Source organism: Hypomesus transpacificus, chromosome 19 (genome assembly GCF_021917145.1).
Source record: "Hypomesus transpacificus isolate Combined female chromosome 19, fHypTra1, whole genome shotgun sequence".
Classification (NCBI taxonomy): domain Eukaryota; kingdom Metazoa; phylum Chordata; class Actinopteri; order Osmeriformes; family Osmeridae; genus Hypomesus; species Hypomesus transpacificus.
Window position 1 is genome coordinate 12,209,286 of NC_061078.1, and position 144,179 is coordinate 12,353,464.

The 144,179-nt window shown below is 41.5% G+C and overlaps 1 protein-coding gene and 1 long non-coding RNA gene across 2 annotated transcripts; both read right to left on the bottom strand.

The window, feature by feature from the left end:
- Positions 1-24,025: 24,025 nt before the first annotated feature.
- cdh8 (cadherin 8) lies at positions 24,026-79,784 on the bottom strand. The gene is made up of 11 exons (XM_047042099.1): positions 79,527-79,784; positions 56,245-56,539; positions 40,672-40,791; positions 38,824-38,991; positions 38,461-38,648; positions 35,466-35,713; positions 29,433-29,569; positions 27,360-27,481; positions 26,584-26,701; positions 24,770-25,021; positions 24,026-24,532 (listed from the first exon to the last, which is right to left on the bottom strand). The coding sequence occupies exons 1-11, from the start codon at positions 79,782-79,784 to the stop codon at positions 24,039-24,041; spliced, it is 2,400 nt and encodes a 799-aa protein (XP_046898055.1). The 3' UTR covers positions 24,026-24,038.
- Positions 79,785-82,274: 2,490 nt separating this feature from the next.
- LOC124481847 lies at positions 82,275-83,034 on the bottom strand. Its single transcript, XR_006957695.1, has 3 exons — positions 82,862-83,034; positions 82,526-82,661; positions 82,275-82,396 (listed from the first exon to the last, which is right to left on the bottom strand). It is a non-coding gene; the product is annotated as an uncharacterized LOC124481847 (long non-coding RNA).
- Between the last annotated feature and the right edge of the window lie 61,145 nt (positions 83,035-144,179).

Below are 144,179 nucleotides of genomic sequence, written 5' to 3' on the forward strand. Positions count from 1 at the left end.
ATAATTTGTCTTTGCCAGAGCATGTTAGTGTATCATCATTGTTTTATGAGAGCCAAGTTGCACAAGTATTACATTAACATTAGTCAAATATGCTAAGCATGACTACACCAATCTCATGAGATGAGTATCAGTATTGAGCAGCATCAAGGATTCACGCAAATTCAGAACAACCACAATGTTGTGGCTCTGTGTTTGAAACATACTGCATCATTCAGTTTGTACTCTACATTCAAACAAAAGTCACAGTCTAAGCCACAGGACACTAGGCATAGGTAAGAAAAAAGAATGTGGTCCAGTTGTATTTCCGATGGAAGGTCAGAGGTCACAGCTGAGCCATTCTTTTTCTGGCGCCCATGTCACTTTGTCCTTCAAGAGCACACCACCAAGGTGCATGTGCCACCACTGAAACTCTCACGCAGTGTAATGAATATGGCGGCCAGGTATTTTAAGACTCCGTAGGTCAAAATAGGTGTTCTTCACTTTTAGTTTCTGCAGTTTTAACTTATAGAGTAACATCGTGTTCAGATGACAGAAATACTTTTCACTTCAGACCTCTCCAATGCACTCTTTCCTTTCACTGTTAGTACTCAATCCAGTTGTCCCCTGTAAAATATAGTTTTTATAGCTACAAAGGAGACTTTGTGCAAGAGAAGAAAATGTGTTTAAACAGATAGAGATGAAAGAATGGAATGGAAGGAATAAAAATAGCTGAAAAGAGTCAGAAACACATGAGGTCGCATCAACAAGGAGGTACAGAGAGACAGGTGGGTACAATTCCACCTAGAAGATATAGTTATGGCAAGGGGGCTCTGTAGAACACTGTCTTTGATGTGGAACACTGAACACTGTAGAGACTGTGCTCTGTAAATTAAATGCACTCAATTAAATTATGCACATTTGATGTAAAATGAAAAACATTGGCACTCCCTTGACCAAATGGGTTTGCCAGGTTTCAAAACGCAGAGAAAGATTATTGTAATTAGACAGTTGATATTCAAGTTTAATAAGAAAGGTGTATGTTGTCATTGCCCTTTGTTGCATGACCTTATTTAGTCAATGCACATTGTTTATAAAATCAGCACAGCATAAAAAGACTATATTTTTGCAATAAATTTACCTCAGTGATACTGTACCAGAGAACATTTTTGGGATGTTGTACCTTGATATAGAGACTTGTTACAATGGAGTAATGAACACCCGCTGAAACTATTAAAAATGACTCTGTTATAGAGGAAATGGTTGTGAAATACAGTTGTTATTGATTTTATTGGTATTGACGGCATTGTGTAGAAAATAACAGGAGAATTCAGTTAGAGGTTATCAAACAAACAGGATTGGCAAAACAACCATTCTAAGAATATGTTTGAGGCTGTATATGTTAATATATATATATATAATGTCAATGTACAGTTTGTGCTGACTAAAATACTACTGCTAAAACAGGTGTCAATGTTGTGTTCTGGAAATCAACTGAATGAGTAGAATTATGGCTTGCTGTGATTAGTGAAATCATTTGAAAACTCAAACTTGTCACGTAAAATAATATGCAATTTAAACACAATGCACCCAAATAGGTTTACTGGAAAGATCTACTTGAAAACAATTGCCCAACAGCTGGCAAGGTCAGTTCAATACACACTCCAGACAGACCTGCAAAGACAGCTGTTGCGCACACAGTTGTTGAGTGGCATATCTATGATGTCATGGTGGGTCATCCATGGTTCAATCTGCAAAATAGATTTTATGGAGGGAAGAGTCAGATTGTATATTACAAAGTCACAAGCGATTGACTGGCCGCCATCCCAACATTGAGAGCAGAGAAAGAGAATCACTCCTCTGAGTAGCTTCCATCATTCTGTCTACACTGCTTGGCAGTTAGCTATTCATACCATCACTCCCCCTTTTTATATTGATGTTTCCCTTCTTAGAGCAGGTGTGGGACACATTCATTGCCTTCCAAGAGAAAACACAATGATTACCAGGGAGGGCAACAGGCATCCACCAGTAGGAGACATCAGTCCAGTCAAGCATAGTGAGCTATCAGTAGTTTACTGTTGAAACCCTCTAATGGAGGCTTTAGACTATAGCTTTATGTCCCTAGCAACCAGGTCAGATTAGAGAGTGGACGATTCAGCGGGTGTGTTTATCCCACCATTTTACATACTCTGTGGTCACAATCATGCAATTGTGTTGCAAACAAAAGTCATTGTCTATGAAGGTATGACCACATCAAAGTCGCAGACAACACACAAGGAAATACAATCTTCCAAAAAAAAAAAACTTCCTTTGGTTATAAGAATAGTTTTATGTTCTCCTATACCCTCCAAAAAAGCTTTTGAGGTTTAGTTACACACATTGTGTTTCCTAAGTAAATGCTAATGTAACCAATGCATTACATTACACAGTGGCTACCGTTGCATTTGCTCAGTTATGGGTGCGATAATTTTCAAATAAAAGCTATAAAATGGACAACTGGCTCAAGTAACGTATTGTTTTGTGTTTTCCCAAACCACCACTGTTACACACATACAATGGAAACACTCATTCTAAAAGCTGCATAATTTACCTCCTCTCACACAGTCATCATTAATATGATCTACAGAATGTCAGAGAGGCTTGTGGGAGCTCCACAGTCTGCTCCAAATCTCTCAGCCAATTAATTCCTAATTATATCCCTTGTTTATTTCAGCAAAGGGGTATATTCTTCAAAGAGCTAGCGCGCTTGTGTTCCTCCACACATTTGAGAAATAGCTGTGTTTAGGAGAAGAATATGTATGTCTGTCTTTTTGTACAATACAGTGTATCTTCGAATCATGTTGGGTCATTGTGTTTACGAACAGTTTTTACTTTTCACAAAAATGTTCATTAGTATTGTTGATTTAGTAGGACATTCTCTATGTCATAATAAATACTGATAAAAAATGTTGACCAAACCTGTGTGTTTATATCAACGGCGGTCAACTAATGTACAGTATGTCTAGGTTGGGCAAAGTTAGTTACTTTTTGTCTCAGCTTATTATAGTTTAGAGTAGCTAACTACTTTAATTCACCAACTAAAACTATTAAACATTTGTATGATAGTCCTCTCATGAAGTTCATATTTCCTGAATTAATTGCAGCTATAGAACATACTATTGCTGTAATGTGGAAAGTTATTATAGCTATCACACACTTTAATGATCACCCTTAGCAGCACAGGTATAAGAACAATTATTCATCAGTGTGTGCTGGATTCCGGGTTGAAATCTATAAAATATCCTTGGAGTAATATAGAGTTGTGAATCCATGGTGTCATGCTGTTCTTTAAACAGATTCATGAATCATGTTCAACAGTCTTTTTATCTTTAAAGACAATGACTAATATTGACATGTTTCAGGATTTGGAGTGCATGCTCTCATGCAAAAACAGGTCATTTTCTAAACAAGCTCAATGTGTAGCAGCAACAGCTGCAGTACAATAAGCTTGTCTCTCTCAATCCCTCGTTCATTTATGACTTCTCACCACCACGTGGTTGGATGAACAAAACTCTCTTGTAGATTGACACGTCGTGTGTGGGGGAGTGATGTGTGGAGGCCCCCCCTCCTCCCTGAGAGTTTTGGGGTGACAGGTCATAAATCCCTACAGACACAGGAGGGTTGGGGAGGGAGAAACACAAACCTGAAGGAGATTTCTCCTCATGCATAGAAATATGTTTCCCCCTCACCGACAATGTATCCCTGGGGGACTGACTGCCATCTTACTGCATGCAAAGCAGACTCTCTCTCTCTCTCTCTCTCTCTCTCTCTCTCTCTCTCTCTCTCTCTGCAAATGGGGAGTGGGCTGACTGAGGGAACTTTATGGCACAGGATAAAAGATGGAGGCCCGCCCAATGTCTCCCTCGGAATCCACCACCCTCGCTATCACCCAGACGATCCTGAATGCCAATTACCCTCTGTTCTGTGGGGAGCGGCCTGTCACTCAGGATGGGGCTGGCGTGTGACGGGCACGAGGGGAGGCGAGGCGCCGCGCCCATGGTGCACAGCACCACAGTGTAAAGCTGCAATTTAATACACTGCTGGTGACTGACAATGGGACATTACAACCTGTAATGCAGTACACAACCCCACCGTAACAGCCTGAGACGGTATCTACGGCAGCTACGGATGGTTGGGCAACCTTTCTTTGGTACAGTGTTGCCAACCTTATCTTAGAGATTGCAGTTTAACACTTATTTGACCTCAAATATAAATCATAATAATTACTTATGACCAACATAAATCATTGTTTGACACTAGTACTGTTTTGCATTAAAATATTAAGGCAGAGTATGTGTGCAACAACAATCCATGACATGCAGAATGTACAGAAATCAAGACTGAGAGTCGTTCATTTGAAAGCCAATTCAAGCATTGCGGTGACATTTCGCACCATACACCTTCTTTGACAGGCAATATCTATTCCCATCATCAGTTCATCCATTTTTTGATGATTCAAATTGCATTCTGTATCAGGCGTTCTTGTGCGCTGATGCTGTGGAGATTTGTCTACATATTGCCATCTTGTCCACATCGCCATTCGGCTTATCCAGCTTTGATGGAATTGTTAAAAAGTAGATACGAGCAGAATACAGGAGCACCTGCCTTTGTTTGACACTGTTTCTCCAATCAGATGTGAGCATACTGATAAGAATCAGAGCTGTGCCTGCAGGTCGCGTCACTCCATACATAACAAGCCATGACTGTGTGCCTGGGAGAGAGGTACCGTGGGATTTGTTTTGCATGCTATTGAATGTTCTTATAGGTGGTGGAGGACATACACTGTTGGCTTATTGATCAAAAGTGGAAATCATCATGGTCTTGTGAGATGTGAAATAGCACAATCAGTAGAGAATAGCATCATATTTGTCTCCAAATCAGAACAAAACACTTGTTGATATCAACAGTGGACAGCAAAAATAACATGGGAAACAGGAAATTAATGACGCCATTAGATCAGTCAACAAGAATGTCTATTCATGTTTCTTATTAAAGCCATTGTGTGACTGGAGACCATTCAATCTCCTCCAATCAGAATGGCCAGATTATGGTCGTCCATTGCAACAGTCGCCTCTTTCTATTTCGAAAATGTCAGCAATACACATTTGGATTGACCTTTGGTGCAAGTTGCAATAGCCGTCTTCCTCTGTACTTGAAGGTAACTTCTCAGTACAGACAATGAGAGTTGGCAGGCTGGACAGCGGGCAGTGGAGGAACTGACTGGACCGATGTATCAATACAGACAGGCTGGTGTAGAGGGCCATTGGTTTACACAGAACACAAGTATGTCAACTCCCAACCCCTGGACAGTCTCCAGTCAAATGCTTTACATGTCTGTGTGACACTAGGTGAGGAAACATCTAAATGAGGGCTGAGTGGCTGGGGGATGCTTCCTCGTTTAGACTGGGCCTGCAGGACAACCAGGGGCTGGCATGGCTGGGAAAAGAAGACAAGATTGATTACTTTGACTTTGACACACCTCCAGGGGAAACTGTGTCTCCCTCAGCAAGGAGGGCAGCCAACTGGTGCTCCCGCTATGTCACGACTGTTAGCAGCTGATTTACAGTGTAGGGAAGGAGGATTTAGACTCTACCACAGATGAAGTAAAATGAGAGCATGTTATTGACAATGCCCTGGATGACTGTAGATTCTCATTGTGATGATACAGCGCGTAATGACCTTTGTTCAAACATGGTCTTTGATTTAACTGTGGGTTTCTGTTATCCCTGTATGTTACCTCAAGGTCATTGCGGCACAGTTCCACTGCAGTCTGTCACAGGAAGACATGGGGCAATCCTGTAAGCAGCCCAGCCAACCGCTTGCCTGTTGTTCAAACTCGTCGATATGTGGATGCAAACACAGAGGTCTTCTGCGGTGTGCATTTTGTTTAAACGTTTATGTCTCTCCTTCTTCATGTGCGGCCCTGTGTGCTACAAGGTGCAATGCTGCAGGCAAAGCAGGAAGGAGGGCGGGCGGACGGATTGGGGGCCCTGTGTGTTTCAAACATGGCAGTGCCACACACAGGTTAATATGATAGTCCCCTGCCTTATCTAATGTGACTAGGGGGCCTTTCTTGGCCGTGGCACAAAGCCGCTTTGAAGCATCTGTCAATGCCCTCCCCTGGATAAATGTCATGTGTGGAATATCTCAGGTGGCAGCTGGGCTAGTGCAATGGCAGAGGCAGGCAGCCAGAAAACAGCCGAGAGCATTCCACTCCTACAGAAGGAAGTGGAGGTGGGGGGGAGAGTTCTACATAGGGAAGCTGGAATCTGACGTGCTGATGCCACACATCAGCTGAAGAAATCCCCAAACTGATTTTCCACTTGAAATTAGAAACGCAAAGGTGTTATTTTGCTCTCTCCATGCTTCCCTTTTGGCAGTCACCTGGACTTCACTCCTGCTTCTAAGTGCAGTCTGTCTATGGATCGGTGCTCCTTATGGAGTTTGAGTTCAGAATCCATCAGAAGTGCTTTACAATTTTATTTGTGATGGATTTTTGGAGGGATCTAGCTGGATGGAATGGTTTTATCAGTTATCTGTGCCTGCAGTAGTTTGAACTGATTTCCATTCACATTGAAGCTCATTGAGCCTGTGTGATCACTGTTCCTTTGTTACACACTGGTGGACCAAAGTCTAGATAAAATCCCCCAAAGATTGTAATCTGTCACTGTTATTCTATTCCACCCAAATATAGTCTTCTTTATAATCACAGTCAGTTAAATCCCTTTTTTCTTGTCTATTCAGTATTTAGTCTAAAAGATTGCATAGTGTATTCAGGATTCTAAAAGATGACACATTGTTACAAAGTGTTACTAGGTTATTCAAACAACATTACGGTCACACTATGGATGTAAACTCATGACAGAATAATAGTTGAAAAAGAAAAGTGTTCCACGCAAAATGAATACATATATTCTCAGTGTAGCATTTCACCTAATTTATTGTAGAATTGTTGGCGGGTCCATTGAAACTACAGAAAATCCTGTTCTTTCTACTTCAGTAAAGAATGTATAATTGGAGCTTTATATTAAGATTGACAGTAGATGAAAGTCAGTTATTAACAAAGGGTGAAGTGTGGCAGATTGTTTATTAGGCTGCTGTCACTATTTACAACCAGGGACGGCACCACCTTGACATTGAGAGTTATTTTTATAGTGAGATATTGAATTTACTGTGAAGCATTCTTGTGCATTGTGCTCTAACCCTCAATCACAAAGTCCTCAACTTGAATGTCAGTAATGTAGTATTAAAAATGTCAATTGGGATGCTCTTTGTAGTCCGCATGACAAATCAGAAGGTATTGTTCTATTCTAATTGGTCAGTTCCACCGACATCCTGGAATTATGTTTCTGTGAGTGATATTTGTTTAGTTTTTTCACTGATTCCTACATTTTGTATTTGTACTTGTTATTGTACATTATCCATGGAGAAATGTGAGAGAGCACAATGCAGCATGATACAATTTGTTCTTAAAGGCAAATAATCTGGCCTTTAAGAGAGTGGATACGTACCTTCAAGGTAAAAAGTCACAGATTTTAAGTCTACAGGGGTTTTTTTCCATTTTTTTTTTCTTCTTTGCTCTTTACTTTCATTCATCTATTAAACTGTAGTCTTAAGACTTTGTTGAATGTCAGAGAGAGACAGACAAAAATAAGAGCAGGAGAGTGAAAGATAGAGACGGAGAGAGACAGAAAGAGAGAGTAAGCGTTGGAGATGGCCCCCATGGGGATATTGAATGATGTCTCGGTGAAAGAGTAGTCTCTGGTGTCTGAGTTGGTCGGGGTGGTCTGGGCCCTGGAGGTTGGTCAGACCATGCAGAGAGAGGCAGCTGCCAGCTACGGTCTCACTCAGAGGAGCATCCGCCTGGCTTCCTGTTGCATCTTCTTGCTTCTCCCACCCTGCTTCACTTCACACCACTGCCTCCCGGCCACTCTACTTCCCTGACTCTTCCTTCCTGCCTGCCTCTACTCCAGAGAATCAGTGGGTGTCTGACTACCACAATTCCTCCATAAAGCCAATGTGCATATATGGTCAGTTGATACAGATTTCACTTTGGAGTTCACACACTCTTTCACACACAGGCACCTACACACATGCATACCGTGAACCATCCTCACACTGAGAACACATGTTCATACCTTGGAGCCAACATACATAAGCTATACAAGACTTCCAGTCTGCGACGTATAAAATTGTCAATATGCCTTAAGGCAAGCTGATTTATAGATTTTTGCAATTTGAATGTAAAATTGCCAAGGGCAGTTTACAACTATGCCCTTTGAACACTTTCTTCTATTTATTGATAGTTTCTAAGAAGTGCTCTGCCCTACCTCTCTCCCTCAAACACACTCACTACCCACCCCCCTCATTCACACACACACACACTCACTGCCCGCCCCCGTCATTCACATACGCACACTCATTGCCCGCCCCCCCACTCACTCACACACACCAGTCAGTGTCCTCCACTAGATTGGCATGTAGTAATGGAATCTCTATTAAATTATGCACAATGGGGATATCTATATTCCTGTTTTCTTGCAAGATAACGCCTTGTTGTTCTATCCTTTGTTATCGGCGGTGTTTGCCCATGGGATGATTAGTATAACAAAGGATTGGAGAATGCAAACCTGCATGTAGTTCAAAACAAGTTCTCCATCTCTTTGAAGATACTCACTCACTCCAGGCAAAGTGGGCTCGGAAATGAAGATCGTGACATGCACAGACACAAACAGAAACAAACACACAGACAAACACACCACAACACAAGACGCCTATTATGACCTGTGACCGTTTTGATCTGCAACATGTATCTGTGCGGCACACATGCAATTAGGGACCCGCTTGGAAGAAGAAGAAACCATATCCTCAAGGTAAAGGTTATGGGAACACTGCTTAGCAAAGATATTTGATCCATTATACATTGTCGGTGTCTGTGCCAGCAACAATGAGCATGATAAATATTGTATTAGCCCAGGGTTCTGGTATCTCTGTGTCTGAGACAAGTTCATAACGTTCACAACAGGGGACCCGGGGAGCTCCTGTGGCTTCCTCTCCTACACCTCTGCTCTGTTTCAATTGTCCTCGTCACAGAGATCACGCAGAGAAACCCCTCCTCCTAACAGGCACCATATGCACTATGGTTAGGCTACCTCTGAATCTTTCATACCGCCAATCAGGAAAGAGGAAAATGATTTGAAGTTTGACTCCTCTAATGCAGCTGATTACTTTGGTACATCTCTGAATTGTGCTTCCATTAGATATGGAGACAGAGGCACTTCCATGCTTGCAATGTTTAGCTTGAATTCTTACATTCCTGAATTCCAATTTAGCTAAAAGCCAATAGGAATATTTGTCAATGTGTTTGCTCATAATTATCTATTGTTTTATGGACTTTCTGTATACTGGAATCCTATCATATTGTTTAAACGTATGTTCTTGGGTCAAATGTTGGTAAATAAACAATTAGTACTAACTGATTTTCTTTATTTGTCACATGGCTGTTTATGACTTACTAAATGGCCCAGTATGGTCATGTTTCACTCTCAGTATCCAAGAAGGAATCCAGAAACTTGGTATTTACCCAGGATCCTTGACTGCATAAGATAAGTCAAATGTAATTTTCCTGTGCAAATATGTGTGAAATTAAATCACAAAAATGACAGCTCTACAGGCCTGGGGTTTATCTTTACCATATTTACCTACTATATGATTGCATGTTCAGTTTAGGAGTGAGAAAAATATCACAAATTGGTTTATGACATTCCATGTCTGGCTGGTTAACGCAGCTGTGTTCTGAAAGGGTCTGCTAGACAGACACAGCCCATAAGTCCATAGGCAGTGGAAAAACTGCTTTCAAATCGAGATCTCAAAATCTGTGATTTCAGTTTCTTGTGATCAGTTGAAAGATGAAAATGGAGGGATACACTTGCATGGATACTGTGAGTAAGGCTGACTTAGGTGGTCTGCTGTTTATTTACTTTGTGTTGAGCCCTTACTTGATTGTGATGCTTTAGATGTATGTTTGACACAAGAATTAAGTGACCTATTTACTCATGTATCACTCCATTTGTAATTGTGTGACAAATACGTCCCTTTCAACACTTTTACTGTTTGCGTCATGTACAGGGACAAGTCAATGTCACGCCCACAGCTGTGCCCTTGTTTGAGTTCATTCGTTTTGCCCCACCCTGGTGTTTCCGTGTGTTCTCTGTGACTCCTGGCACCTGTGTCTTTTGAGTGTCTGTTTTGATAGCTTGTCTGTGATCTGTTTCACCTGTGTCTAGTGTGGTCTGATGTGTATGTATGTCTGCTCCTTATGTCAGTCTTGGTTGGGTCCTTGTGACTTCCCTATGTGTGAGTATAACCTGCAAGCTTTCTGAGACTAAAATATGTTTTGATCTCTGGAATCCTGCCTGTATGCCTCTCCCTGCATTTGGGGGACGGTCAATTTCATCAGTCCGTACTACTGTATTTGGTTCATGCTGCTGGTTTTTATGCTTCCAATTAGTAAAAAACAAAACAACCCCCCACAAAAATATGGGGTGGCACAGTGGATAAAATCAATACATTCAGAAGTGTTCTGACAAGATACTTCTTCTACTAGATGTTGTCCAGACGGAGGTGGAGGACAAGCTTTTACAGAAGAGTTATCTTTCCTCAGTAAAAGCTCCACTTGCCCGTGAGATTGCAGGGGGACTCACCTAAAAGGGCAAGCAGAGTTAGAGGGAAGGATGGAGAAAAAAGAAAAGGATAGCGACAGGCAAAGTAAAACTGAAACAATGTGAAATAGTGTGCGAAAATAGAGAAACATAAGGACAAAGACAGATGCAAGGAAATGTTTTTATAAAGTGTTTTTGTAATTGTTGCCAACCTCAATAATATACAATGTATATTTTGTTGCCTGAAAATGTATGCCAAATAATAAAATATATGGAAAGCTCTTGATTATTAATGCACTGTGGTGCAATAAACAGTCATTAAATGACCAATTTATTTAGGGACCTTTACAGAAACTGTACTGTATACACATTTAATTGAATTAGCAGTCTAACCAAACAAATGTAAATACTTTACTACACTGGAAATAAATGCAACCACTGCTTGTCTTTTATTGTTTATACTCTAATACTCTACGTGTGGTGCTGGGAATCAACATGAAATATTCACACAAAGTCTTAAGTACTGGACTACTTCAATATTCCATGATGTAATTAGGGGTTACTGTGATGTGTTGTTCACAATATGATCTAAATAAACTTGCAACAAACTAACCAGAATCTGTTAGACATAATCAGATCAGGCTACACAGGACCCATACATACAGTATGTTTGCGTGAAAGGCCAAAATGTGCAGCGCACGCCCCAGGTGGTGTGAGGGTCAAGGGATGATCAGTCCAGCTGCATCTGGGCAGCGTTTTCAGCGTGTTTGTGTAGCAGGTGTGTATCGGTTTAAACTCACTCCTCAAGTATGTAAACAGGCCACCCGCATCAACGAATAGCTAGCTTTTTGTCGGCAAAGCTGGTAGTGGTCGCGCTTGGCAAGTCAGTCAGTGAGGGTCGAACATCGGCCTGTATACCTCTGACGGAGCAAGACCGCGTCTGGTACATTTGCACCTGCTTAATCAGAGGGTGAGTGAATCCTCCCTCCCCTCAGGCTTCCAGCTATAGGCCAACGCATGCATTCACACTTTCACATGTTCACACCCCCTCCCCCAACCTGCCACACACACAAACACTTACACACACATACATGCACACCCCCCCACACACACACATGCACACAGGTCCGGGGGCAGGGTGAGAATGGAAGTCCAGGGTAATAAAGATGATTTATTGGGTAAAGGTTATTCTGTCTTTAAAATGCTAATTGTTCCGTCAACAGTATTCATTTGCCATGGCTCCCAAAGGGCATGCATCTATTTTGTTTGTTTCTAGCGGGGTTAGATTTGTGGACTGTGTGTGTGTCTGTGTGTGCATCTACATTCGCACACACAGACACACACAATGCAAGTGTGGTTTTTATTAAAAGAAACACGTTGTTTATTGTCAAAAGTGCCAACCAAATTTACAGTGTGGAAGGGCAGCAGAAACAGCTCTCACACAGAACAATGGTGCAGTCCTTGCGCCACAACAAAGCTGTCAGTTAGCAAAGGCTCGCTTTGTCTGCAGCGTGGCAGTAATGAGGCCTACCACCGCCACTGAGTCCTGCTCTGTACATTTTTAAGGTTAAATGACATGACAGCATTTAAGTCATTTTGCCTGAAAGGTCAAATGAATATTTTATCTGTGACCAGGCCTGATTTATTGAAATGTTAATGTAAATACCAGCAGAGCCCGAGCTCCTGGACAGGCTCAGTCAGGGGAGGGGGGGGGGGGGGTGTGAGGAAAGGTCACCCAGTTACCCACCCACCAGTTCTGCCTGTCTATCCCATGGGCCCTCGAGTCTCTCAGCGCTGGTACGTGGGGAATCCAAGCACAGACACATGTGAGAGGGCCCTAACAAGGCCTCCTTTTTAGACTTCTGATCGTTGACTTCTGGACTACCATATTCAAGATGTGCACTTTTTTATTATGTAACAAAACAGCCTTTGGAGCAATATATCAGTGTTTATCCATAGCATCTATTCTGGGCCCTATTGTGATATTGACGCTATACAGTATTTGATGCAACCTAACCTTTTCAAGTTTCAGTTTAAATACATTGGCCAACAACTAAAGATATTAGTGTTGTTATGGGAATAAACTTGCTATTGCTTTCTAGACTTCCAAAGTTCAAGTCTTTTATTTGTCAGGTGCACAGAGCAACACAAGGTTAGACTGGGCACTGAAATTCTTAAGACAAGACAACGCAAGCACTTGGCATAACATAACATATAAGTACACAGAACAAATTTACATCTATGCTGAGCTTAGATAAGTGAACTTCCTAAATATACAGATAGCAATAAATAAACGACTATACTAACCCTAACACTAAAACTTCCTAAATTACAGATAACAATAAATAGTACGCTATACTAACCCTAATACACAAAAAAAAAAAAAAAAAAAAAAAAAAAAAAAAAAACCTGTTACAACCCTATAAACTAATCTAACCTAAATGGAGTACAGTGCAGTAGTGCAAATTTACAGATCAGTGACTTTGTCAATGACCAAACAGGAGCCTGGTGGCGAGGTACAGTAGTGCAATGTTACTGAAAGAGCAACCAGTAGCTGAAAGTGACAGTGTATAAGTGACTAGTGTGCAGTAAAAATGTCCATATCAGTGTCCATTGAGAAGCCTGATGACCCTTGGGTAGAAACTGTTGTCCAGTCTGCGTGTGCGCGACCGGATGCTGCGGTAACGCCTGCCAGAAGGCAACGGGGTAAAGAGACTGAAGGATGGGTGGGAACAGTCTCTTAGAATCCTGCTGGCTTTCCTAAGGCAACGTGTGTGGTAGGTGTCCTGTAGGGCTGGGAGCTTCCTGCCGATGATGAACTCAGCAGAACGGACCACACTTCGTAGGGCCTTGCGGTCCCGGTCTGTGCAGCTCCCATACCACACTGTGATACAACCAGTCAGAATGCTTTCTATAGTGCATCTGTAAAAGTTAGTAAGGATGACTGAGTCCATACCAAACTTCTTCAGTCTCCTCAGGAAGAAGAGGCGCTTACGGGCCGTTTTGACCACCTTGTCCGTGTGAACAGACCAGGTGAGGTCATTGCTGATGTTCACCCCGAGGAACTTGAAGCAGCTGACCTTCTCCACTTCCGATCCATTGATGAATAGGGGTGCATGCTCCTCCTCCTGCCGCCTCCTAAAGTCCACAATCATCTCCTTGGTCTTGCTGATGTTAAGAGAGAGGTTGTTGTCCTGACACCATGATGTCAGGGTGTCAACCTCCTCTCTGTAGGCTGACTCGTCACTGTCAGAGATGAGGCCCACGATGGTTGTGTCGTCAGCAAACTTAACGAGGAGGTTGGAGCTGTGCGTAGCCGCACAGTCGTGGGTGAACAAGGAGAACAGGAGAGGGCTGAGCACACAGCCCTGGGGGGTGCCTGTGTTGGTGATCAGTACAGATGAAGTGCGGTCACCGATTCTCACCACCTGTGGCCTCCCCGTCAGGAAGTGGAAGATCCACTTGCAGAGGGAGGTGCTTAGTCCCAGGTCCACAAGCTTGGAGACCAGTCTGGAGGGGATGATGGTGTTGAATGCAGAGCTGTAGTCAATGAACAGCATCCTCACATATGTATTCCCCTTGTCCAGGTGGGAGAGAGCGGTGTGCATGGTCAGAGCGATGGCATCGTCTGTAGACCTATTGGACCGGTATGCAAACTGCATAGGGTCCAGTGTGGGGGGCAGCGAGGAGCAGATGAATGATTTGACTAGCCGCTCGAAGCACTTCATGATGATAGAGGTCAGTGCTATTGGGCGATAGTCATTCAGACATGTGACCTTGGTGTTCTTGGGCACAGGGATGATGGTGGTCCTCTTGAAGCAGGTGGGGAGTACAGACAGGTTAAGGGAGAGGTTGAAGATGTCACTGAAGACCCCTGCCAGCTGGTCAGCGCAGCCCCTAAGGGCCCTACCTGATATGCCGTCTGGGCCAGGTGCCTTGCGAGGGTTGATCTTCTTAAAGCATAGCCTCACCTCAGCTACAGTTAGTGTAGGCACACCACTGGCTTGGCCTTCAGGTAGCTCCACTGCAGGGGGTTCACTGTCCCTCTCAAAGCGAGCGTAGAAGGAGTTCAGCTCGTCTGGCAGTAGGACAGAAGACTGGGTCTCATTGTAGCCTCTCCCTTTGTAGTCTGTAATGGCTTTAAGTCCACTCCACATGCGCCTGGGGTCAGAGCCATGGTAGCTGGACTCCACCTTGGTCCTGTAGGCCCTTTTCGCTGCTTTGATGGCCTTCAGAAGGTCGTATCTGGCCTTCCTGTACTCATCAGATGTGCAAAGAGGAAATATTCAAGGGAAGTAAATGTACTTTGATTTGGCTTTGAGACAACAATCAAAACCCAACAAAGGCTGCATCTATATATCTACCTTTTTACCCCTACACCCCCCATCCTACCCCTCCTTCACTCTCTATCTACATCCACCCCCTCCCCCCCCCCAACTTCTGTCTCTTTTTCATGTTTCCTTCCTCCCTCTCATTCTGACTGGGGTCAGCTCTCTTCCTCATGGATGCATTCCAGGCTGAGGCTCCGCATATGCTAGGTGGAAGAAAGATGCTGACAGAGGGCTAAAAGCATGGAGCCCTGCAGACCACATCTGTGATTCCAGACCTCTCTGAGACCCACGCTACACTGCAGAATCTACCCACTCACACAGACAGCCGGGACATTTCACAACAAGTCTGCCTTTTTTCCAGAACACTGGTCCCGAAATCATATTACAATTGTGCCTGGACTTCACCTTTTCATGTTCTTCCCTGTAAAGACACAACAAGGCCTACGGTACAGTATTTGATATGTTAGGCTATGTAAAACAAAACAGCAGCAAATATCCATCGACTCAGACTTCAGCCGTGCTGAAAGGTTGGTGCAACTGCCCTAGACTTGCTGAAAAAAGAGAGACACAACCCTCCACCTGTCCTTCTTATGGATGCGTTGGCCACACATATTCAGATCAATAAGACAAATAGGGACGGTCTGACAACAAAGAGTGTGCTGCCCAAGAACTCTATGAGCCTATTTATAACCCTGGGTACGTCCATCGGAATAATGATCCTGCTGCAAGGCTGAGGCATTCCTCCAGGTCAGGATCTATGTGTCCACTAATACCAGCACCGCTGGAGTCAAGACTGGGACAAATAACTTCTAGGAATCATAGGAGCAGCATACAATTTACACATTATTCACTCTTGCATCTAGGGTGTCATTAATCTCAAAGTGGCCGGTTGTATGGTTTTTAGAAGTATTGGTCGTACACATATTGCTTGTGTTTCATGTTTTCAGGGTACATGGTATCTGTTAAATCTGCTTTTATCTGAATATGACATTAGATGCCTCCTTCACATAGCCTATAAATACATGAACAATGTGTGTACAGTACAGAATGTAATGGCAATGATAGCTGCGTCTAAGCCCACTGTTATACACTGTACTGTTCACTGGCTTGGATGCAGCTATCGTTGTTGGCATTCTGTATTGGAACACTTTGCTAAGAATTTAATTAGGAAAAAGGCAGGTAGGTGGGGGTGATGGAGGGCTTTAAAGAATTGTGCTTGTAACCAAAGGATCCTGAGTTAACTCTGGCAGTGTCACGGTGAGAGGTGGGGTAGGACCCAAATGCAGGACAGTCGGCAGGCATTGTCGAACAAGGGCGTTTATTACTCGACACAGGAACACAGACTGGGTACTCACGTTAACAGAGGTAATGACAAGACAAAGACTGGACACAAAACAGGAACCTAAATACACAGAACCAAACAAGACACAGGTGGACACAATGAAACTAGCGACACTCAAACCACTGAACAAGACACAGGTGAAGACAATAGGGCAGGGAAAAACCAAACAACAGGGGGGCGCGGCTGTGGCCGTGACAGGCAGTCTTTTTTGTTGTACTTGTGCTTTCTGTTAGTGTAAACCTAAAGTCTATGGGTTGATGAATGATAGGAAATATTTCCCTTTTTAAAGCACAGACCATGGAAAGGCTTATGCCAGTAAGAGATTTTTTAACCACATACGTTGATTTGTTAAAGCATCATGTTAAACAACAAATTTCATGCAGGGTGACACTGTCCTGTAAGTTGGGAGAGCAGAAATTGTTTAAGGGCATGGATTGTAATTCATGGGAAGCCTAATTACAAGCCAAGTGCAAGCCTTTTTGTTGTACCTTCATGCTGTTATAGAAATGTGGTATACTCCAGTAGTAGCTCCAGCCCTAACTCCAACCAATACCCTAACCATCACTTTCTGAATGCCTGAGTTTAATCATTGCAGAATGTCACAAATGAAAAAATGTGCTTGAGTAAGGAAAACCTACTGATCAATGTGCATTAGCTTTAGAAACACTGATTGGAATGATATCTTACATTTTACTTTGGAGTATCTTATTCATGCAAAATCACTGGAGTAAAACCTTTTCTGATGTAAGGTTTAATGCAATAATACATTTATGTGAACAGTAATTTGGTTTTCAGTGAAGACTTAGAACTTAGGTATTAAGAAAATTGAATATGTTCTTTTTCTCCCACTCTATGACAAACTAAGTACAGACAATTAAATTACACATTGTAAGTTTTTGTCTTTATTTCAATAATATAGGGTTTTAATGGTATTGCTCAGCTAAGAGTAAGATTTATATTTACATCTTTCATTTGAATTCAGATGGGTGCGTTGGGAACTTGCTGACAACATTGAAACACATAAAAACTGCAACACAAGGCCGTTTCACCTCATTAAATTAGAAAGGGAGCAGACAGAGAGTAACATAGACATAAAGAGTTGGCTTACAGAAAAAGAAAAACTGTCATGATTAGCTGTTTCTTTCCTTCAGAAAATTTAAACAGACAGACAGCTTTATCTCTATTATGTCATATCATCATTTAAGCTGGAGTAAACATTCCAGCTTAGTCCCAACACTGCTGTTTCTAATCCATTCTCCTAAAACACTTGTATTGTTTGATCATCAAGCATGAAGGGGAAACAATCTTATTCTTCCTGTCCATGCTGTCGTCTTTACAATGGCTGTGCATATGGACTGAACACTGTGGGAGTTTACATACTGTGACATTATTCAGGTAATTAATCAAATAGCATTTGTCTGCTTTGCTAGACAGGTTTTTGGGAACTTGGCAGACTAGTTCCCCAAAATACAAATTCTAGAGCTTTTACAATGATTGTGTTGTTTAATAATGAGGCATCGGACATGCTGGGAATTTCTGACAAGTCACCAACCTCTAAATTAAATTGTGGGTGCTTGGGTTTGAATTATTTTCATCCGTTGAATCCTTTCTTTCCTTCCCCAAGACAAGTGGTCCTGCACTGAGAGGGCACTAAAGCACAGCACATGTCAGAGACAGACAAGCACTTTGCATACTTATCTAATCAGGGACGTGCACTTCAGTTCTGCTCCACTGCCTAGCGCTCCAATGTCAATTTATAGCACAGTCTAAATCCATCCAAGTAATCAGTTAGTATCCAGCTACACAGGGAGCTACGCTATTTAAGAGTGAGCAATTTGAGGGCCACCAGGAATACAATTAAAAAGAGACAAAGCTCAGTCTACATGGGTTTTCTGGAACTGTGTCTGCAAACGCATGGTGTGAGAGAAGGTTTTACTCCTGTTTAAAGAGAAGGATTTCAGGGGTGATTTCTGAGGTGAGATACACCAACCAGACCGCAACCAAGGAGGTCTGATGGCTTTGGTTCACACTGGTACTGACAGTCAGCTCCTTGGAGGAGGGGTCTTCCGGTTTAGGAAGCAAGCATGGACTCCCAAAAAGCTTCTTGATCTCTCTTTGTTGTCTTTCCTCTTTTCTTGTTCTCGACTCTGATTTGGCATGTTCCTTTTCTGTTTTTTATTTCTACAGTCCACAAGATCAATCGCTCGAGTTTATCTATTTTTGGAATGAAAATTATATAGGTATTAAAATGCTGAACACTTTGTAAGTTAGGTGAGTGTGGGTTTGTGTGTGGATGGGTGGGTGGGTGGGCGGGCGGGAGGGGTGGACTTTGTTGAGTCCTGCTGTCCCATTTATGTTTTAAGAGGATGTTATATATGGTGTCTGAGATATCCCATTGACTATGCACAATGTCTATTGTCTAAAGAGCTTTAGGAGTGGTAGAGGATGTTTTTATTTATCCTGTCACCACCTGGAATTCCATTCGTGGAAAACACAAGAAACATCTTCAAATGTCACAATTCATTCTCAGATGCTGTTTTCCGTTCTTATCTTTGAAAATACAATATTTATCCCACACTGTTTGAGATCACTAGCCTGTTCATTGGCCAGGCTCTCTAGTGGATTTGTATAGGACCTCATTGACTTTACATTGATCATGAAATATTCATGACACTATCTGAGTCCAGGGAGATGGATCAGCTAACCTCCAAACCTGGAGTTGGAGCAACTCATTAAATAATAAAGAACTCAACATGCAGCTATATAGCTCACACTGTGTTGTTGAAAGATAACAATTACAAAGGTTTATTTTTTATTTTGACAACAAATACCTGAACGTCCTATAATGATTGTTCTGTGGTATGTATGTCATAGTATTGTGGTATGTATGGCATAGTACTATGGTATGTATGGCATAGTACTGTACTGCCTAGTTCATTGTATTTTCTGTAGTATTTAATCTAAGAGAGTAATTATTACATAGTACAGCTTTTAGTTAAATACTTTATAGTCGATCAACTTTAATTCCACAAATATAAGGCATTACATGTCCTTACAGTGAAGGTAATGTAGTGACCATTTTAACCTGGCGTCTCAACAACAGGAATGTCCTGTGGTTATTGGCCATGTTCCTACAGTACACTCAGGGTTTTACCAGGCCTGCAGACAGGCAGTAAGTGCTGCGGTATGAAGCACTCTGACCAGCAATTATTGATTCCAACCAGGCCACCTTCAGGTTGAAGCTAAGACACTCCATCAGGAAAACAAAGTACTTTTTTAAAGACACCTTGTCAAAGTATCATCAGGAATCTGAGAAAAAAGAAGACAAAAAAATACAAATCTTGTGCTTTCTACACAGCAATGGTTTTGTCACACACTGTAGTTTGGTGGGAGGACTGTTAACATTGCTTGTTATGTTTCTGTGATTCCATCATATTCATTGGGATGTTGCCATCGTGATACCAGAGGTATATCAGGAACTTCTTTCTGTATTTTACGTCAACACCAGTTGACAAGGATAATCAGGGACTGGGTAATGTGTCTAAACTGGTTATTATGTGAGGTAAGAAGTATACCTGGAGAAATTGGATTCTCTGCAAATTTCAAATATCTTGCTCATCCTTGCCATTTTACAACAACAAAAAAATAGTATGATCAAACTGTCTGACATCTCTGCAGTTTAAACAGCATAAGCTATTTATATTGTAAGTGCTTGAAGACATCATAATTCAAATGTTTATTTTCTGAACTCATAACACCAAGCTTCCAACCCCTAGTAGAGTGGTGTATGGTTCAGAGATATACATCATATTTTTTACAGTGACAGAAGTGAGCAGTCAGGGAGGTATAGTAGGTGCATAGGAAAGATGGCACATATGTTTTAAACTACAGTAGCGACTGTAGCTACAGCATTGTGAAAATATACAGTAAAAATTGAGTCAGAACATCTGGAAGTTGCCATGGAAGTGACAATTTAAATGTACTTTTTTTCCATTTAATTTAGCAGACTTTCATCCAAAGTGATGTAAAAATAACGCATTTAGTAAGTGCCACAAAACATCTAACACTATAAGTCAACAATTAGTAGTTAGTGCCAATGGATGGTCTGCACACTATCTGTACACTATTGTATAATTCAATAAAAGTGCAAATTAATGCTAATTACAGGAGCAGGTCAATTAACACTCCCCAATAACAGACCAGTACCACCATGTTAGTAAACTATTCATCACAACAAACAACCTCAACCTTCCATCACCTGAGAATGTAACATTGTAAAACACCGTAATTAAGCAATGTCAAATGAAATAATGGGTCAGTTGTTTTGCTCCAACTGAATGGTTGATTTGTTTCCACAGCAACTTCTCATCGTTTGTTAGTCCAGTTACTCATTTACAAATTGTATACAAAATATTGTACAAATCAACAGACATTTTGATATTGTCATATTCTAGCATGTCAGTGTACGTAGTACACGTAAGAATTGAAGAGTTGAAGCACGTACTTACACAGTACGTGCTTCAACTCTATCAATGTTTTCTCTATTATTTGCTAAATCAAAGGATCAAAGTCATCTAAAATAACTTCAAAGCATTGTTTGATGGACTTTCATGAGACATCGATAGAATCACATTTTAAGTTTAATCATAACTGATGAATGATTTGATGAAACAAATCCACATGTTTTAGAGTAAAACAGATGTTTTGGATGTTGTGATTTAATAAGGTGTGTAAAGTTTGTGGGCCCTTGGACATCATGCAGTCATACAGTGTGAAACTTGAATATTAGTTTATCACCGTTATTGTCTGGAGAGGGGATTACTATTAAATAGGATTAGATGCAAAAAAGTTAATGTGTGTTTGTGTGTTCATGCATTTTTTTTAAGAAACAATAGATATTCACTCAACCGCAGTAAGTAATTGACAAGATCAAAAGCTTTTGTTATTTATTATGAAAGGACTGATGATAAGATTGAAGTAAAGTATAATCTTTCAATGGGATTAGCTGTCTCCAAGAAATAAATATATATTTTTTTTTTGAAGATTCATGAAAGAACAGAAAAACTGACATGCCTCTAATCCTCTCTTTTGTTTGGTAACACAATGAGGGGTAGATGATTCTTAGTGCGTAACACACAAGCAGACAATGGATCCAAGTTTACTTTATGTAATCAAGTCCTTCCCCATGATGAACTTTTTTTCTCCAAATCTCTAGAGATGTGATAAAACAGTATGAAACACAAAGCACTGGCAAGGTTGCTATTTTCCATCTTTGATGAGACTTGAATGGTTACCAATTATTGATGAACAGAATTGTGTTGAACATTCCGCCATGTTTTAACCAAGGGTAGACTGTAAGGAGACACAGGACTTGGGAAAGAGTTTGGAATTTGCAGACCACATGTCAACTTGACACAGCACCAAAGGTTACCATTTCACAACTTCAATATTTGTATGACATAATTTGACTTGAAGGTGTATTTGTTATTTTTTGTTCTCAAACTATCCAATAAGGAAACTGTTGTAGCCACTCAAACATTAAACTTACAGCTTCAAATCCTTCTTAATCACTCTGTTTGCAGACAGTGCTTCTTCCTGTGCAAAACTAATGCCTATGATATATGATATTTAGGTCATCTATACACCTGCTGTTCCTCTTACAGTAATGCGTATGCAGGTAATTTTTTCTTAATTCTGCATTTTATACAAATACTAAAGTATTCTGGACTACAACAAGCAGGCTTCTATAGTTACAGCTATGCTTTATGGTTGTAGAAAGGATGTTTTTACATTAACTTTGATTTTATGAAGACATTCATGTATTGTATTGTCAAGTAGCCGTAACAAATAACTGAAGAGATCGAGCAGAGTGAGTTTTTCTGTGTCTTAAACGGCCTTAGACGTTACGCCTGTCTCGGTCAAACATGCACACCTGGATGCATACCAGTATTTGTCGAAAATGTTTGAACTTAAGAAAACATTATCCATTCAGCAATATTTATAAAAATATATTTCACAAAGTAGGAAACAATACAGGGTATCTTAGATTACAGTACAGGGAGTAAATAATTAAACATACACGTTTATAAGCATTAAAGCACAGTAGAAAATATGATCTGCATGTAAGACTATTTCATATATATTGTAAGTCTACTGAGAACTGCCATAATACTGTATCAGTACAAATTGAGTATGCACGCAGCTGTAGTGCCATTTTTGATTCTCATCATGTGCAAGAGCTAACGTGCATAGACAAAACCTACCACGTCAATGAAAGCTAAGGACGTCAGCAGTAACTCTATATACAGAACAAGTCATCTTTTATCTACTATCATACAGTGTAAGCACAATACACAAGTATCTGAATTGGTATAATCATTTTCATGGGCTAATGAAATCAGGGTTTATTAAATAAATGCAACACTGAGAAGGGTCCAATAACCATAACGCTTAAATCATCCTAGCTATTGTGCTTAAATGGCCATTAGTAACTGTATACTGAATATAGATACATTATACAGTTTACACACTGTAGGTATGTATAACATTTTCCTCCTCCACAAAGCTATTATAATCTGTGTGTCACAAATGTACAGTAATTAGTTATCTTTAAATGCTGAAATCATTAAATACGATATCTGAAGATCTGTTTTGGCTGTATTCACGGTAGGAAGAAAAGTTGCATGAAAGGATGGTTAAAAACACTCAAGAGGTTTAGCACAGGAGAGAAATGATATCAGAACAGGTATACAAAGAAAAAATCATAGAACAATTATGAGAATCAACACGTTCATTGTCAAAAAACAGAGTACAACAGTATATAATGCTTGCTTCTGTAAAAAGAAGGCCTCAAAGTTTCTACATTATTCTTTTTTTGCCTTTGCTTCAGTCATTTTTAGGCGAACAACACTTGCGACCCACACCCGGAGCGTGTAAATACAAATAGTTGTAGAAAGCAAGCCTTTCGGCTCAGATAGTTTACAAACGCAGCCACCTGTTACCATATCAAATGATATCTAAACAAATTCTTAAAGCCAATATTTTTGTGGTTGTCTTTTTGCTTTCTCAAATCAGACATACATTCAACATTGTAACTTAGACCAAGTATTGCTTTTTTTCTCATTTCCTAATATTTTTTCGTCGATTGACTGGGTATTGTGTAGAGATTAGACACATGAGCCAATCACAAGTAGCTGTTGTTGCTCCAGTCGCCAATCAGAAGTGGCTGTTCTTGCTCTGAGATCAATTGGGAGTAGCTGTTCTCGTTCGGTGGCCACAGTGGTTCATCCTCCAGTGTGTCCGATTGGCTGTCAAACATCCATAAATTACCTTGCTCTACTTTTCTTTGTCACGTTTCATCAAACGACTACCAGAATTCCAGGATCTTTATGCCTCTGGCAGTCACGGCAAATGACAAAACACCCAAAAAACTGCAAGACACTCCACAACGGAATCTAAGTTACACTCCACAAGAATCATAGATCTTTTAATATAAACATTGTTAAGTGTGTCTCAACAATTACAATGCGCTTGATGTAGTAGATGACTGCTATTACTTCACCCTAAGAAGAATACAAAAAGGTGGCCCCCTTTTTTTAAACAGCTGTTTCTAAAAGCCGGCACATCCCCTAGCATTAATACACAAGTATGTGGACAAAAAAATCTAAGGGGTCTCTTAAGATCGCAAGGTCAAGTCTCTCGGTCGCTCTCCCCTACGGAGTAGAGTTCCCCAAGTCTTCTGAAACGTGGACCCCATTCTCTGAGGTAGTCATAGTTCTGGTCCGAGTCAGACGAAGCCGTCTCCAAGGAGCTTAGCGACCCGGCGATGGAACCCCGGCCCTCGTAGCCATAGATTTGGATAGAGTCATAAGGCGGGGCAGTGGGGTCGTTGTCGGCCTCGTGAAGTCGGACGTTGATGAACTCGTCCACGTCTACGCCATTAGGGCCCGAATGTTGGCCCTGTCGAGGCATGAACTGCAGGTCTGGCTTGATGTCCTTGCGTGGAAGATATCCGTTGATGCCATCGGGGTTCTGCAGCGTGGCGATGTCAAAGGCCTCCGTGTCCTCCTCGCCGCCGCCCTCGTCATCGTAGCGGATGATGTTCTCCCTCACATCCTCGTCATCTTTGATGATTAAAGGCTCATTCTTGTGTCGCCTCAGTGTCACAAACAGCACCACGATCACTGTCATCAAACAGAGTAATACAATTTGTCATTTGTAAAGTTTAACTGACAATGTTACACTGTTGTAGTCTAGAAAGTAGACGGTACAAGTCAGGTTTTTAAAATAAGTGAATATGAGTGACATAATAAGCATGCGACCTGGATCAGCTTTATATCTATAAACTGTGCATCCCATGGGTGTAAACTTTTGTCTTACAGGTCAGACAAAGTGAATACATCTGCGTTGAACTGGCATACCTAAAAGCAATATTATACAGGCCAGAATGGCGATGAGAGCTCCCATGCTGAGACCAATAGGCAGGACGTAGGCCTCAACGTTGCATGACTGAACAATTCCCTCCTTGCTGCATCCACAGACTCGGATGATCAAAGTGTTGGTGCTGCTCATTGGTGGGTTCCCGTTGTCCGTCACAATGATAGGTAGAAGGTACATTTCCTGTTTCTGTCGTCGGAAATTGTCGTGCTTGGCCAAGACGCTGACGGTATTGTCTGCGTAGATGAGAGACAACAATAAGACCATGAATGAAATAAGTTCATTAAACTGAAATCTGTGTTCATTAGCTGTATTTCCAGATGCCACTGGCATTTTATCCCTTCTTGAATGTCGTGGCAACTCTATTCAGCTTCCCGCTCTAACCTTTTGCATGGTCCATTGATTGTCAACAGAAGGACAGCAAGTACTTTAACTAACACAGAAATAGAATGGGTAGGGTCCTTAACATCCTGTGTGCTGTTGGTCAGGTTCTTCTGCGGCTACTGCCTAACCCCTGTTCCCTTGTGGGAGTGGACTACTTTCCATCCAGAGCACAGTTACAATTAGACACATCATCACAAAACACACACGCGTACGATTTACAGGGGCCATGACTCTTCCCTGGAGTGCCTCTGCTTCTTGTGCTTTGCACAGATGGAAATAGCCACACGAGAGGTAGAGGATTCACTTCTCTCTTGTGAAGTATTGACACTTCAGAAAGGCTTTGAATAGTCATGTATGGGCTCCAAATACACCAATGCTACTTGACTCAACTGTTCTGGTTTCCATCCAATACACCATTCCACCGAGAGCTGTTTACGCCTGAGACAGTAGTGTGTATATGTTTACACCAAGAACCAGGGTTTAACCCAATATACTTGGGTCTTGCTCCTTTAAGCTAGACATGTGTCACAGGTAATTACCAGTTTTATTTTTAAGAATTTGGATTAGAAAGACTTTTCCATTGTCTTTTATGGGGATTTGGGTCCTGGGGATCTATGGGAGAAGCTCTTATACAAAAAAAAATGTATACATAAAAAATACAGTATAGTATAATCAAAAGGCAATATCATATTAAGAAGAATGTTGCCTGTTTTCTCTTTCGCAAAGAGCTTGATCCAAGGTAAGTTGCCAGCGTCTTATTGTGTTTGGTGCTTAAGTAATATACCTGTTTCCATGGTGGCAGGTTTTGATTTAGATAAAAAATAACAAAAAAAAGGTTGATCCATTTGATGTCCCAGTTTTATCATATGCGAACATTCCTTCTCCTAAGAACTACACACAGCAGTTCCTCCTGCCTACAGCCTCCAGCCTTTGCATCCAAACAGACGGGCAGACCAGATGAAGACTTGTTGCCTCAAGCTCTTTAAAAATACTACGCAACATCAGGGTGAAGCTCTTCACACAAAGTAATGGAGAGGAGGCAGGGGATTGCGGGATGGAATCGGGGGAGGGGTAAGAGAAGAAGTCCAGCAAGTCTGCTGTTAAACCAATCACAGTATTTAGCAAACTAATTTAGCGCCATCTGCTAAACTACAGCAGCTCTCAGGAAGTCACCCTACATTGAGCCTCAAGACTATTCCAGAACACCATTTGGATGCCACTCATTTGCTCTCTTTCAAAATGCACTGGGGAGTAAAGAATATCTGGTGTCCAGACAATTGCACATCTGCTAACTACAGGCTACACTAATTCACCAGATTTCGTCTTCGTTTGGACTAATCATGCCCGAGGATGTGTACAAAATACGAAAATGTGTTTGAAAGAATGTCGTATGTTTTTGTCGCTTTCTCCTTACCTCCGTTGTTTTTGATGGTGAAGTTTGGGTTGTTCAGCATCTCTGGGATGAGGCGATATTCAAAATAGTGTCCCTGCACAGGGTCGTCTCTGTCGATGGCAGTAAGAACTTGAATAACCTAAAGAAACACAAAATGAACCGAATAGGGTTTGGGGGCAAAGCCAAGTCATTCATTAATCTGTTAATTTTTCACCATCACAACATGTCTGACTGTAACACTGGCACAGTTGATATTAAAAATATGGCCCATTCATTGCAAAAGTTTGAGAGGATTATGTGTGAGAACCTGTCTCATCTGGCGCACTTTCAGCATCTTGGATCTATTTATTTATCTGTCATCATGGGTCTTTTTAAGCTGTATGTCTTTGTGATTGATTGGAAATTAGAATTCAGCCCTACTGGTCCTCTCTTTTTTCTTCAATTCCCATTGTACGTTAGCGAGCCCTCTGAATGAAATAGGATTGATGCGAAGGAGATTACTAAGCACTTGTCCAGGAATTTTGGCTGGAGATGCATTGTGCCATCTGGAGGAGGACATGAAAGACAGCCCTGAATTATGATCCACTCTGATCACTTCTGACTGCTCTCATTCCCCATGGTCCCACACATTGTGTCTGGGGAGGACTGTTTCAAAAGAAGGCCACGCTCCCTTCTCTATACTTTCCCTGTGAAATAAATAGGCTATAATTCACTGTGGCTGATCATTACTGGGGGGTGGTGGAGGGGAGTGGGGGGTGGGGGATACGCCACTGGCAGCCTTGATAAATTCTCCTTACCTGGCCAGGTTTGCTGTTTTCACACACGAAGGCCTCATATTCTGCAGCAAACTCTGGGGCATTGTCATTGATGTCCTGTACCCGGATGGCTACGATGGCCCTAGATATTTGACTGTGGTTTCCTGATAGAGAAAGAGAGAGAGAGAGAGAGAGAGAGAGAGAGAGAGAGAGAGAGAGGGGGGGGGGGGGAGAGCATAACACAGATGATAAGTGGAAAAAATTGGACAGTGCACATCGGCAGCAAATTAAATCCCAGGTAAATTCCATGACCTAGATTTCACTTTTTTGTTTCTTTATTTCATTCCCGGAGACAGTTGAGACACCACATCAATCTGAGTTTTAGCTGGTATCAAGAATGCAAAACAGGATTCTGGGGACCAGAAAAAAATAACATTCAAAGTGCTTTGAAATCCCCTGTAAGCGCTCATGTTTTATACATGAGGGTTAAAACATGCATATTAATGTTTCAATGGCAGCTAAAGTCTAAAAAGACAATAAAGGGCTATTTAATTAGATTATATTTTTATTGGAATTATTCATAGCCGGTAATTGACAGTCCCTTTTGAGAAACCCTGTAAATGATTGTATTTAATCAGTGTTGCAACCACTAACTTTTACAGCAATTATCTTTTAATTTGGTCCTCAGAGTGATACATGTCAACCATTCTGATGGCATTGGAGGTAAACTATAGAACTTGGTCTTGCCAGCTAGTTGGCACACTATAGCTGTAAGGATATGCTGTGCTGTTATTACGTTGTGTTTGCATTCAGACAATTTGGAACAATCACATAAACTGAATAGTTTGATTGAAACATTTAGATGCTTCAAGAAACATGGTTTTACACATAATTAGTGTACGTACTACATTACTAATGTGACTCTCGGGGAGAGGGACACCATGAAGATCAACACTCCTCACTTTTCTGACAACTCCAATCCCATCCAGTATAGAGCATATGGCTAGCAGCTTACTGCACAGGAGAGGAACCAAGGCAAGGAAACAGAGAAGAAAAGTGGAAAAGACAGTTTGATGGACAGTGACAGATGGACAGAGTAGGCAGGAGAGAGAAGGGAATGGCCTTTTCTGTGTACGCTGCTTAAGTGACTTTCGTTCGGCGACAGAGGGGAAATAGAATCTGATTAGTCAGATGTCAACTGGTGCAAGATGCAGAACGTCCCGACGTTTGGGTGGCAAATGGTGGTGAAATAGGACTGGGAACACATCTCTTCCGCTTCACGCCAGAGCGGACACCATCGCCATGCGCCATCGTGAAGAATAGCAAACACCCTTATTTATTTGGGATATTTCCTATGAGTCAAGTGCAGCAATAGTGCTATCTTGAGTCACAGCCACTTTGCCAAGGGGCATGGAAGTTAAATATGCAGAGCAAAGACAAACTTGTTACATGTGAAGAAAGATTGATATCACTAACAGTGCTTTAAATATGCTTGCTTTACAAATAGCAGCCTTTGATTTACCCAAAAAGAAGATCAAATATACGTATATTTTTTAATGCTTTTGTTGTGTGTGACAATTCAAACACGAATAATAATACAAATTATAATACTACATTTGTAGACATTACTTTCAATAGTGTAGACATCTCATATGGTTTAATATTAAGGTACAGCCCCATGAAACAATGTGCTTGCAATGGTTTGAGTTTGTGGTGGTTTTGACTGGGAGATCTTGTATCATCAGTTTCCTGGATCACAGACGTTCTTTTTATCTGTAATGGATGCTGGCATTGGAACAAGCCACTCTGTGCTCGACTTGAAATGGCTTATTTGAAATGTCTTCATCTACTTGCTCAAACAAAGAAATGACTGCTGAGCAACTTGATTTAGTTAAATCATATCAGACTAACTTTTGACTATTTTGCTAATAGTTTGCAGTTTACTTTGCAATCATGAAAAGATATGTTTACTCCCTCTTTTGGTACAAAAATATGTTTTGAGAGTGAGCACTTAGTTTTTCTCATCTGTTCTTTGTTTTCTGACTAGTTATCATGTTATTACAATGCTGCCGATTACAAAACAGAGTAAAGATTTCCACTTGAAATATTACTTACGGACTTCAGTAGCAGTCACTGTGATGTTGTGCCACATATCTGTCTCTCGGTCCAAAGGTTTAGCCAATGTTATTTTTCCATCATCCACGTTGATATTGAACTGCCTCTCCAGATCTGTGTGTCGATCGATGAAGTACCTGCAAATAGAGAGAAAATCATCAAGAATTGCACACACTCAGCCTTTCAACCCAACACACACACACAGACAAACACACACTTTCTGAAGCACACAGACACTCACACACAGTACGTGTGCATGCTGTACACAGCTAACCCTACTAAACAATCCCGAGGGTCTCTGGATAAGCGGATCCATCAAGAGGTTCCAGTCGACAAACACAGTGAGAAGCAGGAGGAAGTCGATAATTATTATCTAAGGATTAATTAAAGCCTTCAGATGAGCAGGGGAAGACAAAAAGTGCTATTGGGTCTAATAGGCCGGTTGTTAAAAAAAAAAAGGATATCTGTCTGCCTTTGTGTCTCTCATGTTGAGGTCATTCATGAGCTGTTTTGATCTCTTCTCTACCCATCATCTACCACATCATCATAATAGGTTTACTAAGGAACCATTCAGATCACCGCACACAGTCTCACTTTTCTTTGTTATATTTTCTGTGCCTGAATTGTGACAGGACAGTGTTTGAAGGCTACCCAACCATTCTTGCCAGTCAAAAGATATACAATTTTATCAGTGATTGTATCTAGGACACCATAATTGCTACCTCACAAAATGTCATGCACAAAATACAAATTGTTCAACATGGATGCCAAATCTGCTTCATCTTGTTGATCCTTTCCACTTCATCTGTTACTTACAGGATGTCCCTTCCCCCCTGACCTCTGCTCTTCCTCTTCTAGGGTTTATCCCTTTCAGACCTAACAGTGTTAACACACCCTTGCGCTTTCAAGATGACCAAACGAAAATCCCCAATTGCAATATTAACAACAAGTGCAACAGCTTATCACAAGGAATTTATTAAATAATCCATTGCCCCAGATTCCAATTGTGAGGAAAACGTATTGAGCCATGACATTTCCATTTTTTAGATGAAATGGTGTAAAACCCTCAGACGACGGGCAGGAGAGGTCCAGGAGGACTCTTTCAGCAGACGCAGAGCACTTTCAAGACAGGCAGACAGGCACCAAACCACCTGGGAGTCTGAGCCTGCTCCTGCAGACTGAGTGTATCCCAGTCAAACTCTGACAGCTTCACGTGGAGCAAGGGAGACAGACCCTGAAATGTTCTGCCACCTGCCAATCAAACTGACAATGTGATGTGAAAAGAATTAAAAGCAAATAAACGGATATTGTATGCTGCTTGTAGATAGAGCATGCAAGTGTAAGTGTGTGTGTTTGCATAAGTATATTTGCCTAATACCATAATATTCATGTGCAATGTGTGTGTCGTGTTTGTTGGATTTTGAAGCAGTCTGTGGTGCAACCTATTTCTTACTATTGTCGGACAGAGATCTGTAAAATGACATTGAAATGACCTTTATTGAACATATTCACTGCCATCACATTGGTTTACAAACTAACAACAGTGTCCTTATACAAGGTCTGGGGGACTAACAATGTAGGAAATCATAAATCTGATATAAATAGAATAAACTTCACTGAATTAAACATGCCAACCTCCTCATTCTGGAAGAATCTCTGAAGCTTCTAACTACTGTATATGCCATACAGTCAGTGATAGTCACTAGTGGTCTATAGGACATTCAAAGGATGTTGGTGTTTCCTTTCATACGTGTTGTTTTGTTTGAATGAGAATGTGTGTGTGTGTGTGTGTGTGTAATAAAATAGGGTAAATAAAATATTTTTTCTTAAAAGAAAACCAATGCATCCATGACATTCTGCTTGTTATTAGGTCAGAAATTCCCCTGGGACTAACACAGATGTAGAACTAATTTTGTAATCTTCTATTGCGCTGACCAGTTGCTTATGTGGCCAAATTTATTTCAAGAAATAGATAGAAACACATTTCAGCATATCCAAGACACACAAAGTGGTACTCTTACACACCATCTACTTAACCTTGCCTTTGCATCCCACTTAAACCATCTATTTTGGATGACTCCTTGTATAGCCATATGCTACATGTCAGCTGTCAAATACAGAAAACAGCAGTGCAGCAAAGCTTGAAGAAAAGCAAGCAATCTGATCAACAATACCTGGGACACACTGCGTACAACCTTTCTGGCACTATGATCTCCTCAACGCCAACATGAACCGCAATTACATTCAAAGTGTCCAAAGATTGAATCTAGTAAACCTTTGCAAACTCTACTCTACTACTTTACCATGAACACAATTACAATAAAGATTAAATGCACATTAGACTGAAAGTCATTTTGTCATACCTCACTTCCACATTATTCCAACATACTTAATTTGTTAAACTAATTAATATAAACAAATATCTGGGAAGTAATATCAAAGCAATCCAAACATGCCGTAGATTAGCACGAGAAATTATCACATTTTGCATTAAATGTCATGTTCTGTTGAAAAGTAAAGGCGTTTTTACAAAGGATGCCCTACATTAATAACAAATATATTCATCAATTCATTTGTGAGACCTTTACATATGTATGGAGGTCGCACATGCATCTCTTTACATATTTTTCATTATTTTCAATATGACTTCCTATGACCCCATTGAAAAGTTGATGAGTGTTACAGTATATCCACAACTGGAAAACTAAGTGTGGTTCTCATGCGAGAATCATATTCAAACATATTACATGAGTAAAGACTGGAGGAGGACCCAGCAACATACTGTAACACTGCAGATAGTATATAAAGTAAATAATGAAATATAATGTAAAGGTGAAGCTATTGCATCAGTGTTTCTATAAATGCAATGTAATTTTAAGCACCATGTGTTTAGATAATTTAAGTAGAATACAGAACTTGACATTGTTGATGAACCATCAGCATGTCTGGAGAAAATGTATGTTTTGACATTTGTCTTGCGGGTGAGAAATCAGTGTTGGGAAACATATGTCAGGCCATTTTATTCCCGTATCATAAGTGGAGTTGCACATGTTTTCTGTGACTTCAGTCCAGTTGACAGACTAGGAATGTACTTTCACATTAACCACTTATATGTTAAAAAAGAAAAAAAAAATTGGCCAGTTTTCTGTCCAGCTGAAAAAATGAAAACACATAAATGTTCTAAAAAGAACCTGTTTAAATACAGAATTTGCTATCAAAAACATTTCCGCCGCTTTGGTTGAACACTGATTGCTTGAAAGCTTTTTGGCGCAAGGAGTCTTCTTAATGGCATGATGTTCTAAAGCTTAAATTCACTTCTGGAAATGTGCCATTTCCCTCGCAATATGCTAAGTATATAAAATTCAGTTTGGTTTTCATGCCAGGTTAGCATGGATACAGCAAACTATTTTCTAAAAGACAAAAGCTGAAACTAATATTTCCATCATCAACAGGAAGAGGACATGTGAAAACAATGTGGTAATATGTGCGCACCAAAACAAACCAAAGTATGGGCATGATCAAAACCTTTGGGGCGGCACTGTTTTTCACACAACAGTGCTACTCAAGGGACTGTGCTTTAATACAACCAGTTAATACTAGACCAATGAGAAAACACAGAGGAAGTATGAACAAATTTGGGTCACCGAATAGTGTGGTGAAAGAAACACATGGAATGTATTCCCCTCTAAAGGGGACACAGAACCCTGAGGGTAAACTCTGTATTCTCATCTCTCATCGGAAAGATGCAGCACACGATGAACTCCCCTGCACTTTGCAAAACCCAATCTAGGATTCCCAGCCTGCACTCGATGCCACATGCAATTACACAACCTGTTGAGTGTTGTCCTGGGAATGCGGTCCTTGAGTCACTGGAGAATTAATGAAACGCGAAGGTGGACGGAGAGAAATTGCCTATATAACCTGTACTCAAGGTGCCCTTGTGGTATTTCTAAGAATAAGTCACACAACTGGAATGCAGCAGTCAAAGTCATAAACCAAGACATGTCTGGCTATGGTTATGATGTCACTGCTTTATCCTGATCCACAGTCGGTTGGATCTTCTAAGTCACTTCTAAAGGAACCAACACTGTCACACCAGAAAATATGACCACATTACATTTACTCCGCCTCCCTACACTGGCTCCCAATCCAACCCAGAGCTGATTTCAAAGTCCTACTTCTAACCTACAAATCTCTGTGGATTAGCATTGCCTTACTTGTCTGGTATCCTAGCACCCTATCATCCAATAAGGACAGTACGATCCCAAGATGCCGGCTATCTGGTGGTTCCCAAAATCCCCTCCAAAAAACGCTGCGGGCTGGGTGTCCTCATATAGAGTACCTCTTCTCTGGAACAAACTCCCTATTTAAATTAAGGAGGCTGACACTGTTTCGACATTCAAAGCTATATAAAACCTTTCTGTTTAGTCAGTTATACGGCTGCTGAAGTTTGTCTGTATGTGCTTGTATGTTTAGTTTAAAATTTCATTACAAATCAAGCATCGTTAGTTCTGCATGGGTATCATATAACTTGAAATAAAGTCAACTTGATTGTTACTGGTATTGTTTCTGTTGCTGGTTGGAGACTACGGAGGACATGGCAGTCTTATTTAGAGCTTCCCTTCCCTGGAACAGATTTCATGTTAACATTTGGTGGGCTGGTGCTTTCTTGGTGTCTAGGGCTACATCAAATAACCTTTCTTGTCTGCTAAACTGCTGCATTAGTTCACACTTGACCGGTGGGGACCTCACCCTTACTGTTATTGTAACTGTTAGTTGCTCATTTGCATTCTCTAATTCCTGCTCTCTCTGCCCCCCTCCACACCACCCTCCACACCTCCCCTGTGGTGTGGGGTGTTGAGCTGTCAACATCTGCCTGGTCGCCGGTCTGCCAAAGGTGGAACTGGTCGCCAGTGGACAACAGTCTATCACGGTCTGCCAACGTTGGACCTAGTCGCCAAGTGGACATCAGTCTCCATTGATAGACGACAGGGTGTTCCTGGTCCCTTCGCTTTCTGTCGATCTACCTGGCTGTCCTGTGATGCTGCGCCGATCGCATGACCCCAGCCCTGTGTCTACCACTGTTTAAACCGACATTCGCCAACTCTGACCAAAGTGGAACTTTATATTTTTGTGTATCAACACCCATTGGCACTTTTCTTGATGTATGACTATGTTTAGCCTGTGTTCTGCACCTCTCATTCACCAACCGTCTCTAGAGGAGGGGATCCCTAACCAAATTGTTCCTCCCAAGGTTTTTTCCATTTTTACTGAAATTAGTTTTTTGGGGGAGTTTTTCCTTGTCTTCTTTGAGGGTTTAGGTTGGTTTAGGGGCAGTTCTATGGGCGCATGTGAAGCCCTCTGTGACATTACCTGTAAAAAGGGCTATACAAATACATTTGATTTGATTTGAACACTGGCTAAGTTGTAATTTAGAAACTGCTTTCCATAGTTCTTTCAAAAGCAACAAAATGCAAATGCCTTTCTGTGAGATGGTTTTCACATTTCTTGTATGATCAACGTATACATTAATTAAAAACGTGTTTGTGCTGAATAGACTATTACTGTAAATGTAATATGCAAGTTGATGATGAACTGGAGCTTGTGGTGGATAAAAACTACAGACAGAAAAAAAAACTCACAACTATCTTGATGAAGAATACATCTATTTTTGTTAGTATTATTATATGCACCATGCCATTTGATAAGGACTGGACAGAGGTACCGAAGTGCGGGTGCCGTATGAAAAACATGATGAATTCAAATGACACGCGACATGGGGGCTAGAGTGTGTGGGGGCTCATTCAGGCTGACCTTCTTGTAGCCCGTAGAAAGAGAACAAAAATATCATTTCTTCGAAAATGGTGGTCGTTTACAAAACAGGTTGTGAGGTCATGTTGTCCTTTTTACAATATGTCTGGCCTTCCTCAGCCATTTTTGACACACACTGGAAATGAGATGGCATGTGATGGCTGTAAAATATCACCTCCATCTTATAAAGAACACATTACAACACATTGTTATGCTCCTTACCTGACAAGGCTGGCAGTGACATCAGGGTCTCTGGCCGTGACTGTTCCTATGACAGTGTTGATGGGCGCATTCTCGTCCACTTCCAGCACATATGTAGCCTTAGAGAAGATAGGAGGCTCGTCTGAATCCTCCACCGCTATCTTCACTGTGGCTGTGTCCTTGAAGGGCCCTCCACTACTGGGTTCAAATCTAACATTGGCAGCCTCAACCTTCAGTGTATAAGATCTTTTGGTCTCGAAGTCCAGGGGCTGTGTAGAGGGACATATCCCGATCACTAACAAGCACGGCAAAAACATCTTAATGTAGATGAATGAACATTAGGAGCATAATGAGGTTGGATGCAATAGCAGGCTTGCTTGTATTCTTTCAGAATCTATGGGAAGAAAAGCAGTGAATCTTTGGTGAAAGACAAAAATGAATTATTTGCAATAACTGCAATCTTACCTCAAGCAATCAGCGAGTTAGTATAGCAATCTGTATAAGGTTATGGCATCTGTTGTGTATACCGATATGGCTCTAAACAAGGTTAATCTAATGGAATCACACATGTTCTATTCCGATGTGTTAAGCAATAATGAAAAATTTGATTTGCGAAATTGTGCTACCTGAAAATGTTATTTTGTGACCCTGTTGCATGGCGATAACGTATTTACTCGATTTTCACTGGCAATAACCTCAAGAATGGCAAATAATGGAAGCATCCCTGTCAGCTCTTTCACTATCCACATTAAAGGACCAGCAGTGCATGCTCACTACGCGCTGTGTGTACAACCAAAAAGGCTTTCTGCTTTTCCAAAGGTAAATCTGGAACAATTGTTCTGGTGAGACAAGGCATTGCTTGTTGATTGCAATTAGGCCACATTGTCATTCTGCAGCATGCTACTGCTTTGACATACAGCTCAACTTTGAATATTGCAACATGTCACAATTCTACTATCTGGCATCTCCACGGACATCCCAGACTGTCACAGTTTTATTCCGAATCACCTCTGGCCGCTCTTATACTACTAGAATAATGGGATCAAGTCACTTCCTCGCTCCATAACCAGGATTTATAGGGAAATCAAAAGTGAGCCTTGCCGCTTGAGGGGACTAGAGTTGGCTTGGGGAATGAGAGAGGTTATAGGAGAAGGATAAAAAAGAGAAAGAAAAGTATTCCAGCGTTTCAGGGAGAACGACAGTCTCTAGTGGTCCCTGAGGCAGGGTCGGGCCAGCGGAGGGCCAGCACCAGCCGGCTGGAGGGAGGGGCCACAGCTGTGAGGGAATATCAGCCGGGGAGCTGGACCGACAGGGGGCTTTGAAGTCCACACGCCTGGCGTTAGGGCCCTAGTACGGAGGACTTGCAGACCCTTCCCCCCCCCGTCCCCCCCGCCCCCCCCGTTTGCCACGGTCTGAGGAGAAGCTATTTGGAGTTCTTTCATTATTAACCTCCCTCCCATTCCTTCCTTCCCTCCTTCCTTCCCTCCATTCTCTTCTCCTTGCTCTGCTAAAGGAAGTAGTGAACAGCTGGATCCAGGGCACAAGTTGGATTCAAAGAATTCCAATTTTACATCAAGGGGTTGTACATTAGGGATATCAGGCCAAAATGTGGTTAGGGATTGATGGAACCAATCTAATATTGCAACGAAGATCTTCAGACTGCCATTTCAAAGTCGTTGTTGTAATGATTCCATATGGAATATAGTATTTTATTTTGGACAATATGTTGCTATATTGAACTCTATTTAGTACTGTTTCTTAGTTTATTTCATACATTTAATAAAAAACAAGTCAACAGTTTACACTTGTTCCTCCCTACTGTATGTTCAAAGATATTGCTCGTCAGCATATTTGGAATTTATATAAAAATATCTCAAGGGTTTTGACAGAGTAAAATATAAAAAATAAAACGTCTGCCTAGATGTTTTCCCTTGAAACTTCAAGACACCATTATTATTCTCGACCTCTCAAACAACCAGGCCTGACACTCATAGGTGCATGACACCTCCTCACTGAGTCAGCCATATTGGAATAGTCCTCTGTGGCCCTCTGTCACTGCCTATTGTTTTGTGGGAGGTAAATTCATATAGCACTTGACTCTATAATCCAACAAGCTGCACTGTGGGTTTTCATTTTATGCTCAGTGTGCTCTATGTCTGAACACAGCTCGTGCTGCTATGTAAGGATGCAAATGGGGGTGCCTCCTACTAGAATGCTCTTTGTGTTGATCTAGAGGAGATTGTTTAGAAACCACTCTCTGATATCATTGCCGTTATTCACTGTGGAAAGCAAGAAGATCCAGAAAGAGACGTACAAAATGGTTCAGTGGTGAAGTAAAGTCAATGCACTCTACCTCATTTCCTCTACATCATTTCTTCCAAATATGCATAACTTCCCTGTGTCATTCCTCCTCCTCTTGATGCCTCCCACACCAAAGACACAATTTCGAGGTGGTGGCGATGAAACTTAATCTGTTTGTTCTTGCCAATGGTACAGAAATAATGACAGTTGTCAAACTATTTTTTTAACTCTTCTCTAAAGTTGTGAATTTTCGAGTAAACTTGAGTGACTATCTGTTTGGAGGGTGGGCAGCTAGCGTCCTGTCATAATGCCATCTTGTCCATCTCACCATTAGCGATGCGCCAATGCACTGAGTAGGAAGGCGTGGGGTGGAGGAGGTACGGCAGTTTTTCTCATGAGCGTTTGCATTGCAGAAGGAGGATGCCTGAGTAGGCAATGAAAACGCATGTGACATTTTCTCTCTCAACAGTTCGTGGTCCTTTAGTTCCAAGTTTTATAACAACATTGTTTTCTCTGCTGCAGTTTCCGTGTAATCGTGTGTGTTTGAGAACTGTGACAGAGAGAAACAAATCATGCAGTATGTTTCAGGCTGCTCATCACGTTCTAAACTCTTCTGAAGTTATCCATCAAGCAACATGAATATGGCTCTATCTTGAGGACGTGCTTACAGACATTGTTTAGGTTGTGCAGTTAGAGGTGGAAGAGGAAATCTCACCTTCTTCAACCTAAGGATTCCCTCCTGAGTCTGAGCATCTGTTGTGATCTCAAACATATTCCTATCGTCCCCATCAATGATGCTGTAGGTGGATTTTGCGTTCTCGCCAATGTCTCGATCGTTGGCCTTCACCTTGCCCCCTGGCTTCCCCACAACGAGGTCCTCTGGGATTACAAACTCGTACAGACCTGGAGGGTAGATACATGACCACTGAGTTGAGTAGTAGTATGATTCATACAATGACTGATGGTATTAGAGGATATAACAATTACTGACATTGTTTTGAGTCCAGAATAAAACTTTCAGTTTAGCAAAGTGCGATTATTCAGGAACAACCATATTGATGTTATAGGGTACTCTTACTTTTAGAGAACTTTGGCGGGTTATCATTGATGTCTGTCAGAGTCACAGTGACTGTTGTAGTTCCTGACAGTCCTCCCATGTGACCACCCATGTCCTTGGCTTGGATGACAACAAGGTACTCCTCCCTCATCTCTCTGTCCATTGCTTGCAGAGCAATTTTAATAGTTGCTGAAAGGGGGTAGAAAGGAAAACAACATGAGCACTGTAGCTTGTGAACAAAAAGGGGTGGTGGGGTTTGCAATAGTCATATTCAAAACTGTGATCTGCGACTTGCTGTAACGCCATGCCTGAGCAGTGAGCTGGCAGAGCAAATTAGCCTGTTTGTTTGCTGTTCAGTGTTGTACCTCTGTCTGCCACCATTTGTATTCTGATTGAGTGTGAATTATACTGTCTGTCTCGTATAATCTTGAATATTGTATGCAGAGCGGACCTTATTGACTGAGCCACCGTGCAGAATATAAAAAGCTCAGTGCGGGCACAGTGGATAATCCACTCTAAAAACAGAGACCCACAGACTCATCAAATGAAACCTTCATAAAGGCATTCTTTGGCATGACACCCTGCTTTGGTCACATCCAGGCTTTCATAATGACTATGGGCTTGGGGGTTGATGACTGAGCTGGCAGAGGTTAGAACATTTGGCTGTATTTCTGTAGAGAATCCACTGTAGGCTACACCACTTTCCTCAGATGCTTTGAAGTATTGTTTTGTTACTGGTGACAATGGGGTTGAGGAGTAGTAGCAGAACAATAAATACCTTGACTATTTATGCTTTTTCAAATGTATAAATTGTGTAATAACCAATTTTATAACGTACATTATTCTGTCTTAGGAATTAAGGTAACAGCACCTGTCCCAAAATAATAATGTAATATGCACATACCAACAAACACACACAAATGTACATGTACAAACACACACTATCATCAGTCACCCTCTGTTAGTCACTGCACTCTCATCTCTGTTGATCATCGTTAGCTATTCAAATTCATTCCTAATCATTGAAAAAGGAGGAAAGACAAACACTCATTTCCATAGATATTTGCTACTATTTTTTTACGGTCCATTAACCAAGTGATGAATTGGGGCATGATGATTATTTATTTATCCACTGCGTTTCATTTCCTACATAGTGGAAGTGTCAGATGGATTCTAATGGTTGTTTTCCCTTACCTTTTATTTTTCATTAACATTCATTAAAACATCTGGCTCTTATGAATGAGCCATCTGCATGTGTTCAGTAATCATGCAAAGCAAGAATGCTAATCCTTAAATTGTTCTTTCAAACGTTTGCTATACACACCTCTGTGTTTATGTAGCAAGGCTGACAGTAATTGAAATACTAAAATGAAGACAATAACGAAAGTCTACCAGTGGAAAAAAAGTGTTTATTTTGAACGCAGACTTCTACCTCTCCCTCTCAAAGCTTGTTTATTGTGTTGTTTTTCCAAATTGTGAGCTGTCGATTTCCATCTCATTGCTTATTAATGTAATTTCACCATTATTTAATCATGTTGCTTACAGACACACTGTTAACAAGTCGGCTGAAAATGCAATTAAGAAAAAAAAAACAGAGTCAAGGTTGAACAAGAAACAGACAGCAGATGGAATTTAAAGATAGCACTGTCAGTAAATAAAGAAATAAAAATAGCAGTCCTTGAATGTCATTTTGTACTTACCTTTACATCCGCATATAACCTGTGCTGTATAGTATCTGTGTCATTCAAATGAATCATAGCTATATCAATGCATCATACTATACGTGGTACATGGGCATGATTACACCAATATGCCTGAACTAAGATGATGGAGGAAAACACCAATTATAGAATCACACGAACTGCTCACCAGTGTTGGGGTCTATTGAGAAGTAAGGCTGTCCATCCAGAATGCTGTACACCAGCTTAGCACTGTTCCCATAGACTGGATCGTCAGCGTCTGTGGCCGTCACCCTCGTCACAGGTGTACCTATGGGTGACAGAGGTCAGATTGACAGTTAGTATGACTCAGCTAGTGTAGGTAAGAATGTGATCCCAGCTCGAAAACAAATGGATTTATGTGGAGAGAACCATATACTGTGAATTATGGTTTGTGAAATATGTAAGTTGAGGAGCACAAGTAAGTTATTGCTTGCTGCTTTCATGTGTTTCATGTTTACACCTTTTAGATCTAGTCGGTTTTTCCATGATGCATCAAGTCAGGTTAAGGTAAAGAGTATTGTTGTCCCTCTATCACCAAGATAATAAGTGTTAACAACAAGTGCTTAAACCATTTTTGTAGATTCCGGTTGTTTTCTCAGCCATGAATGAGCATAATTAAGCTATTATATCACCAGCAAGAAATATAAAACAAAAACTGGGAAAGTGTAATCTTTGAAAGATAAAAAGCGTCACTGTAACGAGCCACACCCGTGGCCTACATCTTCATGAGCACAAGGCTCAGGTGGGAGGAAATGATGAAAGAGGGGAAAAAAAGAAAAAGGGCGAAGCCACGCAGTGACAGTGCAGATGGCATAGTAATTGTTTCTGTAAAATCTGTAGTGAGGTGTTCTGACACAACACAGGTAAATGTTTTATGGTTAGACAAGGCATCAGGCCAAGCCACAGGTGTCTCAGCCTAGCTCCAGCAGGAGACAGAGTGGCTGATCGTGGGGAGAATGCTCCAGTTAGCCACCACTGGGTCTGACATAAGGCAGGCCATAACACAGTGATGACATGAGCTCCAGTAATTAGACTCGAGGGCAGGCGTAACACTCGTGTTTTTTTGCCATTGAAAAGGTACTGTATTTGTATAGTTAATATACAAATGTGCTCAAAAAGTGTTCAACTCAGCATCGCTAGGGTAAGAACAAGGTGTTACATTATGTTAGGTTAAGACCCACTGATAAGAAGTCTCTTGCTGACTTTTTGCTAGCCTTTCTTATTAAAATAAACAAATACCTTAATTTTGTCAATAACAACATTATAAATGTCCAGTGCCCATGTGATATAAATGATATCCCAGAAGCGTAGCCTCGAGGGGACCTGGGGGGGCCTAGGCTTAATCATCTGTCCGCCCCCCCCAGAGGCTTCCAATGAAAAAATAAGGAATTGTTGATTTGTTTTTGTGGCCCCCTCATTTTAAGATGTGACCCCTCAAAAATTGCATTCTAGCGACGTTGCTGCTGTATGCAATAACGTATGTATTGAAATGTATCAAAAATGCATAAAATATGCTTCCAAAGTCCACATACCTACATACTTACATGTATTCAAGTTGTCAATAAGTATGCAAACATACAAACTCAGCACATTTGTGTACACTCGTGTGTGAAAAAATACAAATATAATAAAATTTAGTTCTCATACAATACATTTCAATTAGATTTAGGTAACTATTGACACTGTCACTTTCAGCTCAATATTGCACTATTGCACTAACTGTACCCCACTTTTAGGCTGGAATAGGTCTTGTTTTAGGTTAGTGTAGGTCTATAAGGTTCGTATAGGTCATTGTATGTATTAGTGTATAATGTGTATCATTGTTTATTGCATACTTTTTTTGTATATTAGGGTGTTTATTACTATTATTTGAATGTTATCTTATATAATTGTATATGTTTATATGTAATGCTAGGTTACTTGCGTTGTTTTGTCAGTGCACAGTCTGACCTTGTGTTGTTCTGTGCACCTGACAATAAAACTTGAAACCTTTTTCTGCTTAGGTCATGACAATGTATTGCAGAGAAATCCCTGCCTCCTCTTTCTCTTGAAGATTGGCCTCTTGGCCTATTTAATGGTGAACAGTTACTTTACTTTCATATAATAACATTTGATGCATCTTGGTAGAATCCAAAGTTGACCCCTGGGCATTCTAAAAGATGCATTACACAGCTGTGATCAACCACAAATACTGCAATAATCACTATTCACAAAGTCACATTTTAACAATTGATAAATAGCCTATAAATATTGTTGACCCTTTACAAACCATATTCCTGCTTATTTTGCCACTAGATACATACTATAACAAATGATTCAAACAATGATTATCCCCTAATGCCAGCCCCCTCACAACAACTGAACAAAACAGAAAGCCACCATTGCACTTTGACTGGAAACACGGGTTCAGTGCTGCAACCCAATTATTTCACAGTAAGAGAGCCTCAAGTGGCCCTTGGAGATGTGCGCTTGTTAGTAATTCATAGGCTTGTGATGACCCTTGTTGTTGCCAGGGAGCCCCTCTTAAATTTCACACCATAAGTTTAACTGTTTCTAAGGTTCATGGTCATGTTTCATTGCCGAGAATAACTGCAAGGACCCTATCTTTTTCTAACATCCATTTTTGGGGTTTCCCTGACATACAAGATGGTGATTGACTGTCTGAAAAACTAACAAAGAAGCTTACCTCAACATAAAGTTATGTAATCCCTCACATAGAGTCCCATTCTCAGACCTTTTGAAGATTTGAAGTGTACACAAGATTTTATGGAAATGTAATTAACATGTTAATCAAATAAAGCAAACAAAACTGTGTGTGAACGTAACGAAACATAATTATAGGAACTGTTTGCCAATGATGTGTGCAATAATCCAAATGACTCTAGTTATGCCAAATTGTCTGAATGTAAATTAAATCCTTTGTGTCACAGGTATTTGTCAGTTTCAAATATAATGAAAACAGGAAATTGCACTCCATTTTCCAAAGATTGTGAGTTTAGCTGCCTAAAAAAAAGTTAACAATGTAAACATTGCAAAGAAGAAAATAACATTAAACATATTGAGAATTATAAAAGACACCTCATACAGTTATGTTACAACGTCAATGGTGTGTCTGGTGCAAATACTGAGTAGAAAATGAGTTACAATGTATATGAATGGATGAAGCTGAAGAAGAAAAACTCCTCGTAGAAAAACAGTGGAAGCGGTGAAGCGTGAAATAGCTCCCTCTTCCTCTTCCCTCACAGAGGGGCAAACTCTTCTCTGCTCCTCCAATAAAAAAATGACGGATTCGATAAGCTTCTGTTTGGAACTGTTTCAAATCAGTACAGATTAGCTTGTCCTTCCTCAATATTGTGGAGAGAATCCAGGGACACTCTTGACTGTCGAGTCGGCTGCACCTCTGGGCCTTGGGATGGTCGAGGAAACTCAATTGTGAGAATATTGTCTCTGGTTTTATTTGACGCCTGTAGCACCGGTGCAATCACAATGGTGAAACACCTATAAACTCCAACAGATGAAAGAGCACAATCGCTTTTAAAGAATGAAAGCAGAAGCTGATTTGAGTGTGTGACAAACCTTCTACCTGATGGTTAGAAGCCAAAATCAATTGATGTGTGCCATGACAGTGCTGAAATGTTACTAATGTGACGGTCTCGCCATCCAGCAGTAGGTTTATGTGTGAAAGTGTGGTGTGGCGGTAACACTTCATGCTAGCAGTCACATACGCTTCCCCCGCAGTACTTTCAAACGTGGCCTTTACTCCCAGTCTGTTTCCTCTCTGCTCTCTTTCCTCATTCCTCCAGACAAATTCAATGTCATGAACTATGGAGACAGGGTGGACAGTCAGTCATCCAAATAAAGACGAAATACTACCATGAAACTCCTGTCTAGAATGTTCTCAAGACTGTTTGACCCTTTTCTCTTTCTGAAACACCCTGTCACATGCAAACACTTTTGAGACTCTTAATTGCTACACCATGTATTTAAATGCTAGTGTGTTTGATCTTATAGTACAGTAACAACCTTATTAATGGAAATACAGCAAAGGGGTGTTTATGTTTTTGTATGCTTGGTAATCTCATTATCACATCCTTGAGTAACAGGGATTCATGGCCACAACCATCATTTGCACAGAAGTTTTACCCACAGGATATTGTTATCAGGCAATTAGGTAATGACAGTTCAGTGATCTTAATGTTATGGGGGCTTGTTTCTCTGTGGGCTTGGAGTAGGACAAAGACGTAAGGTTAAAGCCCTCTATTTCATCAGCTTAAAAATATAAAATAGGTTGGGGTAGACTTCCCATTTACAGTGTACACTGCCTGGTTGATAGAAAATCAATAGGAATCTTCCATGAAAACTGGAGATGGGATGAATTGAGAGGCTCTCGGATGTCAGAGGTGGTGCATTTGCAGAGAAGGCAGAGCGTTTTTTGCACTTTATTTGACAATGTCTGCTAGAATCTATGTGGTATTTACTTGATGATGCAAACAGGACAGGCTTTTAGGTGCGGATAACAGTTGAGTGACTATTGAGGTAAAGTAAACCAACTAACAAAGCCTGTCTGAGTGCAGCATTATTACGTCTGTGTATTTTCCCAATTTAGAAAGACGTTGGCCTTTATGACACAGCTGAATCACATACCCAAGTTTTCTGTTAGCTCTCAGAGAATTGTGGAGCCATGAATAAGGCCTCTGATATGCTGCACACCCACCTGGCTGGCAGTCAGGCTGGTTGGCTGGCCACTGACAGGAAATGGGGTGCCGAGGTGGCCATGCATATGTATAGAGTCACTGAGGCATAGACCCCATTCAGTCATAGGGCGAGAACATGGCTGTTCTAGCTACAACGAAAGCATGGGGCTAACAGTACCCTGCTGTATACTACTGGGGTAAAACAACCCTGTTTACATCTGACTGTGTGTGCACTGTGGGGGACAAAGATAGATCTGGTTCTGCATGAAAAGAGACAAAACAAATCCGTGTCCCTGTTTCAGGTTTACTGCATGAACCATGTTTGCTGCACATTTTAAGACCATTTAATTGTCTGTTAATATTTCTACGTGCATGAAGCCAGGGTCTCCAAAGGATCTACAATGGAGGGCTGAGAGAACCTGATTCAATCATGCATCAACAGCAAAGTGTATTATTGCATACATGAAGTGTGTGTGTGGGGGGGGGGGTTTAATCATTTTGTTTTTGGTTCCACCACCTTATTCGTGGATCAGACACTAAATAAGCTAATGGAGAGAGAGGACACATTGAATACTGCAATGTATTTTCAATACCATCGATTGTTTATATGAGAGTTTGGCCAGTCAATGCTCTCCTCAGCTTTCTAGGTCAGACTCGACGGGTGCCAGCCTCTAAAATGGCTGACTGGGTGGTGAGTAGCATTACGCTTTTGACAGGAGAATGATTATGTATTGATTATCATCCCATAGACACTAGTGGTGCTAGCTTCCCTGGGTGTGGAAAGATTGGATAATAGCTCATGATCTGAGTAAAAGAGTGATGGCATGTCTGGTTTGTTATTCTATGGCTGTAGCTGGACAGCCCATCTGATAGAAATCCACAGACTGGAAAATAAGATAAAAAAACATTGAAAAACATTTGGTGCTGCCTCGACTGTTGTTTAGTAAAATGGGTTGGCCTGAGCTTCTGAAGTACAAATGTGATGAACAGTGTCGAAAGAGCTAGAGGCATCTGTGCATCTGTGTTCTGAAGATGATTACGACATCAAAACAACTTTAATTATGCTACATACGGATTTACAATTGAGGTATTTTGTGTATAACTTCAAACCAACAGTATGAAAAGGAAAGGTGTGAACTTCATTTGTGGGAAGAGAAGTGTGACCAACAAAGCCATTCGTATACAAAATGATTAACATTTCTGGACTTGAAAATGAGGGTAACCTTGCTCTCACTTTTTATTCTGTGTCGTGAACATTTCCTTTAAAACGTCAAATATAAATTTGGACGAGCCTGCCGAAAAAAATAAGCATTTTCTACTTCGGCACATCGCTCTTTCTCTCGCTCAGCTAATGCATACTCGGTTTTACAGTAGGTATACTAAACGCAGATGAGTGAGAGAGATGAAACATAATGAAGAACACCTGACAAGATCAACATCCATGTGTTTATGAGCTCGACATTTTTAAATGTTAGGGGCATACTGTAAAGGACTGTAGATGAGTAACAGCAGGGGAAAAAAATCTTGAAGATAAGATATGGTTGTCAGCATCGGAAAAAATTGCTCCCCTGAGTCAGTGATGGATAAGGGACGTCAGCCTGGTGAAGACTAAGGGACCGTCACACTTAAGTTCTTACATTGTCGTTGTTGTCGTACAATTAATAGTCTTTTAGAACACAGAGTGGAATCCTTCACTGAGAAACCAGGGAGTATGTGTGTGTGAGTGTGTGTGAGTCTGTGTGTGATGACAAGCAAGCCTTACATAAGTAGCAGGCGGAGAGTGTGGGGCCTTGACAAGCCATTTACAGGAACCACAGGAACAAAACAATTAAGGGTGTCCTTTGTTCACCGTTGATGGCTCTGACATATGCTGCCATTTTAAAGTGTTGTGTCATTGATTCACTTTAATTAGTTCTTTCAAAATGTGTGCAACATGCAGATAGAGTTCAGAGAAGGAAGTTGAGGAGAACGATGGGCCACTTCACATGTTTAATTGCTCCCACGGCACTTCTAATAACATGTAATGACAGAGTATATTAAAACTGACATCTTCATCACATGTAATTTACCTGGTTGTTGCATTTGTTCCCAAAATATCTTTTGGGGGGTTTGTCCGAATGCATTTGGTTGAGGTTTTTAACCTAACCTATATTCAACAGCTTCCCCAAATCTTGTTACATGTGACACACTTGCTATAAGCCATGCAAATCTCTTTCTTGACATACCTATTATATGCCAATATAGCCTTGAAAATGTCCCATATAAGACCTGTAATAATACAAGTTACAATTGGCCTTCTGTATTGGAAAAATATGCAATTCTGATAGACATTGTTTAGGAGTTCCAGAGCAAAGGACAAACCTTTGATACCAGTAGTGAAGCCAGGCTGATCTTGTGGTATCAGAAGGGTTAAATTAAATACCAGAGGAATCTAAAGGGAAGAGTAAATTCGCAGGAGTTATGTGACTGGTGACTTAATGTATCAGTCAGCCACAGAGAGTTCTCCTAGAACCGTCTGACAAGTAATCCATCATTGGGAACACACAGAAGCCTGCACACACATAAACTGTCTCTCTGATACACAGACCAGACATAGCCTTGCATGTAATGTCCATGCACATGCACATCCACGCACACACATCAGACACACATGGGAAAACATTCTCTCTCTTTGTCTCTCTCTCTTTCTTTTTCTCTCTTTGACTCTCTCTCTCTCTCTCTCTCTCTCTCTCTCTCTCTCTCTCTCTCTCTCTCTCTCTCTCTCTCGCTCTCGCTCTCTATCTCTCTGACACGAACACAGCACTCTCACACACAAATACAGTCTCTGATCACATTAGTTGGATCCCAAGAAGAGAAGAGCAATTGGAGAGTGATTTTAAATGGTGAGTAATCTCCAGCTTTGTTTCTACTCTCTGAAGTGAGGTGGATGGATAAAGGGCCATCTCTGCAGTGTGCCTCCGAGCACATTCACCCAATTACCCTGAAGCCCCTGATATGACACACTGAACCTCTGCTCACCGACTGGCTGCAACCAGAGTGACTGACTACTGTGTATGGACACTGCTCAGTGACCATGGAGAAACCACAGACTGATTCAATCCATACTAGCATGCTAGGGGCAATGTTGCTGCCAATATTTCACTAACAGTGAAACAGGAATAAGGCACTGTGCTGCAGAAAGCAAGCCTTTATAGATATCGAAACAGCCGGAGAAAAGACAGCCAGAAACAAATACCTGTGTGGGTGACTTTGAGGCCTGACCTCGGAGGCAACCCTATGGTAAGCATCAAGGTTCTGTTTAACTACAGTAACAACAGTCTGGCATGTTGAGCTACCTGAGTTCCTGTTTCTGCAGGGGACTAACATCAAACAGTTACTGCATTTCATCTTCGTAATGCTACATTACAAATGAATACTTATGAAGTCTGTTTCGGAAATCTCTGGCCGTCAAGCATTACATGATTCAGTAATACTGTAGTGTCAGTAATGCATTCTTGGTTTGAGAAAACCAAAGACAGTTTAGCATACTGTAGGATACTGATACTACAATATGCAACGGCGATTGTTTTTTAACCAAGCCCAGGTTGATAGTTTTGTTCAATCCTGAGCAGCAGCAGAGTCCAGGCTTTGTGCTAATGGACTAGGCATCTATGAGGATGACAAGAGAGGGCTTCTCATTGTAAAGATTTACCACTTGATTCTGTCTTCTTATCGGTTTCTTTTTCAAACGACCTTGCTGAGCGGACTTTTATACCTATCCCCTTTATTCCAGCTCTGGTGATTGGATAAGCCTCTCAGCTCCTGTCTCTGCCACTGTTGATGAATGGCTTTCCCTCCCATTTATGTAGCTGTGTCCAATTCCTTGCCACCAGCATCGCCACATGAATCTTCCCCTCTTGCCCCTGGCTGGCGTGCCATGCTCACACAACACGAACAAACAAACCCCCAAAAAGTCTGGAGTCTCTGTGTTTACTCAAGTGCTAGTAACTCGCTGCGATAACTGAGTTGTTTCGCGTTCCCTCACTGGTCATCCTACACACTGAGAACTCGACACCATGCTGATTTGGTTCATTGGCCTTTGTTGAGAACAGACATTGTTCAAAACACGGTAAATGGTATGGGATTCAATGGGATGTGGTCAGCAATGTTTAAGTTTGAGATAGAGGCTTGGCTGTCTGTGGGGACAAAACAACTGTGGTTGCTACATCAGACAATTAATAATTCAGAGATGGGGGCACTGGCAAGGCATGTGATCCTGATCTCACTGTCTAACTGCTGAGTACTGTTCAACATCTGGAGCAGGATGAGGACGCACATGAACAAGTCCTCTGCACACACACACACACACACACACACACACACAGAAAGAAACAGATATTCCACATTGAAGTCAAGGTTTGTGGGGTGAAAGAGAAAGCAAGAGAAATACATGGGAAATCGAGTCAAACAATGCTAAAGGGTTGATAGGTAAACCCTACAACACGGCATTCAATATCCACAGCTCCTCTCCTGCATAATTAATTTCAATCAGGAGAGACCTGGATAAGTGAAAGATATTTATTACAGAATAATAAATGTACTACAATGTTTGGAGCTTGGACCCCGCGGGGAATTATATAAATCAACGGGCGCCTGCCCAACGCCCGAAGAAGAATCCCCCGCGGAGTCCAGACATTGGTGGCAGTGGCACAGCCGACGACCAATCGAGCCGAAGAAGAAGACAGGAACCGGGTGGCGACGGGGAGGTGGAGGGTCGCGCACTTGACAGCATGAACAAACTACACAGGGAGAGAATCGTATTTAAAGGCACGGATCATATGACGCCATGTATTGTAGGCGGGAGCGCTAATCAACCTGAACCCCGGTGACCGCCCGACCCGGGAACGGGGGAACGTAGGGCGTTCTTAGCGAGGGGAGTGAGTAGTGTAAACTACGATTGAGCCAGAGTGCAGAGATCGGTCTTGCCTGACTGAACTTGCGCTATGCTTCATCAGGGGGGCTAGATTCTGAACTGACTGAAAGATTTCAGTAAGAAAGCATTCTGGCATCCAGACAGATATGAATAAGCGTTTGCCAAGTCTGGGGTGAGAATTAGAACACTTCAGCATTCTCGGAACACTCCCCCGCTTGGCGGTGTGATGGTGGTGGTGATGATCCAGAGACGACCTCCCACTCACCACACACACATTCTAGACTTCCCTTCTCACCTCATTTAATTCATAATAAGCCTGATAGAGTAGGCTAAGCTGGTGTTACCCAGCACCCTCAACAGTACGAGCCAGCTCTCAAGAAGGGATGTGGCTCAGCAGAGTTGTAAGCTTGGAGACTCAAACTTGCAGCTCATGGCATGGCACATTGACAATGTCCAATATCATTAATCGGAACAAACAAAAATTACAGCATGCAGGCTTATTGAAAGGGCAATACAAAAAGGATAGAACCATCGCTTCCAGGACTGGATGGTAAACAACAGAAATGTAAAAAGGCATTACAGTAAACAGGATTTATTTGACATTCTTTGGGATGTAACAAAAACAACACACACATGTATGCAGACATACAAGTACATTAGGGTGAGAGTGAGGATTAAGCAAGGGTCTCACACTGATTACCATGTTACAGAAGGTCAACCCCTCCAACAGAATTATGCGCTAGCCCCATTAGCAACAAGCTAGGGTTTTTACACAACCATCACCAGAACCAAAACACACTTCAACTAATATGTTAACTTCCCTTTCATCTCGTCTGCCTTCTATCCCTCCTTGACGCCCTCCATGAAAGGGGTGAGCCGTGAAAAGCAGTGGACGTGGGGGTTTTGTCCCTCGTCTCATTCAGCTGTTTCACCGTATTACTATTCATCCACAGAGGAATCACTCAAAAAAAGAGAGGCAGAGAGAGAGAGAGGTAGAGGGGCAATCTTATGCAGAACACATTGAAGGGCCTCATTACCTGGAGCCTGTAGTTTTTGTTCTCCCTCTGGGGAAGACCAGGGTGGGGTGTTACAGAGAAAGAGAAAGAAAGAGAGAGAGAGACAGGAAGAGAGAGAGAGACAGGAAGAGAGAGAGAGACAGAGAGAAGACAACGAAATATGACTCAGCTGGAGAGAGAGAGAGATAGAGCTTAAGAAAGAGAGAGCGGGAGAGGAAGGGAGCAAAGAAATAGGACTCAGCTACACTGAGCAGTGGGACAAATTACACCCAACCAGAAGCATATTTACAACCGCAGGCTAGGGGTGTGTTAATGCAGAGCTAAAGCAGGTGTGGGACATCTGACGTGCATGTGTGTTTGTGTGTGTGGGTGTGTGTGTGCCACAAGCGTGTATGCCTGTGAATGGCTGTCTACATTTGCTACAAAGAACAAATGGCTCAGGAGGCATTGAGGAGGCTTTCATTGGTTTCTTTGAACCAGAGACTGATCATATTACATGCATAATTCAAGGTACATTGGATGATAAATAACACTGGATGAATAAGTAATGTTTGTGTGCGTGTGTATGTATAAATATGTGTGTATAAGGTGGATGGAGCTGATATAGGGTGTCAGGTAACTGATTGATAGCAGCCCTAACATAGTATGGTAGACCTTACAGGGGGGGGGGACATAAAATAGCCACAGGTATTGATGCAGCCTATGCTTACACACACACACACATTCACATGTAACACACACAAACAAACACCCCATTAAGTGAAGCAACCAATAGATACTGAGCAGGTTATTTACAGAAAGGCCCAGCTTGTCCACCCAGCCTGTCCTTTCCTGTCCCTATTTAACACTCCAGAACGGCCTGGCTGGCCTTGAAGAATGGCTACATTGGCCTGGTTCATTGCTCAGACCCCCTGCTCCAGCTGAGGCCCTGGGTCAACCCCAGCCCAGCCAGTTCCAAGCTGGCCCAGGCAGGCTCAGTGCCTGGACCTCAGATGTGGCCCTGCTCTGTCCCAGCTGCACATTGTGTTAAAGGCCTGGAGCCCCCTGCCTCTTGGTCCATCTGCCTGTTCTGGAGACCTGAACCCGGGACCAGAGGAGACACACACGCACACACATTCACACACACACACACACACACACACACACAGACACACACACACATACACTCTTTCTATCTCTCGCTCTCTCTTTATCTATCTATCTTCCTCCAAGTACCAAAGCTCAACAAAGAGTGACTAGATCAAGGTTAAACCTTGGTCTGAATATGTTTCTCTCTTAATTGTGGGGGCATGACATCTCTAATAAACCTCTTCATATTTAAACTTCATATTTCCATCAAAGAGCAGGCTTATGTCTGGATATACAAGAAAATCAGTGTTATGTAACATACTTTTCTTTTTTGTATAATATAAAGACAGGGAAGTTTATTGCACATCTGCTCCAAATGAAGCGTGAAATGTTTCCAAAATGGCACAGCTGTCCTGTTATTGATCTGAACGAGTGTGATGTACTGAGAGAGGATGAGGGATAGGCAGCAGTCTTAGCTTTCAACGAATGACTAATGTGCCACAGAATATTCTTTCACCTGTGTCAGTTTGACTTCCTCACTCGCAATTGATGGGTTTTTTTCCCCTTCCACAAGCTTTGATAGGAAAGTTGTTATGCTGTGTGTTGTGTATGTATCATTTATGAAGTTGTGTTAGCATTGAATCATCTGGGATCAAAACGAGCGTTCGGATTCACGTGGGAGTAGATGACAATCCGACCAATAGAAGTCTCGGTTGTCTCATTAGCATACGTCCCTCCTTGATCAAGTCAGCTCATTCATCGTCAAAATTCATGATGATAAGTCTTTTCTTATTTTGGGAGCTGGCATCAGTGATGAAAGTATAATCAGAAACATCATTAGGCCTATGTAGCAGTGGCGGCTGTTAGCCTGTTACCGCGCCCATAATAACTCTCCAAATGCAAATCAACTCCAGGTAATCTATTAACGTCACTTCAATTTTATGTCTGCGCTCCAATTTAGCGGATCCTGACACGTTCCTGGGCCCGCTTGCTGCCGTACACAGATTCATTTTGCAGGGGGCTGAGTCGGCCATGAGGGGAGACATGCCATCTGCTTCTCCACTGGCTTATTAATCGCCTTGATAATGAAGCACAGGCACAGGCAGCACTCCTGAGGCCTCTAGCCCGAGTTGGAAACAGCAAAACAACTTTCCATGTTTATTTGGCTGTGTAGCAATTATTGTCACTCACACCCCCTTTCTCTGGCTGGGAGGAGGGTCGGATGACCTCATTCTAATTACCTGAATCGTCACTTCAAGCAGACTCTGTAATTTCAACTACATCACAACCTTCTTGTCAGCTCCACAGTTGCTCGTAATTCCAGCATATGGTTGGAAGACCTTGGAGGGGAACATGTTTGCTTGTCTTGGCCTTAGAGTTGCGGACCCCATCAATATGAAAATGGATCTGCTAATCCAATGAGATTTGTTCAATCCTTGCAAATGTTTCATAATTAGCCTCACGGATGGACCTACACAAATAAGTAACAAACTCAACATTAATTGAAGTCAAATTTCAATATAATTATCTCATAAATATAGACTCGGATTTCTGCCATTCTCGGTATGAAAGAAATGAACCGATGAGTACAGTGTATTAAAAATTAACGCTGGATAATGTAGAACTGTAAAAGCTTTGGCGGGATATTAGACTTTAGGTTCTGGTTCTATAGTTAATGTGGCTGCACTCTGTACGTCTGATGGGAAGATCTGAGATGTATTAGCCGACACATCCTATTATCCCCTTGAGACAATTTTGAGCCATATGCGATGGGTATAGAAAACCCTTCCTTGGCGTCACATCCCGCTATCATCAGAGTGAAAACATGAGAATGATCTGTTTGTTAAAAGCACATTACTTCATTATTTATCAATCCCAAACCATGGTTGCATTCTTAAGTGGTTGAGGAGAGAAGAAGCAGCGGTTTCCACAGATTGTTCTGGAGAGAGAACAGATCAGAGAAACCCCTCTTATACTGTGTCTTCTCCAGGTCACCTCTGGCAAGAAGAAAGGCCCTCTTCTCCTTCACATCCTATTAACCTCGGGGTTCACCTTCTCACAGGAAACACTGAGACCTTATCCACCCATGTCACATATATTTCCTGGCTGTGGTAAGTACTTTCCAGGGTGGTGGTGACATTTAGTGATCGGGGTGTTGGGAGTTGGAGGTCTCCATCTCTGGTCATGGAGATATAGTGACTGTGTGGAGGTGGTGGGTCTGACCATGTATTATCAGACATGATTCAACTGATGGCCTTCCAGAGTACACACTGTGGTTAGAGGATATTACATATGTTATGTAGGTGGGTCAGTCTAGGACTGAAACAGACAAGAACACACAAACATACACACACACACACACAGCCACACACAAACACTGACACACAGTAGCCATTCTCAAGTCCAACTTTGATCTCCCTTTCTCATAATGCACAACAAACTGTTGCATTTTTTAGTTCACCTTTTTTAATACTTTTCAGTTCCCTGTTATTGTCAAAAATTCATATCCCAGACACTATTGTTTTTATTTTTTCATGACTGACTTTATTGGAATTTCAAAGCACAACAAAATGAGTGCAAACTATCAGTGAGTTCTCTATAAAATCTAATTTAGCTGTGATAGAAACAAAACTTTATTGTAAAACACTGTGATTTATGAATCTGAGAAGAACAACTGAGAAGAAAGACTTATTGTTTGTTTGTCCGGAGCTTTTGATTTCTTCAGTTAATGCCACAACGCATACAAACTTAACTAGATGAAAAAAAATATGGAAAAGCCTTTCAAACTAACAACAGAAAGTGTTGTGAATGTTTAATTAATCAGTAGTGACAAAAATGGAACAACAATCAACAAAGAGACTGACTTCCATCTTTTATGTTATGTATTTCCCTGAGGCAAATCACATGACTCCATCAAGCAACTCTTCTCCCTACCCTCATGCTAGCTACCCCCCCTCCATGCCCTCAAATCCCTCAGAGAAACAAAAGTACTAAAGCTCAGAGCAAAAACATCACAAGAAGACACAGCAGTTCCAGCTAGTTTGTTCATATAAATAACAGTAGGAAATCACAAGGTATAAGGAAGATCGCTCATCACGCTAACAAACCACCATCCAAATGCAAGCATTCCTGCATAAAACTGGGTTACCAAGAATGTACATTTCCCATTTTACTGAGGTTTCAGTTGAGCCATTCCATTGAATGTTTACAGTTTTAGTTTATGTGAAGGTTAGGGCCATTAGCAAAAAAAGCTTTGTTGTTGCTCTTATAATATCATGTCCCAATACAAAGTGTAACAATCTCTTCAAAGCAGTGTATAACACCTACAATTGTATTTGCATAGTTCACTATTTTCCCCATGGCACATAGCCTTTTTCCTAACTTGTAAGTGGAGAACCGTCTTGTTTAATCACAGCTCAACTTGTCAATTTGATGTGGAGACCAAATACAGCCTATCATAATTGCTGTAACGAGCAACGTCAAACAGAAGCAACTTCTTTTTCTAGTGAGAGTGGCAGAGGTGTGAAAGGATGCATTGTTCTCAATCCAACTATTTTAGTAGCGGACCCTCTCTACAAGACTCCCACAGTGCCAAAGTCAGGATAGGGAAACCTTGAAAACAAACAACTTAATTTGTTTCTGACCTAGGTACAGTGTGTGTGTGTGTGTGTGTGCGTTCATGTGTTTGCAAACTGCTTTTGAAACATGGGATCAAACAGTGGGCTATGTTTACGAATTCCTGAATATATTACCATACTCTTAGTATACTATGAACATTTGTAGTTGTTTCATTCCATATTGTTGCTGATTTCACTCCAAATGTATATGAGATTTTCTCAGCAGCAGTTATCTTTTGCTAACACATACAGTGGGGACAAAATACAACCAACTGAGGTTGCACACATTCTTATTACTATTCTAAACTAAACTAAATCATGTTACAGTTCATGACTTGAATAGTAAACCAAGGTAACTTAGAAAACATGGTCTACAGGCATTGAATAAAAAGAGAAAGTTGTTTTTCTACTTACCAACTGCTGACATCTCCGGGACTGAGGCCCTGTAGGGCCCTTCAATGAATTGTGGCGGGTTGTCATTGATATCCTGAACCTTGATGATGAACTCAGAAGGCGGCTCCAAGGGTTGGTCTGTTTCAGCGTTGATGACCTGTGCCGTGAGGGTGTACTCGGCCTTCTCCTCGCGGTCCAGCCTCTTCATGGCGTGGATGTCGCCTGTCATCTCGTTGATGGCGAAGATCGTGCCCGCCCCCTCGCCTGCGAGGACGTACTTGATGCTCTTGCCACCGACATCCAGATCCGTGTGGAGCTGGAAACGACAGGGAGAGGTGGAGTTTAGGGTGTGGCTCTGGTGTGGCTCTTCTGCGGGAGAATCGTTAAGACCAGCACAACCCTAAGACTGTCGACTAACTATTCAAACAGCATCTGCGTAAGTTGAGTCATGGTTGTGGTGGCGATCTGAATTTCATCGGAGGCTTTTCACACACCATAACTCCCAACAAGAAATAGAGCAATGTTTAATACTACCGTAGTAAAAGGCGTGGTTTCACTTTAGATACTACTGAGGGTGGTCAACAACTGGAACAGCTACTTATTGAATCTCAATCCCAGATACACAAACTGCTGTTTGTGATTTACCTGTTTAGTAGAAGGTTGTCATACAACTTCAAAACTGCTCGTTATTACTCCATGATGTACATTAGCACTTAGCTGTGACTGCTGTAACAAGCCTCAAGGAACAAACGTTTTCGAAGCACACTTTAAAAAGATGAAGCCCTCAGAGAACAAAGGAAACATGGACAACTGCTTTTATAAGTGGGTCATATTCTGTGCGTCTTCTCTCTTTCCAAACAGGTATGAATGTAAAAAAAAAAAAGAATAGCTGCGCATGCTAAAAGGTGAATTGATTCTGTTTAAACCTGTTTTTACATTTTTATTCTAAACTCACAACATGGTATGCTTGTAAACTGACGTTTCCCTTGACAATGGTGTGAACCTTTTGTGGTGTGACAGGATGCAAGTGCATGTTTGGAAGACAGAAAATTATATATATTAGAGAGAGAGATACAAAGAGAAGAAGCTCAGAAAGAACAAGAAAGAGCTAAACAGAAAGAGACGGAAAGAGAGATTTCAAAGGTGGAAGAGCAAATGTATTTTCTAAATACAGTTAATAAAGGAAGTGCATAAGTTATGCTATCCCTAGGTTCTTGATCCCCAAGGTAGGTGATTGGGTGTTGCAGAATGGGAAAGGAAGAGAGAGAAAAGTAGAACATTTGGAAATGTGAAAAAGTTACCATCAGTGTAAAAACACAGCTGGAAGTAGAGCTCTTACCAATTAGTATTTTTTGCTTTCATTAAGATCTTTCCATCTTTGTGTCACTCTCTTTATCACACGCACACACACTCACACATACACTGGAACATCCCTATTCAGCAGCTTCAATTCCATTTCCTTCCCTAGAATTTTCCAGAAGCATTCTCCTGAGACTGTGTTTGGGGACAGAATAACAAGGTAAAATTTGTGTACGAAAATCCCGACCTCTAAAGCCTTGGCGATTGTTTTATAAGCCTGCTTTTATGCATATGCTGTCTCTGAGGTGTTGTTCGTAGACACTGACAAAGCACATTCGCTTAAATTGTCACACCTTGCACTTTTGTTTTCCTAATTGTGCCATCATTTCACATGAAAGATGTAGCTCATTAACACAAACGCCTCACAACATCCTGCACACTGAGAAACCCTTTAAATGAGCCCAAATTGATGATGGTCTGTCATTTTTCTGTGTGTGTTTGTGTGGAATAGGAAGAGAGTTTGCGTGTGTGTCCGTGGATGAGAGTGATTGTGTGCGTACAAGTGAAGAATAGAGAGAGAGATTGAAAAAAAAAGAAAGAGAAAAATATAAATAAATAGAGGGAAGGAAATAAGAGATGTGGAGATTTCAAGGCACATATAGAGCAAGGTGAACTGGGAATACAACAGATTTTAGACTAGATAAAAATGTTCAAGTAGTCATCATTGCAAAATATCACTCTGATCCCTATCTTGTCTCTGAAAGGATGCTAAATGTCATGTGCTGAGTGATCTTTACTCGTCCATGCAGAAGAAGTGATCATCACAGAGTGCAGCTATGTAGTTTGGGGGCAGTGACCACCACCTATTGCTCATTATCCATGTCGCTAGGGCAACTGGAGGAACAAACTCTCCTATAACACCATCCTCCAGTACTGTAAACATAACCATGTGTAAATGCTTGAAGCTGTAACCTCATCAAAAATGCTGTCTTATATTTTTCGATTTTAACACATGGCTATGATGTCTGTCAAAGCAAGAACAAATCACCTATAGGATACTGACCGTGTATCAATATGACAGCTATGCAGAGGGAACACATTGGAATGATGAGATGTAGTCCCGCACTAGTATATCTTTAAAAGAAACAAAACACCTCCACATGTCAATTAAACATCTAACCATGACGCCCTTCATCACACAACCCCTATAGCTCTCTTTCTTTCTGTAGCAGATCATTGATGTACGTTTCCTGAACCTTGCCTCTTGACGATTACAGTGCTCCAATCACCTCCGTGCAGCCTTGCTCTTACTGTCAGGCCGCCCCAGAGGAAATATGTCACTCGCTGCCTGAGATGGGCTTTTACAGCAATCGCTGGAACAATCAGTGTGTCCTAATGAGCAGTGTCCCCCCCCCACCCAGCAGCACTACCAGCACCACCACCCCCTCCCCTGGCTGCAGGCTCCACACTCAAGTGTAGCGTTAAGCTCTACACGGAGAATTAATGATTCTACTCCTTGTCAGGGCAAGCACAAGATAGGGCATGTGCTCCTCCTATCTGCAGAAAGCATGAGTGAAGGGGGAGAGAGTCAGACAGAAAGAGAGAGAGACAGAGAGAGAGAGAGAGAGAGAGAGAGAGAGAGAGAGAGAGAGAGAGAGAGAGAGAGAGAGAGAGAGAGAGAGAGAGAGAGAGAGAGAGAGAGAAAGAAAGAGAGAGAGAGTGAGTGAGAGAGCAAGAGAGAAGAGAGAGGCCCTGTCACGGCGTGAGGCAAGGTGTCATCTGGTGTCTGCCATGCTGGAGTAGTTTCTCATCTGAATCCCATCTCAGGGTTCAATTAGCCCAGGGTTGGAGTCAGAGAGTTTCCACCTAGCACGCCGCACCCCTGGAAGTTCTGTCAAACAGACAGGCCCTATTAGAGGCCGGGATTCTCACACATGCAGATGTGTGTGTGTGGGGAAAAACCTTAACCTGGTGACAGTATTCTAAATTAATCCCCATGGAAGACTTTGGGGCTTGTCCTTCTGCTCTCAACCAGGAGTATATACTTAACACCATCCATATTTGTTAAGTACATGTGTGCATTGAAAATAATGAACACATGTAATCATGAATAAACTGTATCTGCGGTTTAAACTGTATCAAACATTTCTGCCTCAGTTGTTTTTTAAGTGGTTTCATTTTTTGAATCTGCAAAAGCTACTTGGACACAACAATATTTCACAAATCTTACCTTCAGAGAGTTTCTCACATTTAGCTTCTTGCCAACAGAGTGAAGTGCACACTGAATGGTTTGGCTCAGACAGAGACAGCGTGAAAACAAACCCAAAACTTATTTTGAGTTTTTGAGTCACAAGAAAAACAAAAATGGAGCTCAACAGTAAACAGCAGCTGGACGCACTGGACGAACAACATATGTTTTAAACAAGGAGGCAGCAATACACTGAATATGGTTTGACAATGGTCTGGGAAACCCAACCAACAGAAGGCAATAAGAAAAACAACGAACCAGACAAATTGCTTTGGAGCCTTCCCATTCATGTTTCATACAGGGTAAGCATGGTCTTTAGGAAATACGACTGATTGAAACAAAGGAAAATACCCAATTCACCTGGTTTACCAGAGTAGCTTTCATTGGCATTTACTGATTACTTTCTTGGCCTAGCTCACACTACAGATCACTGCAGGGTTTATAGAAGATATCTATATGTCTGGATGGCTCTTTGCAGTCCTCAGATGTTATCTCTGACCTGCTCGTGGTTCACGAGCACCAATGACAAGCTCTAACCCCAAATAGGCCACACCCTGGGGGGGATGTTGTCTCTGATCTCTGAAATACATCAGCAATGGTTAATTCAGGACACAACTACATTCTCATCTGCGAGTGCAATTGCAATATAAACACACTGGAGTGATAACATGTTGAGGTAGCCAGTCAATGTCAGTGTCATGGGACACATCTATTACTCTCTAGGATGCCAGTCCATCCTGTAACTTGCTGTGATTGTAACAGATTGTCACAGAAGGTAATTCTGTGAAATCTGACTACAATCTGTCCTAAACTAGGCATCGACCACGATGGTGCTGTGGATCACACACAGACCTCTCAGTTCAACATGAGAGGGGTGTGCCATGACATACCGTATGTCGCGAAAGTAGGCTACGCTGAACTAGGCTGAAAAGCTAGAAGGGGTTTCTTTCGATAGATTTAGAGTAAATCAAGCAGTCTGGGTCATAGTTGATCCATCTAATTCTCATTTTGGTGACTTAATTTGTTAATTACACGTACATGAATGATATTTAATTCTAAATATTGCAATAACATTTTGAATGTAAGGAACAGATGGCTCCATGTATGATGTATGATACACTTAGCTATTCTTGGGAACAATTTTCCCCCTAGTCTGTCTCATGAAAGCACCATTTTATCAAATCAGACAGAAAGTCTGGAAACTCAGTGAAGTCACACTCCGCTGGGGACAGGTGTAATAATCACCATCCTAAAATGTCTATACTTCCACCATGGAGAACTACAGGGTATGAATAGTTGGTGGAGTAAGTCATGTGGATTTACCAAGCAAAAGAAAGAAATAAAAGGAGCAAAGGGGTTATTTAGGATTTGAACCTCAGTCAATAAGGGTGCATGTTGTTTTAAGTGGTGGTAGGCTGCCTCCGATCTATCTCTGCCACTTCCATCACATTTACTATTGTTCCAAACAAAAGCCTCTCCAGATTAATTCAAAGTCTTAAAGTATTACAAAGTGGATGGCAGTAGTTTAAGAGGCGAATGCAATTAAAGTAGTCACTGATGAAAACAATATTTTGGTGTTAACGGTTCCTCGCAAAGCACACACAAAAGCTAGGTACGAACGAGAGGTATTAAAGAGTAGGACAACAGTCTCCGACCACCGCCCCTTGGTTCTCGAGAGAGTGTGAAAGGAGCCTGCAATTAGTCTACATGCTACACCTGCTGGTGAAACTCTATGAATAGAAAACGGATTTCTCTTCAGACACGGAATGTCATTTGGGTGCCTTAAAAAAAACAAAAAAAGATCTATTGTATTTAATCAGTTTTAAAGATTTCAGGAGCCACTACCCTTCTTTATTACATGCGTAATGTATGTCATAATTACTCAACACGACATTATGATCAATCTACTATTGATGCCGGCTTACCGCTGCACTCTGCTTCGTCAAAGAAATTGAAAATAGGAAAAAGAAAAATACTGTACTGTTCTCTTGACACCATAATTATATAAATTCATCTCCTGGCATGTGCATTCTGCGAGGAGTGGTTTAACCAGCAGCGGCCAAAGCCAAGAAACCCCAGCATTATGTAAAATGCAGAGAAAATGGGAGCGTAACAGGGAAAATTAGTTTGGAGATGGGGGGCCGTGTGCAGTGCTGAAGGAGGCCTGTATTTGAGATTTAACCTCCTCCTCCACTGTGTGATTAGGCAACCTGCGAGCCCTGTTCATGCCCCTGCCTGCTGAGTGGAGAAGACAAACACAACAGGCATAATCAAGAAACAATAGTTTGTCTCTTTTGTATATTCCTGACCTAATCAAATCATAGTTAGATTGATTTCACAAGCCGCAGATGGAACCTGCAGCACATCTAATTTAACGCAAGATTTTGTGTATGATGGAGTGTTTTCTCTGTCCAGATGGCACAGCCTGGGTTTTTGTAATTCACATTTCAACATGTATTTTTCTTTTTTTTTCTTTGAGTACCTTAATGAATTAATGCATAAATGAGACAAGAGAGGATCTAACTACCACAGTCTGTTTGGGAAAACATGAATTGTGATCTTCTTGTTAAATGTTTGGAACACATGGAAGTGCTTGAGTAGGTCCAAGGAGATGGTGTCTGTTTAGTCACAGTCTGCTCTCATAAATGAAAACACGCAAAGCATTGTAGGACACAATCAATATTAAAAGGTTGTTAAGTGACATTTTCCATGATAGGACCATGCTTTATATTTTATAAGCAGTAGCATAGTCGCTTTTGAAACAGATTGTCCTCAAAATAGATCTGATAGTAACCGGTTCAATTCCAAATTCATTTGATAATGTCCGCCAAAACCAAAATAAGAATCAACATTATTGGAAGGGTGGTGCAGCTGGAGTGGTGTTCGAGGCTCCGGTTAATTTCAGCAGCAGAGCATTCCACGGGTAAACAGCTTCCATGTTACAGCAAAGTACAATGTATAAATTAGCATAATTGGGAGACACACAGAGCATGATTCTTTCTTTGGGGCTTTTCTTCATGCAGATGTGCTCCATGGTGCCTGATCAGCTGTCAGAGTCATTGTTTTTCAACCTGAGACGTCTCACAAATGAAACAATTTTAGAGCCAATTGTCGCAGTTGGACAGGTTCTTGGTGCTAAAAAGAACTTCTGTGTGAGCTATGGTAGACAATTGTGTTTTCATTGCAATATGGACAGTTAAATCAATAATTCTGGGTATTTTCATGTCCAAAGTGAAATTTGCAAGATGACTTCTAATAATTTCATTGAGCTCTTCTCTGAACATTTAGGCTTTTTTTAAATCAAATGGATGGTGTTTCATTAGCGACATCATTCCCATCTTTCCTCACATTCTACCTTAAGAGGCTTGGTGTTCCTGAGTATCATTAGACATTCAAATAACAGCCCCATCTCATTGTTCTTGGGATTAGAAAATATGTGGCTGCAGCAGTGACAATTACAGGTCTTCACAGCATCGCCTGGCAGCTCCCTGCAGATGGCCAGGAGGCCGAGGATGCCCCTGAGTCAGGCAGCATCGTTGACGCAGATGTCTTGTCGAATGTAAAATTACACAAGGCCGTGTTTTAAGATGTCACATCACCTCACACTGGACAGCAACTACAAGTTGAAGTGCTGGCTGTGTGAGTCATGCCTGTGTGTGTGTGTGTGTGTCTGTGTGTGGTGAGTGTGTTTTACACTGCTGAAAAAAACACAAGATAAGGAGGAATTGGAGAAAAGAGAGTGTCATCGCCCTCATCTTCTTCTGAAGACAGCACGGGTATTCTGTTTTGCCTCCTAGCCCCCCTATTCCAGGCCCAGTCATCGCAGTGCATTAGCGTTGTACCTCTAAGACACAGTTCAGCACAGTAAGACAATAACACCATACAGTATGGAGGGGCTCTTAGAATTATATAACATTACACTTTAATGAAATGGGTGAACTTTTTTAACTGACTGCACCACTCAAAAAACTATACTACAGACAGGGTCCTGAAAAGGCAAATAAACTGCTCTATTTTGGGGGGCAACACAGCAGTCCATACAAAGTTCAATTAAATATCTTCATAATGCTTGGAGTCATTTATTTCCCCCCAAGGAACAAGAGGCGATGAACATGGAAATTGCTTCTTATAACCCATTTCCCTGGTTACCATCTGCTCATTTTAAAGTTACCCCGCTTGGTTAATCTATCCTATCAAAATCTATGAGAAAAAAAAAAATCATATTTGTCTGTTAAAAGGTTACCTAACAGAAAGTCTGAAAACAGGTTAGGCCTTTGGGGTATAGTAAATGTAAGAACCAGCAGGTGAATTAGGAGTTCTTTTTTTAACCATGCAAACCAGCTACATCTGTGTCAAAAAAAGAAACTGGATCCTCAATGCGGCAAACGTGACAATGAAAGCCAGAGTGGATGTGGGTGGAGTGTGTGTGTGAGACCGTAGTAGTCTTTAACCATCTTACTGCAGCAATCTGTCAGGTAGGTGAGTAGAATACAGGGACAGTGACTTTCAGATATGTTCTGTGTCTCCTGTCTGCTGTTTCACCTGTCCTTTCCTGGGATCGTCCATCGCTAGTGTCAATAGAGATTTCACGGCACAGTGCCGGTGAGTCAGCCAGCCTCAAATCCCCCCCTACCTGTGATTTACATCAGAGCAGAGGCTCATGGGGGATTTTCCATGCCAGTGAGGCCCTGAACCCCATGGCTCCACAGTAACAACACTCAACATTGCTCTGCAGCACACACTGCTGACTCTGGTACCGCGGTGACTACAGCATAACTGCATTTAGCTGCTCCCTGTTAAATGGCAACAAACGAACACACTACTAAATAAGTCATATGCTACTAATAAAAGAGGATGAGATTCAGGCCCGGTTTTATCATGCTAATATTTGACCAAAAAATGCAGGAATGATACATGGCCCAGATGTGCTTTGGGAAGAGTGGTGGTGTGTGTTTAAACAACAAGAGTTTTGCAATCGTGGTGCGGCCACTTTCCCAGCCAGGTGCAAGGCAAACAAATGTGGAATTCAGACAAGCCATTTGTCTTTCATAATCAGACCAAAAAAAGAAAAGAAAAGACAAGCACATGTTGCCATCCAAGCAAGTATTGGCAGTGTGCATATAGCCATGTGTGTGTGTCCATACATGCGTTTGTGTGTGTGTGTGTGCTTTTGTGTGAGTGCTGGAGGATGAGTGCTGGAGGAAAGGATGGAGGGTGAGGTGGTAGGGGGGTGTTGGGCGTGTATGGGTGCCCCCTCCCTATTACCCCTGACTAGGAGATGGATGCTGGCTGTCACACCTGCCTGACTTTGTTCCTGCCAGATGCGGAGGGGTCACAGGGAAAGCACCCAAACACTCATCAATCTCCACCACTGTCCAACATTGCTTGGGCCCCAACAACAGCCTCCAATATCCATTTAGTCACTCCAGATGCTTTCGAAAAGTGCTTACATACACAGAAGCAGGGTGGCACAATCTAATGACCTGGAATACCGACATGGATGGATACACTCTTCACTAGGCATCAGGAGGTGATGATTTTGCAGTTTATCTAAGAAAATATTTTGCATTTAAAAGCATGTAAATGATGTAGTGTAGATGGATATAACCCCGCCGAAAATATGTCAGAGAATATGAATACATTTCTGAATGCGAGCCAGAGTTGTGGTCCAAGATCCTTTTCTGTTTGAGGTGTACTGTAATCATATAACAGGAAGATGTTTGTCTAGGAGGTGCTTCACTTCTCCGACGCTGTAAAAGCTGGCGCTAAAAAGACTCTGCAACAATAATTTTGTGAAAATACATCTCTCTTTTCGTTCCACCCTTCAGCTCCCACTCGTCCTTTTTAATTCTCTCCTCTTCCTGGGCCCTCCTGGGGCCTGGGAAGAATGCACACAAACTCAACAGACGCATCAAGAAGGGGTTTTGTTGTTTGCATCTCGCCAAAGAAATCATCACAGCATGTGTTTCTCCCCTCCACACACACTTAATTGCAGGGAATCTGAAAGTTGGAGAATTCCCTCCTGTATACTACATCTGCTTTGATGCTGTCACTCACACCCTGGGCCCTTTTGATTAGCGCTTGTTTAACACCGCCTGTTCATGACCAGGGTAACTAGACACCATTACGACAGCAGTTCCTGTCCGCCCAACTGGGTCACCATGCACTAGACTTCCAGTAAGAGCCGAGTTGTACTGTTGGGAACCAGCGAGCTCTGATGGTACTTTGAAGACACTGTGGGGAGGAAGAATGATGTTACCAAGTGAGGGGGTGAGTGACTGAGTGAGAGAGTGTGCAGGTGAGTAAGTGAAAAAAAGAAAGAAAGAACAGACAGACAGAGGGTAAGGAGGCTGGATACAGGGAGACAAACAGGCAGACAAGCAGACCTGGAGAAAGAAACGATGGCAGAAGAAAGGGCACAACACCGCCGCAACTAACACCATCTCACTCCAGAACTGAGAGAAAGCTGCTGCCGGAGGACATTCTCTGCAGTGTCAATGTCAAACAGACAGATGACTAGTTCTACAGTGGCTTCCTGCTCCTCTCTGAGACAGTTCAGTCATATTGTCTGGCAGGAGAGGAACACAGGAAGAAGGAGAAGAAAGAAAATGAAAACGGGTGTGGAGGAGAAGACAGAGGTGGGGAAGAGAGGAACACAACAGCGGAGAGGAGAAAAAGTAAAGGAGACAAAATAGAAGGGCAAGTTGGAGAGAAAATACGATAGTAGAAACGCAGAGTTTCCAAGATTAAAGGAGGAGATACTCCCTCAGTTAGTATAAATCGTTTTGTTTTTCCACAACACATATTAATTAATTAATGCATATGCAGTGCAGTCACTTATGTTAGGTTAGGTTCAGGCTTTGCAGTTACGTGGTCAGGGTCAGTCTTTCTTTCTCCAAAAAGCCAAGAACACAACAAAAAGGGCTGAACTTTGTTGAAAATTAACTTTGAATTACACTTTAATGCCTCCTTCTCTCTCTGTGTGTGTGTGTGTGTGTGTATGTGTATATTTTGTGAATTGGCCATAAGAACTGAAGTATAAAGGAAAGAAAATTCTGACTTTAAACAAATGCCAGCCCCAAGACAGTACACGCAACAAACAGAATATTCAGGGGGAGGGAGAGAGAACCAAAACATGGATGGAGATAAAAATATCTTGCCTGCGAGAATTCTCCATTTGCCAATATACAACACCCGCTCACACAAATCAAAGTTTGCCACCAATTTGCTCTTGTTGAGATATCTGGAGGGAGAATGTTGTTTGTCTCCCTGCAAGCGTGGCGGTTAACCACTCTGAAATTAAGCCTGTGACAAAACGCATAGAGTTATTGTATTGGAGAGGAGGCATGCCTGCTCTGAAGAGCTCTATTTATACTTATCAATACTCATACATTAGGTTTCATTTACAAACCGCATTAACGCCTCTAGCTAAACCCCCCCCCCCCCCTTAACTGTCATCCCAACCCTCATAAATCTAGAGAGTATACCCCTGTTCTCATCCCTGCAGTGTATAACAGGCCCACAGTTTTCAATTTCGGTAGCGAGAAAAGGACAGGGGGTAAAAGGCTCTTCGACTATTACATCTATTCTACTTTATTACCAGTCTTTTGGGACAGTAGTGGGCAGCTTTGTTGCCTGGCTATCTGTTTACATTTTCTCTACAAGACTAAATTGGAATCATAATTGTGTTCTGCAGTGCCTTCTTTGGGTGTCTAGTTCTGTTCAAAGGTCCTGTGGTCCCACAGAGATGAAGAAAAATGGAACCTTGTTTGAGCTATTCGATTACTGGGGAAGAAAATGCAGCTTCACGCGGTTTCTCCTCTACTGCTCCTCCTCCTCCTCTAGGTGCCACACTCATGGGATAGGTGATATTAAAGGAGGGCAGGATGGAAGCTGACGCAAACATAAAGAAAACATGTTTTGGCAATTAGGTGCTGTTGCAGACATAGGGAATAGTTCTCTGGTGGATAATTATGAATAAGATAGACCTAATTACGGAATGACCCTGGCGTGTCCCATTCACACAGCATAGGGACGGGTTAAGGGGTATTAATTGCTTATTGACTTTTGTGACTCTCAAGGTTAAAAGGGTTACAGTGCTGTTGGGATGGATGCTTTGAGTTTCCTTGGATGAGAGCCATCATTGCACACAATGTAGGCTCCAAAATGAAATAGCCTTTAGCACGATGGACAAAACCCTACCCATTCCCAAAGGCATTGCAAACAGGTGTAAATCGGTCGCAATTACAACTATTTCGCCGACGTGCTGCCCAGTAGGTTGCTACACAGAAATTGGTTGGGACAAACATCCCACTGGGAATTCCAGTGACATAAAAATATATGTATATATATATGTTGGTTGGGTGTGCTGTATATCATTAGGCTCTGCAATTTAATTATTCTTGAAAATCGAATGCAGTAAAAAGGGAGTCAAATCATATTCACCACACGGTTTGTGAGTCATTAAAATGCACTGTCGCCAACCCACACAGCAACTAAACAGGGAGGTGGATGGAGCACTAACTGCCATGATCACCAGGAGCGTGTGAACTTCCATGAAATAACACAGAGCTGAATGACAGAGCTCTCTTTACGTTCACCATTACCATGCTATGAAAGGGGAAAACATTTTTTAAACACTGTTGGTTTCCAGCTCATGATATTCAAATTTCTCTCAATAATATCCCTCTGTCAATAAGTAATTACTTGCTTGGCAATTTGCTGTGCAAAATGTTTATTGGAGAGAGAGAGAAGGGGAGAGATCCATATCGGTTTGTTCATCTGCATATGCAAATGATTCCAGAGAGAATGGAAACCAACATTGGTGCCATCAGCATTTCAGATGCAGAGAACAGTAACACAAAAGTCCAGACCGTGAATTTGGAAAAGACTTGGTCTAAAGGCCTGAAGCATTTATCTTTTTTTTTTGGGGGGGGGGGGGGGTTGTAATTTCAGCAGCAAAAGTGCCGGAATTTAAGTTGTAAGCCTTTCCATATGTGCAGGAGGATGGAGGTGGGGGGAGGGGGGGGGGGCATTATGGATGAAATTGACTCTGAGCTAGCTGCACCATTAGCCCTTCCCCTGGTATTCCAACACGTTTTAGACCCCCGTTTACTTAACATGCAGGATCCGGCCCCTCGATTTGCCTCTAATCAGCTGATAAGACGAAAGGCCTTTTCTGTAGCCCCCCGAGGGTGAAAACCAAACTCCTAATGGTCATTAGTAGCAATTATGTTAAGTAACTGGCACACCCAGGCCCTGGGCTCTGTGTGTTGGCCGTGTGGGCACTCACTCGTCTCTCTGACCAGAGGGACCCTGAGAGCTGCTGTTCCACTGCACTCCAGGATACGCTCTCAGCCCCCGCTATTGTTATCAGCCGGGGCCGGGCACGGCGTTCGGACGATAAGGGAGAAAGAACTTAGTTTCCTGTGTGATGAGCCGTTCAGATTCGGACGCACTCTGATGGGCCGGTGTTATTTGAGCCACATTACGGTTATCGGCCGAGGATCTGTTGCGTTCCCGTCCTGTTGCTTCGGTTTGTGTATGTGGGTGTGTGTGTGTGTGAGTGGGGGGGGGGGGGGGGGGGGGGGGGGGGGTATAGGCTTGTGAGTGTGCTTGTGTGGTTTTCATCATTTTAGATACATACAGCTGTTGTCACTATCCTACATTGTGATAGTGAACAACAATTCCTGCACCCTAAGGGCACATTGAACCTCCAGTGACTCCTGCAGAGGCATGTGACGATACCTCCAAGCAGCTGACACAGCCTTCTCAATTGGATTCTGTGGGGTTGAGATTTTTATGCAAAACCCAGTTTCCCCTCTCTCCGTTTCTCAGATCAAACGCCTCTGCCCTAATCCCAGTAGGCCAACCTGCAGAGCGTGATCCTTATCGACAAGTGCAAGCTACTGCATAGAAAGTGGGATCCTATTACATATGCACCAAAAAAAAACGTTTGGCATGCAACAGCCTCACAGCCAGTGATGCAACAAAGGATGGAATCCCTTCTCCCCTGCATTGTAAATGTTAGCAAGTAGTGTAGGATAATCCAACTATGGAGATCTACCCCCATTCTTTCCTGATCCGGAGTGACATACACTAAGCCCCCCCACCCCCTTCCCACCTAAGAAATATTATCATTGAGTTGTTGGGTTGAGCATAATCCATTTAGAAGTACCTTGTGGTGATTTGTACATGCATCCTCAAGCATTTCTCTGAGAATGGTATTTTCAGTAAGAAGTGTCAGATTAGATTGGATAAACATTATTACCAAGATGAAGTCAAAGGAAAAGCAGCCACGATGAATAATTCAGTAGAAATTGTAGGTAGTCATAACCTCTGTTAATTGCCTTTGCTTCTATCCTATCCACTGTACAATCAGATGTTGTCAGCCAGTCTTATTACCCAGTACAAGGTAGGATGCTTGTTCCTACAAAGCCTCGGCTGATTCTTAACCTGATAAAGTTGCGCATGGAGCTCAACAAGCTAGGAGTGGGACTCAGCAGACACTGAGGCGTTTGTGATGATACTCACTTTGAATGGGAAGAATATTGTCTGAAGTCTTCTCAGACTATCAAACACTGAGAGAAGTGTGGAGGAGCAGAAGATATTGTGACAGGTATCAGAGCCAACCAAACACAGACACAACTGGAGTTATCCGCCCCCCCCCCCCCCAGCCCTACCTTCTCCAGCTGGGTAGGAGGCCTGACCATTGTCTGAAAACGAATGAAGAGGCTGTCTGTTGCTGTAGCAGCATAATTACACATCCTAGGATATCAGTACGGTATTTATGAAAACGGCGCACATCAACAAAAGGAAAAGGTCATTGGAACAGATACAAGCTCTGACATTAGCATTTTCACTGAGCACACTGTCAGTCTCCATGAATAGAGTGATAAGACAACATGACATGATCTCATTTTTGTGTGTATGTGTGTGCACACACGTGTATTTAGGAAATATTGTATAAACATAGCATTTCTTAGCATTGGTGATATAGCATAAAGTGGGACCATGCAAATATTCTCAAAAGGAATAACATAGACAGTAACAAAGAGAGACTGAGAGAGAGAGATAGAATAAGAGGCACAAGAGCAAGACATAACTGAAGAGAGAGGCCCACGTCACTCCATCGATCCAGCTGTAGTTTACAGTCAGTTTGTGGTTTGTCTTGCTGTGATCTTTATAAAGATACTGAGTCATGCAGTACCAATCCCACCACAACTGAAAGGTACATGTTTCCTGAGGTACCTGTGACATGCAGTTTAGCTACACATCTACAGTTCATCTTACCATGGTACAACGAGACTATTCAAGGAATATGTTCTCGGAAAAAGTTGCAAGGAAGTTGTCCGTAAATATAGCCAAGGTTGTCTTGCTTGAAAATATGGTTGAATTTAAGTGCTAGAAACCAAGGTTCAATACTCTGCCATCTGATCCCTCTTGGACTCAGTTTCATGTTAGCTATAAGACAGTAAGTTGACTCAGTTTCATGTTAGCTATAAGACAGTAAGTTGACTCAGGTGTACAGGGTTTCAGACTACTTCAGGATACTGTTGTGTACTATGCTGTTAGAAAATCGTTAATCCTTGTAACTTTGGAAAATGTTTAGCTTTTTAGACTATTGTTTACAATTTTAAACAACCAAAATATCTATCTATTTCACTAAACAGGGAGGGGCAGGATCATTTATAATTGTATTACATTTTTGTGCATTTTCACATCTGTCAATGAAAAGAATAACATATAAATCACACTGTTAGAACTTGGATAACATTGTATTTCCTTCACAAAGCATTTAGATAGTTTTTTGCTCATTGGCGTTCCTGTAATCCATCTCATTTTGGTTTCATGTGTCTTAAAACAGAGACGCTGACTTTACACATGCAACTGATAGATTACAAAGATAATATTGTTCTTGGATAGCAATTTCAACCTACATGCTCAGTCCAGATTTCATTTAAGCATTCATGATTCATCAGGATTTTATTATTACAACTTCTGAATTTTTCATGGACACCCCTCAAGCCCGCACACAGATCCATTGGAAGTAAAGAATAGATTAAATATCTGAACAAATCTAGCAATCGGTTTCACACAGAGCAGCTGTGTTACTGTTTGTGGCCGCCAGGATGTACATTCATTCCATTTTGTTTACAGTTAATCTTCATTTTAGGAGATTTAGTGTTGAAATCCTGTGTGTGCCGTGGTGATGCAAATATGTTTTGGATCTGTTATTGAATATGTTGTCCTCAGATAGGAGTTTGAGCAGGGCTAATGACTAAAGCTTGCGTAAAGTTTAGTGTCGATGCCCTTTGAGGTTAGCCGTGCTCAGCCAATATTTTGCTGAGATTTCATTTTATACTTTTTGCACACAAAAAAAGAAAAAGGATAATTGAACAGAAATAATTAATTAGTGATAAAGTTCAGAAGCCCAGTCTGTTGGAAGCTGAGTGCCTTCTGCGATGGTAGCATGAGACAACACGGCCCATTGATTGTTTATGGACTCTTTCTCCTTCCCTTTTTCCTACTTTAATAGCTCACCATGGCAGCATAACATAGATTAAGGTTAGCACACTCCCCTCTTTCCATCCACCACGATTACCATCATCTTTAATACTAGAGACGGGTGTAGACAAGGCTCTTCAAGCAAATGTCACCTCCACTGTTTATGTCTCCCTACTTTGTTGTTATTTTGGTGCGAAAGGTTGAGGGTGGGGGGTAGGGGGTGGTGAAGAAGGGGGAGAGAAGAAGGGCTGAGGACTGTCATCTTTTAAGTCCCAGAAATAGGTTTTTCTTTCCTCCCACCCCCTGCCTCTATTGTCTTCTGTCCCCAGCCCACGTGTGCTCCTTGTTAACCGTGAAGCCAAATGCACATCAAGTCACACAATAACAACATCCATTCTTAACAAGATTACTCTGCAGTCCCCGTTTGGCTTCTGGGAGAAGTATGGGAAGAGAGGCGTGGGGATAAGCCTCCTGCTGGAGCCTGGAGCTCTACATAGTTTCCACACAGACACAGGCTGCTAGGCCATCCGTAGGAGAGGAAGAGGGGAGAGGAGAGCCAAACATCTACTGTAGCTACCCTACCAAATACTGGCTCTGTTTGGAGGGGATACAGCCTGTCGTGATGAACTGTGACAGAGACATAGGCCAATTAGTAGGTTTTAGCTCATTATAATCTCAGATTTGAATAATCAGATTTGAATAATTGTAACCTCATTGCGGGCTAAGTGGTGGTGTATGCCCAGTGTTGTTGTACATGGCCTCTGTATTCATGCACATTAATCCATAGAGGTCTGAAACCACGATCACGTCGCTATGTCTACACCACAAAGAGACGTTGAAGAACAAATGTGGATGTTTAGAGCATTGAGAATTTAAAGGACCTTAGATCCAAGGAAATATTGGGAAACAAATCAGAAACGATTGAAACGTCAATGAAAAGAGTGTGAGATTACAGAGCAGTAAGCCCTTTCAGAGTCAGTAAGCGGTCGGCTATGTTGCTTGTATACAGAGCAAACCAACCCTAAAAAAAGAACAAAAATACCCAAAGCAATTCTCAAGCCAAGCATTAGAGGTGAACTGCTTAATTCCAATGATTAGTTGGAGCGTTAGTTTGGGGCAGCAAGCCAGGCAGACCCGCTTGGCGGTTAAACCCTCCACCTCCGCAGAGTAGCCAGGCCAGGCAGGAAGTTCCAGCTCAGCCACTAAAGAACAGGTTTACCATGGCTACCAGCTCACAGACACTGATGAGGGAAAACTAATCACAACCAGATATACAGAAACACAGAGACTTACATAGTGAGAGGCACACATTTACACACAAACACGGATGCACTCACGAGAAGAGTTTGTAATAGAACAAATGTAGACTGGAGTGCCAGAGGGTGTAACATAAAGTGGCTTGTCATCCATGGATCCCAAGTTTTGCTTGCAGCCAAGAAAAACCTTTAAACGTTTTTTTTTTTAAGCTTAAATTGTCTATTTGCAAAAAAGTAAACACTGGCGTATGAATCATGCAGTCCTAACGCACAGGAACTCCATCAAGTTCATGTAATGGTTCTACTGCTAAAACAGTATACATGTAATTGATATCTGGTGCATGCAGAGTGATTATTTGCTTCATTGCCCTGCTGTAATTCTCAGAGCCTCCTGCATCTTGGAGACTTCCTCCTGTTTCTCGTAGCCTGTCTGGTGGTACACACACTGTGGCCATTGTGCCAGGGTAACAATGAAAGGATGGATTGTCGATTCCAGGGCCAAGCCTTGTGTGTGTGTAAATGTGTGTGCGTGTCTCTGTGTGCACTTGTAAATGCAAGTGTGTGCGTGTGTGTCATTTCCCAAGAGTGCCCATAAAGGTAACAACTCAGGGTCGTTGTTGTACAGCAAAGGTGCGCTGGCTCCTAGTCTTGTCTGCGAGCATGCTGTTTTTTGTGTGTGTGTGTGTAAGAAAGAGGAGCAGAGAGAAACAGAGAAGGGGAGAGACTGAGACACTGAGACAGAGAGAGAGAGAGGTGCGGACAGAGAGAGAGAAATCCTGCATTCGCTCAATGTGATCCTGCCTTGTATACATTTTTTATGACACAACAGGACATGTGGTAAACAGCAGGACTGAGTTTCTGTGTCTTCACTGCTTACCTAAGTCTACAGTATACCACTGAAATCCTAGCGTACACAGCACAGTTAGTGCTATTTAGGTTACGTGTATGCAAGAATGCAAGAACATGCATGAATCTCCTGGAGGAAATCTCCAACCAGCAGTTCCCTTCAAGAGCTTTCAGTTTTTTTACATTGGTTGTGATGTAAGGTTAGGGTTAACACTTAGATGATCCATACTGCATTTCTTATGTCAAATTGCTATCGTTGATTGTGGGCTATGTCGGCTGCATGCAGCATACACTTTCCACATACTCACTCCGTGAATGGAGTGCAGAGCCTGGAAAACTCCAAACACAACTTGTGTACCTGAACTCATATCATTACCCTGGTGCTGTTGTAAGATCTGCTTCAAGATCATTTTAGTCTGTGTTCCTCCAAGTCCACTGAACACACACACACACACACACACACATACACACACATGTACACACAAACCTTGTTAATGGGAAGCAACACAACAACATAGGGCCATAGACAACCTGTCAAGGTCTTCCAAGGAAGCACTAATGTGATTCCACAGCTCAATCAGGGCTCCCTGCTCTGGCCCAGTGTTTTATTACAACCACTGCAGCTACCAAGAGAGAGAGAGGGACAGCGGCCATGGTCCAGTGATATAAAGACCTTGTGATATATACTACCAGCAGACGGTAGAAGGAATGTTTCACAAAGTAAAGAGAGAGAAAGAGAGATGAATAGAGAGCGCGAGAGAGAGTTTCCGGGGCAGTAGACACCATTCTGTTGTCGTAATCACGGTACGTTTGCGTAATTTTAGGACTTTCCGCTCCACCTGTGTGTAAAATGTCCATCTCATTGCTGCTATCAATCCTTAGTGAAGTCAACTAATACTCTGGTTTACGCCCCTTCCCTATCCATCAATCAACACTGGATATCCTCTCCAGCCTGCCCCTGCCCCGTCCTCCTAACCTAAGAAAATGCAGATTAACGCGTGCGATCGTCTCAGATCAGAGCCTTCATTGACAAGGCTAAATCGTGGGGGGATCAGGAGAGACATCTTTGATCTGTTAAACCCCCCTGTCGTCAGGAAGCTCCTGCATGGATGAAGCTGTCGGCCCCGGCACCGAGCTCCCAGAGCAGGCCAGTCTCGCCGCCACGCATTGCTGAAGTCAAACGCACCGCGGAACTTTAACACCGCCAACCCCCACTCTATTGCCCCTGAGGGCAGGATTTCCAAGGCTCAAGAGTCCCACTCACTTTAATCACCCCATCACACACTGAAAGGAAGCCAAATCACCACGACCGACAAGTACACAGTACCTTATGGCACTGGTATTGAGGCTCATATCTTTACACTGTACTGATGTATACTTTCAGATGAATACCAGAATATCTCGAGCTTCCAAAAGGTTTCATGAAGGTTTGAGTCTGACATGCTGGTCAAGACAGTTTGGTAGCTATGGCTATAGAGTTTCTATTCTGCAGAATGAGAAACAACTGTGCGAATCAGTAAGAAGTAGAGTGTAGGAAATCTAGACCCACACTTTTAATTTGTAACTGAAACCTACCATAGTATTCATGCCATATCCGGCAGCTCATTCTCACACTGTCAAAGGGCTGTTTGGAGCATTATAACCGTTGTCTTCCTCACACATATGCAAGAGTAGATATTTCTAAAGACATACCCATTTTCCTTTGCTGAATAAATAATCAAAGCTGTCGTCCATCTGAATTACTGTCAGCCTGTACAATTGGGTACTTCAGTGTGAATTGTTGAATATTAATAGAGTATTATCAATTCTCTTTGTCAAAAAACACATACAACAGTATCGATGATAAAAGCCTCGGACAATAAGACGAGGGATCAGTCAGAGACTCATCTCGTTTCTGTGCATCTGCACGACAATGAGAAGAAAGAGCTCTGTCATCACCCATTCTCCCACACATAAACCAAATGATATCCTAGAATCAGGGGCAAGCAACAGCTTCAGAGACAAAGGCCTACTGTACATTCTGACATCATCATAAATCGGATTCCCTTTAAAGTAAACACAATCTAATTTCCCTTCACTGGGACGAGCAGCGATTTGTTCAATTAATGTTCATTCTAGAAAGGCTACACATTGTGAAAGTTAATAAGGCTGCTGGGTTTGAAAAAAAAAAAACCTTGTAACCCGACATCCAGATCCTGATTAAATGTAATCCCACCAATGAACATACCAAAACAAAACATTTAGATCATTTGAGTGGGATCCTGTATGAAAAAGTCTGCCAAACACAATTTGCCAACAGACGTGGGGAAAAGACAGGACTAGCAAACACAAGCTGTACACATCCCTGTCTCACTTTATTGCAACATCAGTGTGCAACATGAACAAGATGTTCCGCTATTTTAAATATAACCCCGCACCTGCCTTCACTCATTACACTTAATGATCCGTTAGCCACGTTCATGATGAGTGATCCTAAAATCCCTCCGACACGGCGCTGGTCTACAGTACATCCCAGCAACAAGCTTTTCACAGCTGTCTCCTCAGCTCCACTTTAACAGGTAGTGCATTCCACTCCAACAGGACTGACAGCCACCGACGCAGATCCAGCTCACTGAATCACCGTGTCAGAATGAGGCTCTATAAAGAACAGCAAAAGAGTGCGCTGTCACTCCGGGTGACTGTCTTTAACACACACACACACATCCGGGTGCACGTGCACGCGGAACAATGCACACACACCAACACACCCTTGCCCCTCCTGAGATTGCGCCTGGGTGTATGCTAATGTTCTCCTCCCAGTGGCAGCCGGATGTGCAGGGTAACTCCACTGCTGACAAGACAGGAGATAAATGTATAATTAAACATCAGAGTGCCAAGCAATAAAACGTAAAGGATGGAATGAGTCTAATCTTGGCTTGAGGTTTCTCAACCCACAACCACAGGCAACAGCGCAGGAAAAAAATGAATGTGAATGACCCATTTGAATCACACCTCCCACTCCCTTTTGATTCATTTTTTAATTAAGCATAAGGGAGGGATAGAGAGAGAGAGAGAGAGAGAGAGAGAGAGAGAGAGAGAGAGAGAGAGAGAGAGAGAGAGAGAGAGAGAGAGAGAGAGAGAGAGAGAGAGAGAGAGAGAGAGAGAGAGAGAGAGAGAAAGGGGGGGGGGGGGTGAGAGAGAGACCAACACTATGCCATCATGCTGTAACACAAACTTATCTGTGATTTGCCAGGCATGCTTGAGAGTACTTAACCTTGTAGAAAATGCAGTTCATCAACATTGTGTCTCAAACACAAGACACATCCTCCCTCAACCTATAACTCTCCTCCTTGGAACCATTCCCTAACCTTCACAAGCTAATTCATGTTCTCAATTAAACATTTTACTTGTATCAAGTGAAATGTTTCAAAAAGGCAACAGTCCTTCAATCACATATTAAAGTTCAAATAAAACTTTCTTTGTCAATATGGCAAGGGCCATTGTAGTTATATTGCCTACTGAAGCTGACTGGCGCTCTGTCTCCAACTGTGAATCCAATGGGCAATGCACTAGCCAAAAGCTGCATCAGTCTCATTTGGAGCTACATGTATACCTAGGAGAAGATCACACGGGTACAATATCTGTTTGTTTCTGCCTCCAGATGTGAAGCCATTGTAGCATCTGACAGAGATTGCTTGATTAAGACTCTTGAAATAATAATGATGCACTTAACAACATTTCTGTGTTTGTATGGTATTGGGAAAACACAGGTGTAAATACCCCATGAGAATGTATGTTTAATTAATAATACTCTATGCCATTTTGCACTGAAACAAAGTGATTATGTTTGGGGACATGCTGCCAAACTGAGAACCATCTGACCCAAATTGCATGTCAACACTATCATTACCAACTCCTAGGACTGCAATATTCAAAAGATGTACCCTCCGTGAAAGCTTCAGTAAACAGCGCATGAAACATTGAACTGATGTGCTTAGGTTAGGTAAGGCTTTGGCATTACTCACCTCTGATTAGGGTAAGGCTTAGGTGATGTTTACCCAGAATATTTACTAAATAGTAGCATTTGGTATCTCATCACAGAGTATATATCTGAACTAGCAATGTACTAAAAAGGTAACAGTTTAAAAACCTATTACAGTGTATTTCGAACAGGCGTGTCCTACTGCATGCATTTTGAAGACTTGAGAAAAAGGCTGCATGTGTATCAAGGAATCTATGATAAGACATGGTGTGACACAACAATACAAAAATACCTGTACATGGCCCCTGTCACATTTTAATGGAGTTGTCAATGTGTATTGGGACAGGGAATAATTTATGTACCCAGACCAGTCAAATAAAAAATCTGGCCTATCACACCAACTCCTCTTGAATGAGTAGCAGTAAATAGCTATAAACATCAAAATACTCTAGGGAACAATAAATAATGGGAACCATAAATAAAGACAACATAAACAGAGACAGACAACTACAAAGCAATATTTGTGAATCACATTACTGCAGTGTCAAATATTATCTTTGCTGGCCTATTCTCTTGCCTATGGTGTTGCCAGAATGGTTGGGTAACGGAAAACGGCTGCCAGGTTTGTGCTCCCCAGGTGCGTCCTTGCAATGAGCTGTGAACAAGCTGCCTTGGCTGAGCTGGCCAGCGAGCCTCCCTGGATTCTGACTCGTCTACGCAGGCCAGGTACCAGGTGGCCTGCAGCCTCCGGATTAGACTGCAAGCCTCTTTCAACTGGACAACAATAGGAAATTATTCCAAAATATCTATTTAATCTGTGTCTGTTCCCTATGAAAACAATAAGAATGTCCTGACCTCCTCAAATTTACAGTGAATGGTAGATTTCAAATATAAAATGTTTCAGAAATATTGATTCTGTTTCAATTTAAAGCATCACTGGTTAACCATAGTGTGCTGTGTGTATGTTTCAAGGACACAAGGGTTAACAGAATGTCTTACAAGAGTATTTAGTAGCTGTGGACTTATACACCACATGATCCATCTAGTTCATCCCCTCGTTTCCTCCACTATGCCTTCTCCCTCCCAAGCCCCCCTCAAAAAAAATGGAAAGAGCATTCAAATAGCTGAATTAATGTTTCCACATGATAAGCAAGCTTAATATACAGCTGACAATTACAGTACTCACCCTGCCAACTAAAATTGGATCTGGTCCAGAGAATTCCTCCAACACAAACATTTGATTCCAAACCCATCCTCTCTTGGCTCGACTCAGTATTCTTTGTCCTTCGACGAGGCCAAGCGACGTTGCCGTGGAACCAGCTATCTGTAAACTTTTAGACTGTCCGATTATGGGTGTCATGGAGGTGTAGGGAACACAGGTAATCCACACAAGCAGCAGAGATGTCCACAGCTCAGCCAGCATCTCCTCTGAACGTTTTGGCATCTTTTTCTTTTCTTTCCTTTTTTTTTTTTTTACTAGACTTTGCTTCCTTTGCACAATGTCAACAGCACTCTTCCTTAGGTAATGAACAGAGGTTACTTCTTCCTTCTCTGAGCGTTGGGGATCGCATTCATGGTGTGATAGAAAGGTCACTCACGAAGCTTGGCATGTCTCCATAGTCGATGGTAAGGGGTTGAGCTACTCAGTAGACCATCCATTTGGTGTTTAGTCCGTGTGAAAGACCTGGAAAGGGAACAATCAGAGATTGTCTAGTTTCAATCATGTAAATCAGGAGAAAAATGCATAATTCAAAGAGAGGGGAAATACATAAGGATTTCCATGTATGAAAATCAATGGTTAGCTACACCGCACGAAAAGAACAACAAAAATAAGAAAAACCTCACCGTCTTTTGGGGATTTTGATTTCAGGATTAGCGGATATGTTAGTTACTTGTTACAAGACACACCAAACAACAGCAAGTGTGTTCCCTGCTTTGACTGTCTGTTTTTATTAGACAATTGCAACTGCAAAGGCAAATGAGTGTGCCTCTGGTCTTGATATGAGCCAGTCTGTAGCATCAGATTGCTTATCTTTAATCTGATGTTCTGGAGATTACCCTAAAAAGCTTTTTTTCCGCAATTACATGTTTTTTCATGATTTTTGCGTTCATAGTACATTCGCTAAAATTATGCTTTTCAGCAAATACCCTAGCCATATGACTTCAGTGTTCCACATGTCAGTGTAATTGAAGCTTGATAAGACACTCAAGTCTAGTTGGGCTGTAGTTTGTATCTTTAATTCTCCAAGAGCTGCTCATTGTGATCATGATTGATCATGACATTTTTAACAATACCTGTGATAGCCATACTGAGAAATCTTAAAGTTAACCAATTGGCCAGTTCAAATAAGACTCTCAAGGTTAATGAGCAACACTTCTCCTATTCAGATAGGCTGTCTACACGTTTGCCTATTTTGTTTTAATTGGTGGGACCTTCTATGACAAAAAAACATCACGTTTTGGTTACTGCCTGAATTAACTATGTTGAGATCTACAGGAAAGGCCATGCAGCATAACCATGTCATCCTGCAGTAATTACGAACTACCCTACACCTATAACTTGGTATGCTCGGGAACATTTTATAAAGGTTTCTGAATACCACCTCCCATCACAAATCCAGCTGTAAAAACATACTATTCATATGGTAGCCTAAACCACGCAAATGCAAATGTCAAAACGGCTCGGGCACGTAACAAAGTTGATCTTGAGACTGCCAAGCGGGGATCGAATAGAAAATCAAATAGACGGTTCTTGTGAAGATTTCAGAAAGTATCTGACAATAGCTTTTTGAAACAAGTTAAGTGGGTTACACAGACATAGATCATGTGTAGACAAAATGCTGCTTGGTCGACTTTTACGTTAATGTCAGAACGAGAGATATATAAATCTATAGTCTATCGAAATGCATAACCATTTACTGAATCAATAACGCAAAAATAAGTCCATGGTTGACCGCTGTGCCCACAGTAAAAAAAATCGAAAGTACTCGACATTGCTTTGAACATTGTCCATTTGGTATTACAATTTCGTGTAATTAGACAGGTATCATGTCATTGGTGTATGCAAGACTGGAATAGCATTTTTTCGAAGAGCTGTGCATTTACTAACGGTCAGTTGAAGCTGAATTTCCTTCGCATTCGCTCGGAGACAGGTGCCTTTAACAACTAAGCTCAACGCGTGACTCACCGACTGGTTTCAGCACCACTCAGAGTGGACAGATCCCTGCACGAGACGCAGCATCACAGAGCCTGCTCTATACGCGAGATATCGGCTACAGTCAGGCAACTCAGCTGGAAGAGCGATGCAAAATGACGGATGACAAATGCAAAAGAAAATACTACAAATAATAATCCGAAAGTGGTATGAATATGAGTTAATATCTGCGGCACAAACCAAAAAATGAACTTAGGCTACAAAGTTTTGAATAAGTAATTTAAGTAGGCTCATCACACAGAATCATCATTGTCACTATCGCCATACAGTTAACCATTTAACTAATAAAACAAAAACACACGGGAAAAGGCATACAGAGTGGAATATGAGACAGGGATCTTATTGTTCATCAGTTTCCTGCTATAGACAGTAGCAGGTAATTTGCTGATATCCCTATACATTCATTCACAGACAATCGCAGACTATTTCCTCTGGATCCTTTGGATGTATAGTGAAAGGGCAATGTAGCGTAAATAACATGCAACGTAACTCAGTCCTCTCACATCCATGCACCTGTTAATACATCTCAGAGGTACTTACTACAGTCTCTTGCATCCTTATGCCTGCAGCATTTCACGTTTTCAAAAATTGTGTTGAATCTCTTACAATTGCATTGCCTATTCGAAAATGGAGGCTTATAAATCGGAGGCAAAGGAACAAAATAAATGTTGAGTAGAGGAGTAGAAATCCTTACAGTTTATCAACAGCAGGAGTGGCAGTACTTCTTGAGGCTCCGACAGGCTTGCTTGCCGACTAGAAAAGTGAGGCGGAGACGAAGGAGAAATGTGCGGCGCTAAGAGCCTCCCCTTTGCCGCGCTCATCAAGAGGCAGGTCAATAGCATCTGAAATTAATGCACGTGCGCCAAGATAGCGCTCAAACAGTCGCGTTTCAAACTTTAGGCTGTTTAGCTGCATACATCGCAAACATACGCAAACGTATTTATTATCAAACCGAATAGCGACATACGTACTTTAATTAGTTTGTTCATATTCTACGTTACTCTGATGGCAACATAGTCTCAGCACAATTGTCCATGGGTTTCTCCCTCGTCCACTTCATTTGAGTAAAGACGCCAACTCCTTCACACCGTAATTTGATATCCACGTCTTTGAAAAGGCAGAGTAAATGAATGCACCTGGTCTACAATGTTCCTTGTAAATTAAACAAGGGATGATTACCCCCAAAATATAGTAGCCTACGCACACAAATTGACCATTTGATCAGAGATCGTCTGTCTACAACTGTCTACAACACATGTCTAGGCTACATTATAAGAAATACTCAGAAAATACTCACAATTACTTACAATCAAATGAATAGGCTACTGATAAGCCCATCTGAAAAACAAGAATAAATGGAAAATACATTGCCACTTAAACCAGTAAAAACCAAAGGGTTTGGAAACTAAAGAATGAAATAGCTTATCTAGAAGACCATGCGGTGTCTTGTGTCACTGAAATGGACACAATGACAAAAGGTAAATACAGTATACAAAACGTATTGTATTTATTCTATATCAACTGACTTTCTCATCCCCCATTGGATTATTACCAGAATAGGTAATAGTGATGATTACAAAAAATAAAATATGTATATAGAAGAGAAAGAGAGAGAGAGAGTGGAGTGCAGTAGAATAATAGGTCTGTCAATTCCATGCAGTGTGGTGTTTTCCAGAGTGAGACAGACAGAGAGCTAGAGAGAGCAAGACAGAGGGATAGTGTGTGTGTGTGTGTGAGAGAGTGAGAGAGAGAGAGAGAGAGACAGAGAGATGGGGAGAGCATGACTGCAGTGCAGATAAGGCGAGAGCCCTCTAGTGTTCAACGCCATAGGAGACTCTTGACGAGGACGAGCACATTTGCCAGTAATGCCTGGGGGAACGGACTTTATTAGGCAGAGAGGATGGTCAGCTCCAATACATTCTGAGGCACACACATCCCTGTTTTTCAATTGTGAAAGAGAACCTCTTTATGAAAAAATCAATGGCTTCCATAATGTATTAGTGCAGCCCTAGGTCCACTGTTACTCCAATATTAGTGTCATGACTGCACGACTGAAGTCACATTAGCACTATCCCCTTAGTGTTCTTAATGATCATTTATCAAAGTAATTGTCGAGTAATTGATAGAAATAGAAATAATGATAAAACTTGATGTTTGCCCGACATCTTTAATTGGATTTAGAAGAAAACTAGTTTCCCGTACAGTGAAAGACTCCCACAAATGGGATAGATCGGAATTAGTGATGATATGAACTCTACTCAATTAAGTTGTGGTAACTTATTAAGAGTTCTTTCTTAAAAGCTGTGAAGCTTCTGATATTTACTTCATCCTCTGCCAATTCATGTGTATTTGCTGTTGCAGTTGCTGATGCAGTTCATGCATCAATATATTGAGCAAATGTCCCAAAACTTATGTTAAATCATTGTTTAGTGTTTCTCTTCTATTACAGCCTTTATTATAAACAGATGAATGGAAAGACCTACAGGGTTAAGAGGAGATGTGAAAGGTTATATGTTCCATAAGCTAAGACTTTTGTAGAACTATATCCAAGAGTCTCTCTTTTTATTGTTGTGGAAATTGCTGTTTGTTTCCACTAGAAAAGCATGGCAATCTGTTGAGGTTCTGGGTTTATAAGTATTTGACCATCAGCTGATTGGAGAGAGTCAATGTACACCTTGACAAGAACAAAGGTACTGGCCACTGCAAAGTCTCTCCAAGGCATGAAAGTCAAAAGATTGTATTTATAGTGAATGGGGAAAAGCAAAGATAATATACTTCCATTAGCTGTTCATGGATACTGCATAATAGACTCATGACTGTCATTAGCACACAGTATATGTTACAGTATGAACACATATGAATGATTAACAAGACAGAATACATGAACAGATAAGACAACAGCTGACTTACTTAGTGTGATTATCATAAGCATGTAAGAAATCCATGATTTATTCACACTCTTTCGCTCTTTCTTTATCTTTCTCTCTCTCATTATCTGCTTTAATTGTTCTTTCTCTGTGACTTGCTATAGAGCAAGTAACACTTGATATATTAGAGTTCTGATATAATAAGTCCATCGTAATATAAATGACTAACCCTAAATATAATATGCAGTGTTCTTCACATATAACGTTAACCATGACATAACTTTTTCTTCATAAATCTTCTGAAATGTTGTGAAATACAAATTATTACAAAACATGTAAATGTACCTCAACAAATTGCTGAAATGTTTTATATTGTTGAGAATTTTGAGAAAATGAGGATTGGCTGTTGCTCTGCTTTAAATCTGTGATTAATTCCACTGACACGGCCCTTGCCAGTGATCAAAATATCAGATGGCTCTGAAAAAGGCAAAGTAAGTGAAGGGGAAATGGTCTTTAGAGCCCAGGCATCCTCAATCGATCATTAGTTACTGCTTTGTCAGTGAAATTAATCACAGAACCATTGCACTGTGCTCTGCAGCCATCATAGCCTGGGACTAAAACATGTCACTGTGGCCCTAATAGTGAGAGCACAGGGAACCAACATTTGTTATCATTCACTGTGTTCCTATAAAGTATTGTCCAATGAATGTGCACATGTTTTTACATTAGAGTATCAAGAAGCGTGTACGTGCTCAAATGGCTTAGAGCACAAAATGAATGTGATTTCCTATTCAGAATATTCAGAACTATGGAAGCCTACGTGTAATTTAAGGTTTGCTATACAGTACAATTACAGCTGCAGTGACAACTAAATGTATTTGATATTGCAGTACTATCCAGAGAAGAACTGAGGAGACCCCAAAATACAATGTCCAAATCAAGTACCTAGGGTATCACCTGTGTAAAAAAACGGAACTAAAAACAAAAAACTGAAAAAAAGGAGCATACTTGTAGGTATAATATTAGCATTCCTAAAAGTCAAATTTTAATTGGAAGCAAATTAAAGTTAATTACTTTTTATGGTGATGTTTAAAGCTCCACAGATAATTAAGTGTGGTGTTGAGAATTCTGATATGTTGACATTTTCAGAATGAACAACCTGTATCGCGAATAGCCCTGAACAAGACAACCAACATCTTCATCATGAAAATTGAAAAACATGGCAGATTTAATTATCACTAGTTTAAATGTTGGTCCTCATTAATTACATTTCGCTTATGTATTCATACTCACATAAAGTAACTGCTCTATACCATCTCAATTATACAGGACCAGTTGGTCCTGTACTGATGTAAACAACATAGACTCCATATGCTCCATATACCATATGCTTCATTATCAAGGTGTACTATGGCAATCTAAAGAAATATACAGTTTGTTCAGATCTTAAGTAACTGCGCAAGTGTTAAAGATTGACCTCTTCCAGGGTCATTCTGTACACATTGTACATTACTTTTAAACTAAATCTAGACAGAGCTGCTCCAGCTCAGATTGAGGTCTGTAGCTTTTGACAATGAGGATGTATGATTAGAGCAGGATGCAGTGATGAAACTTACATTTTAAAACTAAGTAATTGAACATTGATAGATGTTAATGGAGTTTTATAGGCAGCTGAGTGTTGAGGCCTGCTTTTACATTGACGTTGATGGGTGTAATAAATAGACAAAGTGCTGCAGTAATGAATTGTTACCTTTAATAGTGATCATTTATGGTGAGAACCACTTATAGAGGACATGAGAGAAGACTTCTCCCCTCTCAAGATGTGGACGATTGTTAAATCTTTGTGGTAAAAAAGGTGTGGTTAAAATACATGGAAAATTGTGTCCTGTTGTATATGTTGAGCTGTTAGTTTAAATATTGGTCAAGGGGACACTTGAGGAAAAAAGTTTACAGTGATTTACAGTAACTGATACTAATGTGCATGCTAGTATGACCTGTGTAAGCATTGTGTCCGAAATGTGTAAGTATAAATAGTATACATTCAGCTGGAAGCATAATGTGCATGACATTCAAATGTCCAGTATGGTTCAACTAAATTAACTGAATGTTTTTACTCACTTATCCACAATCATGAGAAAAGTTCTGCTTTTTTGATTTACACTCATCTAAATTGTACACTTTGCAGATTGTAATGCAGAGAATAGATACATAAATTGTCTGCAAACATTCTTTAAACCTTGTTATTGACTTGTTCAACCATAAAACTTTTTTGGTATATTGTACTTGTATTATGCTTAATATTCAATGTTGCATTAAAGATTGAGTTAAAAGTGCAGTTAGCCCTGTAGCAAAGGAGTTGCCTATTCTCAGTGGAATTCCACATCTCTAATTAATAATTGGTGCATGTGTCTGACACCACATACGCTTATTTGAAAAGTCATTATAAAATGTCCCCCTTCTGTTTCATCTAGAGTGACTATAAAGGTCCAGTGGGATTGCAATATGGTACCAAAAGTGTTTTGTTCTAGACATTTAATTGCGCAATCTACAAACTTGTTCCTGAGAGTATTACAATATAATAACTCTGTTCCAACATGAAATTAAAAGGAAAATCATTTTCTTAAGGCTAAGATCAATTTTAATGGAACAATATTACAGCTGAAGACAAGCTTTAACCTGAGTCTCAAACCAATTTTTTCATGATAAAAATGCCACAAGCCTAGACTTGCCCTCTAATAAACACAGTGGCTCTGATTTCTAATATAAAGTTGTCACCTTTGGAAAGATGTCCTTTTTCAACTTACCATTTGTAGAAAAATAAATTATTTTACAAACAGAATGTGCTTTTGAGGAAACATTCATATTGTGATCATAGAATGGTGACCTGTAAGTAAAATGCACATCTTTAAAAAAACAACAATAAACATGGAAAGAATCAATACCATCCATGGATTCTCACAACACGCCATGACAGCCTCTTTCAACAATATCTGTAAATAAAAGTCACACAAACATACAAAGAGATTGACAATTACCCACAGAGAGATAAATAGTGTGCTGTTTAGAATGTGTACACACTGAGAGAACTGGAGAAGAATAGAAAAGAGCTGGGACAAACAAATCTGCGCTATTGATTTATTGGGGGGTATAGTCTTAGTGACGGGAGCAAGATTGATCAAATGGAAGGTTATCCTTACTCACAGAGGCAAGCTGTTTGCCAATAGCCATCACCGGAAATTCAAAATGGCTAGAATAGCCCATGACATTCCGGAACACTGCAGATCAAATAGTGGTCATATCGTGTTGAACTATATAAGGATAGTAGTAGCATAGTAAACTTCAATCCCAGAGATATTTACTCCAACAGGCTATAAACAGAACAATATAGAAGCCTTCATTCAAGTGACATCTAGGGCATTGGCACAATATCTGACTTTGCAGGCCATGAGAAGAACTGAATCACAGAGCATATGTACAGTTTTTCAACTTGACACATGAAGCGACTATTAAGAATCTTCCATAGAAAATGATAAATGACAAGTCTGGGTTTGACTTGTTTGTCAAAGTGTGCAGTATCAGTGCATGTGTGCTTTTTGCTCCCCAACAGAGGTGTAATATATTTGTTTTTAACTGAGAATCCACATTCAGTGTATAGTGTATATTTACTGTATCATCCAGAAGCAGAGGCCAAGCTCCAACCAATAGCCCATGCCTAGGGCATCAGGGTCCATGTATTGCTTCAGGGCAGCATCAAGCAGCCAACATATACATACTGACACACTGTCACAGGCTGTAAAAAACAAACACAAGTTGGAAAATCCATAAATACTACATCACTTAGCTGAAATAGACCATGTTCTATTCAAAACCATCTCTTTCCTTAGCCGAAGTCCCAAGATATCTCTGCGGAGAAGGCGGCCTGTTGGAAGTCTATTAATTTCCCTCTGTCTATGTTGACAAAAAATGGCCACTAGGTTTACGGCTGTGAATATCTAATCTGTTAGGAGAGAGCAGTAAAACGAGACACAATTAATCCCTGTGAACCAAAATGTAGTGTGTCCATTAATCTTTTATTGTAACTGCATAACATAATTGAGGCAGTGGCAGGTTGTCAAGGTGGAGGGTGTATGTGTGTGTGTGTGTGTGTGTGTGTGTGGAGGGGGGGGGGGGGGTAGCTGAGGGCATCTGTTCTAGAGGCAACAATACTCAGCCACTCAGTGATTGAGATGAACAGTGAAATATCCTCCATAAGGGCTTCCCTACCTTTCTTACCTTTACCTTCTCTTTAACATCTCCACAGGTTGCCGGATCGATTCCTCGCCGTGACAAATGACGTTGTGTCATTGGGCAAGGCACTTCACCCTACTTGCCTCGGGGGGAATGTCCCTGTACTTACTGTAAGTCGCTCTGGATAAGAGCGTCTGCTAAATGACTAAATGTAAATGTCCACAGGACCTTATCTGAATATTACGTAAATGACAGTTGACATTAAACATTTGAATGTAACAAAATTGGCTTCATGCAAAAGCATGAATAGAGATATTGTCTGGCACTGTATCATTCTCAAATTCATATAGTCTATTAGGCTGATATGAGTTTTACTTAAACAATGCATTGCAAAGCAAGTGTCCAAGCATTTGTACACCGGTTAACCACTGTAAGCGTACATATTACACGTAGGTGATTAGGTTTGGGTTAAAGTAAAAACTGGGTCTGGGTTTTACTCCAACTAAAAGACAAAGACGCTTCAAGGCAATGTCATCAATGCACAGTTGTTTAACTTTTCTTATCTGAAGTGGATGCCTTAAAATGTACTCTTTAAAATGTTGACATTACATTATACATGTTGTTCATCTCAAATGAATTGTAAGTGATTGTATTATCCTAAATTATTTCACAACTGTTTAATTTAATTGATACTCGCAGAAAGAGAGTCTCAATAGTGTAGTATGGTAGGAATATCCCTCAGAGCACCCTAAAGCACCTTTGCAATATAATGTTCACTAGTTCTCCAAAGATTGAATTAGGAATTGATGTAGATGACAATTACCATGCTGTACCAAGATGGGAGTCTCATAATTCATACATTTGAGTAAATATGGCACATGGAAAGCTGAGCTGGAAATTTAATAAAGAGAAGAAACATCTATCACATTTGAATGTTTCATTTCATATTTCACCATTGTGAGGTATATATATATAATGTGAATAAGATAATGGATTATGTTTGTATTTTTGTAATTTTAAAAGTACTACTTCTACAACTTGTGGAGATGCCTCTTGAGCCACATGATGAAGGATGGGACTGTTTGAACATGAATCTGGTAATAGTTCATGCTATAAAAGTTTAATCCCATTACACAAGGAGCCACTCCTCTCCTTACAATAATGTTGGTAAGCAATGTAATATCAATATACTTGTTTGAAACAAGCCAAGTATTGCTTCTAGCTTTAATATGTTGCCTTTTTCATTTACATCCACTGAGTATCGGCCACACTTTGGAAATGTTTAAGGCGATTTCAACATAACTTTGATTAGAGGTCATTTTTGTTTAGGATATTGAGGATTTTGCTGTACTTGAAGCTGGCTGAGACCACATGGACAGGACAGGAAGGTCATAAGAGGCTTTGGGGGGGTCCACACGTTCTTATTTCTTCACACTTTAGTGCAAACCTTGGCATTTCTGAGATTTATAAATAGTATTGAGCCTTTGCTAGGCTCTACTCCCTATGTCTGGATTTATGGCCTGCTCTGTTTGACTGGCGGTTGTCAGAAGCAATTTAAATCAAACTGTCATATAAAGAGGATAAATGAAACCGAAAGAAAACAAGTAAGGAAATATGAACTTTAAGTTTTGCAAGCGTTTAGTTGTTTCATAACTGACACTCTGCATGACTTTTAACAACTTTCGTCCGTCTACAGAAAGGAAAAATTGCATAATACCCATACACAACAATGTGATGTACTGTATGATAATGGTCTTGCATGCATACTGTTGTACAAGATTGTTTGAGAATGATTGCATAATGCTCAACATATATTATCAGCCCTTATAACATAGCAACTCCACCATCAGTGTGTAGAATCATTCTTTTGGTGGGGCTTATCAATAATATATGTATTTGTTGAACATGTATGGACTTAATTGCAACTGCAGAGAAACAGACCATAAACAATGCTGTTATGTATATTTTAATAGCCCTGGATGGTTTTGTGAAAACTTTCCACACAATCTGACAGGCATCACTGACTCTCAGTACACAAAGCAAATCCCTCTGGACAAAGATTTTGTAGAAATAAATGATGTAATTGTCAGAAAATATCTTAGTTTTATGGCCCTGATTTTGCAGATTGTTTTCAACACCCTCAAATCCCTTCACATGGAAAAAAAAATACAACACTGTAACAACTTTGCAATAGATGTTTTTGAGTGAGGAAATTGTTCTTTATCCTATCTCCCTTGCAAGTAGCTGCCTTGAGATAGTCTGTACCAAACCCTGCAGACATCTGCCTTTGCCCTGAAGCCAGCTCCTTCTCAACTCGACTCTGCGTAAAAAAAAACATCCCCTACCCTACTCACACGCTGATCCGAGCCTAGGGTGTAAACGTCCAATTTGATATGCAATCCAATAAATGAACCCTCCTGTTATGTTAGAAACTGCGTTACGGATAAGGAAGTCGGTACAATCAGTCTTCGTTTCAAAAGTTCTCGACCCAGGTTCTTCAAGGTGAAGAAATGGTCACATGTGACCTTGGGCCCACTGAGACCTTGGGTAAAATCTAGTATAACTCTCATGTTCTGGTTCCTCCCAGGCTACCGCCTGCTGGCTTTGCAGAGTAGACCTGCATATTCAAGGAGTGACTGGTTCTCGCTTCACACAACCCATATTCTTATTCCATATTTTGCTGGCTTGTTGGCATATATTGAGGGAAAGGGCAATAATGACCTCTACGAGGACAAGCCATTGGTCAGGAGTACCTTCAGGACCAGTGTTATACACAGATATATTCCACAAATCTCTCCAAACCACAAGTTTGTTCCTCTCATGTGCTGCAGAGGTGTTATTGGTAATGGTTAACTACTCTAGGAAATGTATATGAAATGTGTATCTTCTTCCATTTGGCTTCTTGTATATGTGTGTGTGTGTGTGTGTGTTTATGTTCAGGCGTAGTCAGGTAAGTCGAAATTTACCCTTAACAATTATACGTCAGGTTCATTTAACCAATGTTGAGGATATCATGACGTGTCATAATGAGAACATGGTAAATGTTATTTCAGAGTTGTCAAAGTATGATTAAAGTCAAAATAGACCCTAAAATAATTGAATGGGTATGTGATGAAAATGGCCATGGAGTTCACAGATAATATGAATCTTTACCTGTCTCAACCTTTGCAGTAACGCTGTACATGAAACACAATCCTTACCCATGCAGGTAACCTCAAACAGGACAAAGCTTAACAAAGATTTACAAAGGATTCTTTTTGTAAATCTACCCTTTACCCCCCTGACTCTTCAGTGTCATGGTTCTGTCCTCAAGCCCCGCATATTCACCTCTGTGTAGCCTCTGAGAGCCTGACCCCTTACATTGGGAGCACTTGCTCCTTGTTAAGAGGACTCAGCCCAGGAGGGTGGCAGGGTGATGATGCCACTAATGAAGATGAATATTCAGCCGCTTTAGAGAGGTTCCTGGAACACTTCCCAGCCTGCACTTGGTGTCCCAGTCAAATTGGTGGCGTGATGAGGGGAGGGTTAGGACAGGGGGAGGGTGTAGGGGGCAGGCACGATCATCAACATTCACAACATGCACGCACACACATACATACACGAGCACGCAAGCATGTATTTACACACACACACACACTCAAACACATGTGCATGCACTCACGCACACATGCACACAAACACAATCATACAAGCATGCACGCACACACGTACACACAAACACACACAGCTCATGGGCATTCTCCATTTGATGAGGAGTTGGCTTGAGTGACCCCTCATCCCTTGATGGGGGATCAGCTTGATTTTATGCAAATGAAGTCAGATGGGTGAAGTCTCACCAGAGCTGTTGGAGGGATGAAATAGGACAAATGAAAATCAACAGTACCATGAAAAAGTGTGATGTTCAGAACTGTCAGTGCTTGGAGTGCTTCATGTCCATTCATACGATGTGTGTGTCCGGGATCCCACCTTTGGACAGAAGTGTGAGTTATGGATGCCAGGCAGGGAAAGGAGAGAAATCTATTGCTCATTAGAAGTGTGGACCTTTGGAGGTGAGAAGAGGAGGAATGAGGGGTGGCTCCACCACACCATCGAAGGGGGCTTGTGTGAGAGAGCTTGCGTGTGAAGTGCAAACCCAATGTGTTGGTTTACACACGTATCCTTTCGTGTCCTGGACTCGGATGACCCGGGAAGCTGAGTTGATTCAGCTCTATCAACTCTAACCATCGCTATCTGATAACAAACAGAGAACAGCCATTATAATCTGAACCCAGAAAACAAGCAAGGAGTTTAGCTGGATCAGAAGAACAGACACTATCATTGTTTCTCATAGCAGTTTCAATATTGTGCAAATGATTGCAGGGAAAGAAAATGGGTCTTTGACAACACAAAACCCAGATATACCCCTGCTGCTCCAAATAGATCAGAATAATCCATACATCCTCTTGTTTAGCCAATGTAAAGACAAATATTGGCATAACAACAATTTGAGTAGTTGTCTAAGTTAATTATCTGTGGAAAGCATGAATGTATTGAGAGTTACTGCAATTTCCTCTAAGATGAGAAGTGATTTGAAGAGATGAACTTGCCCTGAGGAACACGTTTTCAAAGATGCATTACAGATGCTGTTTGAGTGACCTATAGTATTTGTTCTGCACTTCTATTACCCTCCTCTAAAAGTCATCGTCTCATACAGAGGACAGAGTACAACTGCTGAAGCAGCTCTTGGGGATGAGAGGTTGGGAGACTTAGCGGATTCTGTTGGCTGTGCATTTCTGCAGAGGGAATTGGCAGATTATTTGGTCAACCTCGATCAGTTCCACCACAGCTTATGAGGGATACATGCTTTCTGGGTAATATTACCCATAAATCCATCAAAGTCAGAGGGCTTGTCCCCTCTGAAAATTCTTGGGACCCACCCAGCACTTGAAAATGATCACAAGTTAGGAGGACCTCACTCTACAGTGGCAGAGGGCATATCTGGGCTAAAACACTCTCTCTATACCCTGCAGTGTAAACTTCACAAATGTCCACCACAGTGAGTGGTAACTGATGGCTTAAATCTGACTTGGACGCTTGGTTCCAATAAAACATTAGAAACTTGAAATGTTCTTGGTGCATGCAGCTCTGTTCTAATTCATATACCTGTGGCCTGTGACACAAAATATTACTGACTAGTTTAAAGCAGCATACTATCTCTGACTAATTAAAAATAAAGGACATACAGTGTCATCTTCCTATATTTTAACTCTTAAACCTGCCAAGAACCTGCCAAGTAAAGATTGTGTCTCCATTGTACCCATGTGCATACTGAGTATAAATCAAAGGCAATAAAGTATGTCTGCTTTTGTTCAGTTATGGCCTCCTGACCCCCCCCCCCCCCCCCCCCCCCCCCCCCTTTGTGAAAGACTGTGTCGAGAAAAACTGTTATTTGGCACAGCTCCCACGGGCTGTCTAACTGCTCATTCGTTAATGCCAACCATTTGGCTAACCATTGATATCCTCTGGCACTAATTAAGACTACACTCATTAAAACATCTGCAATACATCCTGTGTTAACTTTCAGGTTGTTTTTCTCCTCAACACTTTGATCGTTATGTATATGGCTATTCTCAATGTGATTAGTTTAAGCTCAGGTTTTATGATCACAGTGAACAACAACAAAAGAATGGTATAATTTAACCACCTATAGTTACTACTCTCATGCCCACAGTGACTGTTTATATTCATCATTAATGATGTTAGTCAAACTGTAAAATTATTACGTATTTTAAGAAGTATTCAATACATTTTATTTGAATGACATTCAACACAGTTATTGGCAACCCTTTACATAAGATTACATTCACTATCATGTAATTGCATAGCAGTACCTATGGTAAAAACATTGTAGCTACTGTAGATATTGCTATTGAGTTATATGGTTGTTACTGAAACCATATTGTATACTGTTACCCATTTATCCAGTAAACAATGATGATGCTAACAAACGCCTAAGCATTTGTCAATGTCTCAATGAGGCATAATTACTAGGCAAATTTGAACAATTACAGAAGCTTATAAATAGATAAATAAATAATATTTCCACTAAAGGACAAGTGTTTTCATTAAACAAGGCACATTTATAAACAAACAGAAACACTTCACAGTGTTTTGTTGGAAAACATGTCTGCTCCAATGGGTTTGGCGGTAGGGTTTCAGATAAGTGAGCTAATATGAGAGGAGTTCTGGCCCCAACCTCAGCCAAACTGACTATCACTAAGAGGAATTTGAGCAGGTGCTCACATCCGTTTAGGAAGGCAATCAGTTCTTATTCCTGCCCAACATATTGATCCAGCCAACGCTCTGCATTCTTCCTCTCTTTACCTTCAGTGCCAGGATGAATATCTGTTACCAGGGGACTGGGCAGCATCATCTAAAAGCATTAAGACTACACAATGCCCCTCGATATAAAGGCTTATCCCATGTTAACACATTGATCAAGATCGGGGTTTCCCATACAAAAGCAAACCATTAACTGTTGAAACTGTGCCTGCTTTACCAAGCCTGTAGATTTCTAAATTGCCTTAATAGTGGTTAAAGTAAACAGTTGAACTTTATAAGACACTGTTGTAAAATGTTTTCTAAAGGCTGTTTGGCAAGGCTTTATGTGGCATGATGCTCCTGCTGTGTTGGTGTGCACACACACACACACACACACACACACACACATTGGCTGTGTATATTCCCAATGCTAATACACACACACACACACACACACACACACACACACACACATGCTTACACATTCGCACACTTTAAAGTTGTTTAGAGCCTTGGTGAGTTTTTCAGGTGCTGTGGTTTCTCATTATGAGGCTGTTTACTGTGTGGTGGGTAAATAAACCCAGTCCTCCCGCATCTGATAGTGTCACCACGTACTGAACTGGTGCCCTGCTAACCGCTCTGAATACTGCCGCTCCGCACAGGGGCGGAGGTGGGACACTCTTATTTGGTGAAGAGGCACATGAGTGAATGCTATTGTTTGTGTTCTACATTGAAAGGAAAGCTTTTTTTTTGTACAAACTGTTTGTTTAAAAAGATGCCAGGTTGTGGAGGATGCAGGATCTGCAGAAAGAGTGTGCAACCTTTTTTTTTGCTCTACTGCGGCTTTGTGTAACAGTCTAAGTCTGAGCGTGTAATACTTTACTTCAACCCTAATTTACTTGACCACAACTGATGCCCACTGACTGTTCAGTGCCGCACAAATTAATAATAGTGCATGCTTGGTAATGCATGTACACATGTGTAGCAGTTAATGGTTTCACTCTGTATCCAAGTAAAAACATGAACAGCTAACCTGTCCATAATGACAAATCGCACAGTCCTCATGCACGGAAATCAATTCATGGACTATACTAACCCTGTTAGACAAAGTTTTTGCTCAAATAGCAGAGGATTTCTGTCGAGCTTTCCTCTCCTCTGCTCAGCCAAAGGATGGCATGGAGCGAGGCAGAGACAACAGCCTGCAAGGATACCAAGTGTTAACAGCCACCCCAACAGAAAGCTAATGAAGCACCACTAACAGCTTGTGGGGCGTACTAGGCACAAGAAGTTGCTTCAAAAGCGCTCTGTTGAATGCAGCATCTCGCTCAAATGAACAAACTGTATCCTAAGGGTGGCATTAAATAGACAAATTCCATTGGTGGGAATGTGAGTCCAATGTGCGCCTCTGAGAGAGTAGGCTGGAAAAGAATGGGGGGATGATGTGAGATTTCCACAGGAGGAGGATTGCTGTTTAGATCGCTAGTGTTACTTAACTCGTGGTGCACCCGAATGTCTACATAAGCGCCAACTCTACCATATTGCATGGCTGTCAGGGGGTAGCCTTGCTGGATGTGTTGATGTTGATCTCATCTACGGTGCAAGTATTAGACAATGTAAACTTGTTGACAGAGACATACACTCAAGACACATACGTGTATACAGCAGACACACACTCACACATTCGTTTTAACTGACGGAGCAGGAATGGAAAGTCTCCGACAATAATATAAATTAGAACCCATGTCCTCTGAGCTTTCCTGAGAGCATCCCAGACTCACCCTGCCTTTGTATTCTGACCCCCCCCCCCCACCCCCCCACCCCCCCACCCCGCTCGTTCTCTTCCCTTCCACCATTGCAAATGTCTGCCCCGTTTCCCATGCAGGTGCTGGACTTACAATCTGAATGGCCCATGAATGCTAATACATGGTTGTAATAAGGTCTTTGAAGTATGCAACACACTGTTTCGGAATCATAATGTGAAAATCCCCCTTTGAGTCGGAGCTAGACTCAGCCCTGGCTGACACAACAGCAGCATCACCACTGCTTCTCTCTGTCCCCCCCTACCACCCCTCCACAAACCTCCACTCCCCCTTTCCTCTGTCTTTCTCATTCTGCAGCTAGTGCTTCCCCTACTGCTTCCCCCCCTCCTCCTTTCTCCCCCGTGTACATCTTTTTAATATTCATTTCTCGCTGGAAGACTCGCCTTGCTCCAGCAGGCCTTAGATGACGAGCAAGGTTTCCAAATACCAACATGTGGGATGTGTTGATCCGTGGGAACCGGGAGGAAGTGAAGCCAGCGGGAGGGGGCAGGATTATTGGTTTAGGGCAGGGAGAGGGGGAGGGTGTGGGTGAGAATGATCAGAGGATGCAAAACACCTATGAAAGCTGAGGGGTCCCAGAAACTATTTAAGCTTAAATCATTTGAATTTAAATTACAACCGGAGCTGCATATGCAAAAGCCAACAGTGGTTTCGGTGCACCATGAAAGAGGACACAAAGGTGGAACCGTTTTAATACTGCTCCACCTTCTGCCCATCTATTTCAGGGACAAACCATCCAGTGTCATGAGCATCTGGGGGGAAATGAGGATTTGTTGGCAGCTCACTTACATTGTGGTTCATTGAAATATCACTTTATCTGAGAAAGGAGGAAAGTTAGACCTGCTCTGAGCACTGATCCCTGTTCTCTAGAATGCACTGGTCATCATGTGCAAAACTCAATATGATTATATCTCCAAACCTTCTCTCTCCACCGCTCTCTCCCTTTCTCCCTCCATTTCGCTCTTGTGTTCAAGCTAGTATGTTTCTCCTTCTTTCTTCTCACTTTCCTTCACACCATTTCTTCACCTTTTGTCTACCTTCCATCTGTGGGTGACTCAGTGCGTGACCTTCTTTGTCGATCACACAGTGCTTGTAAATGGGTCTGTTATGAGGTGCTTGTATTTGAAAAGAGCACTACTGGGTCAATAACCGGTACAGATGCCTGTCACAAGGTGACACTGTATGTGTATGTGTGTGTGTGTGTGTGTGTGTGTGTGTGTTTGTCTATGTTAATGACAGCTGCAGTCTGACTGATGTGCCGTGATACAGGTGTCACCAGGGCAAGTCATGAGTGGTTGACCTTTGCTTCCTAACCATCCTGCTGGCCTCCATTCCACCATTCAGCCTAATGTGCTCTGAAGGATATGGTTCTCATTATCACTCTCCCTCCCTCCATTGGTCCAGGTGACCACCTATCGAGCTCATCAACCCTGAATGAACTATTTCACCCTCGGCTGATGATGCTGTGAAGGTGGCTGACAGCTTGTTCCTGTGAGGAAATATTAATGGCTCTTCCTCAAGACTAGAATGTTACATGCGCCACTTTTCTATGCTCCCACTGCACTGATATTCGGCGCTCTTTGCTGGGATTTCTTAAATGCCAATGTCAGTCATGAATAGGTCACGACAACAAGCTCTTAAGTAAGGCTTTGTCACTGATTAATGGGAGGTTGTGCAGATGGAAGGACGATTTAGGAGGTTTCAGACTGCCGTGCTAGAGGAAAACAATGACTGTTTTGTCAACAGCCATGGGTGCTCCCTTCACTTCTCTAGGGGAGAACCTTCACATCAGAGAATTGACAGGTCCTCCAGGGAAGGGGAGAAACACATGCTCACATCCACAGGGGGAAGCCAATCGGCTCGCATGGTGCCAGTCTTGATCAATCTCGCCGTGACCAATCACAGAGTGAGTTCTTTCGACATTTTATCAAGCTCAGATGTGTTGACGTTTTTTCCTGGTATGAAGTTTGAATCTGTCACTGTATTACTCAGGTGTGAAACTAATTGAGTTATTGGAGCAATTAGAGTGCCTTAAAGCAGATTTGGAGACTTCCTTTTCGCTTTTCTTGAACATGAATCTAATCAGTGATGGATGTCACTGCACTACTGTATAGTTGGCTGGATGGATTTGGAGAACAATACATCTTATCATTGTGGAAATGATTTCAATAGTGAGACACATTTTCCCCCCAAGAGATGGTTTGATAATGTTTTTGTAATGAAGTAAAATCTCATATTCAAGATTTTTATTTATTTTATATCTTGAAATCAAGACCACATTCATTTTGGTGTTGATATTTCTTACAGAAGCAAGCCATGAAGTATTGTCCCACCCTCCTGCTAGCTCTAACCTGGCTTCACAACACTGAGCAGGTGCTTCAGAGGGTCATGCGTGTAAAAATGTTCATTGTAATTAACTTGTGGAAAGGATTTACCCTTGAATGGTTGTCAGATCGATTACTCATTGGAGGTCTTTGTAAGAAACCGGGGCCAGGAAGCCTGGCAGATCACAGACATGAGGAACACTGGGTCACACATGAGGTACTTCAGACCATGACAACTCTCAGACCAATCAAACTTTGCAACAATGATCAATGACCTAGAGACCAGTTTGATGTAAAGATTACAGGTGTATAGGGAAGTAGTGTCATGAGTCTGTGAGAGAGAGATGGAGAGAGAGATTTAGAGATAGAAGGAGAGAGAGGAGAAAAGCATAGGAGGGTGGGAGAGAGAGTGGGAGAGAGAGAGTGGGAGAGAGAGAGAGAGAGAGAGAGAGAGAGAGAGAGAGAGAGAGAGAGAGAGAGAGAGAGAGAGAAAGAGGGACAGCTTGAAGAGCAGAGACAAACAGAGCACTGCTCCCTCCTCCGGTGAGATCCTGTGTAAGCGTGCACAGGCATCTGCGCGACTGTATGTGTGTGCCTGTCTCCAGAGTGTGTGTGTGTGTGTGTGTTTGTTATAAGCGGAGTGATATAGTGTGGCGTTGTAGCATTAAAATGATACTTCCTGCCCTCCTACCAGCCTTCCCGGCAGCTTCCCAAGGACAGGCGGCAGAAAGCAATTGCTATTAGTGCGCATATAGAGAGCTTGCAGGATAAATATAGGCTGCTTTTAGCAGATGAGTCACAGCACCATCAATTAAGATTAGGGCAAGTGCTATCACAGTGTCATAAAGAACAAGATGATGGTGCTTCCTCAATGTCAAAGGTAAGATGAACATGCACAGCCTGTAGGGAAAACCAAACAAACCCCACAGCTCGCATGCATGACGCTCAAAACCAACAAACAACTTTGCATCACAAGATCCGCAGCCAAATCACCTCATTTCCATATAGGGACTGAGTGTTCCGTTGGGTTAGGAGGACGCATTCTGATTGGTTGATTATAATGGAGTCATACTATGTCAAATTATGTCATCGGTAAACATTGTCTTTTCTTCATGATTCAGGTTGTTAACTCATTATAATTGTACGACATAAAGAAATTCCTCACTTCCACAGACTGAAGTGCATTGGTATAGATTTCCATACGATCCTTGTTCCAGCTGGTGGCCATTGTTCTTGTCCTGTTTTCTCTGCCCTGCTTGGAGAGTCAGCATGGTTGTTTTCCCCCATGCCAGACCAGAGAGACTGAGGAAGACCAAGGGGACCAGAACAATGTGCATGCCCTCGCCAATCTCTGGTGGATACCAAGTAAAGGCCATCACTCTCCTTAATTAGCTGCTCTCTTTTGGGCTGTGACTAAAATCACCTCTGTGGCTCCTTCCTCTCTTGGATCACACCTAATTTTAATTAGGCCCCTTGGAATATTAGTCGGGCTTTTGTTCCGCTTCCTCTCATTAAGGAACCAGACAAATGAGTCTTTAACTTCTCTTATACATCCTCTCTACCTCTCTACTCATTCTTCCTCTCTCTCTCTGTCTGTCTCTCTCTCTATTTATCTCGTTTCTCTCTCTCTCTTTCTCTCACTCACGTTGTCTCATGCTTTTCTGTCTCACATCATCCTTCGTCACCCTCACAAATGTTCTCTTCCTCCCTCTATTGTAATATCTTTATCCCTTTCTTTCGCCCTCTTCGCCCCCCCCCCCCCCAAACTCCCCCAGTCCTCCCGTCCCTCCCCCAGTCCTTCCCCATTTTATCTTAAACATTCCCCAACTGTTGGTGAGGTGAAAAAGGGGAGGATTCGGTGGAGCACCAAAGGAGTCTGAGGAGAGAGTGTGATATATTATCATTCTTGGTTCCCTTGAACCCGGGCTAATTAGGCATGTCATCACTGATCATACAGTACCTTTCCAAGTGGCTCGTGCTGAAGCCAGGTCCAAAGCATGCCAGGACCTCACTCAGTTCCCTTTCACACACAAGCCCTTGGATGTTACTGAACCTTGTCTCCCTAGTCAGCTCGCTTGTAGGATAAGTCATCAGTTTCAAAGTGCAAGCATAAAGAAATTACAATCTCTATACATGATGGGTGCATATAGTCTGACATAAAGAATTCAAAGAGGGCAATTATTTTCCCACTTGTGTTAAAAAGGATTTTGCCCTTATATGTTGTATAAATGAAACAAGTCCATTGTTTCTGTCTATTGTGTGTGCGTTTGTGTGTGTGATTCTGAGTGTGTACGTGTTTGTGTGTATGTGTATTCTCTCGTGTGTGCGTGTTCTCTCATGTGTGTGCATTAGGGTACAAAAGGAGTTTCTTTGAGTAATAGACGCTGGTCCAGTGCCAGCGCTGCACACTGGTGTTCATGAATTATAAAACTAGGAGCAATTATAGCTTTTACACAAATTAACCAAAGCAAACTGGATGTAGAAGGTAATTGGGTCAGTGGTTATTTCCTGCAACACACCTGGGCCAACAGAAAGCATTGGGCGTCAATAATTAATGACTCCTGTCCTGAAGAGCTTGTGTGGAAACCATGCCCTAGCACAGCAGATCTGAGCACACCCATGATGATAGTCATACACTCAATGATGATAGTGCCTGAATGCTACTTAGCCTCCTAGCCTCACTCCCTTCACTCTGGATTAAGGGGTCAAGTAGGATAAGACACACACTTTCTAATCTCTTTATTTATTCATTTTGTATCGGTCTTACAAGAAGTTGTGATTCCCTGGTATTCCAGGCAATCTGTAGAATGTTGAAGATGAACATCAGTAATTATGTAATTCACAATTCTAAATCAATAAATAAATATTGTTATGGTTTTACAGGTAAGACATTTCTATCTTGTTTATATTGCAATAAAATATAAATTATCAATGCTGTGGAAAGATGCTGTTTTTCTGAGACTGGTAATAAAGCATTATCTGATAGACTTCTGTCTATTTAAATAATGGATGGCTGTCCTATAGCATCTAGAAAGGAATAATGTTTGAAGAACATGAGACATTGTTGTTCTTTGTGCCCCTTAAATGATATGTGGTTACTTTGCACCTGTAGGGAATACAGACTTCTCCTTAACTATGACTGCCAAAATCCTGCAGAACTATGCACTATATTCTTGAACCTTTTACTGAACTTTCTAAATGCACCGTGTACGTCATTTTTGCTAAAAGCATCTGCTAAGTGAATACAATGTAACATGTAAATGTGTGTAATGTGATCAAATCATCGCTGTGAACAGCAGGGGGCCTCAAGGTTAAAGACTGGAGGTTCTGGAAGGAAGACTCAAAAGTAAGTTGATAATAAGTTTATGTTAAAACTTCATTTACACCACAATACATTTGTCTTTGTGTATATGGTTCCCTGACGCTGTCTCAACTTCTGTCACAGAAAGCTTTGATTCACATTCCCCTTGACATAGAGAGACAGAACCAAGGGTGGAGGCCAGGGTGGCAGAGGCAAAAAGAAGGAAGTGCTGAACATCCTATGTTGCACTTATGCAATATGGGAATGTGGGTGAGTTCCTGGTCTCAAATAGAGCGCCCTGGCTGTAAGTATGTCAAGACTGTTCGATATGACAATGCTGACTGAGAGCACGTGTGTCTCTGAGTTTCCTTCAAGAACCTGCTCTTCCCGATTTTTTGTATTCATTTTTTTAATCCAATTCTGAATTGGAAGTATATGAGAACTGATATTTGGAAATCCAAGCCAATCTGCTCATCATACAGTGTCTGCTGACAAACAGATCTTAATGAAATGAAGTCATGTGTACTCTGTTGCATTTTTTTTCTCTCTAATGCTTAATTGTAAATTAACTAAGAGACACCATTACACCCACAAATTACGCTTTTCCATAGCTTTTAAAATATCACAATGATACTATCATGATATACTATGATTGTTTACAATGGATAGAAGCTGGAAGGTATCTGAAGTCTTAAGAAGGTTGAGGGAGTATATAGGACATAACTGTCTTAGAAAGCATATCCATGCAGTAATTCCAAGACCCTACTTGGCAGACATCTTAGTAAACTTCATCCAGCACTATCCGTCTTTGTTTTACTTCTTTTGTCAGGAGAAAAACTCACCTTGTGCTGTTTCTATGGTGATGTTTCCTTAGAGGATTCTCATGGTTGTTGGTGAACATCAGGTGGGTTGAAGAACCCGAGGCACCATTTGATAAAAAGGTAAAATGGAGATGCCAAGAACTGCAGAACAGACACACATGTAGTTTGATTGTTAAAGTGATCCCTACTCCCCCACCCCAGTGGAAGAAAGGGGAGTTAGGTAATTATAGTTCATTAGATTATTTAACTTACTTAGAGCTCCTGTGGTGAAAATGATTCACATCATGATTTCCAGCCTTTGTTGTAATCAGACAATAGGGAAGACGGAATCAAAACTTGCCCTTCCTATTACCAAGAAGGAAACACGTTAGTCTCCCCAATCACAAGCTGATTATGAGGTCAGCCAGACTATTCTGCTTTGTTAGCATCATGTCACTAAATATATTCACAGAGTATGTAGATTAAATTCAATTGTTGTACTAAATGTTATATGACAGACAAAGTCACATAATTTGGCTGAGGAAAATGTCTTCATGATGTGGGTATCAGAATAATACGTTTTTTAATCATGACATTTTCACCTCTCAATGAAAACAACAGCAATCATCCTCGCAGATGCATTTTCAATACAGTTCTTCTACAGAATGTTTTGTCCATGTAAAAACAGCAGGATGACCTACTAAGACATTTGTTAAATTGTTTTAGATTTTTTTGTAGTACATTTTGCTTTCATTGCATGAAGTGCCCTCTCTTTTAGTAAGAGAGGTTTGGTCATTACATTCATTTGTTGGTCCTCCATGGAGGACATTGTCTTGTGTCTCCCATCAAACAAGCTCAGACACTCCATCAATCACAAACCACAAACAACGAGGTTGCATGCATTACAGACAGTAGGGGCAAAGAAGTTAGGAGGAGACACATGGCCGGCCTGGCTCCACTATATTACAGCCACAATGACATTAGTCTGAAAGCTACATTGTGGGCTCTACCTAAATCCTTGAGAAGACCAAAAATAGTTTCAAGAGTTGAAAAAAATCAGAATGCTACTGTAATTGAAAAAATAAATAAATAAAAAGCATTGTGCCAAATGTTTTCTTTGAGTGCACAAAATGTCCAAACTCAGTGGGAACTGCCAAGCCTCTGGCAACATTTCAGACCTATTTCCGGCAATACTTCTACCACTCTTACCTCAAGCAGGGTTTAGCTGATTAAACACCCCAAAACATTATGCAGAAGAAAAATACATACAATACATTTGGCCACGTATTATTTACTTCATGCCATTGTCATAGTTCATAGCCTTGCATCACAGTAAAACCACACACGTTCTACATAGTAGGACTTTTTTTTTGAGGACCGCACCTCAAAGTATCCTGTATGTGCTTTTAGCACTACACCCTTCATAACAACATGCAGTTCAGGGTAATGAAGGACAAGCAGCAAAGTCCTTGAGTCACAATTTAGCTTTATTCTCCCTCAGCTTTCAAATGTAACAGAGCCCATGAATACTCCCCTAGCAGAATAATACCTCTCTGGTGAGCCAATCTCCAGGGAGAGGCACAACTCGAATGAATCAATACTCTCGGACTTCTAACTGACAAAAGGCAAGACCTTGTCAACCCTTGAAGCACATTTCTGGGGGACACACATGCCATCCTTGGTGTCTATGAAAGAGCTGGATAGTTGGAAGTCAGTATTGACTAACATAAACTGTGCATAGATATAATGTTGGAGAACAGTTTTTAGTTAATGTGGATCTAGAGTGTTAAAAAAACGTTTGGTACTATGCAGTTGCTCTTTTGGCTTAAAGGCAATATATTTCAAAGAGAATGAAAAGTGGAATAAGGGGAGAGGCGAGGGGGGGAGAGAAAGACAGATATGAGAAAGAGAGAGAGAGAGAGAGAGAGAGAGAGAGAGAGAGAGAGGCAAACACACAAAGAGACAGAGAGAGAACGACAGACAGCAGGCCCACAAATCCTGGGTCGGCTGATGAGTTTGTTTGGACCCCAGCTGTGTGTTTGCTGGTGACTCCTGAAATCCATTAGAAATCAGCTGGGGGTCAGGGCTCCACTTCAGCTAGAATGGATCTGTGTTACAGACTGGCCCACCTCAACCTCATTTTCTCCCCAAAGAGGGAGCTGCAAGGCAATCAGACTCCACAGGCCCAATGCCTAGAGAGCCCTAAAGCACCACGGCACCACATCACCATGCTGTCCACAAGTCCCCTGAGAAGCTGACAGGGACCCGCTGGAAAAGAGGGATAGAGGCTGGGATGTGTGTTTCTCTGCACTTGGTGCTGATGATGTTGTGCTGTATTTCTTATCTCGCTGTGTCGTTGCTTTCAACGTGTCTCCCACCTTTAGAGTTATATATGTTTCACTCAGCAGCTGTAATGGAATGCTAAAAGGGTATTCTTAAGGAGAATACAGGATCACGGTTTGGTACAGGGTGAAAAACAAATTATCATTAGTAGCACCGTTCATACTAAGGTTGTCCTTCAGAGAGAGCAGCTCACGGTCATGGAGCTGCATCATGCAAAACAGAATCACTCTTGCAGTAGACATTAAGCATGATTTTCAATGGCCCCTTTGTCTTTACAGTTTGCTCTGCTTATTGGCAGTCACAGTGGCTAACGCCAGGTTTCCTTGGGCAGTCCTTGAGCCATCAGAGCTCTGGCTGACAACTGAGAGATGTGTTGGGGAGCCAATCACTGACACCTGCTGTGCTGGACAGGCTTGAACACACCTGGAGAGCTATTAGTGTGTGGGTGTGTGTGTGTGTGTGTGTGCATGTGTTTACTGTATGTGTGTGTGAGTGTTTGCGTGTGTTTGTATGTGTGAGTGTGATGGTGTAAGGGATTTAGTCCCCCCCCCCAAAAAAAAACTCCCCCACCCCCTACTGTTTAGAGAGCACTGAGAGCGACCAGGCAGGACAAGACGAGACTTTGGTTCATGGGTCATAGAATGTGTCAGAGGACTGGCAGGAGGATGAGGTGCGCGCTTAGGTTGACAGGTGCTTCTAATGCTATCTGTCCTTTGTACCGGCTTTTTGATATGCACTACACATACCACCCGAGAGAATAAATTACTTTGATGCACAAGCAGAAATAAAAGGTACTGATTTTAATGCTTAGTTTGAAAGCCTGTGTGCAATGTTAAATACATGAAAACTCTGAATAATGATTTTTGTCATTGAGTCTATTCTCTTTTCAGAAGTCTTCAGAATGGCTCATTTTAAATATTGGATCCATATGGCTTCATTTCAAAGACAAAAATTTGCTTGAAGTAAGAGATAAAGTTTACTGATCTTTTACGTGTTTTGAGCATCTTCTTTCCACGGCTGCCCACTTATTGTAATCAATAGTTATCCAGGGGGAGGAGACAGGGAACGATTTTCCTCTCATTTACAGACCTTTCAAAGGTGACTTCATCACTGGTGCCTGAAAGACACCCTGCCCTCAGTAACAAATGATTACCTCTAAATGAATCCCAGAGGTCTTTTGCTAATGCTGAACAATAGGGAGAAAGAATGGGGAGGCAGCGCTAGCTTCAAGATTCATTTTTTTACACCGGCATCATTTTTTGCTTCACTGATCTATCACTAAACAACAGCTGCTGAGCAGGAACCAGAAAGACGCACTGCAGGGAAGACGAGCACAAAGAGAGAGAGAGAGAGAGAGAGAGAGAGAGAGAGAGAGAGAGAGAGAGAGAGAGCGAGAGAGAGAGAGAGAGAGAGCGAGAGAGCGATAGATAGATAGAGAGCGAGGGAGAGACGGGCAGGCTAAATAGGAGACAGAAGAGTTTTAAGTGGCGAGGTCACATGTGATGGCCTGAAGCTCTCAGACGTGATGGGACACTGAGAGGAAAGTGAGAAGAGGAGCTCCAGACAGGTCTGTGTTTCACGTGACAGATAACAAGTCACCTGTAATGGCTTCCCGGCCACACCAGCTGCATTAGACAGACAATTTGCAATCATCTCCGGTGATTCCATTTCTCTTTCTCTCACACATTTATTCTCTCTCTCTCTCTCTCTCTCTCTCTCTCTCTCTCTCTCTCTCTCTCTCTCTCTCTCTCTGTCTCTCTCTCTCTCTCTCTCTCTCTCTCTCTCTCTCTCTAACTTTCGCTTGAGTGACAGAGACTTAACAAGTTGGGTCACATAAACGTGAGGGAGCGGGAAGGCAATTTCATTTCATTGCACATACAACAAATAACCCCTTGACCTAACCCCATATATAATTAGCATCTTCTGTCTCACACCGTTGGTCACACTTATGTCCATGTCTCATGGGCATTTTGACATTTAAAACAGCATTACGAATACTGCTGTTCTTTAGTAACATTTACATATTGATAGGATTGCATATCGATAATAACTATAGCCCTGGTTACAATGACCTTGAAATTAAAGATTTAAATAGCTGACAACCTATTATGACAACAGGATCTGCTCAGGTACTGTGGGAGCCATATCTGTATAATGTGGAATTTCTAGAAAGAATAGCTGGGCTTATTTACGGGTTTTGACATATGAAAAGCATCTCTTCATCAGAGCTACATCATCAGGCCCTTGCCTTACCCCAGTGATCTAGCCGTCTGTGGTCTCCTGCTGTTGCCACCCAGAACCCATCATCACTGCCTGGGCTAATTGTTAGAGAGTAGCTGATAAAAGCTCTGGGCAAAGAATTAACACATCATTACCACAGCCCGTAGTGTCTGTCCCGCGGATGTAACAAGCAAGGTGTCAAAGCAACTAGGGCCAACATGTTTTTCACAACATTCTTCACAAGTCTTCTAACACATCCCCTCTGTTTTTCCGTTCCTGTAGATAGCAGTGGTAAACCTAACCTCAACCACACATTAGTAATGGCTACAGTATTTTACAATGACACAAACAACATGCTAGAGCTTCACCATCGCCTAATTGTGCAAATGTTTGTGTTTCAGTGTGCAGTATTTTCACGTTATAAAAAACGGTTCAGTGTGAGATTCAAAGAGAAACTATTTATGAAGTGCATGGTTCTAGGGAGTCAGGTGGCTGAGCGGTTAGGGAATCGGGCTAGTAATCTGAAGGTTGCCAGTTCGATTCCCGGCCGTGCCAAATTATGTTGTGTCCTTGGGCAAGGCACTTCACCCTATTCCCCATTCGGGGGAACGTCCCTGTACTTACTGTAAGTCACCCTGGATAAGAGCCATTTTGTTGTGAGATTTTCTTTATCAGTAGTGAATAATGTGATCAAAGGACCCAGGGTGTGGGGCAACACATGAGTGTTCATGTCTGTATGCATGATTGTAATTGATTCGATTATGCTTCCTGCTAACACTTAACACTAGTTAGATCTAACTGACTTTAAATACTGTTACGCATTTCACATTACAGTATTTCCACTAGGTAAAGCAATTTTTCAATACTAAGCCTGCGGCATGGCTGCTTTCCTCACTCCAGATTGTGTGTGTGTGTGCGTGCGTGTGTGTGTCCATGTATGTGTGTGTGTGTGAGGGTTTGAGTTGGAGCTGCCTGATCTCAAGCGGCAAATTAGAGCCTCCCTGAAATCGATAAGAGGGGAGCCATGCACAGATTTCATTAGTTGGCAAACGTGTGCAGTTAAAGGGATGCAAACAGATATTGATATTTCAGATTGATCAATCTCCCTTTTCTCAAAAATGAACACAGTGAGTTGTGAGGCAGGTTGTTTGTACGATTGTTTTGTTTTTTGGCCAAGTTTCATTTTCTGTCCAACCATTTTGGCCTTGTCGTGAATCTTAGACTACTATCAAGATACAATTAAAGCGACTTAATGTAAGACAACCAGTGGCCAATTGCAAGATCTACCAAACAATACCTACAATGTGTTTTGCATCGTTTTTGTTTGTTTCACTAAAATCATAGATATCTACTATAATCTATGACTAGGCTAGTGTTAGTCCACCAGTTAAATATTTCAGATTCCTTGCAGCCATCTGATAAATGTGTCATTAAGATTTAATGATTAATATATGCTGAATATATGTGTTTTAGAATTCCATTCATTATGGCTTGTCACATTTTATCGCCATTGAATTTAATCATGTACCATATGCATATTAATAGTTACACTGCTACCTGGTGTAATGGTAGCCAGTCACTTGTGAAATGTCTGTTCCGACACCATGTAACCGCTGAATTATTTGGGCAAACTTTCCCCAGAAACCAAATGGAAGCTTTACACAAGGAATGTTTCTTGTTTCCATATCATGGAATTGTAAGTTCCTCAGCAGGTGTCCCAAATTCCCTTTTGTCTCTTAGTCTGTAACTCTAGATAAAACCCTAATCACACAAGTGTACTGTCTACAACTACTACAACTTATCAAAGGAGTGGAATACAGAATCCAACCAATACTGTAATGGATACATGATTGATAAGCACTTGGTAATGTTTTTAGAAGTATGTCTAAACGTTGACATAGAGATAAACCCTACAGTATTGAAAAAAGTTAACTGAAGAAACATTTTGTGTTTTGGGAAATCAGGCAGTCCTACTGTCACACTGTAAAACAGCATTCTGTAATACTGGACATGCGGCAATGCTAAAGCTTTGAAATAATCCTATGTTGAACAGTTTCCATATTTGTTCCTCTGTGTACCCTTTGTAATTATTTTAAACTGTTTGTTCAGCAAAGTTAAGTGGCACACTGAGGCATCACTGTTCTCATAACAGCTGAAATTATCATTTAAAATCCTGCCGTTTTTCCCTATGAAGCCCACAAAGCCCATTTCAAAATGTCTCCCTGCTGCAGTTATTTTGATAGTTTGCAGCAGAAGAGAATGATAGATGGTGATGGAGGAAAGACAGACGGGTGGGTGGGAGGGAGGGGTGGGCTGTATTTAGTTTGGGAGGGCATCCCCCCCCTCCCCCATTGGAGAAAGAATTTTCTCTGTGGGACATCAAATCTATTCCTCCACGTCTCCTGCAGTGCCCAGGTCAATTATATCTCTATTACAGAAAAATGCAAATCCTTTTTCCTCTGACTGCTGTAGGAATGGGAATAGGTTGGGAATATCTGACTTCTGAGATGAATATGGACAGCTGGTGTATTGAAATCCCCCTTTCCGAGAAAAAAGATACGATTTCAATAATCTAATCTTGACCTCCCCAGGGACTGAACCATAACCTTAAACCACATCAAGGCAGATTAAGTTTGACATTTAGAAGCATCAGCACCTTTGGAAACCTTGAGACACTGTTGTTTTAGGGGACCCTGCAGCACAGTCCTGTTGAAGTCTACATTGCTGTGGAGTTTTAGTCTGTGGTTGGAACCATACTCTTCTATTGTTTATCTTTCTTCATACTTCCTCTTTCTCTTAATTTGTTTAAATGCAAGCAAACATTGGAGAGCTGACCATTAAAATGACTCCCTGTGTATCCCCCTGTGTCACAATACACAGATAGAGTGAGCCTATAAGATACATGTAAGTCTTAAAATTAATCAGGGCACCACATGCACTGGTAAGAAACAATTGAACTATACTTTCAACTGTGCATCCAGTTTTTTCTGTAGTCTTGTTACTGTTACATTACATACCAAATATGTTTTGGGGGCAAACTTGAAAAAGAATAGAGAACGAGTCAGCACACAGCTTACTATTTTGCATAGGCAGTGTTTATAAATGAAGTTTGTTTGTATAAATGAAGTTTGTTTGAGACTCAATACCTTAATCATGTAGGCAGGTATCGTGTCCTTCGCCTCGTGTGCTACATAAAGCTTCTGCGTCAGACTCCCCATGACGATTGTGTTGGTGGAAGGATATAGCTGTTTAGAGCAAAGGAGAAGCGTGCCTGCCCCCACCTCCCTTCCCTGAAGGTTAATCTCGTCCGTGGTTGCAACTAGCATGTCACTATAATGAAGCCCCCACAGACTCACACTTAATATGAGTTAAGAGTAAATTAACCTTGAGGACTTAACAGCACGTCTTTTTGAAAATCTGCGTTATGCATCCATTTCCCTCTGCATACGTGATCAAGGACGATTGTTCATTTAGTTGTGAGAGGTCAGAGCTAAAGCAGTCCCCCGTCGGTTGCAAATTCTCTTCGACATCTAAATGTTCCAAACAGAAGGAACAGGATCAGGATGCGACTACATTTTCTCTCAGCTGCTGCTGTTTACGTGCAACCATTCAAAGGCTCACCCTCAGCTTTCTTATTATGGTGGTAATTAATGATGTTAATGACGGTAATCAATCATAAAATGCGATGATTTCTCATGCGGTATCAATTTTGTGGAACATCAATTAAGTAGTGCACGGTATTACTATAATATTGAGCTGGTACTGTAGCTTATGAAAACAAGCAATTAGTCTTGCATTTCAACCCCTTGATTAAATAAAGGAAAGTAAACATGAAATAGTCACCCAAAGTGTTCAGGTGACTTCAGAATTATTTCAGTGATGCTAGAGTTTTCTTTCAGAACCTTTAAAATGACACACAAATGTGACACAATGGGCTTCCCAGCATGACACAGACTGCACAGTCACTGATTAGAGATTGGGTGAGCTACTCAGAATTGGCACCAATTGACCAGCAATTCTGTGTCTGATGCGATGCACCGTGATTTGAACATTAGACTTGCAGATGATGCATGACGAGAGAGAACCTTCATACCGGTGAGCAATGCCCTATGTCGTACCTGCTCTGACAAGGAGCAAAGATAAAACACATATTAGAGGAATTAATCACCAAGGCTGTGACAGGGTGAGAATCCGGGGAAATAACATACACCGATTCTGCTGTTCACACCATGTCAGAGGTTTAAGGTAACAAATAATCCAGGCAGATGAAACAGCCAAAGTTCCAGACATTTCATTTTACCTTTGGTGACTCATTCATCAAATATTTTGAGTGAATCACTGTAGCACCCAGTTGCCTGAAAATTCTGGGGGGAGAAACGTAGAAAGAGCTAACAGCCCTGGCACACGTAACCTACATATCGGATACACATTAAAACCCAGGTTTTGATCATAATCTTCAATCTAACTGGCTTTTATCTTCATCAGGTATTATTAGAATTAATACCCTTCCCTCAGACGTTCTCTTGTGTAATACACAGTAATGCTGTTTAAGACAGCTACTTTATCCCTTCCTCTCCTCATATTGAGTAGTAGACCGCCAGCTCAGATGGAGTGAAGGAAGTGGAGTGGGTATTGTTGGTGTCTTATGGGATGTGAAGCGCGCCAGGCCTCCTAATGCACCCTAGTATTTAAATAATCCCTGGGTCTCCTCGTCCTTTTGATGCCTTTGTTCACTTTGAAAAGTTATCACCAAATAGCCTGTCTCGTCGTCACACTGAAAGAAACATTGAATCACTCTGCTTACCTTTTATATAGCACACAGTTCCCAGAGCCTGAATGAACATCAAAATACACATTCAGCGCCGTATCTCTCCCCAGCCTGTAGGACTGGCTTCCCCCTTCCTTGGAGGATCCTATGCCAGGCAAGCCCAGGGATGATCAGCCACACTTATCTTCTCACTCTACACAAGCAACCATAATGAGTCTCACTCATCCGCACTGAAGAGCTTAATAATTCATTGTGCTAGTTATGCAGGTGAACCCTATCACGCCACCTTTAACTACTGGAAAGTGAGGTTTACTGTGGGAAGATGATTGAGCAATGATTTAGCACCGAAACCGCACAATAGCACATGCGCTAACACAAACACACAGAAACACACATGCACAGTAGGAAATATTCATAGTCAGGAAAACATTGAAATATATTATGTACACACACACAGAGAGACACACACAGCATTTGTAACTCCAAGGAGTCAATCTGAATGAGCTGGGGGTGACTGAACGTCCCTGTGGTAGGGTAAAAAGAAGCTTTTATCAGCTGGAGTTGCTGGTGACAATTAGTGTCAGTGGTGTGATATGTACAGGATCAAGTAGCAGGGTTAGAGGTGAGAAGACCAGACCCAAAGATCTGTTGGCACACTGGGCTCAGAGCTGTGGACCTCCGCCAAATCCTCCATTAGGGAGACCTGCAAGGTCATTCTGCCCTGCACTCCCCTGCCAAGCTGCCCAGGATCAACCCGGCCGGACAGAAGAAAAGCATGCGCTGGTGAGAGAGAAGGAAAAAGAGGGGTGAAGGGAAGGAACACAGGGAGTCAGACAAAGAAAGGGAGAGCAAGAGAGACATGTGGACCATGGTCCAACCCATCTGGGATGGGCTCCATAGACAGAAAGTGCCAGAGGTCATTGACAGACCAAACCTGACAATTGTGCAAAATAAAAAAACTCAACAAAACTGAAGGCTCACTAGAAGAATTATTTTTGAAAAAACATGATTCTAGAAGTCAGAGCTAAGGTCTGTGGAGAGACATGAGGGAGTTAAGATACAATGTGAACTCCACCGTCCTGTGTGCAGGAGTCAACGTGTTAGAGTATGGAGGTTTTGAAGGCGTGGGACTTTCTGTTTCTGCAACAAAACAAAAACATTGTTGTCATTGTGCCTCTTTCTCAGTATCGAGAAGGTGTCCCAGAAGTAAGAACATTAGAATGAAGCCTGTTGTGTGTTAACTAACTACAATGATCCTACCATTTATTTAAACCCCTCAGTAAAGTTGTTGGTTTCAGTTACTTCCATCAAAGGATTTTGGGGAAACGTTTGAACATCAAATCCAAGACAAAAATAGAAAAAACGTTCACCGATAAATTGTATGATTTCGATTTCCCCCTCACAGAACATGATAATTACATTTTGACTTAGTTGTTAAATCAATTCAATATCAAAAACTCTAACATAAACAGAAAACAATCTAACAGCTGGTCTCCAAATGTAACACTTTAATATAATGTAAACAAATTTACAAAGAACACAACAAGAACAGGCATGTTTGTGGATCCTTCACCTTCTGCTGAGAGGCTACAGCATGTCATTTCCATATCGACCCAAGCCATGACCATCCGGTTGGTCCAAAGGCTTATTAGCAATCAATACACATCTTGAGCTCAGTGACATTCTATACACTAACCATCCGAAGGCATAATGTAGCAAAGCTGAATATATCCATTGCCTAAAGCTCTCAGGCCATGTTATTGTAGTATACCATGTCTTCCTCCAACAATTCCTATGTGTAATAAATAGGGCAGTTAATAACGCGTTAGTAACAAAACGCGTTTAACGCAACAACACATCCCAACATGCAGAGACTCATTTCCGGCAACTGCCCCCCCCCCCCCCCCCCCCCCCCCCCCCCTAAGTGCAATATGCACTTGTTTCGACAATAAATTGCCATTGCACAGTCTCATCACATGCCACATGCTCAGTGTTACAGCGCACAGATACACCATCAAACCACGTGTCCCTTGAGTCCTCTGATAGGTTGCGTCTTGTTTAATTACAATACTGTGAACTTTTAGTTAGTAATGAGGAAGGCCCCAGCACATTTGAAAGGCCATTTTTTGTGGAAACCGCTGTGAGGCGGGGAGACGAGGAGAGGAAGCACGGGAGATGGAAAACTCTCCTGGGAACACTTGTCATAAGAGTTAAGAGTGAAACAACAGAAGTAAACAAAGTAAGTTTGGTGAGCAGCACACAAAGTCAGGTAGAAATCAAATATAAAAACAAAAGTATAAACACCCAGCAGTCTTTCCAGGGGATGGCTGACAGACTCCATTTGTCTGACCGTGAACCTTGAGCCGATGTCACATGCCACAACTACCCGTCAGCCTGCTGGAAGTCCACCTGCCATAGCCCTGTGTGGTCTGGAGGGCAACGTGATACGTGTGAGGGGGGAGAGAGAAGGACCGAGGGAGAGAGGGAAGGAGAAGGAAAGATAGAGAGGGAAAAATAGGAAGTGAGAGAGTGAGAGATGGTAAATGACAGTTTTGACCATTGCTTCGGTCTGGATGTTGACCTCTTGAGATTACTGAGCGAATGGCATGGCATCTGTCTCTGCTTATCTAGCAAGCATTTCTATTCTTCTCTCTTTTCTTTCTTTTCTCCTCTCTCTCTCTCTCTCTCTCTCTCTTTATTTGATGGTGTTCTTAGTAAAAGAGAGACATGGCAATAGGGAACCAGAGATGCGGCTGATGGTAAACATGGCAAAAAATTAATTTGAATCTTTAATGCATCAAAAATAATTGAGCACTTATGATCTAGGGAAGAGTAGAGCATTTTCTCTCACAACTACAACTGCTGATAAAAGCCCATTTCAGGTGCAGCGCTCACCAATGCTAATCAATCATTTTATTTGGGAGGGATAATTTATGGTGGGCTCAGAAGGTTAGGGATTCAATCTCCAGCATGTTCCGACTGTCATGTACCATGTATGGTCCTGTCATCAGTCTTCATCTATGGATCCACTCCTCTACCAACATCTCTGGCCATCACTACAATTAAAGCCAGTTTATCCCTCACATGATTTATTATGACAGGAAATGTGCTAACAGTTAGATCACTAAAATATAATTATTTTCTTTGTTTGGTATATTTTCATTAATTACCTCTTCAAAATGACAATCTTAAGCACATAATCACTGACATTTCTTATTTGGCAATTAACAATTTCCAACACTCTCCTTTTACTACGTAATAGTCATAGAGTCCCACTGTTATAAGTCTTTTTTTTCAGTACAACAGTAGAAGAAACTTACCCTCTCTGACCCCTTTGTTTATTCATATACTACAAAGTAATAAACTAATACTTTTTTTTTACGTCAATTTTCCAATAAGATCATACAATTAAATAAGTAATCAAGCCACACTGTACCACAGTGTAATTTAATTATACAGACATGAAACATTGACAAGAACGTCCATCTCTTTTTTTTGTATTCATGTATTATATATTATTAAAGTTGCCACACTAATCGTGGGTTGTACAAGCAGAAACGTCTGAATTGAAACATCCACAGAAAATGGATGAAGATCTGACAAGAAAACAGACTTGAGATCATGCTGAAACACTGAGTAATAGTGGATGAAGTCGACAGTGCAGAGGAACTGTTCTCTGAAAGACAGCCGATACTGGATGGTTGTCAAGCATTCCGTTGTTTTATTGCTTTTTCATTGAGAATTCAGCCCAAGTCCATTCCAATTAAGCCTGCCTTACAACAATCTATATCAGTAAAACTTGTTTCTTGTCCAACTAGGCATTCTGTCGATTTCTGCTAAATGACTACACATTAAAGAGAAATAGACACAGGATTCCAATATGGAATAGCTTCACTGAGTTCTAATTATAACTAAAAACTAGTGACATTTTAGCTGTGTTACACTGCAACATATCCTGTTTGAAATCTATATATAACAAAACAGATCTGAGCTGGAATGAGAGCAGCAATCAGGTAATAAAAGGAACAAACGATGGCTTAAGTAATGACTTAAGACATAATTTCACCTCAGAAACTACAGAGACAGCATTTGGAATAGTAACATCATCACAAATCAGGAAGGAATAAATCAAATATAGTTATGAAAATCTATAATCATGTGTGGATTAACATGAACATTGATGTCTTTTTTTCACCAACTATTGTCAATTCATCATCAGTATTGACAGAAGAAACCAAGATTCAGCTTCTTATACAGTTTTTCTCCATTGCTTTGGCTCAATTCTTAAAACAGAAATTACATTCTCAAAGCTGTAAGTGCATTTGGCAAAATATATATGGTTCAGCACAACTACATAGATCACCTTCAAAAGGTAATATCTCACCCAAAACAGTTAACTATAATAATGTTCTCATATAAATAGTCAGTGGCCCCAAAATGAAAAGTTCCTTCTCGATTGCTGTGGCTCATCTCTCTCGAAAAAAGGAACATTCCCAAAGCTTTAAATACATTTTGCCAAAATAACCTAGATGGTTCAGCAAAACACTATAGCACATCTGCAAAAGGTCATATCTCTACCAAAACAGACAACTCAAAGTCAAACTACAGTTTCAACTGTGAAAACTAAATCCTTTTCTCATGCAAATAGTCTGTGCCCCCAAAATGAAAAGTAGATCTGGAGACCTCTGGTTTTGAGCCCTATGCTCATAGACCCTCCACCTCCAAGCAGAAACAAACTCTGGATTTGCCTCCAGCTCCATTATGTTCTACAGTACAGTAAAATATATAATAAAATATTACTTTAAATTGGTAATGCAGTAGAATCATACAACAAATGACATGGACATGTTCTGTGTTCTCTGCAAGTAAACTGGGTTCTATGCTCCACTGCTAACAGGTCATAATGATATACAAATCATAACACTGTACAATATACTAAGCATAGTGCACACCACTGCTTTGCCTGTACATACTGGTGGCGCAGCTCCTTGGTTCTCTTAGAGTTCCTTTCACATGGTACTCTGTACAGTTGCTTCATACTCATCTGATGTTGAATCAGGACACTGTCAATTGTCGAGATGCTGACAGTGTTTACGTTCTGGAAGATGCCAGTGTAAAAGACGTGGCTACGCTCGGTCAGAGGTATACGGGCCGATGTTCGCCAATCGCTGGGCTCGAACACGCCACCTCTGACTTGCCAAACGCGGCCACTACCAGCTAAGCGGGCAGCGTATTATATACTTGAGGAGAGAGTTTCACCGATTTACACCCGCTACACCATCAATCTTCTAGGACTGTGGTCCGGTCTCTCAGTGTCAAAGCATTGTTTGCCATGACATTATTGTACCTATTTGCCATTGTACCCATTGCTATTGTAACCATTTGCAAAGATGTGCTAATACAATTGCAATTTGATTAAAGGAATGAGAAATTCCAATCTGTTGTGAACAAGTGCCCAGTGGTTTGGAGGTTTGCACGTGTTTTTTTGAGGATGTAATTTCTGTTTCGTGAAATGAGCCAAAGCGATGGAGAAAAACTGTAATATGAACAAACAACGCCGAGTGACATTGCCCCAAGAAATACGCAAAAACAAAGAAGAGTGTTCTAGAAAATATCTGGCTTTTAGATGGGCCCACGTATAAATTAAGTTCTCAAATGGATTGGCAAGGGATTGTCGTCTCTTGTGATATTGCTAGACTGCTGATCTAGTGAGTCTGTGAAGTCTGTCTCAGAGCCCAGTCCCATTCCTCAGAGTCTGTCACAGGCAGCCAATACTTAGTCTCGTCATCGTGATAGATGGAGGTATTATCACGCACTGACACCCTTGACTGAGAATCACGCTCGTAAAACACTTGAGTCAGCTCAATTGATCGTATGATTTCAGAGGCTGGATACTTGGGAGATTTGACTAAGTTTGTGACACTTTTCCTTTGTGAGGTCAGCATGTTCAAATGAACCAGCGCTTCATCACAGCAATGTGAGCACTTTCCTCACACATTTGCTGTGGAAGGGTTTGTCTGAGGTGAGGAAGAGTTTAGTTTAAAATGACCTCCTGTCGGGCAGGCCAAAGCATTCACTTGGCTCGAGCATGTAATTTGAGGTGTGCATTTGTCATTGTGTCTGACAGTAATTCAATCTATATCCAAGCCAGCAAAGCTCATGCCTGGACAGAAACACTAGGCGCTATCACGATTCCTCTGGACACTTTTAAGTATTCATCTCTTAAGGCAGCTGTGTTACCAAATACTAGTGCTGAACATCCATTTATAGGGAAGAGGCCAGACTGATTCACAAATGAACAGAACTAGCCAAATTTATATTACACTCACGCATTTGCCATTCAGCTGTGGCATTGCTGGTGTGTCACCTTGTCTGTTTGGTCTAGCATTGGCTCTTTGTCTTAGTGAGGGATGAGAGTTGGTTGGTATCTGTGTTTCCACCGACCTAAACTGGCCTCCCATCTGCTTCACTCAACTTCATTGATTACCTGATGCAAGCAAAAGCCAGGTTTGAAGCTCTGATCATTAATCCTGGTCCAGTGTTGTCTTAAAAACCCAACCAGGAAATTACATTGTTTCTTTTTTTGTGTGTGTGCTTTTTTGGGGGAGGGTAGAGGCTTAACAACGAGTGAATGATGGAAACTGGCTGCTACAGTTTCGCTCCTGTAAACAAGCAGTGCACGCCTCCTCTCTCCCCTGAGGGAGAAAACCTCCAGTCACCACAGTAGCTAAGACACATGTTCTCAAACACAGATCCACACGTGCGGCTTCGCCCCCATAAACCTGGAGTGGGAGAGATGTCTGTCTGGTGGCACAATGAAATTTCACACCAGATAATTATCTTTGGTTTGACGTAGTCCTCTGAGGAAGGGGGGTTTCTCAGCTCCCCTACCTATGGACGTGATGGTGAAAATTGCACAGCCCCACCACAGGTTTGGAGAGGCACCAAACCTAATCAAGCAGCAGGTGAGCACTCCTGCATCCCAGGCTGAGTGTCGTCCAGTATAAATAGAACAGTATGGCGGAGCCAGTCACATCTCATTTGGTGGGTTGTATTTCAGACGGACCTCCATGGAGATTTCGGACACAGAGGGCGACGGAGAGAGAAGGCAGAGGCTTGTTAATGGATATACACATGCAGAGCCTGTATCCACCATCCCTGATGAGAAGACCTACAGTACTGGCCTAGCTTTCTATTATAGGTACACATGCACACAGAAAATATACATTATTTTAGCTTTTGTACTCTACATTTATTTTGACAATCTCAGTCAACATTAGGTACAACATTGCCAACCTCATGTACAGATTAGACTTGAAAAGTTATTCTAAAGTGAATTGTATCTGGTTGTTTGATGCATTTTAAATAAAATAACAAAGGGATCACAAATATTGCGTGCTTGAACTTGAAAAGGTGAATGCTAATTGTCCTCGTATATATCAACTGGCATTCAGTAGTGAGGAGTAAAACTATAAAGGACTTACCAAGATCTCATGAGGCTCCCGGCAAAACATGGATTAGATGGAGATTATTAAATGTCAGCTCTTAAGACCAATACTTTTTACAGCCTCAAAGTAAATCAATACTACTTATCTTTGATAAAAGAGTAAGAGTAGATCTGCCAGCAGAGCACTCTGATGACATGTAGATCTCTCTCTCTCTTTCTCTCTCTCTTTGTCTTTCTGAGCTCTACTCTCTCTTCTATCACTCACTCCAAATGGAGTGAAAGCTCGTACTGATGCCTCTGTGAACATTGTGCTTCATGCTTGAAAAAAAGAAATCTCTCTAAAAGGCTCCAGTTTGACTTCGGTAAATATTGATAGTAAACAAACAAATCAAAATCGATCTGACAGCAACGGTGTGAGCCCCAGTGTTTCTCCATTTTCCAAGAAAATGAGGGATGAATCATAAAGAGTCTGAACCCATATTGTAGAAGAACATCAAACAGGCATGGATGCTATGGGTTTTCAAGTGCCACCATCCAAATAATATGAGCAATTACTGCCTTCAACAGTTTGGGCATGTGTGCATGTCTACGTGTCTGTGTTGTGTGGTGCTGTACCCGTGACGACACGCACATCATAATTACTATGTAGTATCACGCGTAAGGCAATGTCCCTGCTGTTGTTTTACTCTGTCTTTCTCTACCTCTCTTTTCTTCCATGAATATCAAATGCACTCACGCTGAGGCTTCAAAGCTGCACGGCTCCTTCATCTGCACACACGCACGGGTGACAGAACGAAAAGGGGAAAAACGACCTCTCAGGCTGACATGAAGGAGAGCAGCGAGCCGAGGCCATGGACCATCCACTCATGTCCGTCCTGCTGTTAGCGCTCAGGTAGGCCTTTCTCCTGTCACGACTGGAGGGGAACCAGACACTGAAGATCCTCGCATCCCATTCACTTCCCCTCGAACGTCTCTCAGATGTAAAGCAGGGAAGAGTCACACAGAGCACCGTCGTCTTGCCTCGTTTGTGTCTCTAAAATAGATACTGTAGGGGAGTCACAGGACACTAATGCCAGTCTAGGCTTCTTATAACTGTCATGATCTTCAAAGAAGCAATTACTGTAAATGCAGACAGTACATATTGTAGTTTGCTCAGTGGCTTAAAGACACCACACTGGTCAAACTTTGTCCCTTAACAGCCACACTTGGCAGCCAAAAAAGATCCCACTAGGAGCAAATTAATATGATTTAGATGCGCCAACAGCAGTTAACACAGATTTGGCTTGCAATGCTAAGCAGGGAAAACCGCCAGAACAGAAAGTACAGTACTGTACCGATAATCTGAATGGTATTTTACGAAAATCGTGTAATAGTAATAAGGGTTTAGCATCTATTTAATCTATTTCTATCTAAAAAGACGTGTTTTCCCCATGTGCATTATTCACGTACACAGTTGTGCATTGGGACTATTGCAGAGGTGCTTCCTGAGTTAAAGTTGTTTTCCTATCACTGAAGTAAATGTGTTACCAATGTAATTTGGATTGGTACGTATTGTAGTTAGGAAGGCAGGCAGGCAGGCAGGCAGGCAGGCAGGCAGGCAGGCAGGCAGGCAGGCAGGCAGGCAGGCAGGCTGGCAGGCAGGCAGGTAGAGACACACAGACAGACAGGCAGACAGACAGACAGACAGACACACAGACAGACAGGCAGACAGACAGACAGACAGACAGACAGACAGACAGACAGACAGACAAACAGACAGACAGACAGACAGACAGACAGACAGACAGACAGACAGACAGACAGACAGACAGACAGACAGACAGACAGACAGACAAACAGACAGAGAGACAGACAGACAGACAGACAGATAGATCATCTATAATAATATACTATGTCATTTTGATAATCAGCTTTTTATTTTGTAGTCAACAGCTAATATGCCTAAAACCAAACAAAATCCAAGAACAAATCAGTCTGCTAGATTGATCCCAACACACTGCCATTGTTTCTGTCTGTGTATTAGACAAAAGCAAGTAGAGACTTGGTCCCAGTAGCAAAGGACCATTGGCAGTGTGGCATTCACTCTAAATGTAAATGAGAGGGCTTTAGTAGTATGGTCAGGTAAGGTGCAACTAGAATGTGATCCCTCAGTCTGCCCTCAAAGATGACAAATGCTATTAAGCTAGAGAGTTACACATGGTTTCTCACTGTCACACACACACAAACACGTTCATATCCAAATAAAAACACATTCATTTCTAGAGATACTGAGGGAAAGAGACATACGGTATACTTGAACTCCCAAAAAATCAACATGGAAAACAAACACATAAACACAAGCACACATTCTCAGAGAAAAACACACACACTCAAACAAACAAACACACACACACACACAAACAAACACTCACTTCAGATCACAGCAGGCAGGTAGACAGCCATGTCTCCTCCAACATTGTACAGACTGCTGATTTCTGTCTTGGCTGATATGTGGGGTTTGTCAGACAGGTACGGTGGCTGCCTTCCCTACGGGTGGCACCCTGGTTCCTGAGGGAAAGAGGGCAGCCAGGGGCGAGCTGAGGGAGGGTGGCGCCGGTATGGGGTAATGGAGAGGCTAGGAAAGGCAGGGGGAGAGGCTGGGTAGAGCCTTGGGGTAGGAAGCTAGGCACCCCCCCCCCACACACACACACACACTCACCTCATGATTAAGGAGTGGGTGGTTGAGTGGCAGGAAACTGCAGTCCGGCGGTCATCCAGGCAACACCTACAGCATTACACAAATAGACAAGCACACACACACTTCATCTCTCCTAGGGGTCCCTGTCAATCTCCAGACACCCAACATCCATTACTCGTTGGAACAACAAAAAGTCACATCACTCTCTGCTAAATAAACATTTACAAAGGATTCACTGTACTAAAAAGAGAAAACAACTCCTAAGGCAACTCATCTACTACCTAACACCCTCTGGGCAGTCTTTTGGAGATGCTGTACAACTCCTGAATATTTAATAGACTTTAATTATTGAACTACCAGGAACTATCACTTTTTGGTTTGCATGTAACCTGCTGGTGATGTCTTTCTTATGTCCTGGATTTTACCAAGAAGGAACCAAAGGGCAAGGCAAGTTTCCAAGAACAAATAAAAACTGGGAAATTCAAATTAAACCCCCACATTTTATCCTTCCCTTGTATTACAGTATTAGCACTGGAGTACAGAGACAAGTTTTCATCTTGTAAAGAGATGAAGCCTGGATGAAGATGAATTTTCTTCATTTTGCCTCTTGCCCTTCTATGCACTGCACTGTCTACTTATTAGGAACATTCTCTTTCTGTTCAGTGCGATATCATGCCAGAGGTTGTTATCCTCATGATCGTGACAAAAAAACATTGACGTGCTCTGGGTGTCTTTGAAATGGAGGACAAATCTACTAACTGTATGCTGCACGGGTAGACGGCAGGTCAAGGGCAGGGTGGCCTTCATCTGTCGGGCACGTAAACAGAGCAGCCACTTACCTGCCAATCATGGACTGTTCGCTAAAGGACCGGACACGGATCTGCAATATCCAGAGTCAGCAGGTAAACAAAGCATGCATAGAGGAGGGGCTGTATATCCAGAGTGCTTTTGACCTCCAGGTGAGACAATTTGGAGCTTTCTCTCAGCCTTGAGATTGTGAACACCCTTGCAGCAAGGCAACGTGTCTGTCGGTACCCATCAGCTAGCTGGTTAGCTCGAAATAAGAACTGACATATTGTTCTCGGGTGTGCCGCCGTTGTTATTCACAAGGTTTGTGCCATTACTTATAAAAGTGATATCAAGAGATGGATTCAAGAGAAGGAAGTTCTGGAACATGTACCATGTAGCTCAATTTATAAATTTTAATTGACATCATTTGACTGAAAAAAAATTGTGGCATGCAATTTATAATTTAGAAAGTCATAGGCCTAATGATAGTTTGTTGTTCAATCGTGTGATCAACAATCAAAAGGTCCCTGCTGTGAAGTAATAACAAATCAATGGAGTATAAACAGAACAAAATACAGCAACTGTCATAGGCTAGTGATGAGAGCAGATAAGGAGGAGCTCAATTATGTATCATTCATCAGGCATCTTGATCATTGATAAAGCAAATTGTACTGGACACAATGCTATTTTGGTGGTGTTAAAAAAAAAAAATATTGACTACCAACAAACCACGTTTCCTTGGAAACTTTCCAGTATATCACCGGTCAGCGCCATCCGAAAATAATGGGATGGGTAAACAGCGCAGGCTGGTTTATTCGTGAGACTCCGAGATGTGCTCTTTGGTCATTATAGGCTAATGTCCATCATTATCCATTGTAATTTGACACACAACCAATCAACCGACTAAGATTCACACACACTCTGACATTAAACATAGCTTATTGCTTTTTATTCAAACGACAGCCACAACTATAAATCTACCGAAGCACAAACAAGGTACACAGCTGTTTCACCGGTTATAGCACTGCATCTACTCTAGGTTTCTTCAGCATGCATCACCAAACACATTGTTTGTGCATTTGTAGAGTTGGGTTGTGGTGGTCGTTAGAATATACTTTATTTTGAGGATTAACAAAGCTTTACTACTCCATTGAATAGTCTGTAAAATGTTTGCCATGTTGTAAGCGTGGGCAAATCCATATTTTGAAGCGTGGGCAAATCCATATTTTGAAAACATTTCTTTACCAATAACATTTTCATTTGTTACAGTACATTTGGTAAATTACTTCCTTCTTTGTGGAAAGCACTGGAGTGGAAGCTGATTTGGCAGGTGTTTCCATTTTGGGGAACGTGTAAACTTGGATTAGAGCAGTTCCTTAAATTTCATCCCACAATGCCTTGCGAACCAATTCTTTTTTCTTCTTTTTTTTTTAGCAAAACGAGTTATATGACATAACGTAAATACAATTTCCTGCAATTCTAATCAATAATCAATTACATGAGAATCGGATCACGATCACTGCAATTGATGTGGTAAAATAAAACTTCAGATAACCAAGTCCTATGTTTTACAATTTGCACCGACTCTTGAATCCATTGAAGACAAATGTATTGTGTCTCGTGATACTGTAGAGAACATTGGAACACCCGGTATTCAGTCTGGATTAAAACCACAGACATGAAACAAACATTTCAGTACCGATAACAGGCAAAGTACATAAGAGGAAGGACATTTTTTTGGTTTCTCATCTTTAGTCTTGTTCATTACAAGCGTGAAGATTCAAACCACAAGTGCGTGAAGCTCCATACATTTGTGTCTGGATCGTTCTGTTGCATGTTTCTCATCCTTGACAATTACCTGGAGTCCTCTCATAAAACCCTCATTTACAAAGTTTAGCATAGATTAGTCCATTAAACAAAGTACCGAGCCAAGCAGTTGATTTTCAAATGCTGCATCTTCAATCTGCAGCGCAGCATGGTGTCTATTTCATGAAAAAAGCATTTGTAAAAAGAGAAAGGGAAAAAAAGAGAAAGTGATTCGCCTTTGGTACACAAAAAAGCGCTTAGATGTGGAAGAACACATACTGAGTGTTGAGATGGTCAATGAGGTACAACAACCTTTGCTTCTCTTAGAGACACCAGCTGAAAAATGTGCTTCATATGAGAATATTATTGTAGTTACCCCTAGTTTTTGCAAACATTCACATAATAATTGGGCAAAAGGTAAAAGTGGATTTTATTATTTATCCACTAAGTGACCCTGGGTTTCTTATGTGCCAAATGGTGGAACATCTTATTTTGCTAAATCAAAAACTGGTAAATTAATTCAAAGAAGTAAAGTAACTGTGTTCTCGGGCATGGGCAGAGCTTGGACAGAGAAGGAGGGGTAGGGTCATAACCCTTAACCTTTCTGATGTCTCACTGATTGCTAAAGAGAGGAGTCTGAATAGACACACTTTACTTTGTGAGTTCAGTAAGATCACTCTAAGAGACTGAAAAGCCTTCATATCTTCAGATAAGGTCAGTGAGTCACCATTTTTAAAGGACATTCAATCCCACTTCAGCAAAACTATTTCCCCTCCCTCTATCTGGGCCTTTTCACTTTTTCATTATGACTCAATGACTGAGAAGGAAGAGATTAAAAGGCATTAATTCTAAAGTACAATCATTCCATTTTCCTCACGCTCAGCTGTGCTCTTTGGGACAGGTCCATGTTCAAACGCACATGACCTCTTATTTGAATAAGTTAATATAGTGGGGCTGTTTGTCAGGGTGGAGGAATAGGCCGTATCTGTTCCATACAGTTGGCTCCTGTGAGAATGTGATTCTTTTCATGTGTCAGAGTGAAGGTGCCATTCTCCTCCTCTGGTTTTATCGCTTCACAAGCCCTGACAGCTTCAAGCAGCTTTGTCCAAAAACAGTCATAAACCTCATTGCTGAATGCAGGCTGAAGGCAACTGAATGACATATCATTTGTGTACAGAAGGTTCTTGGTTGCAGAATTACATAGTATTTGCGTGAATAAAGCAAACATTAGCACAATGTTCCTTGTGTGTTAGTCCAGTGTAATTCAAGGATTAGTGTGTACAGCTGTTATCAATCACTGTTGAGTGTTAAGGAAATTCCTAGTTCGAAGTTGAACTCCAACATAAACATGACATTTGTTACAACCACAGAGTAAATGTTTGGATACAGTAGACAGATAAACATAACATACAACAACAAATCTAAATGTGCAAACTTAAAAGTGTTATTATTTTTGAATGTCACAGGGGTAACTTTTCTTTGCTACCATCATACAGAAATAAAGCCAGTCAAATTCAGTTTCTCCTGGTTCCCCTGAATGACAACACAATCCGTTCTGTCACCTGAAACTCATCACTAGTAGAGATTAGTCTCCACAGAGCACTGCTGATTGGGGACTTCAGCACTTCACCTCCAACATGTCCCTAAGCCGATTAGTCATTTCTCCTGCAGGTGCACAGTGACTGACTACAGTTCATACTGTAGGTAATTATGTATATTTTGCTGGTGACCAAGATGACTGGGGATGTCACTGTGGATGATTGGTGTCGGTGAGTCCACATGTATTCCTTTGACAGTAATAATCAAGTAAAATATTGATTGTTAATTGCTGGATAGTACTTACTGATTCATGCTAGTTCGATTCAAGAGAGATCCTTTGCCAGAAGGGAACCCTAACCCTGGTAAGTATTTTCATATTTTCCACGTAAAACATAGCTGGTGAGAGAACGGAGCATGCTCAAATACATACTTATAGCGAAGTAATCTCTTTCCTGCACCCCTCTGTTCACAATACCTTCTTACAAAGACAAATTTATGTAAATCCATGCATGTCCATAGCTGTTGTAAAATCCACATGAGGGCAGCAAAACATACTTTTCTCCCTATTCACTTCTCATAGGAGACATGGCACTACTCTTTTATACTGTGTGATACCACACAGCGCTTCGCGTACAGCCTTGTGGTATTATGCGGTGTACAGATTAAGGATTTTCCATATCACTCCTCTGGCAAGTGGAAATATAAAAGTGCAGTAAACATCTGTATGATTTAAACATGTTGACAAACTCATCCACCCTTGTGCTAGGAAGTTAGGTCACCAACAGTTTCTGTCTGTGTTTATCTGTGTGTTCTGGGCACATTTTGTGGTTCTGCACAGACAGTACAGTATGTGTGTATATATACTCTACACGTATGTGTGTGTGTGTCTGTGTGTGTGTTTGAAGGGGGTGGTCGCTGAGATGTGCTGCCTAGATGCCTTTGCTAATAGGTTTCTTGTGAGTAGGCCTACTCCAGCTCTAGAGGTAATGTGTCACAGCTGAATTCCCTCAGCCATGTGGTCTGTCTCCGTGCCATCCCACTCCACTCCATCAAGCTGTCCCTGGGCATTGTGGCCCTGGGGAGAGTGGAAGATTGGGGTGTCTAGGAAGCTTTTGGTATCAAGGAATAAAGATGTGAAGCTTTGATGCGTCTGCGTGTTTAGGGGTGATGATGTAAGTGGGCTTTATATTCTCCCTTTTTTTCCTGTTCCATATGACATTTTCGGAGTCATTAAATGACACTGTAAGGGGTTCCTTTGCATTTCCAACGTAGTGAGGTTATTGTGTTTCCCTATGATAACCCTGTAATTGTATCATCCTTTCTCGGAGCCAAGGAGCCATCATATCGTCCTAAAATCATTGTGTCATGGATTGATACGTGGACTACAAAGATAAATGGTGACGGCTGTTGTTGCAGTAGACAGGTTTATCTCTCATCAGGTCAGGCAAAAGGGTGGACCCCCCCCCCCCCCCCCCCCCCCCCACGCCCGATCAGGGAGAAGACACAGAGCTCCCAGACCAGAAGCAAACACAACAAGCCATCTCCAGAGTTCACCGATATGATTATCCTCAAGTGTCAATACAGACAGATTTGTGAAGGATCCCTGCCAGGTTGTAAGTGAATAGCTTTGACCTCATGAATCCTTCACAAGCAGCTCAGCTTCTTAATTAAGATAGAGTGGTGAGAAGCAGTCAGTATACAGGGACAGCTATTATGAGCCCATCTAACTGACTACACATCACTACACAGTTGATATACTGTAAGAAACAATACACAAGGTTAAACATGTTTTTGGCTTGGATTTGTTCACATTTTGTATTTGATGTGAAAGCTTAGGTTTAACATTGAAACAGACCTGAAAAGATCTGCAAAGCGATATCAACGCAGACAAAAAACGCCCCACCTCTGGGCCTGCTGGGATAAGTCCTTAGTTGGTGCAGATTCTTCCAGGTCCATCCAGGTCCTGCAAAATCCTGCATGTATGACTAAGCTCATTTAGTTCACTAGGTGAGGAGCGATGCCCCAATAACAGGCTCGTTATTCCCAATTAGGCCCCCTAGCATCCGTCATCTAATGCCATTTTAAACCATGCAGAAGGGCCATTTAAGAGTCCCATTAATAGTGGCCATGTAGGGGGATAGAGATAGAGTGGAGATGGTTGTTGTATCCAACATCCACTTGACTCGTGTAGTTCTTCGAAATGCAAATATGCATGTAAATGTAAAGCCAACAAGAATTGTTTTGTTTTGAACAAAATGTATCCTCTGTCTTGTTTAATGATATTCTGCTTCACGCCCACCTGCATTACTCAACCTTGAGTTGGAGCTGTGTATTGGAGCTTGCTTTGTCTGGCCAGGCTGGACAAGTGTACTGTAGTAATGACATATCTTTTGTTTGTTTCTTTTGTTGTTGTATTTTTTTGTTTTGTTCAGTGAGCATAGCAGACCAGAGGCTCTGCTCACCTTATCTGTAGGAGGAGGATGGCTGACCCTGATCAGACAAGAGACCTGTGATCTTTCCGGAAGGTGCCCTCCACAAAGAACATGGTTTTGAAAAAAAAAAAATATTTATCTGATTACTCCCCCCCAAAAGTCTGTGGTGTGAGGACAGCCAATGACCAGCCTCCCAGTGAAGAGCCCTGGGCGTCGGCTGGTTTCTGTGTGCTGAAGGTCAGTACAAGCTGACCTCTGCAGAGCTACAGTCCTGTTTACCACATGGCTCTCAGACTAAACCCAATTACAGGCCTCTGGTGTGACAGCCAAGCTAGCAATATCTCACACACCGCACATATCTCAAATATTGCACACACATACTGCATACATTCTACACATCATCCCAGCATTCATGCAGTAACAGTATTCGTACCAGACTGGTATTCATCTTCTATTTTAAGACAGTGTAAAATCCCTGCAACTGTCACGCTACATGTGTATTCCACACACCACATATGCACACCCCCCACTCCAACACAAACACTTAAACACAGATCAGTTCTGGTTGTCTAAACATAAGAGAAGTTTTTTGACCTGTCTGGGGATAAATATATACTATATAGTTTATAAGCAGTGAATTTAGCACCAGATCATTACCAGCAGGTTAGTTTGAGCATGAAAAAAATGTTAGTTCCTGATGGGCTTTATATTGGGATGAATGTGATATCTCCATAAACCTGTCTTCATTATCTGAAAAAATGATAAGCCCTTGCTAATGTTTGGTGATTTATTCAACAAAGCCTTATTTATGCAATACCGTTCTGGCCTCAGTAATCATACAAGTGTTTGTAAAACAGTGACTGCTTTGGATCATTAAACCAATAGTTGAGAGAACACTGCATTTGCCACAGTAGTAACCTCTGAAAGTTCATAGAGTAAACACACTAAGATGGCCGATCAAAGTTAAGAAGACAATCATAAATCTGTGTACACACACACATAAACACACATACTGTACACACACAGCCCCAAACCAGTGTAATGTTTTCATGCATTTTTTGTATGATGTCTCTTTTTCTACTTTTGCAAGATGTGATTTCAGATAAAAACAACCATGCATCATTTTTCATAGATAAGGATTAGTGAATATCGGGATCAGGAAATATATGCGTATTTAAAGACTATTATCCTCCATCGATGCTGGAGAAATAGGCCACCAGATGAAAGAGAGGACAGCCAGATGACAACCATCTGGACGGATTGGGTAATAATGGGAAGTGTGTGTACGTGTGTGTGTGTCTTTGTTTGTGTGTTGTCACAAGAGCACAGGTTAGAGAAACAGAACATATCAAATATGCTACGCAGTTCTATTCAATCATGCTCTGTTGATGGGTAATACATGTACAGTAAACGTGCTGAAGAACTCAAGGAACTCTGCTTAAGACATTTAAGTGCTTCCACCTCAGGAGAACTTAAAACAACAACTTTTTCAATGTTTTGAAATGCCAACATCCTACCAATTCTCAAATGTATGCTACGGCAATTAGGGCAGCTAACGAATAAACCAGAGTCCGGTGTTGGCCAGGGCAACGTAGACAGGTCCTGCTCTACCTGTTCAAACGGCTGATAGCGAGTATGGGTGGAGCAGAGACGACGTACTCCATCTGCCGCCCGGGCAGCCCATAAAAAGAACAGGGAATGGTGGGAGCCAGGGAGAAGGGGAACATCATGAAAAGCTCCAATTGGATATGTCGTCCGGTTCTTTGGCACAGTGTGCAAGGGGGATAACGAGGCAGGTGGCAGCAGGAAGGAAGGAGGGAAGGTACCGTCACTCCGGTCTCTTCTATTTCACTGTCCTGTGTCGCTTTCAAAACAAAGTCTATGGGGCACCAGATCTGGGTGTTTTGGTAAATAATTAGGGTTCTCTGTAGTGTGGGGGCCTTGTTCTGTCCAAAAAAAATGATGGCCCTGTAGCTACTTCCTCCCTTGGGGGACGCGGCTATGTCGGTGCTACGCTCCCAAAGCATTATGGGAGAGGAAATGATGGTAAGCGGAGGACCATCTGCTTTGCCACTTGCCATTTCTGCCTGTGCCAACATCCCGCCTGCCTCCCGTCTCTCAGGTGGGAGCTGAAGTAGCTCTCCAAAGCTATGTTATGACACACTTTACACACACACACACGCACACACCACATACACTCCAGAAAATGTTCTCAATATTCCAATACTCCACATTCTCCTTCAACCTAATGCAGCCAGATGTGCAACGGGGATACTTCAAAGGAACATATTTTAATTTATTTTATTTTGCTTCTTCTAAACACCTCTTAGGATTGTCACCTCCTGCACGTACAGTAGCATGCGTGTTTTCATTGCTATGCTAATGATGTCACATCCGATGGTTTCATGGTAAGATGGAGCACAGATGGATGGCCCTGATTGATAAGAGAGCATGGTTGAGAGACAGACTGGAGAAGGCTGGTGAGCATTTAACACCTGTCTTTTTATCTGTGTGGGAAAGATGCTTCAGAAAGACTGAGGAGCGAGAGAGAGAAAAACTTCCCTCTCCTTGACCGAGACCTATAGCAATGACACTGAGAAGCCATTTATTTCCGCTGACCCACTCAGTCAAGCTGAAGCTCTGGATTTAGCCTTTTTCTTCCTCTTTTTTTCCCCCCGTAGGAACTGACAGTCCTGCAATTACTACAAACACTGAGGATGATGGCTTTGAGATTTTGTTCAGATACTGGAATCGGGCCCCAATCTCTCCTGTTGATACCATTAAGACATCACAGTGGATGGGGACGAGGAAAGGGGTCAGGGAAAGACTTGTTATTCACCATGATCACCTGGATCTTGCCTGAGATCATTTTTACAAGCTTAGCAACCTACACTAAACAGGTTAACTCAACCTCATTCCATGTCAAAAAATGTTAAGGGCCAATACAACCACATCATCTTTTTAACTAAATATGATCATTTTACTTAAAATTTGTACTTGGTTAGCCATGGACTTTCAGGCAAATGTGAAGCCATCTTTCTTGACAGAAAAGGGAGAAGAGTATAATGGGAACGTTTTCCATCTGACTTTTTTGTAAGTATTTCAAAAAGGTTCATGCAGTGAACATTTTGTCTTTTGAAAGAACACAAAACAGAACACACTGCAAATCCTGAGTCTGCAACTTAACCGTTCAACTCTCCTCGGTGAATGATATGGAAAGGTAGAGCCCAGGAAACGTGGAGAAGAAGTTTAGTCAATTCTGAGTCAGTTCACCATTCCTCTAATCCAGCCTTAGTGTCAGGCTGGAAACCTTAATCTCTTCACGGTTGAAGTTTTCAAACAATGACAGATACTTCACTGATCCGTTTATTACAGCTGGAGATGAATATTTATTTGTGACTTCATGTTGGTTGTAGTGCTTGTGTCAACTATGTATAACGTGGTATTTGATCTACTCCAAAGATCCATGACTACTTGGCACTATTTTTATCTTAGCATGTGTTCAACCTGTTGACAACATATAACGTCTTTCAATTGAATCACTACTAATGCTTTTAATAAAACACTATTCCTTGATTATGTGTTCAGCCTAGCTTCACCAAAATGAACAAATACTGTATGTCACTGACTGCAATATAGGCAGTAAGAATCAACTGCACACTCATGTGTAATGCAATGTAAAACTACTGTAAAAGTCTACAAATGTGATTGCAGCATTAATGCATAGCCAGTATTTACTTTTTCACAGTAACTTCCAATTTTAACTAATGTATTACTGTTACAATGACCGGAACACAGCACTGTATTTGATTGTTTGTACGGATGAATGTGATCTGAAGGTATTCATTCACAATGCATGTGCCATATCTGTATGTACACTATACTGTGTATTTCCTTTCTATTTCAGGCCCCCACAGCAAGGTTAAAACTAGAATATTTGTGGTTGAAACAGTCAGATCATTTGGGACACCAACTCTTTGAATACAAAGCAATTACACTTTACGTGATGAGACGTCCTTTACGCTGAGATGGTTTCATCCAGTCTGAGGCATTAAAGTAATTAAGGTCAAATTCACCAAGGATTCAACAAGGATTTTAATTTGACCAGATGAACTAAAACAAGTTTTATTTTGTCTTTGAAAGCAGATGTGCAGGGTGGTGGACTCGAACTCTTCAGCTTCCTCCCTCCTCCCCAGGTAGTGTTATTTTTAATTGTGGTACCTTGTCGTTCTGAGGTTGCATAAATAGCTATCCGGTTGATTCCAGTATATATCCATTGATTCCAGTGTCCAGTACTACTGTAAACCAGGATACTGTCTTGTTTGCCTTATTGAAACTCACTAAGAATAGAGGCTTGTTCTGTAGAGTTAGTATATATTCAAATCCTGCTCCAGACCGGATTCTAAACATAAAAGGTCTGGTTTTCTATGTCCCTGGATTTTCTCCCCCATCTAGCATTAGCATAATGGAATTATGGGAGCCAGGCTATGTCTTTAGTGGACCATTAGGCAGGACTTTACTGGATTGTAATTAGTGGCTTCTGCCCTTAACCTTAATTAACATGCAAATGGCGGTTCTGAACACTAAGAAGAAATATTTGGCATATAGGGAGAAGAATGTGATGGAAAGTGATCAATCCATACTAAATGGTTCTATTTTTATCAATCACATAGCATTTCAAATAAAAGTGCCATGCTTTACAGGGGATCTACAACAAACTAAAACTATAAAATAAGATTTGTTTGGTAGTGAGAGCCATCATTTGATTATAAATTAATGTAATTATAATTGATTTGTTACGTGACAAGAACAGAGCTAATATATATATTGTCAGATCTGGTACATTTCAAAGTAAAAAAGGTATTTTCAAGAACAAAGACAGTTTACAAACCAAATGCCTAATTTACCTGACAAGTTCATTACAATAGTTCGCCCTCCCTGTTGCCTGGTTGCTTGCACACATCCAGTCATTGGCCCTTTTTTTCTCCACACAATATATCCTAATAAGACACTGTACTTGGACTTTGAACTTCTAAACTAGCCGTCTCATTTGCAATTCTAATGTGCTCATTTGAATTAAATGCTGCTTGCCATGAATACAATTGAACTTTTCAGACAAGTCAGACAAGACCCTGCCAGACATAGCTGTGGACATGGACACATTAATCACATGAGAGAATGGCCATTTGGCTGGCTTGTGGCAACATCATTCATAGGCATGTGGAGAGAGGGGTGAATACTCCAGGTCATTTTCCTTTTTTTAACCCCATCTTATTAAAGTCTAATGTCATCTCTGGAAGACATGGTTTTTACAGAGCTTACTTTGTACAAAGACTATTAATAACATACCTGTAAAATGTATATTTGTCAGTTCAATACTACAGTGTTAATTTCCATTAGCAATTTTGCACAAACAGCCGTTCCTGTGGCAAGGGAAGGTTTCTATAATAAAACATGAATGTGATGAGGTAGATCCTAGCTGTTTACTTGAACAGTGTACTCTGTAAGACAGTGGTCACACTAACAGGGAGTCACATGCTCTTTCATAGACCCTGGTACCGAAGGTGTTGTGTTTTCGCTGAAGTTCATCTGTCTATCTTTCTGTCCATCCGTCCATCCATCCATCTATCTATTTATCTATTTATCTATCTATCAATCTATCTATCTTGGTGATAAAGAAAATGTTTTGTGCAAGTTCAGGGGAATCACTGTTTTCTTGCCTTTTATTCAGTACAATGTTCCTGTAATTCCATTCCAGAAACAATTTCCAATTGCATAGTATACAGATCAAGTCAAATATCCTATTATTTCCCACCCAAAAATACAGTAATCTGTGAATTAATTAGCAACACAATATGAAATGAATCTTATCCATTGACCATGTGTCTTTTTCATGGGAAAATACATCAACCTAAGTACAGTAAATTAAATGTCCAGGGAGGAATTCAAAAAAACTAAAAAACATTGGATCATTGCTCAAGCCCGACAGCTTTCTCAATAATTCATACAATTAGTTTTTCTCCTTAAGCAAGCTCTCTTGTTTTAGTTACCCAGCTCAACCCTTGTCCTGGCCTCTGTCTTATTAATCAGCCCCTATCGATTTTATGTTAAAACTAATTAAAACCCTGACATGTGCAGTTGAGTCCAGACATCTGTATGTGTCAAGAATGCAAAAGCATCCCTACTCCCCCTGACACTCTCACTCTCTCATCTGCAGATCAGTGGGCTAAGCTGTTCAACCCACATCCCAGAAACAGAAGGAGGCCTAACACATTTCCAGAACTAACTGTGGAAAGTGTTTGACAGCTAGCTTTCCATGTTGCAGTAGCTTCATGTTCTTTCAAAATAATGTGAAAAATAGATGCCGTTCTATACCAAACAAATTTATGATGTGAAATAAACAGTTATAACTAACCCATGTGACCTGGCAATTGAATTTGCTGCATGTAAAACACAATAGTGGATAAACAATTAACATATTCAGCCTCTCGATGATAAAGAGTCCCCTTCGCCTTATTAAGAAGTGCTGTCTTTATCCAGTTTATCCCCGCTGTTTTATGAATTCACAATTACACCTCGTTAATGTGTAATTTACATAATTACAAGGAATGGGGACAGTACTCACAGTAGGAGGATACACTGCCTTAGACTTAATAATACTATCTTATGTTGTGGACATGTTATTGACTCTTTAGCATGCACAACATTTTCTGGAAACGTTGGTATTTGATTTAATAAAGGCCTACTATTACATAGTCCTACTATATTTTAGGTAAGGTGAATCTAAGATCGCTCAGTGCATAAGTAAGCCCACCTTTGATAATTCATGATGCTAATACAATTTCATCAAATCTGCTTTTGTAATGAAAGACTGGCAATCTGATTTACCTGCATTCTACAGCATTTAAGCATTTTCTATTTCAGGAATGTCCTTTTGTATTTCTTTAGATTTCACATATGAGTTTGTTAATCACATAACACATAAACAGGTACGAAATAACGATGAAAAAAACTGTGATATTTGATCCTAGGGGGCTCTTTGGCAGAGGCAAGTGCTTTCATCTACCTTCACCAGGTAATTTGTAAGATAAATGAAATAGCAGAAACAGATGACAGGTCTTTAGCTCAACTATAAAATGCAATTAACCAGCAAATGAGGCCAGAAAAACGTCTTGGACCAATCGGCGTGGGTACAGGCCACAGGGGAAGAGAGGAGAAAGGTAATTCTCACACAATCTGCAAACTGTTCAGTCAACCGGTCTGATAAATGGCATATGACATTTTAGCTGGCACTGATTTGAGTTGGCGAAGGTGTTAAATTTAATCTTGAAATATGTATTTTATTCAAGAGCGGAGACACAGCCTAGACCACAATCGTATTTTCTCATGAAACCTTTGTATGTCCATGATTGTTTGCTGTAATGAATTCAAAACAATTGTGTCACCAATGTTCTCCATGTGGAGAGAGAAGATACAAGCAAATGGCAAAGCTATCATCTGACATACTGAAGTGGTGACTGTTTTTACACTGTGTCATTCCTGGGCTTTACAACTGCACAGTTGACCACTTTCACACACCACAAGTGTTTTCTCTGTTCACACTATATAAATCATGTTTATTTCCCTGCCCAAAATCAAACCACTACTAAACTACACATGCTTGTAAATGCTTCACTGAGCTTTGGTTAAGGTTACTTGTCGGGTTTATGTTAGGTTTAGTTTTAGATGTATACACTGTACTTGCGTGGTGTGTAAGTAAGTCATGTAAGGCATTATAGTTGTGTGGTTGGGGTTAGATTGATTTGAATAGATTACTACCACAATAAAACAGGTTGTACTTCACTGGTATCCTGAAATCAGACTTGTATGCACTCCTTCCACTAATTATAATAACTCTTCAAAGTATCCATTAATGCAAAGCAGTAACCGAGAAACTTCCTCATTGAATTGACTGCATAAAGGTTTCACCACATTGCCCAAAAAGTTAACTTAAAATGGAGAACAATCGTGCATTTTGCCTTTCACAAATAACTGAACAGAGAATACTGTACCCTTTGTAAGAGCAACATAGAGGTCTATCATCCACCATGCCCAGGGGCTTGTTACTATGCCAAGATGTTCTGTTCACCAACATAACATATCTTTACGATAGCGAAACCCCTTGCTGCTGTACTTAACCCTATCTCTTTAACGAAAACATGTAGCTACAAAGCCACTGTTACTGCAGAGAAAAGAAGACTATGGACAACAGCATTGCTAGCTAATTGCCCCAACTTTGCTGAATGCTCAGTACCCCTAGAATGCCACTTGGCGGAGAGACAACAACCTGCAGTCCTCAGCCAGAGATGGCCCACATCCTGTAATGGAACATCTCCTCCTGACAAAGCTGTCCTTCTCCCTCCCCCTCCACCTCCCTACCCCTCCCATACCTGCACCCCCTCCCTGTCTTGATACAAGTCGAATGCATAAAGGTCTTGAGATTTATGGCAGGAGCTGAGCCTAGCTGGTAGGGTAGAGTCTTTGGGGGTTTACACATCCCTCCATTTGTTTTTCACATTACTGATGTTTCACTTAATGTGCGTGGAGCATCCCCACGAGAAGGCTAGGTTGGCCTGTTCTCAAGTTCAGGCTTCATTTAGCTTCCCTCTTGTCTCCTCCAGAGATAGCCCCGGACATACAGACCCCTCTCCCGACGAGCTATTAATACAGGCAGAGGAGGAGAGAAGGGAGGGAGGAAGTGAACCCAAACCCACCTGGCAAGACAATACTGATCCACCATGCTGCATGTTTGTTTGTTATTAACATGAAATGTATAACTGAACACTGTGCTGGTACATGCCTCATTTCAGTAGTGCTAAAACAGCAATGTGGTCACACCAAAAAACAAAAAATACCGACACATAAATATAGGTAACAATTTGTGACTTGGTTATCTTGGTTAAAATTGATTCCAGGGAGGTAATACATTAGTACATTTCTAGAAGGTCAAGTGTGTATGTGTGTGCACATGCTTACTATTGAGAAATGTATGTCAGCTTTGCCTTGAAACCTACTTTAATATGAGATCCAGCGTGTACAGTAATTCTCACTTTGCACTATTTTTACTAAACTCTTTGATGGCCATTCCTTTTTAGATGGAACATCCAAATAAGTTTATGTCTGCAGGAATCCGGCCTAGCGACAGATTCTTAATGTCACCTGCTCCTGTCTCTTCAGTTGGCACTGAAATGTTTTACAAAAAGAAAACAGACACCAAGCAATAAATCTTTATTGAAGTAATTAGGGAGCAAATGTTATTTACACCCCATAATTGGACTTAGCTATCTCTCCGCTCTGAGATATTAAAACTCAAGGGGAGTTAAAATGGACACCAATTATTTTCTGCTGACAGAATCAGCAAAACAGCATACAGCAACAAAGGGAGTTGCCCCAGGAGGAAGATATTTCAGTGACAGGTGAAAAGAACTTGGTAATGTCCTTACAATGTTACATTTCCATATAGATAACTTATACAGAAATAAGAAACTCATTTGCACAGCTGAAAAGAAATCAATTAGGTGCAACAAAATACTTTCTCTGACACCTTGAAAGGTACACATGACATGGTTACATATTCTAATGGGCTATGGGCTAGGGTAGCAGGGTGTGTTTGGTGTGCATGTTGCGTGAGTTGATAGACATGAGGGCTTTGACAGCCAGTAAATGTCAGCCACACATATAAGACCACACACGGCTTATTAAAAATCTGTCGCCAGGACAGGAGGAGCTAACAGGATGTTCCATGGCTGATGAGGATTTATTACCGGCTGCCATCTCCACTAAATAACATTTCTACAATCTAAAGCTTTAAATAAATCATGCTGCCTATACAGTGTGCTGTTGTACACAGCATGCAGCGAGGCACTACGGTAGAGTGAGTAGGCATATCACTACTCTACAATGATTTCAGTCAGTTTTGTTATACTCAAGATAATGAGTCAAGGCAGGCTGGGATGAGTAGACAGGTCATCACATGTCAAACCTAAACTGATGCCACTATTGTAAATGTTGTAAAAGTTCATAGGATATTGAGTATATCCAGAGGATTATCTGAAGCAGGTGACTGTATTTATATACATGTAGAACTTGGAACATCTGTGGTTTTCAGAAATCCACTTTTTCCTGAGGATCAAGATTCAACACTGTTGATGATAATGTTTCAGAATATAATAAAAATATATAAAATGAGCAGAATTGTTTTGGAAGAACATCATAGATCCCCTGGCCAAGTACTGATGGATATTGGTATCCACTACACTAATACTCTTATATTTGAAGGTCAACATGTAAATGAATGATCTTAATATTGTGTTATTAATATTATCATTTTTACTGTAGAAGTAGTACTACTAGTAATAGTAGTAGTAGTTGTAGCTTTTAGTGATCTGTTTTACCAACTTTATCAAACAATGACACATTTTTACATGTCAAACTTTGGTTTTGTATTCATGAGGAATAGGAACTAATTCTTTGTTGTCTATGGAACTATTTCATTAGATGAAAATTCAACCCCCAAAATATATTGGGGTTCTCATCATCATAGCGCTTTGAAATTGAACTGGTAATGTCAGCCATCAAAAGTACTGTGATTGAATCCAATCTGCTAAGCAAACTCAGAGCAGTCTTCATTTGGATCAGGAAGAAGTGTGGTACCAGTGGGAAAGGCTATATTGTGTTCTCTGTCCTCACTGGACAAGGTCAATTAGAAAAGGACATGGATTGGCAATCAAATCTGACACCAAAGATTGACTACGGTGATTATGGTCATGCAGATGGGGAGCTTTAAAGGTTATTAATAATGATTTATGGGATTAATTAAAAAGTAGGAAAAGATTCCGTGCCTTAAATACAATATAGAAGTCCATAAGAGGAGTATTTACCCCTCACGTCAAGCCATGGGTGATTATATGAAATTGATGAATGTGGTTTAATATGGAACGTTATTGTAAGGTAGATGATACATGTGTCCATGAAAGTACAATTTTAAAACTAAACTAATTACGCACTCAAGAACATCTCTCATGACTTAAGTTTACAATGGAATTCTTATTTGTTTATCTGTTTGAATAGAACATCATACAGAAATTGATCAGGTGTTGCGTTGTATGTGTCCAGGGAGCCATTGTCTTTAAAGATCAGTTACCATATCTGACTATGAAACTGTTATTTTTGGATCAGTAATCACTCTACACATTTCAAGCTGACATAATCTCCTGATGTATTGCTCCAAGTCCACTTATTAATCTTTTCTTTAACGAGGCAGGCGAGCTAAACCACTTTGCCCCCTCCCATGTCACTGTCGTTTGTTTCTTCATTTTCCCTCTGAAGTGATGAATATTCACAACCACACTGGAGCATGGAAAACAAGGGCCGTAGCACGTGTGGGCTGTTCCTGAACTGAAGTGGCAATTAGAATTTTGTTTTTAGTTACAGCGGGCTGGTAAAGGATGCTAGCACAATGAATAATCTTATCTGAACGTGCTTTGGTTAGCAAATGCTAAGTACTTGACAATGAATGTACAGACATGGGTTGTTCATAAAACCTGCTGAACTATATAAAATGACCTGTCAGATAAACTGCATGCCACAGTAGTATATACAGTACTCAGAACTGTATGGCACACCACTCCTGCTCATATACTCTAGGTAACCTTAAGGTTCCTTACGGAACTGAATCTCCGCTGAGGTAACTGTAACCATAACTTGAATATCCTTCACCAGTGTGTGTCTTGTATGTGTGTGTGTGTGTGTCCATGCGTGTGTTTGTGTGTGTGTGGAAATGTCTGAGAGAAACAGAGAGAATGAGAAAACGGATCTGAGAAAGAGAGGGAAAGAGAGATATTAAGTGAGGAAAATGAAGAACAAGAGAACATGAGGTAAACCATCACAGAGTACATCTAACATGGCGTTGGAGACTAATTATACAGGAAGGCCGCTCTAAGTCCACCGCAGCTTCAGGGTCTGCAGGCTAGAACGGTCCGACACCTCTACCCCACTCAGGGGTGGGAACAGCTTCTCATGCATGGCTTATTACCCCAAAGACCTGCTTCTGAGACAGATAAGTCACTTGCTCCTTCTGGCCCCGCTCCTCAGTGGACACATATCATGTAATGATAAATTTCACTTTAGGCAATTTTCAGTTTGATGGGTGGAAACGCGGGAACCAAAAAAGAGGGGGAATGAAAGAAATGTGGCCACCCTGGGACGTCATCTCTGACCCCCATCACGGGGTGCCCTCCTCTTGTCCTGTGTTCGGGCGACATCATGCCCTCCCTCATTTTCTCTGGGTCTGTCTCTAATGGGATTTGGGTTTTATATTAAGCGTTCCCCCTCCCCTTCCTTCCCTCACATCTCTCTGCACTGTCCTGACTATTCACCGAGTGATATGAATTTAAAAAGTGAATAAGTCCACCGAGTAGGCTTCAAATAGGATTGTGTGCGCTTGTCTGTGTTAACCTGACCCTCCTAGGTAATTCTGCTCTGCAAAGTGACAGGGAAGGTTATGGAGGGTGTATGTAGGCCACCATTTACACTTGCCTCGAGAGAGAGAGGAAGTTCTCTGACAAAACTAGTTCATTTAAAGCTGGGAGACTAGGCATTTATAGCCTTGACGAGGGGCACTGTTTACACCAGGAACAACATGAACGTCTGAAATCTCCAGTAACGTGCATGTAGATTTTTTTTCCCAACACATTTGACATATTAGTATTATTTCAATATATGAATTTGAACATATGTACAGCTAACAATAAAACTAATGGTGAGTAGTGGGTTCGACATAGTCCCACTTAACTAATTGTAGGTGTGGTATTTGGGTAGTCACTCACTGGGGATCAAGGATGGAATAATGGGTTATCTGAATGCATCTAGCATAGGTGGTGAGAGATATCCAAACAACTTAAAGCCTTCTCCATAATGATATTACATTTAAACTTTTAGCAGTTGCTCCCCTCCAAAGCGACATTTTTCACAGCTGGGAATCAAACCTATAACCTTCTGATTGCTAGACCACTTCCCTAACCGCTCAGCCATCTGACCCCAATGATATCGTCTGTCTGAGCTGGATGAGAGCATGACAAAGTAGCAGCATAAATAGTGATGCAGCACATGCTGCAATGAACAGAGGGTGAGTGATTTCCATCATGTGGGTGGTTTTGTGGGTTTTCTGAAAAGTTAAGATGGAGATAATTCCTACTTCTGCTCTGTGGGGGGAAATTCTCCAGCACTTTGAGGTCAACGTCAGCTGTTTTTTTGGGGAACTGTTTTCCGAGATTCAGGAGATCCGAGACCATGATGAGAATAATTAAACGTCATTATCCACAGTGAAGGCGGCTCTTCTTGTTTTTTTCAAGACACAACTTGCAAAACATCACAAGATGGAAACAAATCCAACATGGCCCATTATCAGTGAACAACTACAAAAAACAGGCTCATATATGTATACAGTTTATATTCACATACACACAGTACATACATTTACAAAATATAAGCCTGATTAAAGAACAAAATGATATGAGGACAAAGAGCCAGTACCTGGGTAAGTGGCATCTATTTGTCAGAGCGTTGCGTTGGTCATGCATTTAATCTTGATCCAGCTGACATGTTGGGTGTCACAGCTAATTAGAGCAGTAATACATAGCCCCATTAATAACTGCCTTGACAGCCTCAGAGTGATTTCTTTCATAACTACAGTGGACAGGTCCTGGGGTTTGACGAGACAAGCAGAAGAAAAGAGATCAGCGTGGGAAATCCAAAACGCCCCACAATCTTTCCTTCCATGATGCAATAACACAAAGACGCATGATTAGGTGCACGTTTCACAAACAAACAAAACATGCATTGTAAAAGTTGGGATCATTTGGAAGCTCTCTTCTTACATTTTTGATATCTAATATACCTCTTATCTGAACTTGTGTCTACTTCACCAATGTCTTTCAGCTTCACTTGACCCTGTGTGCGTGTGAAAGTGTGTGTCAGAGCCTTCAGTAGCATGCGTGTGTTGGTAAACAGACTCACCATCAAGGTTTGCACCACTCCACACCTTGGTGACCATCACCTTGGATCGTCTGCTTGGCTGGGTCTGATGGAGGAAGAATGTGAGGATGTGACGTGACACTTAGGGCCATGTTCACTGCTCAGACAAATAAAACCTGTCAGCTTCTCTTTTACACGCACCATCCCTAACCCCGCTCTCTCACCCCACCCCCACATGCACACGGAATCAGTGACACACACCCTCCTCCCCACTGTCACCTCTGTGTGTGTCCATTGGGTTTCTAATCCCACCTTTCCTGACAACCAGAGCCCTGAGACCATCCATCTCTCCAGCCTCACCAGGGACTATGATTGGACAGGATTCCCTTGCTGAGGAGCAAAAGGGTGGTACAGTGAAATGGCCAGATATAGAAAGATCAAAGTTAGAATGTGGAAACTATCAAATGTGTTAAGGAAAGAAAAAAAAACATGTTAAGGTACAGTGTAAGCATATTTCCAGTTAATCTATTTCAGCAATTGACAAAAACTTTGTAAAGTCTGTCCCTATTCAATCATTGTTTAGGCCTATACAGGTCTGAACTGATTACATACAATTGTATTTAACTGCATTTCAACCCATATTGGAAAGCATATAAAAGCATACCACCACCCATCCACTTTCATCTCTGGGGATGCAACGAGAGAGACCAAGAACTAAAAGGTGTGCCAGATAGTGTCGTCCTGGATTTATCAGACCACCAAATGTGACAACAGCCCCGCCAGAAGCCTTCTGTGTCGGGTGTGATTCGACGTGATGGCTTTTGAAGTGTGAGGACCTTTCGGCAGCGGCTAATTAATTGTAATGAGCCTGGCACACGCCCGTCGGTGACAGCGGTGGGTGAGGAGCGGTGCTCTGCTCCGTGCCGGGACTCTTGCTCCAGATCACTCAGAG

Coding starts and splice junctions, on each gene's coding strand:
- cdh8 (XM_047042099.1), bottom strand. CDS start 79,784: ATGCCAAAACGTTCAGAGGAGATGCTGGCTGAGCTGTGGACATCTCTG. Junction 38,992..40,671: donor CTCAATAGACCCCAACACTG/GTGAGCAGTTCG, acceptor ACCCCCTTTCAG/CAACTATTAAAATTGCTCTG. Junction 27,482..29,432: donor AGTGACTGCTACTGAAGTCC/GTAAGTAATATT, acceptor TTTCTCTATCAG/GAAACCACAGTCAAATATCT.